General features: G+C 44.0%; 6 protein-coding genes and 1 long non-coding RNA gene across 17 annotated transcripts in view; 4 read left to right on the forward strand and 3 right to left on the reverse strand.

Annotated features, from left to right (window-relative positions):
- The first annotated feature begins 22,439 nt into the window (after positions 1 to 22,439).
- LOC129838795 (muskelin-like) lies at positions 22,440 to 61,280 on the forward strand. 3 transcript variants are annotated; one of them, XM_055905971.1, is made up of 18 exons: positions 22,440 to 22,549; positions 32,990 to 33,059; positions 36,828 to 36,970; positions 37,075 to 37,163; positions 37,337 to 37,446; positions 38,093 to 38,285; positions 38,686 to 38,820; positions 39,027 to 39,092; positions 46,095 to 46,207; positions 46,606 to 46,818; positions 47,204 to 47,425; positions 47,818 to 47,947; positions 54,807 to 54,954; positions 55,730 to 55,844; positions 56,202 to 56,341; positions 56,652 to 56,754; positions 58,093 to 58,147; positions 58,552 to 61,280. In XM_055905971.1, exons 1-18 carry the CDS (start codon positions 22,470 to 22,472, stop codon positions 58,671 to 58,673), a joined length of 2,247 nt encoding a protein of 748 aa, XP_055761946.1. In that variant the 5' UTR covers positions 22,440 to 22,469; the 3' UTR covers positions 58,674 to 61,280. The 3 variants fall into 3 exon arrangements, with proteins under 3 accessions (XP_055761946.1, XP_055761947.1, XP_055761948.1); XM_055905972.1 differs by having other exon boundaries at positions 38,686 to 38,802; XM_055905973.1 differs by having other exon boundaries at positions 38,686 to 38,763.
- A 118-nt stretch (positions 61,281 to 61,398) lies between these two features.
- Positions 61,399 to 78,227, reverse strand: podxl (podocalyxin-like). The gene is made up of 8 exons (XM_055905974.1): positions 77,703 to 78,227; positions 65,627 to 66,214; positions 65,225 to 65,418; positions 65,082 to 65,108; positions 63,863 to 63,995; positions 63,611 to 63,654; positions 63,349 to 63,471; positions 61,399 to 63,200 (listed from the first exon to the last, which is right to left on the reverse strand). The coding sequence occupies exons 1-8, from the start codon at positions 77,743 to 77,745 to the stop codon at positions 63,006 to 63,008; spliced, it is 1,347 nt and encodes a 448-aa protein (XP_055761949.1). The 5' UTR covers positions 77,746 to 78,227; the 3' UTR covers positions 61,399 to 63,005.
- Positions 78,228 to 93,455: 15,228 nt separating this feature from the next.
- LOC129838396 (histidine ammonia-lyase-like) lies at positions 93,456 to 96,599 on the forward strand. Its single transcript, XM_055905322.1, has 13 exons — positions 93,456 to 93,546; positions 93,749 to 93,888; positions 93,976 to 94,104; positions 94,276 to 94,423; positions 94,647 to 94,742; positions 94,895 to 94,953; positions 95,088 to 95,168; positions 95,377 to 95,442; positions 95,622 to 95,787; positions 95,875 to 96,009; positions 96,120 to 96,228; positions 96,341 to 96,410; positions 96,522 to 96,599. Exons 1-13 carry the CDS (start codon positions 93,456 to 93,458, stop codon positions 96,597 to 96,599), a joined length of 1,368 nt encoding a protein of 455 aa, XP_055761297.1.
- Positions 96,600 to 96,976: 377 nt separating this feature from the next.
- On the reverse strand, positions 96,977 to 98,646 carry LOC129838746 (E3 ubiquitin-protein ligase TRIM39-like). 4 transcript variants are annotated; one of them, XM_055905904.1, is made up of 3 exons: positions 98,420 to 98,646; positions 98,046 to 98,386; positions 96,977 to 98,013 (listed from the first exon to the last, which is right to left on the reverse strand). In XM_055905904.1, the coding sequence occupies exons 1-3, from the start codon at positions 98,644 to 98,646 to the stop codon at positions 96,977 to 96,979; spliced, it is 1,605 nt and encodes a 534-aa protein (XP_055761879.1). The 4 variants fall into 4 exon arrangements, with proteins under 4 accessions (XP_055761879.1, XP_055761880.1, XP_055761878.1 ...); XM_055905905.1 differs by having other exon boundaries at positions 96,977 to 97,815; positions 97,895 to 97,920; positions 98,000 to 98,646; XM_055905903.1 differs by having other exon boundaries at positions 96,977 to 98,016; positions 98,049 to 98,646.
- Positions 98,647 to 103,735: 5,089 nt separating this feature from the next.
- LOC129838750 (nuclear transcription factor Y subunit beta-like) lies at positions 103,736 to 106,267 on the reverse strand. 3 transcript variants are annotated; one of them, XM_055905910.1, is made up of 7 exons: positions 106,178 to 106,267; positions 105,431 to 105,527; positions 104,915 to 105,054; positions 104,478 to 104,675; positions 104,281 to 104,359; positions 104,014 to 104,093; positions 103,736 to 103,910 (listed from the first exon to the last, which is right to left on the reverse strand). In XM_055905910.1, the coding sequence occupies exons 2-7, from the start codon at positions 105,525 to 105,527 to the stop codon at positions 103,878 to 103,880; spliced, it is 627 nt and encodes a 208-aa protein (XP_055761885.1). In that variant the 5' UTR covers positions 106,178 to 106,267; the 3' UTR covers positions 103,736 to 103,877. The 3 variants fall into 3 exon arrangements, with proteins under 3 accessions (XP_055761885.1, XP_055761886.1, XP_055761884.1); XM_055905911.1 differs by having other exon boundaries at positions 104,924 to 105,054; positions 106,153 to 106,242; XM_055905909.1 differs by having other exon boundaries at positions 106,153 to 106,242.
- Positions 106,268 to 106,450: 183 nt separating this feature from the next.
- Positions 106,451 to 114,030, forward strand: LOC129838751 (uncharacterized). 4 transcript variants are annotated; one of them, XR_008756893.1, is made up of 7 exons: positions 106,451 to 108,064; positions 108,415 to 108,483; positions 108,593 to 108,710; positions 109,166 to 109,308; positions 109,532 to 109,627; positions 111,588 to 111,722; positions 112,253 to 114,030. It is a non-coding gene; the product is annotated as an uncharacterized LOC129838751 (long non-coding RNA). The 4 variants fall into 4 exon arrangements; XR_008756891.1 differs by having other exon boundaries at positions 106,451 to 108,483; XR_008756894.1 differs by lacking the exon at positions 109,532 to 109,627 and having other exon boundaries at positions 106,451 to 108,483; positions 109,166 to 109,337.
- Positions 114,031 to 116,187: 2,157 nt separating this feature from the next.
- Positions 116,188 to 144,179, forward strand: part of chst11 (carbohydrate (chondroitin 4) sulfotransferase 11) — a gene marked incomplete in the record, with an annotated part of 75,630 nt that continues 47,638 nt past the window's right edge. Inside the window, 1 exon segment of the mRNA XM_055905906.1 lies at positions 116,188 to 116,464. Within this exon segment, the coding sequence (XP_055761881.1) occupies positions 116,347 to 116,464 (118 nt within the window).

Here is a 144,179-nt window from a genome sequence, read left to right on the forward strand (position 1 = left end):
AGCGTCATAATGACTAAGGCTCTTCAGCTAATAAGTTACTCTACTCTGATGGTATGAGGAAGTGACTGCCTTTTGAACCTACTGTAACTGTGTCTCACCAACAAGGCAACTTCCCCAACTCCATCTCTATCCTAAAATGTAGCACTATGAGCAGAAAAAAACACAACATTGTCCCTGGATCAGTTCTGAAACCCAACACCAGGTAACAGAGTGGGAAAGGAAAAAGCTTATTTACATATCATCCACCGAAATGCCTCCCCAGTGTTGAGTCTGGGCTGTATTTATAGAGCAGGGTTGGTGGTGTACTATAGCAACAGGCCTAGTCACAGTGAGAGCAACAGCACAGGTCGTAAAGACAAGAGAGCTGGAAGCTTTATTACAGTACATTGTCTTATTGTCGCATTACATATGCTGCTGTTCTATCGCGCATGCAATGATGTCAGAGGGGGAACAAAACAGGGTTGGATGTTCGCAGTAACTTCTTTGTTATTTTAATATTGCAAATGGACGTGGCAGTTTCACCATTAAGGATTCCAGCTTTGAACACTAGTCCTGAAACTATTTGGATGATCTCAAACTCAACTCGTTAAAATACAGAAAAAACCTTGAGATGAAATCAAATGATACGTGATTGTGTCCAGTCAGAGAGGAAGATCCGAAGCAAGAGGCTCCTCTCCCATCAGAATCGATAATCAGACCAAGTGGGGAATTTTTATACACACCTTTTTGCCCTCAGAACAGACCCAATTTGTCGGGGCATGGCCTCTACAAAGTGTTGAAAGCATTCCACAGGTAAGCTGGCCCATGTTGACTCCAATGCTTCCCACAGGCTGGATGTCCTTTGGGTGGTGGACCATTCTTGATACACACGGGAAACCCAGCAGCGTTGCAGGTCTTGACACACTCAAACCGGTGCGCCTGGCACCTACTACTATACCCCGTTCAAAGGCACTTCAATATTTTGTCTTGCCCATTCACCCTCTGAATGGCACACATACACAATTCATGTCTCAATTGTCTCAAGGCTTAAACATCTTTCTTTAACCTGTCTTTCCCCTTTATTTACATTTATTTGAAGTGACATCAGTAAGTGATCATAGCTTTCACCTGGTCAGTCTATGTCATTGAAAGAACAGGTGTTCCTGATGTTTTGTATACTCAGTGTAAGTGGACACACGTGGCATATCGGCAACTTTGAGAAAAAATATTTGATATCGGAGTTGTGTCTGTTGTTCACAATAGTATCTGGCCAAACAATGTGCTAGTCTAGTGCTAGAATGTTCCCACCTGATCTCACCTCCTCCCACCTACCTTTCTGACAACGACTCCCATTGTTAAGGCAGAGACAAGACCATTTCGTCCTTATTTAGATTATCTCTGGTCCAGTTCTTATCTGAAGTCAAAGGAAATGAGGTCATCACTTCACTCTAGTCTGGTGGTGAAACAGTGTCTGCTGCTCCCTGTTCTAATTTTCAGCTATCCCTCACCACCCTGACACTCTCTCACCCATCAACAAGTCACACCACTACTGTAAGGAAGATAGCACTATCCCTCTCTTGTGTGGGGATCTAACATCCAGAGAGAGAGAGAGAGAGAGAACAGAATGTTTATGTATTACTTGCATTCTCTCCCATAAATAAGAAATGAGCTCAACTAGGCAGAGCTCACTCCAGCGCCATGTGGGACTTGGTTTTGACATGCTCTTAATTGAAATGAACAGCAGCTATGCTCCTTTGGTGAGGCCTGATTAATGCCATTAGAGGGGATCTGAGGGCAGCACTCTCCACGTGTGTGTGTTTTTAGTTTTATTGTCCTTGTGGGGACCAGAAGATCTCACAAGGACAGTATTCCCCACAAGGGTAGTAAAACAAGGAACATTCGGACAAGTGTGGACATTTCGCCAGTCCCCACAAGGAAAAGGGACATTTTAGGCATAGGGGTTAGGTTTAGGGTTACAATTTGGGTTAGGTGTTAGGAGTTAGGGTTAGGGGTTAAGGTTAGGTTTAGGAGTTAGAGAAAATCTGATTTTGAATGGGAATCAACTGTTTGGTCCCCACAAGGATAGTAAAACAAACATGTGGTTATGTGTGTCGATGCAATGTACCAGTCCCACAGACGCACTTTGCACTGATTTCAACGCAGGACCCCTCACGGGGGGGCAAGGAAAAACACTCATCCCCATTTATCATCACAGCAAGACAATGGACACACACACACAAAACAGTAGAGTTCCAGGTAACTCTGCACGTGTATAGAGTACCACAGTATGATTCATAATACCCATAAAACCTAGCAGTCAAACAGGGAAATGGTTCCAATCTTTTTACCATCATTCATTTTTCCCATAGGTAATTTTAGAAACATTTAAAATAAGCGCTGTGTTTCATGTATGCTTACTCTGGCATGACGTTTTGATAACCGTGTAAATCTCCCTAGGAAAAGGTGACTTTTGTCAATATATTCACCAATACCCCCCCCGCCCCAATAATGAAATGCTTATTAGCTGCTAATGTGGCTATCAAAAAGAACCACATATGCCATCATGATCTGGACGAGAATACCGAATCAAGGCAAAGAATCTCTGAATTAACTATCTAATGTTAGCTAAATGTAGTAAAGAATACATTGGCTACATTTCTTTAAACTGACAATTCTGTGAACTGTTTTGTGCAAGTTTTAAATTGACACAATATCTGTTAGCAAACGTGTAAGCTAGAGATGACATACAGGAGATTGCAGGGATTTGTAGTCTTGCATGATGTCTACTTTGATGCTAATTATCATTTTTGAATCTGAGAGTAAATAATGGTGAATATATGGATAAGTCACCTTGTGCGAGAGAGATTGACATGGTTATCAACACATCACGGTAAGCCTGCACGAAACACAGCCCTTATTTCAAGTGTTTCTAAAATCCTCTATGAGAAAGATGAATGGTGGAAAAACAATTGGAACCGTTTCCCTGTTTGACCGCTAGGTTTTATGGGTATTATGACACCTCCACTGTGGGGCTCTATGGTGAGCGTCTGTGTAGTGCTCCTTTGAACACACACAGGGCAGTAGGAGGGTGAAATCTGAAGAAAGTGAGACAGTGTGACATTGGATCAGTAGCACTAACCTCTTTAACTCACTATTGAAAACCATGTTTTGTACATGTTAGGAACAACAGCGCCGGCATTTCGGAGCAAACTGGATTAACAGAAAGTGTATCAGTGCTGAGGTGGTAGGGACACCTAGTGGAGATAAAGTGTACAACTGCCAAATGGACTATTAAATTATGCATGAACATATTCAGTAAACACCATGCATGACGTACGTAGTAATACATATACATTTGGGGACAAACTAAGAGTCAACATTACTGATGAATAATATAAGAAAGATAGCCTTGGCTCTTAAGTACGATCAGGGCAACAATGTGTGTCATGTTGTATTCTTCCACTCAGTAGTAACCATGACACCACTATTACTGCCAGTGTCAAGCATGATGAATTTGATGACGTAACTGTATACATTCAACTACCAGACATCCCTTTGGGAAAGTGTTAAAGACAAGAGGGGGAAGTGAGAGAGAGGGACAGAGAGAGAGGGACAGAGTGTGTTTATGCATGTGTAATACTCATCTATTGGATGATGCACACACACACACACACACACACACACACATACACACACACACACACACACACACACACACACACACACACACACACACACACACACACACACACACACACACACACACACACACACACACACACACGTAGATCGATGACATTGTGAGTGATGAGAGTGATAAGTCTGTTCCAGAGTGCTCGAGGTCTGCGCCCGGCTCTATCCTGCTTCAGCTCAGTGGAGGCCAGTGGGGCATGACACAAGGGCATGACAACACCAGGAACAAAGTCACAAATAACTTCCTCCTCCACCCACACCGATACAGGCACAGTGTAAACATAGCATGTGACATGACTTTGTGCGTGACATGACATGTGACATGTTTTTGTCCACACATACTGTTATAAATTGGTAATATAATGTTTATTGCATATACACGTGTGTACGTACATGTGGGTGCGTGTGTGTGTGGGTGTGTGTGACGTTGAGCTGCTCTGACTGTGTGTTTTCCAGCCAGCTGCCTACGTGTCTGGCGCTGGTTGCTGTGGAGTCAAAGCAAAGGCCTTGAGCTAAAGAAAGGTCTGGAAGCAGCACAGTCAGCGCCATAGAGACACAACCTATAGAATATAATCAGCTCTTCATTCCACATAAAACATATAGAAAATGTACAGTACCAGTCAAACATTTGGACACACCTACTCATTCAAGGGTTTTTGTTGATTTTTACTATTTTCTACATTGTAGAATAATAGTGAAGACATCAAAACTATGAAATAACACATGGAATCATGTAGTAACCAAAAAGCTGTTAAATAAATCAAAATATATTTTAGATTTTAGATTCTTCAAAGAAGACACCTTTTGCCTTGATGACACCTTTGCATATTCTTGGCATTCTCTTAACCAGCTTCACCTGTAATGATTTCCAACAGTCTTGAAAGAGTTCCCACATATGCTGAGCACTTGTTGACTGCTTTCCAGGTCATCTGATGCAGCACTCAATCACTCTCCTTCTTGGTCAAATAGCACTTACACATCCTGGAGGTGTGCTGGGTCATTATCATTTGTTTTTCAACAGGACAGTCTTACTAAACGCTACCAAGTGGTGCAGGGGTCTAAAGCACTGCATCTCAGTGCTGGAGGTGTCACTACAGACCCTGGTTTGATCCCGGGCTGTATCACAACTGGCCGTTATCGGGAGCCCCATAGGGTGGCACACAATTGGCCCAGCGTCATCCGGGTTCGGGGAGGGTTTGGCTGGGGTAGGCCGTCATTGTAAAATAAGCATTTGTTCTTAACTGACTTGCCTAGTTAAATAAAGGTTAAATAAAATGTTTTATAAAAAAACGCAAACCAGATGGGATGGCGTATCGCTGCAGAATGGTAGCCAAGCTGGTTAAGTGTGCCTTGAATTCTAAATAAATCACCGCCAGTGTCTCCAGCAAAGCATACCAACACCATCGCACCTCCTCCTCCATGCTTCACGGTGGGAATCACACATGCGGAGATCATCCTTTCACCTACTCTGCGTCTCATAATTTGGACTCATCAGAACAAAGGACAGATTTCAACCGGTCTAATGTCCATTGCTCGTGTTTCTTGGCCCAAGCAAGTCTCTTCTTCTTATTGGTGTCCTTTAGTAGTGGTTTCTTTGCAGCAATTCGACCATGAAGGCCTGATTCCCTGATTCACACAGTCTCCTCTGAACAGTTGATGTTGAGATGTCTGTTACTTGATCTCTGTGAAGCATTTATTTGGGCTGTATTTCTGAGGCTGGTACCTCTAATGAACTTCTCCTCTGCAGCAGAGGTAACTCTTGGTCTTCCATTCCTGTGTCGGTCCTCATGAGAGCCAGTTTCATCACAGCGTTTGATGATTTTTGCGATTGCACTTGAAGAAACTTTCAAAGTTCTTCACATTTTCCAGATTGACTGACCTTCATGTAATGATGGAATGTCGTTTCTCTTTGCTTATTTGAGCAGGTTATTGCCATAATATGGACTTGTTTTTTTACCAAATAGGGATATCTTCTGTATACCCTCGTACCTTGTCACAACACAACTGATTGGCTAAAACGCATTAAAAAGGAAAGAAATTCCACAAATTAACTTTTAACAAGGCACACCTGTTAATTGAAATGCAATCCAGCTGTTAACTGAAATCAACCATCTTCCTCATGAAGCTGGTTGAGAGAATGCCAAGAGTGTGCAAAGCTGTCAAGGCAAAGTGTGGCAACTTTGAAGAATCTCAAATATAAAATATATTTTGATTTGTTTAACACTTTCTTTGGTTACTACATGATTCCATGTATTATTTCATAGTTTTGATGTCTTCACTATTATTCTACAATGTAGAAAATAGTACAAATAAAGAAAAATACTGGAATGAGTACGTGTGTCCAAACTTTTGACTAGTACTGTAAATACACAAAGTTATCTTTTATCCCACATTATATATTTGGCACAAAACATCAAACAACTTTGTATTGCTAAGTCAAATATAATTTCATAGACTCGTCATAGCACTTCAAAATGGTTAGACTCAGTGGAACTTTTTGGGAAAACCTTGCTTGGGTAGCAGCAGAGGAAAGTCTTAAATGGTAAGTGTTCCACATCCACTTTCATCAATCTAGGCCAGTCACTCATCAATCTAGGCCAGTTACGGCTGGAAATGGGTGGGACGAATGTAATGATCCTGGATTTGAGGCACTGTGTGAGTGTGTTTGTGTGTGTGTGTGTGTGTGTGTGTGTGTGTGTGTGTGTGTGTGTGTGTGTGTGTGTGTGTGTGTGTGTGTGTGTGTGTGTGTGTCACGATCGTGTGGCGGATTGACGGACCAAAATGCAGCAGTTGGAAAATAAGCCATCTTCTTTTATTTTAAAAGATGACAAACAATAAACACGAAACACTTTAACAAAATAACAAAACGACCGTGAAGCTACAAACGTTGTGCACATACATACAGGCTACAAACGTTCTACATAGACAATTACCCACAACCAATGAGAGCCTATGGCTACCCTAAATAAGGCTCCCAATCAGAGACAACCGAAATCAGCTGTCTCTAATTGGGAACTCATTCAGGTAACCATAGACTCTCCTAGACAACTAAACATACATAGACAACACTAGACACATGTACTCCACACAAACCCATATACTATACCCAACAACCCCTTTACCATAAACAACACCCAAAACCAACAACACACAAACATTCCCCATGTCACACCCTGACCTAACTAAAATAATAAAGAACACAAAGAATACTAAGGCCAGGGCGTGACAGTGTGTGTGTGTGTGTGTGTGTGTGTGTGTGTGTGTGTGTGTGTGTGTGTGTGTGTGTGTGTGTGTGTGTGTGTGTGTGTGTGTGTGTGTGTGTGTGTGTTTGTGTGTGTGTGTGAGACCCACTGTCACCATCATTTAGCCCAGAACAAGAGTTTTAAACATCTTCCTGGGAATCCTAATCCTCAGTGTACCAGTTTCTATCCCCATGTAACCCTGTTTCCAACTCATACTGGGAACCTAAGTCCTCCCCAGTCATCACATTTCATGTAGTCACTGGGAGACGACACAGCTCCGTGGAGAGAGAAAGAGAGAGTGAGGGCGAGCGACCGAGAATCAGAGAGAGAATCAGAAAGAGAGAGAGAAAGACAGCGAGAGAGACAGAGAGAGTGAGGCCTCCTCCAGTCAGACAAAGACAGATGACAGGCTGGGGGTCAATTTCTCAGCAGCAGCAGTAGCACTCAGAGATGGGTGTTCACAGAGACAGAACAGGGAATAAATCCAAATAAAAACCCTGTCTGTTGACAGCAGGGGCCACAAAATGGGCTTCCATCGATCTGTTGCTTTATTTGTTTGTGTTCTGTCTCTTTCCTGTTCCCTCTCTCTCCCTCTGTGTGTGTATGTGTGTCTCTCTCTCTCTCTGGATGTTAGATCCTCACACGAGAGGGATAGTGCTATCTTCCTTACAGTAGTGATGTGACTTGTTGATGGGTGAGAGAGTGTCAGGGTGGTGAGGGATAGCTGAAAATTAGAACAGGGAGCAGCAAACACTGTTTCACCACCAGACTAGAGTGAAGTGATGACCTCATTTCCTGTGACTTCAGATAAGAACTGGACCAGAGATAATCTATATAAGGTCGAAATGGTCTTGTCTCTGCCCTAACAATGGAAGCCGTTGTCAGAAAGGTAGGTGGGAGGAGGTGAGATCAGGTGGGAACATTCTAGCACTAGACTAGCACATTGTTTGGCCAGATACTATTGTGAACAAAAGACAACTCCGATATCAAATATTTGAGTGTACAAAACATAAGTAACACCTGCTCTTTCAATGACATAGACTGACCAGGTGAATCCAGGTGAAAGCTATGATCCCTTACTGATGTCACTTCAAAATCAATGTAGATAAAGTGGAGGAGACAGGTTAAAGAAAGATATTTAAGTCTTGAGACAATTGAGACATGGAATGTATATATGTGCCATTCAGAGGGTGAATGGGCAAGACAAAATATTTAAGTGCCTTCGAACAGGGTATGGTAGTAGTTGCCAGGTGCACCAGTTTGAGTGTGTCATGAACTGCAACCCTGCTGGGTTTTTCACGCTCAACAGTTTCCTGTGTGTATCAAGAATGGTCCACTACCCAAAGGACATCCAGCCAACTTGACACAACTTTGGGAGTCAACATGGGCCAGAATCCCTGTGGAACGCTTTCGATACCTTGTAGAGTCCATGCCCTGACAAATTGTGGGGGCAAAAGGGGGTGCAGTTGAGGGCAAAAGTGGGTGCAACTCAATATTACTGTTTTGTACACTCAGTGTATATCAATACATTCGGAAAAACCTTAACATTACAAAACTTTTATTGGATTAAATAAGCTTCACTTAGCAAATTATTGACCAAATCCAACCCTCTCTCATAGACCTCTATACAAAAAATCCCCACAGTCTGCTTGTCGCTGTATTCTCACGTAGACAGATTTTGATGGGAACGGAGCCTCTTGCTTCGCCTCTTCCTCTCTGACTGGACACAATCCCTTAACATTTGATTTCTTCTCAGGGATTTTTCTGTATTTTAACTGGTGAGTTAGAGAGATCATCAACCTGTGTTTAAAGATGGAATCCTTTTACCATGATGCACAACGCTTCCCAGCTCTGCTTTGACAACAAAACAAAAACAATAACAACGACCGTGGGGCGGACCGTAGCACCGTTTCCCCTACTGTGGATTTCCTCGTTAAGGAAACAATAGTACTTCCACTTCTGTGTCATGGTTATTGAGATCCAAGGGTCATGTGATCATGGGGGGTCATCAAGAAGACATCTGAATTTTACTTTTCTTTTTTTAATCAAATAACCAAAGTTTGACTGTCTATTTGTCTTTCACAAGATATTGGAAGCTCTGACGTAGCTAGTCACTGCCCTGCTTTACCAAAAGCACTCGGTGTTTCTCCATATATAGCCAACCCCATTAGGTGTAATGTACAGTAAATGATGAACTCTCTCTTCCACTCTGTGGTAACACATACACTAGAGAATGGCTAATGCTGCAGCAGTGTTCATGTGACAGACGCTGTGCCTGTGGCCTACTTAGCTAGCCGTAGCATTCTGCACTTCCCCTCTAACTCTCACTCTGGGTTGAATGAGGCTCCATGCTTTCTCTCGCTCGCTCTTTTGACGACTGCTCCACTTCCTCATGGCAGGCCAGGGTCCGGGATGGGTTCCGGAATGAGAACGTCTTGTTCTCCCTGGCTGGACAGAATCAAAGCAAATAGTGGCTGCCAAGTACAGCTCATGTGACTGCTGTGTGAAAATGCATCCCACACCCTACCCAACCCACCCCTCTGCAGGTCAGCTTGACAACCAACCCTCTCAATCATTCACTCGCTCTTTCTTTCACCTCTCTTTATTCATCTCTCGGTCTCTTTCTCCCTCTCCCTCCCTCTCCCTCTCATCCAAATTCCAGTATGCTTAATTGGCGAGCCCACACATTCAGACAGCCTTGCCAGAGTTGTTTTATAATTTTCACATAACATTTACCCGCTGACAAAGACCCTAATGCAACTGCAGTTATTGTCAGAATGATAAATAACTGATATGGAATGTAAGGGAAGGGAGATCTATACAGGCAATTTGTAGACATCTAATTTTCAATAAATAAAGGTGTGGACAGAAGTTATCTCCTCATTTGCCAGTACCCTACTGAGGTTTCATTTCACACCCTCCCCAGGCCACCCCTGTGCCAACTCTGCCAGCCCAGACACACTGACACTGCATACCCATCCACCAGACTGCTCGGTTCTGGAATCAACCTGCTCTAGACTAGAGCCAGCTGCTCGCCTCAGGGATAAAACACTTCCATTCTAGAACAGTCTAGATTAGTGTTCAATAGAGACTTGGAACTGTGTTAGCGCTATTGTAGCTCTGGCAACAGTAGAGTTTTCTCAGAGCAGGAACAGGGAGGGCTCTGGATAAACAAATGCCATGCCACGTTACGGTTAACATCTTGTTATCAAACGCATACACACATGCAGTCACACACTCGAACAGACACACTAAACTTGTCTACGTCTGTTTCTTGTGAGCAAATGATGAAGCATTTCAGCAGCGCTGCGCGTACAGCTAGTTTCTCTCTCATTTCTCTCTCCATCGGTCTCCCTCTCTTTCTCCCTCCGTTTCTCTGCAGCAGTGTAGCCTAATGTCTGCAGCTCTTGTTCTTCTGCTGCTTCCTGCGTCACTTCCCCTCCTAGTCCACCCATGCTCATTTGCATAAGCACACACACACAGAGTTGCACACACACACACAGTCGCACACACAAGTCACAAGGGAGTTGTTAATCACAACCACAAGCACCAAGCGGAAATAAAACTTTAACAGCTGGGTTAAAAAGTGGCTGTCTCCTACTCACAGGCACACAGACACGTACAGAGACATATGTATAACTGGAAACACACCAACACTCTGACTACAACACACCTGCCTGAGGAAATGCAATAATTCAACACATCCCACACACAGCGAAACCACCAACCTCAGTGATCTCTGTACTCAAATCAGTCTGCAATCCAAGTGTTTTCAAGTAACATTTGCTGAGCTACTGTTGACTCACCAGTAGTGACGGCTTATGGAGAGGGAGGAAGAGAGGGAGGGAGGGAAAGAGGACAGGAATTAAATTGAAGTCTGCTGCAAATTACCAAGACACAGGAGCTGTCTGCGTGCTTCAACTTTAAATACAAAAAGACAAACACAACAACATATCATTCAATGAAATGGTCTGTTTGTTGTAATGGACAAAAACAGACCCATTTGGCCTGTAACAAGGAGACTGTCAACACTGGACTTCATACATGGCCTGTGACGCAGAGTGTGATGTCGGTTTCAGCATGGACGTACACCAGACACACACACACAAACACTTCAGTACTTGAGTGACACTAGATATTTTAAACATTTCACTAATCTCGCTGCTTCCTCTGTAGTGAAGTGCAGCGCATAGTTTAGCTAAGTTATGCACCCTCCAGAGGAAACAACTGCTTATACCCCTGAACCTCTCCTTTGAAATGGGTGTTAGAATATCCCCACTAATAACAACTATAATAACACGAGTCATGTTGACACACTCAATCTCACTCAACGCTTTGGAATGTCAACCCTGCTCAAACTCAAACATTCTTCATTCACATTTCTTCTGATTGTTGTTGACAACTGTATATTTGGGGTATATTATTAGGATCCCCATTAGCTGTTGCGATAGTAGCAAGTACTCTTCCTGGAGTGCATATAAAACATGAAACCTGACATAATACAGAACATGAATAGACAAGAACAGCTCAAGGACAGAACTAATTTGTAAGTCGCTCTGGATAAGAGCGTCTGCTAAATGACTTAAATGTAAATGTAAACTACATGCATTTTAAACTTCACACATAGCCTACATGTCAGTATATCAGTGGAGGCTGCTGATGGGAGGACGGCTCGTAATAATGGCTGGAACGGCACAGTACAGACACATAAAATATCTAGGTCAAATTGGGGAGAGGCGTGTGGTGAAATGTTGTTTTATTCGTTTTTTTGAAACCAGGTTTGCTGTTCACTTGAGCAATTTGAGATGGGAGTTCCATGGAATCATGGCTCTATATAATACTGTACTTTCTCTTGAATTTGGGGACTGTGAAAAGACCCCTGGTTGCATGTCTGGTACGGTAAGTGTGCTTGTCAGTTCTGTGTGTATGTTGACTATGCAAACGATTTGGAATTTTGAACACATTTCTTATAAAAACAGGAAGTGATGCAGTCAGTATACTTTTAAAAGTATACTGACTGCATCACTTCCTGTTTGCATAGTATTGATATTAGGCCTCTGAGTACAGTGAAGAGCAAGACGTGCTGCTCTGTTCTGGGTCAGCTGCAGTTTTTCTAGGTCCTTCTTTTCTGCAACTGACCACATGACTGTGCAATAATCAAGATAAGATAAAACTAGACCCTGCAGGACTTGCTTTGTGGAGTGTGGTGTCAAAAAGCAGAGCATCTCTTTATCAATTACAGACCTCTCCCCATCTTCACAACAATTGAGCCAATACGTTTTGACCATGACAGTTTACTATCCAAGGTGACACCAAGTAATTTAGTCTCTTCAACTTGCTCAATAGCCAGATTATTCATTATCAGATTGAGCTGTGGTCCAGAATTTAGGCCAATTTGGCACTTTGTTGACAAGGACATGAGGAACAAAAATAAAATCACTAAGAATTAATTAAATACAGGGCCAACACAAGATTAAAGGAAACACACTAAAAGGGGAAAATACTCTAGAAACACACAAAAAAAAGAAAAATGTTCTAGAAACACAAACCTGTAATACCCCAGAAATGGAAACCTACACCAACACACACACTGTAACGTGTGCGCTGGGAGTCGGCAAGCAAGTTCAGGGAGTGCATAATTTAATAAACAAATGAACAAAACAAGTAACACGAACAACGTACAGACAAGAAACAGAGACAATGACACCTGGGGAAGGATCCAAAGGGAGTAACATATTTAGGGCAGGTAATCAAGGAGGTGATGGAGTCCAGGTGAATGTCATAATGTGCGTAACGATGGTGACAGGTGTGCGCCATAATGAGCAGCCTGGTAACCTAGAGGCCGGAGAGGGAGCACATGACAGTACCCCTCCCCGACGCGCGGCTCCAGCCACAGGACGTCAACCAAGATGAAGATCCCGGGGATGAGGAGTGGACACCTCCGCTAAGGCGCGGTAACCTGTCGATCCAGCTGAGGTGCAGGAGCATGACGACCTAGAGTGCTGGAGAGAGTGCATACGTGCCAGTACCCCCTCCCCGGCGTGTTCGGCTCCCGCCGCAGGACACCACCTACAGGAACAATCCCGGGAATCAGGAGCGGACCGGTCGCCTCCGCTGAGGCGCAGAAACCTGACGAACAGGCTAAGGCGTGAGAGCCTGATGAGCCGGCTGAGACCTCCCTGGTTGCCTCGGTCGAGGCACGGGAACCTGTTCACCCAGCTGAGGCATGGGAACCTATCGAACCCGCTGAGATATGGAAACCCGTCAAGCCAGCTGACACAGGGAACCCGTTGAACCTGCCGAGGCATGAGAATCCGACAAACTGGCTCCCAGGTAGCTCCGGTTTTGACACCCGGACCCGATATCACTTCAGAATGGCCTTTGGCGAGGCATTATTCTGTATCGATGTGCGCTGAAAGTCAGGAAGCAAGTTCAGGGAGTGTTTTTTTTAATAAACAAATGAACAAAACAAGTAACACGAACAACGCACAGACAAGAAACAGAAACAATGACACCTGGAGCAGTGGCTTCTTCCTTGCCGGGCGGCCTTCAGGTTATGTCGATATAGGACTTGTTTTACTGTGGATATAGATACTTCTGCACCTGTTTCCTCCAGCATCTTCACAAGGTCCATTGCTGTTGTTCTGGGATAGATTTGCACTTTTCACACCAAAGTACGTTCATCTCTAGGAGACAGAACGCGTCTCCTTCCTGAGCAGTATGACGGCTGCATGGTCCCATGATGTTTATACTTGCGTACTATTGTTTGTACAGATAAACGTGGTACCTTCAGGCATTTGGAAATTGTTCCCAAGGATGAACCAGACTTGTGGAGGTCTACAATTGTTTTCTGAGGTCTTGGCTGATTTCTTTTGTTTTTCCCATGATGTCAAGCAAAGAGGCTCTGAGTTTGAAGGTAGGCCTTGAAATACATCCACAGGTACACCTCCAATTGACTCAAATGATGTCAATTAGCCTATCAGAAGCTTCTAAGGCCATGACATTTTCTGGAATTTTCCAAGCTGTTTAAAGGCACAGTCAACTTAGTGTATGTAAACTTCTGACCCACAGGAATTGTGATACAGTGAATGATATGTGAAATAATCTGTCTGTAAACAATTGTTTGAAAAATTACTTGTGCCGTGCAGAAAGTAGATGTCCTAACCGACTTGCCAAAACTATAGTTTGTTAACAAGAAATTTGTGGAGTGGTTGAAAAACGAGTTTTAATGACTCCAACCTAAGTGTATGTAAACTTCCAACTTCAACTGTATGTGCAAAGGGGATGGAGATGCGAGTCCCCGCACTCTGTGCTCATTCCAAAGGCAGTCCGTTGCAAGTATTTTTGTTTGTGTGTTCAAGAGACCTGGGAACTCGGAAAACAACAATGTCATATCATGGTGTCAGTGATATTCAGTTAAACGGTTAAAGACCTGGAGAATAAACCCTCCTCCTCACAGCTGCCCATGTCCCTTAAAGTTGATGATGTGGTTGTTACTTACAAGAAGCATATAGCTGAGCTCTTTAAATCACCATTTCATTAAGTCAGGATTCCTATTTGACTCTGCCATGCCTCATTGCCCAGCCAACATTTCCTCATCTACCACCCCTTCTAATGCGACTATCCCTGATACTTCTCCCTCTTTTTTCCCTGCCCCGTTACAAAGTTTCTCCCTGCAGGCAGTCACTGAGCCTGAGGTGCTAAAGGAGCTCCTGAAACTTTACCGCAAAAAAACATCAGGTTTAGACCCTTTCTTCATTTAGGTTGCTGCCCTAATCATTGCCAAGCCTATCTCCTGAGTTTTTAACCTGTCTCTCCTTTCTGGGGAGGTTCCCCATGATCCTTTATTTAAAGTGGGAGATCAAGCTGATCCTAACGGTTATAGGCCTATTTCTATTTTGCCCTGTTTATCAAAAGTGTTGGAAAAACGTGTCAATAATCAACTGAATGGCTTTCTTGATGTCTATAGTATTCTCTCTGTTATGCAATCTGGTTTCCACTCAGGTTATGGATATGTCACTGCAACCTTAAAGGTCCTCAATGATGTCACCATTGCCCTTGATTCTAAGCAATGTTCTGCTGCTATTTTTATTGACTTGGCCAAAGCTTTTGATACGGCAGACCATTCCATTCTTGTGGGCCGGCTAAGGAGTATTGGTGTCTCCTAGGGGTCTTTGGCCTGGTTTGCTAACTACCTCTCTCAGAGAGTGCAGTGTATAAAGTCAGAAAATCTGCTGTCTCAGCCACTGCCTGTCACCAAGTGAGTACTCCAAAGCTCAATCCTAGGCTCCACGCTCTTCTCAATATACATCATCAACATAGCTCAGGCAGTAGGAAGCTCTCTCATCCATTTATATGGAGATGATACAGTTTTATTCTCAGCAGGCCCCTCCCCGGGTTTTGTGTTAAATGCTCTACAACAAAGCTTTCTTAGTGTCCAACAAGCTTTCTCTACCCTTAACCTTGTTCTGAACACCTCCAAAACAAAGGTCATGTGGTTTGGTAAGAAGAATGACCCTCTCCCTGCAGGTGTGATTACTACCTCTGGGAGTTTAGAGCTTGAGGTAGTCACCTCATCAAATCAAACTTTATTTGTCACATGCGCTGTATAGAACAAGTGTAGACCTTACCGTGAAATGCTTACTTACAAGCCCTTAACCAACAGTGCAGTTCAAGAAGAGTTAAGAAAAGATTTACCAAATAGACTGAAGTAAAAAATAATAATAAAAAGTAACACAATAAGAATAACAATAACGAGGCTATATACAGGGGTCACCGGTACCGAGTCAGTGTGCAGGGGTACAGGTTAGTTGAGGTAATTTGTACATGTAGGTAGGGTGAAGTGACTATGCATAGATAATGAACAACGAGTAGCAGCAGTATACAACAGGGAGGGGAGGTAGGGGTCAATATAAATAGTCCGATGGCAATTTTATTAATTGTTCAGCAGTCTTATGGCTTGGGGGTATAAGCTGTTGAGGAGCCTTTTGGTCCTAGTCTTGGCGCTACGGTACCGCTTGCCGTGAAGTATCAGAGAAAACAGTCTATAACTTGGGTGACTGGAGTTTCCTCTGACACCACCTATTATATAGGTCCTGGATGGCAGGAAGTTTGGCTCCGGTGATGTACGCACTACCCTCTGTAGCGCCTTACCGTCAAATGCCAAGCAGTTGCCATACCAGGCAGTGATGCAACCGGTGAGGATGCTATCGATGGTGCAGCTGTAGAACCTTTTGAGGATCTGGGGACCCATGGCAAATCTTTTCAGTCTCATGAGGGGGAAAAGGTTTTGTCGTGCCCTCTTCACGACTGTATTGGTATGTTTGGACCATGATAGTTCGTTGGTGATGTGGACACCAAGGAACTTGAAACTCTCGACCCTCTCTCTGTCAATGTTAATGGGGGTCTGTTTGGACTGCCTTTTCCTGTAGCTCCTTTGTCTTGATCACATTGAGGGAGAGGTTGCTGTCCTGACACCACACTGCCAGTTCTCTGACCTCCTCCCTATAGGCCATCTCATCGTTGTCGGTGATCAGGCCTACCACTTGTGTCATCAGCAAACTTAATGATGGTGTTGGAGTTGTGTTTGGCCACGCAGTCATGGGAGAACAGGGAGTACAGGAGGGGACTAAGTACACACCTCTGAGGGACCCCAGTGTTGAGGATCAGCGTCCCAGACGTGTTGTTGCTTACTCTTACCACCTGGGGGCGGCCCGTCAGGAAGTCCAGGATCCAGTTGCAGAGGGAGGTTTGTAGTCCCAGAGTCCTTAGCTTAGTGATGAGCTTTGTGGGCACTATGGTGTTGAACGCTGAGCTGTAGTCAATGAACAGCATTCTCACATAGGTGTTCCTTTTGTCCAGGTGGGAAAGGGAAGTGCAATAGAGATTGCGTTATCTGTGGATCTGTTGGGGCGGTATGCGAATTGGAGTGGGTCTAGGGTGTCCGGGAGGATGCTGTTGATGTGAGCCATGAGGGCATAGCGGGATTTCTTATAAGTGTCTGGATTAGTTTCCCGCTCCTTGAAAGCCTTTCAAAGCACTTCATGGCTACTGACGTGAGTGATACGGGGCAGTAATCATTTAGGCAGGTTACCTTCACTTCCTTTGGCACAGGGACTATGGTGGTCTGCTTGAAACATGTAGGTATTACAGACTCGGTCAGGGAGAGGTTGAAAATGTCAGTGAAGACACTTGGTCCGCACATGCTTTGAGTACACATCCTGGTAATTCGCCTGGCCCAGCGGTTTTGTGAATGTTGACCTGTTTAAAGGTTTTGTTCACATCAGCTACCGAGAGAGTTATCAGTCATCCAGAACAGCTGGTGCTTTCGTGCATTTTTTTAAATTATTATTTTTTTAACCTTTATTTAACTAGGCAAGTCAGTTAAGAACAAATTATTATTTTCAATGACGGCCTAGGAACAGTTGGTTAACTGCCTTGTTCAGGGGCAGAACGACAGATTTTTAACTTGTCAGCTCGGGGATTTGATCTTGCAACCTTTCAGTTACTAGTCCAATGCTCTGACCACTAGGCTACCTGCCACCCCATGCATGCTTCAGTGTTGCTTCCCTCGAAACGAGCATAAAAGGCATTTAGCTTGTCTGGTAGGCTCACGTCACTGGACAGCTCGTGTCTGGGTTTCCCTTTGTAGTCCGTAATAGTTTTCAAGTCCTGCCACATACGACGAGCGTCAGAGCCGGTGTAGTAGGATTCAATCTTTTTTTTTATTATTATTTTTTTATCCCATTTTCTCCCCAATTTTCGTGGTATCCAATCGCTAGTAATTACTACCTTGTCTCATCGCTACAACTCCCGTACGGGCTCGGGAGAGACGAAGGTCGAAAGCCATGCGTCCTCCGAAGCACAACCCAACCAGCCGTACTGCTTCTTAACACAGCGCGCCTCCAACCCGGAAGCCAGCCGCACCAATGTGTCGGAGGAAACACCGTGTACCTGGCCCCCTTGGTTGGCACGCACTGCGCCCGGCCCGCCACAGGAGTCGCTGGAGCGCGATGAGACAAGGATATCCCTACCGGCCAAACCCTCCCTACCCCGGACGACGCTATGCCAATTGTGCGTCGCCCCACGGACCTCCCGGTCGCGGCCGGCTGCGACAGAGCCTGGGCGCGAACCCAGAGACTCTGGTGCCGCAGTTAGCACTGCGATGCAGTGCCCTAGACCACTGCGCCACCCGGGAGGCCCAGTAGGATTCAATCTTAATCCTGTATTGACGCTTTGCTTGTTTGATGGTTCGTCTGAGGGCATAGCAGGATTTCTTATAAGCGTCTGGATTAGTTTCCCGCTCCTTGAAAGCGGCAGCTCTATCCTTTAGCTCGATGCGGATGTTGCCTGTAATCCATGGCTTCTGGTTGGGATATGTACGTACGGTCACTGTGGGGACGATGTCGTCAATGCACATATTGATGAAGCCGATGACTGAGGCGGTGTACTCCTCAATGTCATTAGATGAATCCCTGAACATATACCAGTCTGTGCTAGCAAAACAGTCCTGTAGTGTAGCATCCGCGTCATCTGACCACTTCCGTATTGAGCAAGTCACTGGTACTTCCTGCTTTAGTTTTTGCTTGGTTGATGCTTATTTATAAAACCTTCTCACTCCTCCCTATCTGAGATATCTAGTGCAGCCCTCATCCTCATACAACACCCATTCTTCCAGTCACATTCTGTTAAAGGTCCCCAAAGCACACACATCCCTGGGGTGATCGTCTTTTCAGTTCGCTGCAGCTAGCGACTGGAACGAGCCGCAACAAACACTCAAACTGGACAGTTTTATCTCAATCTCTTTATTCAAAGACTCAATCATGGACACTCTTACTGACAGTTGTGGCTGCTTTGTGTGATGTATTGTTGTCTCTGCCTTTTTGCCGTTTGTGCTGTTGTCTGTGCCCAATAATGTTTGTACCATGTTTTGTGCTGCTACCATGTTGTGTACCACGTTGTTGTCATGTTGTGTTGCTACCATGCAGTGTTGTCATGTGTTGCTGCCTTGCTATGTTGTTGTCTTAGGTCTCTATTTATGTAGTGCTGTGTTGTCTCTCTTATCGTGATGTGTGTTTTGTCATTATTATATATTTAATCCCAGCCCCCATCCCCACAGGAGGCCTTTAGCCTTTTGGTAGGCCGTCATCATCGTAAATAAGATTTTTTTTCTTAACTAACTTGCCTAGTTCAATAAAAGTTGAAAGAACATTCAGGTCGGAGGTCTAGGAACATGCCCGAGATTCCGACTTGGAATTCCGAGTTGGATGAACTTTCAAAACGATTTCTCTCTGTCAGAGCTCGTTTTTTTTCTCGAATCTCAGTTATCATGAACGCACTGAAGTTAGAGATTTCCGAGTTCCAAACTGTTTTGAAAACGTATTTGTCCCTGACACTACTCCGACATAGTTACTGTACAAGGCAGTGACGTCGCATGTTATTGCCACATTTCCCTAACATCCCGTTCCCGTCCGACAGTGGGACCGTAGAACATATTGATAAAGGATTTGGCCCCACCTGTAGGCTAACAGGGGGGTATTGGATGTAATCTAAGGCGGACGGTCCTACAGCTACGCAGTTTCCGATTTGACAGTAGAAATGCATCCATGCATCGGACATATAAAGGCTACCCCAATCACAATGCTGTAGCCTAGTATTTGGTTAATTCTATAACTTTACAATTATTTCACAGAAATACATTTTAACCAGGTTATGAATGATTTTGCTACCCAATATGTTACATCACAATAGGCTATAATTCATAAAGATGAGTAGTTATGTTCTGTTTATGTTGCGTAATGATGACGATTGGAGAGATCTGAACATCACAAGTTATGAAAATGCCGCCCTCTCGGTTGTCAGTGCAAGCTCCAAATAACCTGTCTTGACAATGCAAAATCAGACTATAGTAGCGACTTCAATTTTAGTTTAAACAAAATATTTTCTTGCTTGTATTTTCTAGCCTTGGACCGGACAGCGGTCTGTCTGTTGTTGCGGTGCCACCCTTCAAGATATGGGTGAGGTGGACGACCTATAGGCATTATTTTTTAAACAGCATACATTCAATAGGCAATCAAATATGTGTAGAAAGCAAAGACCCAGTTGTCGAGTTTACTTCAACTTCAATCTGCGCAACACAAACTGGAATGCAGACATTGGCAAAGCTATAGAGAGCAAAACCCATCTGGCAGAACATTTAAAAAAATCTGCTCAGCCACAAGAGCAGGGGCGAATTTTCGTTTCACGCACTTACAGAAAACACAGAACATAATGCGATTCCTCCGCTGTGTCAACGCCAGAAAGCCAAAATAACGCGCAGAAAGCACCTGCGGTAACGCGCAGAAATGACAGCGAGCAGAGCATAGAGAAACAGTGCCTCTACCCAGCTGCCTATCAACCATCTGGGACATTATATAAATAAGTTCACTCACGTGAGATGCACACCGATTCCACTCCCAGGTAGATGGATGGAATAAACACGTACTTAAAAGGGATCTTCCCCTTCAAAAAGTGCTTAATAGCTGCAGGTACAATCGCGAATCAACAGACATGTCCAGTCAGATGGGGACGTATTCTGGACCGCCCCTGTCCCCTACTTGGTCCCCAGTTGCACCGGGGCTATTGCGCGGGTGCTATTGCAGATGAGTGCGTAGATTTTTTTTATCAGCTCAGGGTACACTATGTCTCTGTTTTCCTGCTATTTCATTATATAATGTCCATCATGTGACATGGCCAAGCCTCTCAATGGAAACTTAAAGGGACCTCCCACGTGATCCAGTCCATGCGCAGTCACTATGGGCAGGGGGAAGTCCACTGCGCTCCGTAAACAGCAATGAGCCATTAATCGTATAATAAAGACTACAGCGTCCCAAGTTCTGGCCCATATAATATAAGCTAGACTACATAATAGTATACGTCTCCAAAATATTCACATAGTGAGTTATTTCCCGCATATATGAGTTCATGTGTGGGCTATAACATCAACATGACCATGACTCAGGAATGATGTATGTATTGCTATTATAGGACCAATGCAGTGTCTACTGACCTCTTGGTCCATAGGCCTATAGGTTAATATATGTTTTATCATGATAAACATGTAGCCTATAATTTTACCAAAGTTCGAATAGTTAACTGAGTAACTGAAAAATGAAACACTCTAGTTTACAAAAGGAGTCCTAATTTAATATAACCTATGCTTCTCAATGCAACTCAATAATCCCTTGTCCGCTGTGCTTTGGACAAAAAATGTCACGAATAAAAAGTGCCTCTCCACTCCATTTATGGTAAATTAAGAGGTTCCTGTGCCAAATGCTGCTCGTGCACTTAGAAGAAATTACATTTTCGTGCATTTCTTACATCAAGAAGCTTCCTGGCAATCCACTTGGAGATAATTCACCGGTGTGCATTTGACACGGAGATGGTCCTTTCGAAAAATGGGATGATCAAAGCCTGGTTGACGCTCAGAAAGTCATGGCTATTATTGTTATCAGTAATTTATATATAATTATGAGGCTTTATTTATAATACGATTATTTTTATTACAACAGATTGTTATTGTTATTACAATAATATAATAGCCTAATAGTAAACCAAATAAAAATCGAATCCAAGTTTATTGGTCGCATACACAGATGTTATAGCGGGTGCAGCAAAATGCTTGTGTTACTAGCTCCTAACAGTGCAGAAAAATGTCAAACAACCAACACAAATAATCAAAAACTAAAAACAAGATCGAATCAGTAGTCATTGCCCCATAGGTTGGACAGTCACAGAGAGAGAGAGAGAATGATAGAGGTGTGTGTGTGTGGGGGGGGGGGGGGGGGGGGGGGGGGGCTTCTATTGTCTCATGCTGACGGGAAAGGGTGATGAGGATTCATGTGCCCTGTGACATACAGGCTGGAACTGAGATCATCAGGGAAGATGACATAAGAATGAAGCAGTCTCTATTATTCTGTGATATCCTCATCATTGGGAGTTTGGTGGGAAACAGGTTGGGCAGTAAAATGTATGGGCCTATGTTAAAAATGAATAAGGAAAACCAAACACAGAAGGAAACATCAGTCCTGCTTGTGTGAGGTAATACCGGTTCCATATCTTGAGAGATACAGTATTACAAACATATTCTAAATTATATTGATGCTGTTCATTGTCTCAGCGTGCAACAAGTATGAGACAAGCCTATACTCAAGCCTATACTGAATAGCTTCTAAAAGTTTATAAACTATATTTTTTCTGCAGATAAAACAGGTGTCAGGAGAAACCTATTGCGATAACACACCACACACAAACGCACGCAAGCACGCACACACACACACACACACTAAGCCAAATGCATAACTAATGGCAGCAGTATGGTTGAAATAACTTGGTGCAAGTGTTCCATGCACATTTTCAGGGTCATTAATCAATATTATGTCCTCATAAATATTTTGAACAGTTTTCTCTATTATTGAACTTGACCGATGTAACCAAACGCATTAATCGAATTAAAGTGTATTGTCTCTTTAAGAGCTGTCACTCGAGCCGTTGCTGCTTGTCATTTTCTGCAACAAGATGGCGGTCGTTCCAGAGAACAGAGTCCTCTCCTTCAGTGTTTTTAAATGGAGCTCTTATTCCTCCACATATTTACCAGAGTGAGTAATGCACACATACGTTGACCACATTTATGTATTTGTTTTCGTTGCTGCAGGTCTCATTAACTGCCACAGTGCATCGAAATCGTGTCTCCACGGCCTAGCTTGACTCCGAGCTAACGACTCGAACGTTAGGCAAAGGGAATAACGTTAGCTAGTTAGATTTACTCGAGTAAACAAAATGCACGCATAGTTAGATACATTTATTATTTTTGTGTACTGTGTGACGTCTTGCCATGCACTGTAAAGCCGATACTGGTAATTAACAGCTGTACTAACGACTTGGCAAAAAAAAGCTAACTAGTTAAGTTAGCGAGCTCGCAAACTAGACGAGCATGCCACCAGCACCACTAACGTTAGTTGGAAGCCAAAACCACTCATGACTTTTTATATTAACTAGTAAGCTAAATAGTTAACTAAACATACTAGATAGCTATTTTTTTCTCCTACACTTTTTGTAGGCATGTTTAGTCTGATTGTTCTCCACCCGTTCGTGCAAAGCCAAAGGGTATAACTAGTTAATGTTAGCTAGCAAGCTAGTACGTCTCTATGGTATTGCTTGGGTAACTTGACACCATAGGAAATGCCTGTACAGTCAGCTATTTATGGACCCTATTATCCCGCTCTTTTAAAAACGCGTGGAATTGCTAGTTTCAGCACTAATTAGTTTGGAACTGGCTGGAAATGTTTACTGCCTTTATACAGGCAGCCCAATTTATATATTTTCCTCAAATGGGTCTTTTGTCCTTACCCACAGATATTTTTCAAAGCTGATCTGATTGGTCAAAAGACCCATTAGTGAGAAAAATATCATTATTGGTCTGCCTTTGTAATTGCAGCCTTGAAGACAATAGTATCACTGCCTCTGTCACAATACCACCCCATGATTGATGAGATTTTTTAAAATTTGACCTTTATTTAACTAGGCAAGTCAGTTAAGAACAAATTCTTATTTTCAATGATGGCATAGGAACAGGGGGTTAACTGCCTTGTTCAGGGGCAGAACAACAGCTTTTTTTACATTGTCAGCTCGGGGATTCGATCTTGCAACCTTTCGGTTGTTAGTCCAATGCTCTAACCACTAGGCTACTTAACCACTAGATCAGTCATCAGTAGGCTTAACTTGCCGGGCCAAATTAGGAACGCTGTTCAGGTCAGTCCATTTCGTTATTTATTTGTGGCCTGCTGGAGGTCATTTTGCAGGGCTCTGGCAGTGCACCTCCTTGCACAAAGGCGGAGGTAGCGGTCCTGCTGCTGGGTTGTTGCCCTCCTACGGCCTCCTCCACGTCTCCTGATGTACTGGCCTGTCTCCTGGTAGCGCCTCCATGCTCTGGACATTACGCTGACAGACACAGCAAACCTTTTTGCCACAGCTCGCATTGATGTGCCATCCTGGATGAACTGCACTACCTGAGCCACTTGTGTGGGTTGTAGACTCCGTCTCATGCTACCACTAGAGTGAGAGCACCGCCAGCATTCAAAAGTGACCAAAACATCAGCCAGGAAGCATAGGAACTGAGAAGTGGTCTGTGGTCACCACCTGCAGAATCACTCCTTTATTGGGGGTGTCTTGCTAATTGCCTATAATTTCCACCTTTTGTCTATTCCATTTGCACAACAGCATGTGAAATTTATTGTCAATCAGTGTTGCTTCCTAAGTGGACAGTTTGATTTCACAGAAGTGTGATTGACTTGGAGTTACATTGTGTTGTTTAAGTGTTCCCTTTATTTTTTTGAGCAGTGTGTATATATATATTAACTTGTGTGCAATACCAGTAATACCGTATATCCCAGGATGGCACAGGCAAGGTATGGAAATCTGGACACCGTTGAACCCTGATCATTGGTCTCCGATCTGTACGACATAGAAATGCATAATTATACACGAAGGTAGAAATATGCAATATCAAATAAAATTGTATTTGTCACATACACATGGTTAGCAGATGTTAATGCGAGTGTAGCGAAATGCTTGTGCTTCTAGTTCCGACAATGCAGTAATAGCCAACGAGTAATCTAACCTAACAATTCCACAACTACTACCTTATACACACAAGTGTAAAGGGATAAAGAATATAAACATAAAGATATATGAATGACTGATGGTACAGAACGGCATAGGCAAGATGCAGTAGATGGTATAGAGTACAGTATATACATATGAGATGAGTAATGTAGGGTATATAAACATAAAGTGGCATAGTTTAAAGTGGCTAGTGATACATGTATTACATAAAGATGGCAAGATGCAGTAGATAATATAGAGTACAGTATATACATATACATATGAGATGAGTAATGTAGGGTATGTAAACATTATATTAAGTGGCATTGTTTAACGTGGCTAGTGATACATTTTTACATACATTTCCATCAATTCCCATTATTAAAGTGGCTGGAGTTGAGTCAGTATGTTGGCAGCGGCCACTAAATGTTAGTGGTGGCTGTTTAACAGTTTGATGGCCTTGAGATAGAAGCTGTTTTTCAGTCTCTCGGTCCCTGATTTGATGCACCTGTACTGACCTCGCCTTCTGGATGATAGCGGGGTGAACAGGCAGTGGCTCGGGTGGTTGTTGTCCTTGACGATCTTTATGGCCTTCCTGTGACATCGGGTGTAGGTGTCCTGGAGGGCAGGTAGTTTGCCCCCGGTGATGCGTTGTGCAGACCTCACTACCCTCTGGAGAGCCTTACGGTTGTGGGCGGAGCAGTTGCCGTACCAGGCGGCGATACAGCCCGACAGGATGCTCTCGATTGTGCATCTGTAAAAGTTTGTGAGTGCTTTTGGTGACAAGCCGAATTTCTTCAGCCTCCTAAGGCTGAAGAGGCGCTGCTGCGCCTCCTTCACCACGCTGTCTGTGGGTGGGTGGACCAATTCAGTTTGTCCGTGATGTGTACACTGAGGAACTTAAAACTTACTACCCTCTCCACTACTGTCCCATCGATGTGGATAGGGGGGTGCTCCCTCTGCTGTTTCCTGAAGTCCAATCATCTCCTTTGTTTTGTTGACGTTGAGTGTGAGGTTATTTTCCTGACACCACACTCCGAGGGCCCTCACCTCCTCCCTGTAGGCCGTCTCGTCGTTGTTGGTAATCAAGCCTACCACTGTAGTGTTGTCTGCAAACTTGATGATTGAGTTGGAGGCGTGCATGGCCACACAGTCGTGGGTGAACAGGGAGTACAGGAGAGGGCTCAGAACGCACCCTTGTGGGGCCCCAGTGTTGAGGATCAGCGGGGTGGAGATGTTGTTACCTACCCTCACCACCTGGGGGCGGCCCGTCAGGAATTCCAGTACCCAGTTGCACAGGGCGGGGTCGAGACCCAGGGTCTCGAGCTTGATGACGAGTTTGGATGGTACTATTGTGTTAAATGCTGAGCTGTAGTCGATGAACAGCATTCTCACATATGTATTCCTCTTGTCCAGATGGGTTAGGGCAGTGTGCAGTGTGGTTGCGATTGCGTCGTCTGTGGACCTATTGGGTCGGTAAGCAAATTGGAGTGGGTCTAGGGTGTCAGGTAGGGTGGAGGTCATATGGTCCTTGACTAGTCTCTCAAAGCACTTCATGATGACGGAAGTGAGTGCTACGGGGCGGTAGTCGTTTAGCTCAGTTACCTTAGCTTTCTTGGGAACAGGAACAATGGTGGCCTTCTTGAAGCATGTGAGAACAGCAGACTGGGATAAGGATTGATTGAATATGTCCGTACACACACCAGCCAGCTGGTCTGCGCATGCTCTGAGGATGCGGCTGGGAATGCCGTCTGGGCCAGCAGCCTTGCGAGGGTTAACACGTTTAAATGTTTAACTCACCTCAGCTGCAGTGAAGGAGCCCGCAGGTTTTGGTAGCGGGCCGTGTCAGTGGCACTGTATTGTCCTCAAAGCGAGCAAAAAAGTTATTTAGTCTGTCTGGGAGAAAGACATCCTGGTCCGCGACGGGGCTAGTTTTCTTTTTGTAATCCGTGATTGACTGTAGATCCTGCCACATACCTCTTGTGTCTGAGCTGTTGAATTGCGACTCTACTTTGTCTCTATACTGTCACTTAGCTTGTTTGATTGCCTTGCGGAGGGAATAGCTACACTGTTTGTATTCGGTCATGTTTCCGGTCACCTTGCCCTGGTTAAAAGCAGTGGTTCGCGCTTTCTGTTTCACACGAATGCTGCCATCAATCCACGGTTTCTGGTTTGGGAATGTTTTAATCGTTGCTGTGGGTATTATGTCGCCGATGCACTTTCTAATGAACTCGCTCACCGAATCAGCGTATTCGTCAATGTTGTTGTTGGACGCAATGCGGAACATATTCCAATCCACGTGATCGAAGCAGTCTTGAAGCGTGGAATCAGATTGGTCGGACCAGCGTTGAACAGACCTGAGCGCTGGAGCTTCTTGTTTTAGTTTCTGTTTGTAGGCTGGAAGCAACAAAATGGAGTCGTGGTCAGCTTTTCCGAAAGGAGGGCGGGGGAGAGCCTTATATGCGTCGCGGAAGTTAGAATAACAATGATCCAGGGTTTTACCAGCCCTGGTAGCACAATCGATATGCTGATAGAATTTAGGGAGTATTGTTTTCAGATTAGCCTTGTTAAAATCCCCTGCTACGATGAATAAAGCCTCAGGGTGTGTGGTTTCCAGTTTACAAAGAGTCAGATAAAGTTCGTTCAGGGCCATCGGTGTGTCTGCTTGGGGGGGAATATATACGGCTGTGATTATAATCGAAGAGAATTTCCTTGGTCGACATTTGATTGTGAGGAGTTCTAGATCAGGTGAACAGAATGACTTGAGTTCCTGTATGTTGTTATGATCACACCACGTCTCGTTGATCATAAGGCATACCCCCCCGCCCCTCTTCTTACCAGAAAGATGTAAACCATCCTCCATGAAATTCCAGGAGAGCTACTGAGGGTGCAGGCTTTTGCTCCAGCCCTGCTCAAGCACACCACATTGTAAAATATCAGCTGCTCAACAGGACCTTGATATGCTGACTCTGGTTTGTTTGAGCAGGGTTGTGTCCAAAGCCTGGACACCCCAGTAGCGCTCCAGATGGAGGGTTGACGGACCACGTGTTTTATACATTAGCCTGTCTGCAGTATTTCTCTTTGTTTGGGGGGGGTTTAAGTCAATCAAACTAAATAAAATGTATTTATAAAGACCTTTTTACATCAGCAGAAACCCAGCCTTTAACCCCAAAGCCAGCAATGCAGATGGCTAGGAAAAACTCCCTGGAAGGCAGGAACCTAGGAAGAAACCTAGGGAGGATCCAGGCTCTGAGGGGCGGCCAGTCCTCTTCTGGCTGTGCCGGTTGGCGATTACAAGAGTACATGGCCATTAAAGACAGCTAAAGATGCAAGTGCCTTGGTTGAGGCCACAACAGCAAGAGATGCTGCATCAGTGGCGATTTTATCATCTAAATTTAGGTGGGGAAACAAAAAACAATTGTGGGATGCATGCCAGCAAAGCCACTAAACAATAAATGAATTATAACGGTGATGGTAACGAACGGTGCCCACAAACTGTTAGGACCTACATAAATCTGTCCCAACAGCAGTCCCAACACCTTACCACTGCTACATCTGGCTATCAGCGGAGCCTTGTCTGGCAGCAACAGTTAATTCAGCCTCGTTTACTGCCTTTAAAAAAAACATAGCTGATATGGCTGACTTGCTTAAACAAATGTGGTTTCTACTGACAATTGAGATGTACAAACTATAGCATAAGGGGACGACAAGCAGATAAGAGGCAATCCGTAATTTAGATTAAGATATTCATGAGCGAGCTTGGACGGACGTAGTCAATAAATAGTTGCTCAGCGCTTTTGTTATGTACAGAGACAGAATTCAGAACATGGGCGGTTCTTAGTGTTCTCCCTGTACACTAAGTCAACAGTAGGATAAATAACAGGGGCATATAAGCAGACAATGAAAGCTCTTACAATATTAAGTGAAATTAAGAGGTGAAAATAGACCAAATTATTAGGGTGAGGCACATGGGCTACTAACAGCTTACTACACAACATACACTTAGTGTTTCTTTCTTAGCTACAGTATACGTATCTCCCTGGCATATTACATCATTTATGCAGGAGCTTACAATACATTTTTGGACTCACCTTGTTGTGCCTTGCTCACTTGAACAGGAAGGGGGTTCGGTGGTCCTTTCGGTTGTCCTTCCTGGGCAAATTTTGTCATTAAAGTCTGGCATTCTCTGGATTTATGGTCCACAGATTATCGACAGATTATGATTTTTCAACACAGATACCGATTTATTGGAGGACCAAAAAAAAAGCCGATACCGATTAATAGGCCGATTTATAAAAAAAAATATATATAAAAAAAAAATATATTTTGATAAATTTAATTTACATTTGTAATAATGACAATTACAACAATACTGAATGAACACTTATTTTAACTTAATATAATACATCAATAAAATCAATTTAGCCTCAAATAAATAATGAAACATGTTCATTTTGGTTTAAATAATGCAAAAACAAAGTGCTGGAGAAGAAAGTAAAAGTGCAATATGTGCCATGTAAGAAAGCTAACGTTTAAGTTCCTTGCTCAGAACATGAGAACATATGAAAGCTGGTGGTTCCTTTTAACATGAGTCTTCAATATTCCCAGGTAAGAAGTTTTAGGTTGTAGTTATTATAGGACTATTTCTCTCTCTACTATTTTTTTATATTCCATATACCTTTGACTATTTGATGTTCTTATAGGCACTTTAGTATTGCCAGTGTAACAGTATAGCTTCCGTCCCTGTCCTCGCTCCTACCTGGGCTCGAACCAGGAACACATCGACAACAGCCACCCCCGAAGCAGCGTTACCCATTGTTCCACAAAAGCCGCGGCCCTTGCAGAGCAAGGGGAACAACTACTCCAAGTTTCAGAGCGAGTGACGTTTGAAACGCTATTAGCGAGCACCCCGCTAACTAGCTAGCCATTTCACATCAGTTACACCAGCCTAATCTCGGGAGTTGATAGGCTTGAAGTCATAAATAGCGCAATGCTTGAAGCATTGCGAAGAGCTGCTGGCAAAACGCACGAAAGTGCTGTTTGAATGAATGCTTACGAGCCTGCTGGTGCCTACCATCGCTCAGTCAGACTGCTCTATCAAATCATAGACTTAATTATAACATAATACAAGCCTTAGGTCATTAATATGTTAGCTCATTAATATGTTAGAATCCGGAAACTATCATCTCGAAAACAAAATGTTTATTCTTTCAGTGAAATACGGAACCGTTCCGTATTTTATCTAACGGGTGGCATCCATAAGTCAAAATATTCCTGTTACATTGCACAACCTTCAATGTTACGTCGTAATTACGTAAAACTCTGGCAAATTAGTTCGCAACGAGCCAGGCGACCCAAATTGTTGCATATACCCTGACTCTGCGTGCAATGAACGCAAGAGAAGTGACACAATTTCACCTGGTTAATATTGCCTGCTAACCTGGATTTCCTTTAGCTAAATATGCAGGTTTAAAAATATATCCTTTTTTTATTTTTTAAAATAATTTTTATCCCCTTTTCTCCCCAATTTTCGTGGTATCCAATCGCTAGTAATTACTATCTTGTCTCATCGCTACAACTCCCGTACGGGCTCGGGAGAGACGAAGGTCGAAAGCCATGCGTCCTCCGAAGCACAACCCAACCAAGCCGCACTGCTTCTTTAACACAGCGCGCCTCCAACCCGGAAGCCAGCCGCACCAATGTGTCGGAGGAAACACCGTGCACCTGGCCCCCTTGGTTAGCACGCACTGCGCCCAGCCCGCCACAGGAGTCGCTGGAGCGCGATGAGACAAGGAAATCCCTACCGGCCAAACCCTCCCTTACCCGGACGACGCTAGCCCAATTGTGCGTTGCCCCACGGACCTCCCGGTCGCGGCCGGCTGCGACAGAGCCTGGGGGCGAACCCAGAGACTCTGGTGGCGCAGTTAGCACTGCGATGCAGTGCTCTAGACCACTGCGCCACCCGGGAGGCCCAAAAATATATACTTCTGTGTATTGATTTTAAGAAAGGCATTGATGTTCATGGTTAGGTATAGTCGTGCAACGATTGTGCTTTTTTCGCAAATGCGCTTTTGTTAAATCATCCCCCGTTTGGCGAAGTTGGCTGTCTTTGTTAGGAAGAAATAGTCTTCACACAGTTTACAATGAGCTAGGCGGCCCTAACTGCTGCATATACCCTGACTCTGTTGCAAGAGAAGTGACGCCATTTTTCCTAGTAATTTTTTTTTTATGTTAGCAGGCAATATTAACTAAATATGCAGGTTTAAAAATATATACTTGTGTATTGATTTTAAGAAAGGCATTGATGTATATATGGTTAGGTACACGTTGGAGCAACGACAGTCCTTTTTCGCGAATGCCACCGCATCGATTATATGCAATGCAGGACACGCTAGATAAACTAGTAATATCATCAACCATGTGTAGTTAACTAGTGATTATGATTGATTGTTTTTTATAAGATAAGTTAAATGCTAGCTAGCAGCTTACCTTTTCTTCTTACTGCATTCGTGTAACAGGCAGGCTCCTCGTGGATTGCAATGTAATCAGGTGGTTAGAGCGTTGGACTAGTTAACTGTAAGGTTGCAAGATTGAGTCCCTGAGCTGACAAGGTAAAAATTTGTCGTTCTGCCCCTGAACAAGGCAGTTAACCCACCGTTCCTAGGCCGTCATTGAAAATAAGAATGTGTTCTTAACTGACTTGCCTAGTTAAATAAAGGTGCTGTTATGAAAACTTGAAATCGGCCCTAATTAATCGCCCATTCTGATTAATCGGTCGACCTCTAATTTATAGTGCTTTCAAGACAACTGGGAACTCGGGGAAAGTTGTGAATCATGATGTCAGTGATCTTCAGGTTGTAGCTCTAGAAAGAGACCCGAGTTCCGAATTTCACAATTCCGAGTTGAATGAAAGTTCAAAACGTATTTCCGCAGTCGTAGCTCATTTTTCCAGAGTTCCCAGTTGTCTTGAACTCACTAAAGTCAGATTTTGTAGTTGTTTGTTAAGTTGTTTTGGGCGCAGCACATTAATGCTTCATTAACAGCATGGCCAATGTTTATAATTTTAAACTAGGAAAAGACACCCTTAATCTTAGACTTGGGATCCACTGCCACTCCATTGAATAGCAAGATAATGATTGCTTTGCAATGCTTGCAGTTAGCCACGGATTCCTTCCAAACCACTCATTGTTGAATTTATGATTTCCAACTTGTTGTGTAATGTTTGTCCAATAGCCGATGACCACCGATACTTTTTATGTCATTTCTCTTCATATGACAACGATTAAAAAGGATTTGCTAGTAGATTGTCAACTTCATTCATGATGATGATTGCCAGCTAAGATTTTGAAAGTATGATGTTGACATGATCAGTCCAATCAAAGCTGCTGTAGATAAAATGTGACTTGAAGTAATTTTATCTGTGGCCAATGACATGGAGCCTTCATGGATGGGCACTTCTAATGTAACTCTATGGCAGCACCCAAGGGGCTTGAATTTTCTAGCTCGGTGTCCCAATGAGGGGGGGCAAGTGACTTGAGCTTTTGGACAAGTTCAAAAAAGCTTCTAATTTCTCTTCTGGGCTTGACATTAACATTTTTAGACATATCTTAAAGATATGTGGGTTTTTGGTAACAGAATTACAAGTTTTATATATAAGTTCTTCACTATTATTGTGTTTTGATGTATTTTTTATACCTTTTAAAGACATGCTCCGGTACTTTGTCAACTACTTAAACCTCCTGCTTTGGGCTAGATGTGTCAATGTGTAGTTCATATATGCTTAATCTTTGAGCAGAATAACTGTCTCTTCAATTAGCCACTAAATTCCTAGTTCAAAAGGAACTGTTTTTCTGGAAGCTGTGCTGCACCATTTCCCCCCACGTGGGCCAGCCCCCTAGCAATTAGTTAAACCAATGAGCTTCAGCCCCTCGCCATAAGAGAGACAGCTAGCAAGATACACAAGATACCTACACAGCAGCGCGAGTGAGAGCGTAGTGACATGTCGCACATACAGTATCATCACACGTGACGTAGTATGCAATTTTTGGGGACCACTTTTGGCTCTTGACTGCAATTTTCAGAACTACCGATTAAAAACTATACAAAAGTACCGGAGAATCCATTTGACTTTTTCTCGTAGATGTTTTCTAAGACCCCTTTTTCTCCTGTTTGACCAGGAATCAAGGCTAGTACTTTTGCGTCAATTTTAAGATGGAAAATGGATTAAAAATGTATCTATGCCTTTATTTCCCCAAAATATACACTCTTAGCTTTTTTTGAGTCCCAATTTGATATGCTGCTATGAACTCCCTGCACATGTGGTGCTCATGGGTCCTTTTACATGGATATTACCCTATCCCTTTGCTCACAACAAATGGTGGTTGGATCTTGGCTGAAACATGTCCTTTCTCCCATCTTTCCCTTTCTGTGTGTAGAAACATCTTGGTGGACAAACCCAATGACCAGTCCTCCAGGTGGTCGTCTGAGAGCAACTACCCTCCACAGGTAACGTCTGCTGTGCCCAGCCCACATGTATAGACACCTGTCTCATACTCAGGCCTACCTGTCACTCGCACACCTTCCATGCCTTGTGCCTTACCTGTCTTGAGATGGGGCTCTTCCGTAGAGGGTCTGTGCCCAGTTGCATACAACAGCCGTGTTCTCAATTCACTGGTGGCTGCTAAATAGTAGCACCTAATAGAAGGGTTGGTTGTTTAGCAACAAACCCGACGCGCATTCAACTATGGGGCAAAACAGACTGCGTTGGCTTAGATTGTTGACAACAGGTAAACTATATTTTGTCTCCAGCATTTATTGAAAACATAAATACATTTGCACAATGAGCACTTCTTGTCTCAAATACATCGTTACACTTGTTTGTTAGCTAGCTAGTGAATTTTAGCCTCTTTAGCATTGACAAGAAATCAGTCAAAACACTTCAAACAAGACATGGTATAGTTTAAGAAAAATATTAAACTAGTTGAAACAAGTCACTTACGATTCCCCACATGGCAGTTTCTTGTCATTGTTGGTAGCTATCTGGCCATCCAGAATCATAAAATCCACGGACTTCTGCCCCATAGAAGCGTGCGTTGTCAGCTAACACACCTTTAGTATGCACGTCTTGACCCCAATGACTTGCACTTGCACTTTTGTGAGTAGGAAGTGGCCCAGCGTAGCGTGTTTGACTGTCTTGTGGTTACGGGCAGAGGAAATTGAAACTTTGTTTTTGCAGTAATAGGAAACTAAGCATGTCAGTCTTAACCACCCAAGCTAGACATTCAAAACATTCAAAACTCCACTGCATCTGTTTACGTCAAATACGTTTCACTCTCTAAAAATGTTGAACTCTCATCAACCGCTTTTATCTTTTCAAAGAGAGGGAGGTTGTTGAGAGGTAGAGCCTTGAACATAATTATACTGAACAAATGATAAAGCCATACCCCATAAATCATAAATGAAGCCCGAGTCCTTTCATATAAATGTTTTATAATGGTTTCTATGGCAACAAGAATCGACAAAGCATTGAGATACGGGTCTTTCATTAGCAAGTGTGCCATGTTTTTAGGTGACCTGACTGTTTTGAAAAAGCAAGATCGATATACCCAAGCTAGGACTAATCCCTCTGTGTTAAATGTACCCTAGGCGGTAACCTAATGAGATGCAATATATCTGCCTTATTATTGATGAAAACTGTTGAAGATGGAACTGTATCAGAGGACCCATTAGTAAGCCTAGCAGATGCACTCTGGTAGTGGATGGTTATTGCTCACTCACACAGCCATTTAAACCTACAGGATTTGTAGAAACATGGGTCTCCAGGGATTGTGGGTTGCCTGGTTTCCGGAAAGCAGATTTAATCAATGTTCTATCTGTACTGCTCTATCCCCTCTCTCTCCCAGAGGGTTCAACTCGGTGCCCTGTCCAGTTGGCAGCAGATATGCCCAGGCTAGTTACCACTCCAGTGACCTGTGAACATGGCAAATAAAATACAATTTTATTAGTCACATGTGCCGAATACAATACAGGGAAATGCTTACTTATGAGCCCCTAACCGACAGTGCAGTTTTAAAAATATGGATAAGAATAAAAGTAACAAGTAAATAAAGAGGAGCAGTAAAAACCTAGACTTGGTGCTCCGGTATCGCTTGACGTGTGGTAGCAGCGAGAACAGTCTATGACTAGGGTGGCTGGAGTCTTTGACATTTTTCAGGGCCTTCCTCTGACACAGCCTGGTATAAAGGTCCTTCCTGGCAGGAAGCTTGGCCCCAGTGATGTACTGGGCCGTTCGCACTACCCTCTGTAGTGCCTTGCAGTCGGAGGCCGAGCAGTTGCCATACCAGGCAGTGATGCACCCAGGCAGGATGCTCTTGATAGTGCAGCTGTAGTACCTTTTGAGGATCTGAGGACCCATGCCAAATCTTTTCAGTCTCCTGAGGGGGAATAGGTTTTGTTGTGCCTGCTTCACGACTGTCATGGTGTGCTTAGACCATGTTAGTTTGTTGGTGATGTGGACACCAAGGAACTTGAAGCTGGTTGAGCTGCTCCACTGCAGCCCCGTCGATGAGAATGGGGGTGTGCTTGGTCCTCTTTTTCCTGTAGTCCACAATCATCTCCTTTGTCTTGATCACGTTGAGGGAGAGGTTGTTGTCCTGGCACCACACGGCCAGGTCTCTGACGACCTCCCTATAGGCTGTCTCGTTGTTGTTGGTGATCAGGCCTACCACTATTGTCATTGGCAAATTTAATGATGGTGTTGGAGTCGTGCTTGGCCATGCAGTCATGAGTGAACAGGGAGTACAGGAGGGGCTGAGCACGGGCCCCTGTGTTGAGGATCAGCGTGGCGGATGTGTTGTTACCTTCCCTTTCCACCTGGGGACGGCCCGCCAGGAAGTCCTGGATCCAGTTGCAGAGGGATGCGTTTAGTCCCAGGGTCCTTAGCTATTTGATGATTTGAGGGCACTATGGTGTTGAATGCTGAGCTGTAGTCAATGAATAGCATTCTCACATAGGTGTTCCTCTTGTCCAGGTGGGAAAGGGCAGTTTGGAGTGCAATGGAGACTCCATCATCTGTGGATCTGCTGGGGTGGAATGCAAATTGGAGTGGGTCTAGGGTTTCTGGGATGATGGTGTTGATGTGAGCCATAACCAGCCTTTCAAAGCACTTCATGGCTACAGACGTGAGTGCTACGGGTCGGTAGTCATTTAGCCAGGTTACCTTAGTGTTCTTGGGCACAGGCTCTATGGTGGTCTGCTTGAAACATGTTGGTATTACAGACTCGGACAGGGAGAGGTTGAAAATGTCAGTGAAGACACTTGCTAGTTGGTCAGCGCATACTCGCAGTACACGTCCTGGTAATCCGTCTGGCCCTGCGGCCTTGTGAATGTTGACCTGTCTAAAGGTCTTACTCACATCGGCTGCGGAGAGCGTGATCACACAGTCATCCAGTACAGCTGGTCCTCTCATGCATGTTTCAGTGTTATTTGCCTCGAAGTGAGCATATAAGTAGTTTAGCTTGTCCGGTAGGCTCGTGTCACTGGCAGCTCTCGTAGTCTGTAATCGTTTGCAAGCCCTGCCACATTTGGCGGGCGTCAGAGCCGGTGTAGTAAGACTCTATCTTAGTCCTGTATTGATGCTTTGCCTGTTTGGTGGTTCGTCGGAGTGCATAGCGGGATTTCTTTTAAGCTTCCGAGTAGAGTCCCGCTCATTGAAAAGGCTAGAGCTGCCGCTTAGCTCAGTGCAGATGCTGCCTATAATCCATGGTTTCTAGTCGGGATATGTACGTACGGTCACTGTGGGGATGACGTCATCGATGCACTTATTGATGAAGCCAATGACAGATGTGGTGTACTCCTCAATGCCATTGGAGGAATCCCGGAAGATATTCCAGTCTGTGCTAGCAAAACAGTCCTGTAGCTTGGCATCTGCTTCATCTGACCACTTTTTTATTAATCTAGTCACTGGTGCTTCCTGCTTTAATTGTTGCTTGTAAGCAGGAATCAGGAGGATAGAGTTATGGTCAGATTTGCCAAATGGAGGGCGAGGGAGAGCTTTGTCCCATAGTTTGACTGTGCAGCAGCTCGTATACACAGCATTTCTCCTCTGCTCTCTGTGCCATCTGCAGTGTTGTGAAACATGTTCGGAGAGCAGTAGAAGGAAAACTGCAGTGTCATGTGTTGATAATATAGATCGGATACTACTTTATGAATTATTGTTGAGAGACCGCTGATCAGAATCTCCCCTCTATTTTCTCCCCTCTATTTTCCCTCCAGTACTTAATGTTGAAATTGGAAAGGCCAGCGATCGTTCAGAGCATCACCTTTGGGAAGTATGAGAAGACTCACGTGTGTAACCTGAAGAAGTTCAAAGTGTTTGGTGGGATGAGTGAAGAGAACATGACAGAACTCCTGTCCAGGTGAGAGCAGAGGGACAGTGAAGTGTACTTCTTTACTGTATAATTAACCTACCTTACTGTCTGTACCATATTTATTTAATTTGTTATCTTCTATTCCTCTGCAGTGGCCTGAAGAATGACTACAACAAGGAGACCTTCACCTTGAAGCACAAGATCGACGAACAGATGTTTCCCTGCAGATTTGTTAAAATAGGTGAGTTTGGAAAAGGAATGGGCCCAAGGCTTGGGCCTACGTGTTGTACAGACTCTGTCCAGCTTGAACATGATTGGAGTGAAGAGATGCTACACGGCTGGAGATGGAAATAAGTCAAAATGGTGAAATAGTTGATGATTTAAATTATAGACCATTCTCTCTGTCTCTCTCAGTGCCTCTGATGTCTTGGGGGCCCAGTTTTAACTTCAGTATCTGGTACATTGAGCTGCATGGCATAGAGGAACCTGACTTAGTGCAGCCCTGCCTTAACTGGTACAGCAAGGTGAGCCTGCCTCTGAGACGCACACACTCACATACACAGTTGGGGTTAAGGGAGAGAATCAGTCTGAGGGGGTTACTTAAGCAATAAGGCCAGAGAGGCTGTGGTATTTGCGGAGTGCCTGGATACAGCCCTTAGCCGTGGTATATTGGCCATGTACTACAAACTCCAGAGGTGCCTTATTGATTTTATAAACTGGTTACCAATGTAATTAGAGCAGTAACAATTATATTTTGTCATACGGTCTGATATACCATGGCTGTCAGCCATTCAGGACTCGAACCACCCAGTTTAAGCAATAAGGCCCTAAGAGGTGCGGTATATGACCAATATACCACGGCTAAGGGCTGTTCTTATGTACGATGCGACTCGGAGTGCCTGGACACAGACCTTAGCCGTGGTATATTGGCCATATACCACAAATCCCTGAGGTGCCTTATTGCTGTTATAAACTGGTTACCAATGTAATTAGAACAGTAAAAAAAAAAATTTTTTTTTTTTTTTTTTTTGTCATACTCATGGTATACGGTCTGATATACCACAGCTTTCAGCCAATCAGCATTCAGGGCTCAAACCACCTAGTTTATAATATGAAGTATACTATTTGTGATGAAAAACATTGATCAAATATGGAGCTGTATTCCTCTAGTACCGGGAACAGGAAGCGATCCGCCTGTGCCTGAAGCACTTCCGGCAGCATAACTACACAGAAGCCTTTGAGTCGCTGCAGAAGAAGACACGCATCGCGTTGGAACACCAAATGCTGACACACCTCCACGACCGCCTGGTACTCCGGGGAGACTTTGATGCCTGTGAGGAGCTCATCGACAAAGCTGTCAAAGGTCCTGTCACCCACACCTCCTCAGAAAGACCGATGGGGGCTGGACATACTGCCCTGTACACATCAACTGCAATACAACTACATGACCTCAATCATCCTACTAACTACAGACCTCTACCATCCCATGACTGAGATCTTAAAACTTAGTTCGGCTTATATTTAGCTCATGAATTCAGTGGATACCATAGTGATTCATTATTTACACTATAGATCCGTACTATAGTACTATAGATCTGTACTTTTTCATTTTATCCGATTGATTTGCAACCACAGGGCATGGCAATGTCATCCTGACATCATGCGTTCTTTTTGAGATTGAAACGGTAACAAAACTATTCACTTCTATCTCCTGGCTAAAATAATCTGGACAATCTTTCTGTGTTTGACATTTTCCTCTGTAGACGGTTTATTTAACCAGTACATCAGCCAGCAAGAGTACAAGCCAAGATGGAGTCAGATCATCCCCAAGAGTAACAAAGGTACAACCGCCCAAGAGCCAAGCCCAGATGACATGAACAGTGAGACAAACTACTCAAGTAGGAAATGTGTTCTCATTAACAAAATGCTATGGTACGCTGTACACTACCACTCTATAGCGATGAATTAATGTTTTTCCCCGTCCCCCTTTCTCTTCTGCTCCTTTTCCATTTTCCTTCAACACTCCATCCCTCTCCTACATTTTATTCCCTCTTTCCCTCAACCCCTTTTTCCTCACACTCTTCCGCTCCATTGCTCTCTCCAGGTAATGAGGATGACAACAGACCAGGGATGAGGGGAGGTCATCAGATGGTCATCGACGTTCAGACAGGTGAGGCATGCTAGCTAACACCACACCTAGACCACACCCCCTATAATGTCACCTATTACTTAAACTGGAATTCTCCTCTTCCAAATGTGTTATTTAACTATAGCGGAAATTGACGTTTAGGTTCCACCTCCGAAGAGTGACGCAGGCTGCTAATACATATTCACGAATTGGGGATGGGAACGCCGTGAGTGCTTTCCACGTGGAGTGGACAAATAACAACAAGTAGGGCACCGACAGTTGTCAGTATAGCTAGCTAGCTTGCTAACCTTATCTGGGCTGACTGATATTATCCATTACTACGCTGTATTCAAAATATTAGCCAGCTAGGCTATGGCTGGTTCTGGAGTTGGATTTGTCATAAGCATGTAGGGAAAACTTCGCCACAGATGGATATGAGAAATCAGTCCACAGTTTTGGCATCGTCCATAAATTGCGACTGGGAATCTGCCATAGAAATGGGAAGAATAATATGAAGCTCCGGTAAAATGGATAGCCTAACTATCAGGGTTCGCAACTTTCACTGGGGACTGAAATTGCATTTTTGTTCCCCCCCCAGTTTTATCATTGGAATGCGATACAAAACGAGACTAAGGTGTGCTTTAGGACCATGAGGATGCCTCCGCGTAGTTGAGTAGGCTGCTTTGGAGTGTTTATCCAACTGGATAAGACCAAAGTTGCACCCCTGCTAACTATTGAGCGGTTTGGACTAGAGACGCATTTTTCTACATTGTAATGGATACGGTGAAACCTTTAGTAGGCTCATGCCATAGTTCTCACAGCTAGTGGAGGTGAAATGATAGGCTACAATGGCTGCGTGCCGCAAATTATATGTATGCCCTGAGCGCATCGGACACGAAACACTAATATTTGATGTCAAAGCAGTGGAGCGTGTTCAAAACCATTCATCTTGGGGGGGGGGGTGGTTCCAAAATCCAATCTTATCACACACAATTTTAAATAAGTGCAACTCGACAAATTATCCAATGAATTATGCTCATTTGCTGCTAAAAAAAATGGAGGCGCAATTTTTTTTTGCGTCCCCTATTTTAATTTGTGCCATGGCTCACGCAGCAAAGTGTAGGCTACGGTTATAAGCTGTAGCCAGAGAAGGAAGAGGATGTGAGACACCCCACTCACTTTTTTTTCTGCTTCAGTGAAAGTCATTGAAGGAAGTAGACCAGACCCAGCTGCTATTTCATTGGTGTCTGTGGGAGACCCAACCCATTTACTAGACCGGAACTGACAATGTTTTTCAATGGTAAACGGCCTGAGTGAACTCTATTTATCCGCCATCTTTGCTGTAGCCAAATATTCTCTATTATATTGCTCAGCTTAGTTGCGACTTTGCAGGTGTTTCTGATTAATAAACAATGCCAGGCTGGTGGGTGGTATCATTTGATGTAAAACCCAGCCCTGAAACGAAATGTAGGCTAAAAAGAATTTGCACGTCATTTCATAGGAAAAGACACGGCATTGGCACGAAGTTGCACGAAGTGGGCAGTTCGGGGTTGTCACTTCAAGCCCAAATATATTCTACTTTGACTTAAACAATTACTTATTGACTTAAATCGTTGTGTAACATTGTGGGTAAGCTCTAGCCATCGTCTTTCAGTGGATTTCTACTGCTGTAGGCGTGTAAGACATATAGTATCGCCTTTTGCAGAAGACAGTGGTTATTTTAGTGCTCTGTAATGTTTTGGTGGCTTACTCGCCTGCAGGCGTTTGTAAAGACAAAGGCTTGTATTGTGCGCGTGTGTATACAGGCTGTGAGAAGCCTTGCATCTTGCTGGTCTGTCTCTCAGGCCCCCAGACACTGAGAACTGTGTTGTTGGCCAATCCAGATGACCTAGAGGAACCCCCCCCCCCCCCCCCCCCCAACCAACCTACAAAAACCTCAACAGTTTGCACGCCGTGCAGACATTACCCCTGTGTGCTGCTCTGCTGATTTGCCATGGTTACGGCCCATTGAACCTGTCCACCGCTGTGTTAATTATGCACTCATGCTACTCAATTCACGGGTTCTTCAGGACTTCTTCAGGACTTATGGAATGGAACTCTGTTCTTTCTGCAATTGAAGTGATGATTTCCCCCAAAATTCTCATGATTGTGCTCAGTATGTAGTCTAAGTGTTTATCTTGAATAGCCTTTTTCTACTCGTTAACCCTTTATATTCGTGGAACTTAGCCTCCATGGATACAGCTACATTGAAATGTTTGAAGAAACATACAGTTGAAGTCGGAAGTTTACATACTTAGGTTGGCGTCATTAAAACTCGTTTTTCAACCACTCCACACATTTCTTGTTAACAAACTAGTTTTGGCAAGTCGGTTAGGACATTACTTCGTGCATGACAAAAGTAATTTTTCCAACAATTGTTTACAGACAGATTATTTCATATATCATTCACTGTATCACAATTCCTGTGGGTCAGAAGTTTCCATACACTAAGTTGACTGTGCCTTTAAACAGCTTGGAAAATTCCAGAAAATGTCATGGCTTTAGAAGCTTCTGATTGACACAATTTAGGTCAATTGAAAGTGTACCTGTGGATGTATTTCAAGGCCTACCTTCAAACTCAGAGCCTCTTTGCTTGACATCATGGGAAAATCAAAAGAAATCAGCCAAGACCTCAGAAAAACAATTGTAGACCTCCAAGTCTGGATCATCCTTGGGAGCAATTTCCAAACGCCTGAAGGTACCACGTTCATCTGTACAAACAATAGTACGCAAGTATAAACATCATGGGACCACACAGCTGTCATACCGCTCAGGAAGGAGATGAGTTCTGTCTCCTAGAGATGAACCTACTTTGGTGTGAAAGTGCAAATCAATCCCAGAAGAACAGCAAAGGACCTTGTGAAGATGCTGGAGGAAACGGGTTCAAAAGTATCTATATGTAAAACGAGTCCTATATTGCCATAACCTGAAGGTCGCTCAGCAAGGAAGAAGCCACTGCTCTAAAACCGCCATAGAAATGCCAGACTACGATTTGCAATGCACATGGGGACAACGATCATACTTTTTGGAGAAATGTGAAAGGGGGAGGCTTGCAAGCTGAACACCATCCCAACCGTGAAGCACGGGGTGGCAGCATCATGTTGTGGGGGTGTTTTGCTGCAGGAGGGACTGGTGCACTTCACAAAATAGATGGCATCATGAGGAAAGGAAGTTATGTGGATATATTGAAGCAACATCTCCAGATATGTCAGGAAGTTGAAGCTTGGTTGCAAATGGGTCTTCCAAATGGACAATGACCTCAAGCATACTTCCAAAGTTGTGGCAAAATGGCTTAAGGACAACAAAGTCAAGGTATTGGAGTGGCCATCACAAAGCCCTGACCTCAATCCTATAGAACATTTGTGGGCAGAACTGAAAAAGTGTGTGAGAGCAAGGAGGCCTACAAACCTCTGTTACACCAGCTCTGTCAGGAGGAATGGGCCAAAATTTATCCAACTTATTGTGGGAAGCTTGTGGAAGACTACCCGAAACGTTTGATCCAAGTTAAACAATTTAAAGGCAATGCTATCAAATACTAATTGAGTGTATGTAAACTTCTGACCCACTGGGAATGTGATGAAAGAAATAAAAGCTGAAATAAATAATTCTCTCTACTATTATTCTGACATTTCACATTCTTCAAATAAAGTGGTGATCTTAACTGACCTAAGACAGGGCATTTTTACTAGGATTAAGTGTCAGGAATTGTGAAACTGAGGTGAAATGTATTTGGCTAAGGTGTATGTAAACTTCCGACTTCAAATGTATGCATAACCATGGTAGCAATTGAAAGGGACCACTTCATAATATGGGGAAATTATCAGACCAAAGGTGAGGACACAACAGTCAAGCGTTAGATTAAGAAGTCTAACTGGTGTATCAAAGTGGCCACACACCTCTCTGATGTGTGCACAGTTAATAAATCATTTCAATTCAGTTTTATGGCTCAAGGAAAGAGCTTTCAACTATTAGGTGCCTTTTTTTTCTTTTTTTTAGCTGTACTGTTGAATTGAAGCAAGCACACCTTTTTTGTTATTTCTTTTTTTGAACACAGCCCTGCATCCCCATCACACAATTGTTTTCGCAATCCAAAATTGGTCCATTTATAAATTGCATTCTGGGTTAGGTGGGCACAATTTGAAAGCTTATTCTCTTGCCAACATGACTCCTAAGTTATAAAATACAATGTTAGTGTTAGACTTTCAGAAGGCCCTTCAGAGAAATTGATAGTCATTTTGGTGTGCGTAGAATGGATTAATGAGTGCATTCAGGTGCATGTTCTGCTGCTAATTTTCTTCACAATGCGACAAATAGGCTCCTTCTGTTTAAAAATACACTGCTCAAAAATATAAAGGGAACACTTAAACAACACAATGTAACTCCAAGTCAATCACACTTCTGTGAAATCAAACTGTCCACTTAGGAAGCAACACTGATTGACAATAAATTCCACATGCTGTTGTGCAAATGGAATAGACAAAAGGTGGAAATTATAGGCAATTAGCAAGACACCCCCAAAAAAGGAGTGATTCTGCAGGTGGTGACCACAGACCACTTCTCAGTTCCTATGCTTCCTGGCTGATGTTTTGGTCACTTTTGAATGCTGGCGGTGCTCTCACTCTAGTGGTAGCATGAGACGGAGTCTACAACCCACACAAGTGGCTCAGGTAGTGCAGTTCATCCAGGATGGCACATCAATGCGAGCTGTGGCAAAAAAGTTTGCTGTGTCTGTCAGCGTAGTGTCCAGAGCATGGAGGCACTACCAGGAGACAGGCCAGTACATCAGGAGACGTGGAGGAGGCCGTAGGATGGCAACAACCCAGCAGCAGGACCGCTACCTCCGCCTTTGTGCAAGGAGGTGCACTGCCAGAGCCCTGCAAAATGACCTCCAGCAGGCCACAAATGTGCATGTGTCAGCATATGGTCTCACAAGGGGTCTGAGGATCTCATCTCGGTACCTAATGGCAGTCAGGCTACCTCTGGCGAGCACATGGAGGGCTGTGCGGCCCCACAAAGAAATGCCACCCCACACCATGACTGACCCATCGCCAAACCGGTCATGCTGGAGGATGTTGCAGGCAGCAGAACGTTCTCCACGGCGTCTCCAGACTCTGTCACATGTGCTCATGTGCTCAGTGTGAACCTGCTTTCATCTGTGAAGAGCACAGGGCGCCAGTGGCGAATTTGCCAATCTTGGTGTTCTCTGGCAAATGCCAAACGTCCTGCACGGTGTTGGGCTGTAAGCACAACCCCCACCTGTGGACGTCGGGCCCTCATACCACCCTCATGGAGTCTGTTTCTGACCGTTTGAGCAGACACATGCACATTTGTGGCCTGCTGGAGGTCATTTTGCAGGGCTCTGGTAGTGCACTTCCTTGCACAAAGGCGGAGGTAGCGGTCCTGCTGCTGGGTTGTTGCCCTCCTATGGCCTCCTCCACGTCTCCTGATGTACTGGCCTGTCTCCTGGTAGCGCCTCCATGCTCTGGACACTACGCTGACAGACACAGCAAACCTTTTTGCCACAGCTCGCATTGATGTGCCATCCTGGATGAACTGCACTACCTGAGCCACTTGTGTGGGTTGTAGACTCCGTCTCATGCTACCACTAGAGTGAGAGCACCGCCAGCATTCAAAAGTGACCAAAACATCAGCCAGAAAGCATAGGAACTGAGAAGTGGTCTGTGGTCACCACCTGCAGAATCACTCCTTTTTTGGGGGTGTCTTGCTAATTGCCTATAATTTCCACCTTTTGTCTATTCCATTTGCACAACAGCATGTGAAATTTATTGTCAATCAGTGTTGCTTCCTAAGTGGACAGTTTGATTTCACAGAAGTGTGATTCACTTGGAGTTACATTGTGTTGTTTAAGTGTTCCCTTTATTTTTTTGAGCAGTGTATATATATGCCATGTCATCCTTGTAAATGTACATCAAATATAGCGATCATAAACGTTGATAATGTAAAAGACATGAGTTTCATCATATGGAAAAGCAAAGCGCACATTTGGACTCGTGGGTGTGTGGTTTGCTTGTATGACATCAAAGCAGTATTTATTATCGTCTCATCTTTCAAAACAAATCTAGTCCTCTTGATCTACAATATTCCCCTCTTTGACAAAACGTGCAAAAGGCGCCCAATTAGCGGGAGGGACGGGGGTGTGTGTGTGTGTATATCTTGTTGCGCTTAGTACTGCTGTTTACGCCTGTCCAGTTGAATCCCATACATCTCTGTAGTGGAGATCCTGAGTTCTGACGTCTTGTATGGCATGTTACTGTATGGTTGCTGGATCGAATCCCTGAGCTGACAAGGTAAAAATCTGTCGTTCTGCCCCTGAACAAGGCAGTTAACCCACTGTTCCTAGGATGTCATTGTAAATAAGAATTTGTTCTTAACTGACTTGCCTAGTTTAAAAAAAAAAATGTTTTGCCACTACATTCCATTGCGCTTATCAGTGAACAAATCTGCCATTTTCAACCAGTTTACAGGTTTGAGTGTGAAGGGATAGTTTCAGGACCATTGTGCTTTACTGTAGTCTTCTTGGTGTTTCGGTATAGGCACCAGAGTAGTTCATTGATGTTGAATGCATCCAGCTATCAGAGCAGCTCACAGATCACTGCACCTGTAAATAGCCCATCCAACTACCTCATCCCCATACTGTATGTATTTATTGCCCCTTTGCACCCCAGTATCTCTACTTGCACATTTATCTTCTGCACATCTATCACTCCAGTGTTTAATTGGTATATTGTAATTACTTCGCCACCATGGCCTATTTATTGCTTTATCTTACCTCATTTGCACACACTGTATATAGACTTTTTCTACTGTGTTATTGACTTTATGTTTGTTTATTCCATGTGTAACTCTGTGTCGAGCTGCTTTTCTTTATCTTGGCCAGGTCGCAGTTGTAAATGAGAACTTGTTCTTAACTAGCCTACCTGGTTAAATATATATATTTTTTTCAGTCCCAGGTCTTGACCAGCGTTGGCTTCTTGTTTCCTACAGAGACGGTGTATCTTTTTGGGGGCTGGGACGGCACACAGGACCTGGCTGACTTCTGGGCCTACAGTGTTCAGGAGAACCAGTGGGTCTGCATCTCCAGAGACACCGAGAAAGAGGTGAGAGGGCAAGATGTATGAAAGACAGAAGGATGGTGGGAAAGAGGAGTTATGGTGACACAGAACAACACTGTTAAATGGTCTATACTGATTGTTACAGCTGCTTAATGAGCAGAACACTCAATTATTTATAGGAATGATCAGGATAATGACTGCAGTTTTCTTTGGTCAAGGTGAAGGTAATGTCTAACGAATGATTATAATGAAGATAATAGTTGAAAGCTACACTATAGGAAAATATAACAAAGGTGTAATGTTATTGAGCAGGTATTGGATATCAACGAAGTTCAGTAAATGGTAGAAATGCTGTCGCCACATGGAGCAGGGGGCCGGGTCGTCTCCTTTTTTATAGACAGTTGGTGTGATGGCTTACCCCCTCCCCCCTTGTCCTCTCCCAGAGTGGTCCCAGTGCGCGGTCCTGTCACAAGATGTGCATCGACAGCCAGCGGCGGCAGATCTACACGCTCGGCCGCTACCTAGACTCCAGCGTCAGAAACAGCAAGTCTCTGAAGAGTGACTTCTACCGCTACGATGTTGACGCCAACACCTGGACACTGCTCAGCGAGGACACGTCAGCCGACGGCGGGCCCAAGCTCGTCTTTGACCACCAGGTAACCTCTTTATCACGCCCCTCACACAGCTGTATCATACACGTCCAAACTGGACTAAACTGGCTAGGAGTGAATTGAAACACTGTGGGCCTCATTAAAAATAGGTTACTTAGTTTTTGTTGGTTAAATAATTGGTCCACTCAGCCATCTGGAGGTGAGATCAGAGCACTGATGATGAAGGCTTAGCCGGCTATAGTCTTGACATATTTTCCTCGTGTCCCACTTTTTAAGCTAAAAATGAATCTAAACGCCAAGGATTTTTGCGTCATTTTTCCACTGCTCTAAGCCCAACACTGAAATCCAAATGTTGAATCTCATGACTCTCTTCCGACCCAACCTTTCTCTTCTCCTCCCTTTCTCTCATCCTTCCTCCCTCTCCTTATAGATGTGTATGGACTCGGAGAAGCACATGATCTATACGTTTGGCGGACGGATTCTGATGTGTAACGGAAGTGTGGAGGACAGCAGGACGTCCGAGCCACAGTTCAGTGGGCTGTATGCCTTCCACTGCCAGGCCGGAACCTGGAGCCTGCTCAGAGAAGACTCCTGCAATGCTGGGCCTGAGGATGTCCAGTCACGCATCGGACACTGCATGCTCTTCCACACTGTGAGTTATGGGAGTAGTATTATGACTGGTATTGATGTTAGGGTAATGTTGTATAGCTGTTACTGAACTGTGCTCATACACTCACACACATCAACACACAATGTGGCAACATTCCGGTGACATTCTTTATAGAATTCAGCACTAACACCAGAATGATTTATTGACAGAAAGCCAAAATGTCTTTCTGTTTTGTGTTTTTAGAGAAAGCCAATGACAGAACAAATATGGTCCAATTTTACTCTCATGACTTTTATGAAGTGAAGGAAAATTGTGAAGGAAAATTGTTCAGACTATCTTGTTCCACAGAAGAATGTAAACCATTCAGAGTGTTGGCATGAATATGAAATAGATTTTGCTCTTCTCTCGCTCATCTCCCCCCTCCCTTTCTCCAGAGGAATCGTTGTCTGTATGTGTTCGGAGGTCAGAGGTCAAAGACGTACCTGAATGACTTCTTCAGCTACGACGTGGACGGGGACCATGTGGAGATCATCTCAGACGGAACCAAGAAGGACTCCGGCATGGGTAAGACGGTCCACTTAGTCACTTAAGCCACCAGGGACAGTAACTCCATGGGTGGAGTAAAGTACAACCGACTCACCTTAATTGTTTAGTGCCAACATTTTGTTCCAAATGGATCTGGTCAGGTCTAATGCCAAGGGTGTTGCAAGGCTAACCTAAATGAGTTGAGCCTTCATATAAAAGTCCCCTCACTGCCTTCAGCACGTTGTACTTGCACCCTGGGTTCCACCCATTCTGCAGGGCAACAGAGAATCTAGTAGCGTGGCCGTAGTGCGTTTTCTTTACAAAGTTGGAATTCATAATTGCTTGCTGTGATTAGAAAGTGAGTAGTTGATTTGCTTAGCTTCTGAGAATAGCATTTTTGTCATGTGCAAAATGGGGTTCTTAGAAATTCCCACCCCCATATTATTGTGGTATTTAGCAAAACCTCACATGAACATTTAATTAGTGCACTCTCACACCACACACACACTGTCTCAATCGCTCACAATCCACTTTCGCTTTCATTTTTATTCTCACTCTCTCACAGAACCATATTCTTTTATCCTCTACTTTTTCTATTACACACACATGTTTGCAAAGCTACTGGTAATTTACCAAAGTTACCGGAATCTTCAGTAATTTTGGTAATTAACAGAAACCCTATGATAACTTTGGTAATTTATACTTGAGTAACTGTAAAGAAAAACAACAAAAAAACATATTTATTGTTATATACACATACACGCGCGCGCACACACACAGTACCAGTCAAACATTTGGACAAACCTACCCATTCAAAGGTTTTTCTTTATTTTTACATTGTAGTAAAATAGTAAAGACATAAAATCTATGAAATATCACACATGGAATCATGTGGTAACCAAGAAAGTGTTAAACAAATCAAAATATATTTGAGATTCTTCAAAGTAGCCACCCTTTGCTTTGACAGCTTTGCACACTCTTGGCATTCTCTCAACCAGTTTCATGAGGAATGCTTTTCCAACAGTCTTGAAGGAGTTCCCACATATGCTGAGCACTTGTTGGCTGCTTTTCCTTCACTCTGTGGTCCAACTCATCTCAAACCATCTCAATTGGGTAGAGGTCGAGTGATTGTGGAGGCCAGGTCATATTTTGCAGCACTCCATTACTCTCTTAGGTTAAATAGCCCTTACACAGCCTGGAGGTGTGTTGGGTCATTGTCCTGTTGAAAAACAAAATGATAGTCCCACGAAGCCCAAACCAGATGGGATGGCGTATCACTGCAGAATGCTGTGGTAGCCATGCTGGTTAAGTGTGCTTTGAATTCTAAATAAAGCATCTCGCAAAGACACGGCGGTTGCAACCAAAAATCTACAATTTGGACTCCAGCCCAAAGGACAGATTTCCACCGGTCTAATGTCCATTGCTCGTGTTTCTTGGTCCAAGCAAGTCTCTTCTTCTATTGGTGTCCTTTAGTAGTGTTTTTTTGCAGCAGCAATTTGACCATGAAGGCCTGATTCACACAGTCTCCTCTGAACAGTTGATGTTGAGATGTGTCTGTTACTTGAACTCTGAAGCATTTATGTGGGCTGCAATTTCTGAGGATGGTATCTAATGAACTTCTCCTCTGCAGCGGAGGTAACTCTGGGTCTTCTTTCCTTTGGCGGTCCTCATGAGAGCCAGTTTCAAGTTCTTGACATTTCTATGTTGACTGACCGTCATGTCTTAAAGTAATGATGGACTGTCGTTTCTCTTTGCTTATTTGAGCTCTTCTTGCCATATGTACTTGTGTCTTTTTACCAAATAGAGCTATCTTCTGTATTTTCCCCTACCTTGTCACAACACAACTGATTGGCTTAAATGCACACAAAAAAATCCACATTAACTTTTTAACACCAAACACTTTTTGGTTACTACATGATTCCATATATGTTATTTGTGATGGCCATTCCAATACCTTGACTTTGTTGTCCTTAAGCCATTTTGCCACAACTTTGGAAGTATGCTTAGGGTCATTGTCCATTTGGAAGACCCATTTGCGACCAAGGTTTAACATCCTGACTGATGTCTTGAGATGTTGCTTCAAAATATATCCACATAATTTCCTTTCCTCATGATGCAATCTATTTTGTGAAGTGCACTAGTCCCTCCTGCAGCAAAGCACTCCCACAACATGATGCTGCCACCCCCGTGCTTCATGGTTGGGATGGTGTTCTTCGGCTTGCAAGCATCCCCCTTTTTCCTCCAAACCTAACGATGGTCATTATGACCAAACAGTTCTATTTCTGTTTCATCAGACCAGAGGACATTTCTCCAAAAAGTACGATCTTTGTCCCCATGTGCAGTTGCAAACCGTAGTCTGGCTTTTTTGTGGCGGTTTTGGAGCAGTGGCTTCTTCCTTGCTAAGTGGCCTTTCAGGTTATGTCGATATAGGACTCGTTTTACTGTGGATATAGATACTTTTGTACCGGTTTCCTCCAGCATCTTTACAAGGTCCTTTGCTGTTGTTCTAGGATTGATTGGCACTTTTCGCACCAAAATACGTTCATCTCTAGGAGACAGAACGCGTCTCCTTCCTGAACGGTATGACGGATGCGTGGTCCCATGGTGTTTATACTTGTGTACTATTGTTTGTACAGATGAACGTGGTACCCTCAGGCGTTTAGAAATTGCTCCCAAGAATGAGCCAGACTTGTGGAGGTCTATCATTTTTTTTCTGAGGTCTTGGCTGATTTCTTTTGTTTTTCCTATGATGTCAAGCAAAGAGGCACTGTGTTTGAAGGTAGGCCTTGAAATACAGCTACAGGTACACCTCCAATTGACTCAAATTATGTCAATTAGCCTATCAGAAGCTTCTAAAGCCTTGACATCATTTTCTGGAATTTTTCAAGCTGTTTACAAGGCATTGTCAACAGTGAATGTAAACTTCTGACCCACTGGAATTGTGAAACAGTGACATCTAAGTGAAATATTCTGCCTGTAAACAATTGTTGGGAAAATGACTTCATGTCATGCATGAAGTAAATGTCCTAACCGACTTGCCATAACTATAGTTTGTTAACAAGAAATTTGTGGAGTGGTTGAAAAACGAGTTTTAATGACTTCAACTGTATGTGTACACTACCATTCAAAAGTTTGGGGTCACTTAGAAATGTCCTTGTTGTCCATGAAAACATACATGAAATGAGTTGAAAAAATAGGAAATCTAGTCAAGATGTTTACAAGGATATAAAAAAATATTATTTTTATTGAAATAATAATTGTCCTTCAAACTTTGCTTTCATCAAAGAATCCTCCATTTGCAGCAATTACAGCCCTACAGAATTTGTTGAGGTAATCTGAAGAGATTTTCACTTCCTGAAGCACCTCCCACAAGTTGGATTGGCTTGATTGGCACTTCTTACGTACCATACGGTCAAGCTGCTCCCACAACAGCTCAATAGTGTTGAGATCCGGTGACTGTGCTGGCCACTCCATTATAGACAGAACACCAGCTGACTGCTTCTTCCCTAAATAGTTCTTGCATAGTTTGGAGCTGTGCTTTGGATCATTGTCCTGTTGTAGGAGGAAATTGGCTCCAATTAAGCGCTGTCCCCAGGGTATGGCATGGCAAAATGGAGTGCTAGCCTTCCTTCAAGATCCCTTTTACCATGTACAAACCACTAAAGCACCCCCAGACCATCACATTGCCTCCACCATAATTGACAGATGGCGTCAAGCACTCCTCCAGCATCTTCTTTTTTTCTGTGTCTCACGAATGTTCTTCTTTGTGATCCGAACACCTCAAACAAAGATTAGTCTGTCCTTAACACTTTTTTCCAATCTTCCTCTGTCCAGCGTCTGTCCTCTAGCTCAGTTGTGCACTGGTGCCTCCCACTCTTTCTATTCTGGTTAGAACCAGTTTGCGCTGGTCTGTGAAGGGAGTAGTACACAGCGTTGTACGAGATCTTCAGTTTCTTGGCAATTTCTTGCATGGAATAGCCTTCATTTCTCAAAACAAGGATCGACTGAGGAGTTTCAGAAGAAAGTTCTTTGTTTCTGGCCATTTTGAGCCTGTAATAGAACCCACAAGTGCTGATGCTCCAGGTACTCAACTAGTCTAAAGGACAGTTTTTTTTATTGCTTCTTTAAATCAGCACAGCAGTTTTCAGATGTGCTAACATAATTGCAAGAGGGTTTTCTAATGATCAATGAGCCTTTTTTAAATTATAAACTTGGATTAGCTAACACACCGCACCATTGGAACACAGGAGTGATGGTTGCTGATAATGGATCTCTGTACGCCTATGTAGATATTCCATTAAAAATCATCCGTTTCCAGGTACAATAGTCATTTTCAACATTAACCATGTCTACACTGTATTTCTGATCAACTTGATGTTATTTTAATGGACAAAAAATGTGCTTTTCTTTCAAAAACAAGGACATTTCTAAGTGACCCCAAACTTTTGAACAGTAACGTGTGCGATATCTCTCTTCAGCTCTGGAAAAAATTAAGAGACCACTGCAAAATTATCTGTTTCTCTGGTTTTACTATCTGCTCTAAATGACAATTTTTATTTGGAATTTGGGAGAAATGTTGTCAGTAGTTTATAGAATAAAACAAAAAAAATAATTTTACCCAAATGCATACCTATAAATAGTAAAACCAGAGAAACTGATCATTTTGCAGTGGTCTCTTAATTTTTTCCAGAGCTGTGTATATATTTGTGTGTGTGTGTGTGTGTGTACACACGCATCCAAATTAAACACCAATGGTATTCACTAAATTGATGGTTTATATTTAGGATTATTTTACAGCTTTTGTCATTCAATAGTTTTTGTTTAAATCATCTTATTCATTATTTCATGTTTTACATGTGATAAGGCCACACAGAGGGCCAGATGATTACAGACACCTGTGATAATCTGAAGTACCCAAAATGGCCAGTAGATGTCTTGTGATAAATTACATCCTTGAAAGATACCAAAATTATGGTAGTTTGCTGGGAAACTTAGAACGTTTCCAGTAATGTACCCCCCCCTTTGCAACCCTACACACACACACACACACACACACACACACACACACACACACACACACAGTCTGAATGCTAACTTGAGCAAATCGCAACATTGCACTCCGTTTAGTCGCTATCAACTGATGCTTTTGGTCAGCAGCTGTGTGCGTGTAGCCTAATCTCTGTCTTTTTCCCGTCAAGCTTTTTCCCGTCTTCATCTACCCTAAAGAATCTAATATAATCTGTGGTTTCAGATGCAATAGATGGCTGTAGGAGGAGATGCCGCCTCTTCTATTAAAGTGACATGTGACAGACTTTTCAGTGCAGCTCATTAAAAGGCACAGGGTAGCAGAGAAAGAGATGCTTGTTGTCCTGATAAAAAGATTATCTAAGATCTCTGGCTGGGCAGAGCTGGACGGGCGTGATGATGGCAGAGTATTAATAGGACCTCTCTGTGTGCCTCTCGCATCTGTGTCATCCTGCAAGAACGAAAGATGGGGAGGGAGGCAAAAGTAGAGAGATGGAGGGAGAAACCGAAAGATGCAGAATGAGCAAGCGAGAGCGAAAGAACAGAATGTATTTTGGCAGGAAGGAAGTAGCAAGCCCAAACAGTGCTCTTGTAATCATTCTCTGTTTATCGCCGCCGCAGCTGCTCTGTGTTCTGCTCCGGTACCACAGAAACATCTCCCTGTTCATTTCCATTTCAGAACTGTGCTTTAATGAGCTCCATATCTATCCCAAATGGCACCCTATTCCCTATATTGTGTACTACTTTTGACCAGGGCATGTAGCGTCTGGTCAAAAGTAGTGCACTACACGTGTTAAAGTGCTATTTGGGACGTAGGCTGTGTCTGAAGGGCAGATCACAGTCTCTAGTGGCTCTGTCCTTCTGGTGTTTTCTTCTTGCTCTTCAAATACACTTTGTTTTGTTGATTCTCTAAAACAATCTGTACTCTCTACTCAAGTTACACAGGCTGGTTGACCTAGGGGCCTGTTGTTTTGTTTATGCAGAAGTTAATGCCTTGGTTAATGTCTTGGAACAGGACATCGACGCATAATTCATGTCGTGTGTTTGGCAAACTGTCTATGAAGCTTGTTTGAGAAATGGCCCTAATTTTCCTTGAAAGCATATGGTGGGTTCCATAAAAATGTATTAGTTCAAGTTGGTAGTACTAAGTGATTTTAAAATAAATAAATAGATAAAAACTTCCTCCCAGCACCACACAGCATCTTTGTTTTGACACTGTTCCTCAACTTACCATCATAGATTTGATACACTATGAAGTCATTGCGAAAGCTTATACCTGCTTCTTACGTACAACTACTGAAATACATGTTGTGACTAATAAGCGGCCGATGACCACAAAGCGGAGGTACTTGGCCTATATGTGTTCCATATTCCGCTATACGTATGAATAGTAGCATACTGTATACACTGACGTGTCAAGACTACAAACACATGTGTAATCAGGGGATTGCTTTAGACAAGCATTGTACGCAAATCTGGGTAAAACAACATGTATATGGATAGTTGCATACTGTTTTACACTGGCCGCAAACACATCCTGTTTGTCAGTAATGCAAATCCGTAGAAAAACAAACATACATTTGCGTTGTGTCCTGTTTGTTTCCAGCGAGTCTCGTTGCTAGGTACGTTGCTATGTGAGCAGCCTTTTGCTTTTGTAGTCTATCCCATTTCTCAAGTCTTTTAATCTTGGCCTCAATGGAAACAATGTGCGATAGTGTTAAATAACCATAGAGCCCAGAATTCTGTGACCAGGAAAAATGCAGAATCCCTGCTATTATCTCTGTGTTATCTCAATGTAGCCTGCTATTCTCTCTGTTATCTCAGAAGCACCAGTCTGTTTTAAACCACTCTCTGATGTGTGTTTGTCCCTCAGTGCCGATGACGGGCTTCACCCAGAGAGCCACCATAGACCCCGAGCTGAATGAGATCCATGTCCTGTCTGGCCTCAGCAAGGACAAGGACAAACGAGAGGAGAACGTCCGTAACTCCTTCTGGATCTACGACATCGCACGCAACAACTGGTACGAAACACACACACACACAGCAGTCTTGTATAACTAACAATGTGGGGGGGGGGGACAATTCAGTCCCATTCAACATATTTTCCCTAACCCTTAAACTAATCCTAGCTCCTAAACCTAATTCTAACCTTAACCCTAAACCCCCCCCCCAGAAATAGCATTTGACCTTTGACCTCTAAAAAAAAATGTTTGTTTACTATTCTTGTGGAGACACTTGTGGTCCCCACAAGTATAGTTGCGCACGTCCACGCACCGGCAAACGCACACAATAAGACACTTTGATACAATCATCAACCAGTAGCATCATATTTCAAAGGCTTTCCTGGCCTGAAAGGGAGTTTCATAATCTCTCTGCCCTTCAAAAGAGAACTTAATGGTTTTTTTTAGAGGGTGTGTTTCAGAGAGTGTGTGTGTTGTACCTCTGCACCTTCATGGAGAAAGTCTTTGTTCTGGCCTAGCTAATTTGGTCAGTTGAAACAGTGCTTGTGAGAGAACAGGCTGTCAGTGTTGCCTGCCGCTGGTTCCGGTACACTGCTTTCTCCAGTCGTTCTTTTTACTGAGTGTCCAGTAAATGAAGTCAATGTTACACCTCAAGCTGTGTGTGTGTGTTTCTCTGTAGGAGGCTGTCTAGAAGTGTGTTCCAGTATTTGCTTCGGGGTGTGTTTCCTTTGTGAGGTATAGAAACACAATAGGTGTTCCTCTTCAGGGTTAAGGCTATGTGCGTACTAACTTTTTGTACTGTGTGTGTGTGTGTGTGCGCCCCCGCGTGCTGCAGGTCGTGTGTGTATAAGAATGACCAGGCGGTGAAGGAGAACCCCAGTAAGGCTCTGCAGGAGGAGGAGCCCTGTCCACGCTTCGCACACCAGCTGGTCTATGACGAAATGCACAAGGTCACACACACACGTGCACACACACACAAAAAAATTGACCTTTATTTAACCAGGTTAGTCTGGTTGAACATTTATTTTTCAAGAGCGACTTGAACCAAGACAGCAGCATCAGCACATCAGTTTCAGACAGCCACATGACATCAACCAGACTAAGATGCATCAATATAACAAGCAGCATGTCAGTGAAGAACATGGACACACACACACACACACTTCTACAAATGCTATAAGCATAAGGGCACAAGTCTATTAAATACTGTTTCGGGATATCATTATGATCTGAGACCAGCTGCAGTTTTGAGGTATTGATGGATAATATTGAATATATCCAGTGTTATTTTTCCTCTTTGTGTTCAGGTGCACTACTTGTTTGGAGGAAACCCAGGGAAGTCGTGCTCTCCTAAGATGCGTCTGGATGACTTCTGGTCCCTCAAGCTGTGTCGCCCCTCCAAGGAGTACCTGCTCCGACACTGCAGATACCTAATCAGGAAGTACAGGTACAGAAGCAGAGAATGGACTATACCCCTGGAACTGAACCGTAACCTCTCTGTACCATATAGCGAAACGGTGGATACAAATGTATAGGAGCTATGACTTCACAATTTGAGTTTCGGGTTCTGCTTTGACACTGATTCCACCTAGTGGCCATGTCTTGCCATTGTAGGGAAGGGTTATCTCCTCGTTCATTTTGCAGTCTTTGCAGTGATCTTTTCACCTTGTGTGGTAGAGATTCTGTAGGTTAGGCTAAAGGATTTTCTCAAGCTCTCTGTGGGTATACCTGAAGATCTGTCGTGTGTGTGTTTTTAGGTTTGAGGAAAAGGCCCAGTCAGAGCCTCTGAATGCTCTGAAGTACCTGCAGAACGACCTCTCTCTGACTGTGGACCACACCAACCCTGACGAGACCAAAGAGGTGAGGGACGGGAGGGAGGGTTGACTGATGGGGAGATGGGTTCTTGCACATTGTGCAGTGTTATTTATTCAACTGTGCTTTTAGATCAAGTAAACTAGAGGTCGACCGATTTATGATTTTTCAACGCCGATACAGATTATTGGAGGACCAATAAAAGCCGATACTGATTAATAGGACGAAATATTTTGTTTTTATATATATATATATTTTTAATTACATTTTATATATATTCCACCTATATATTCCACCTATATATATATATATATATATATATATATATATATATATATATATATATATATATATACACCAGCAGCATACCACCCTGCATACCACTGCTGGCTTGCTTCTGAAGCTAAGCAGGGTTGTCCTGGTCAGTCCCTGGATGGGAGACCAGATGCTGCTGGAAGTGGTGTTGGAGGGCCAGTAGGAGGCACTCTTTCCTCTGGTCTAAAAAATATCCCAATGCCCCAGGGCAGTGATTGGGGACACTGTCCTGTATAGGGTGCCGTCTTTCGGATGGGACGTTAAACGGGTGTCCTGACTCTCTGAGGTCATTAAAGATCCCATGGCACTTATCGTAAGAGTAGGGGTGTTAACCCCGGTGTCCTGGCTAAATTCCAAATCTGGCCCTCAAACCATCATGGTCACCTAATAATCCCCAGTTTACAATTGGCTCATTCATCCCCCTCCTCTCCCCTGTAACTATTCCCCAGGTCGTTGCTGCAAATGAGAATGTGTTCTCAGTCAACTTACCTGGTAAAATAACGGTAAAATAAATAAATAAAAATAAAAATAGGAAGAAATGGTCTTCACACAGTTTGCAACGAGCCAGGCGACCCAAACTGCTACATATACCCTGACTCTGCTTGCACAGAACGCAAGAGAAGTGACACAATTTCAGGCACCGCATTGATTATATGCAACGCAGGACAAGCTAGTTAAACTAGTAATATCATCAACCATGTGCAGGTAACTAGTGATTATGCTAAGATTGATTGTTTTTTCTAAGATACGTTTAGTGCTAGCAGGCAACTTACCTTGGATCCTTGCTGCCTGCACTCGTGTAACAGGTGGTCAGCCTGCCACGCAGTCCCCTCGTGGATTGCAATATAATCGTCCGTAATCGGCGTCCAAAACTGCCATTGTTATGAACTTGAAATCGGCCCTAATTAATCGGTCAACCTCTAAAGTGGTTTGATAATGTAAGATTCCAAGCCTGTGTTTTGATGTTCATTGTTTTTTTTATATTATTACCAGGAATAATGGAAGTTTATTTGTGGGCAGTGTTGCGTTAGTGTTCAGTGACTGAGATGTTGTTCCGATGTGATTATTCAGTTCCAGCTCCTGCCCTCGGCTCTCTTCAAGTCCAGCTCTGACTTCATCCCTCTAGGTAAGAGCCTGCTGCGTTATCTGCATACTTCACTGGATACACAGTAGATGAAAACCAATGAACGGAAGGATTATTCTCGCCCGCTCCCCCCCCCCCCCCCCCCCTTCAGCCCTTCGTTCTGACGTACTTTCATTTTGATCCTCCCACATGACCTTCTGAGCGTGTATGTGACCTTTATGAGCTCATATGACTTCCTGTGGAGATTGAGCAATTGAAGTGGGTCTTTTCTTCCCACCACTCTCTCTCCCTTCACCTTCTCTCTTGTCCCTCTTTCCCTCTCTTTATTCATTTCCATCTCTCTTCCCCTCTCCCTCTCCATTCTTCCCTTCTCTTTCACACTCTTCCTCCCTCACTCATCTCTCCCCCTCTTCTGACCTCTCTCGCCCTCTCCCTCCTTCTCTCAGGTTTCTCAGACGTGGACCAGACGTATGCCCAGCGCACGCAGCTTTTCGACATGCTCGTCAACTTCTTCCCAGATAGCATGACCCCGCCCAAGGGTAACCTCGTTGACCTCATCACACTCTAGCCCCACCCCACAACCCTATGCACCACCACCATACGCCAATAAGACTCTGATTGGCCGGCCCAAAGCCAAACTTCATATTTTTCTACACTTGACCCTTCCAAATTCAGTGGTGCTCTGCTCGTGGACTGCACTTGTTGACCCCCTCTTTAGGACGTTGGTTCTTCAACAACTAAAACGGAAAATGAGGGTCAGGCCACTTGTGATTTAAAGGGGTTGATACTGAATATCACTGTGTGAAAAAGAGAAGAAAAACACCCCCCCAGACCTGATAGTTTTTGTTTAATAAACTGATTTAACAGGGCAAAAATTACCCAGAACTGCCAAACATATCATCTGTGTTAACTGATTTGATTTGTGAGGTTTACATTAGACTTTTACATGCTGCGTTTCAGTTTACTTGGCATTAGTAGCCTGTTAGGTCAAGGAGGAGTCTCTTATTTTCCACTCGGTCTTGCATCCGTCTCTCTCTGACACACTCACTCACGCAAACCTGCTTGTGACAGTAGTTGTTAATGACACCCTGTCAGTACGTTGAATATACCTTCAACCAAGTTCATGCTTTTGTTTGCTTGCTCTGCCTGTATTATTGGTGGCCATATTATATACCCCATATTTATAATTATGTCTGCCGTGCTGTTTCACACTGTGTCAAAATGTTAATTGTGTTATATAGAAACAATAGAATAATGATCCTAAGAGACAATTTATATGTCAAATGACGTTAAGTCAATGAAATCCTCTATCAATGTAAAATTCAGTCATTATGGGTTTGGGGGGAAAACCGTTGTCAAGTTGTCAAAAGCCTGGGATTCTGGTAATGGCTACTGTAGCTTTAGTGTGATGCAACCATGGATCTGTCACTGAGGCATGGCGGGAAATGTAGTCCAAGTATGAATGTTATTTTTTTAACTCACTCCCCATCTTGTAAGAGAACTGCAACATGACGGTTCTGCTGTATCAGGGAGTTTTAATGTACAAACACACATCTGTATGCATATGATCTCATTGGCTGGGATGTATCTTCCTTTGACGATGGGAGTTATTTTATGGGTAAAGGCAGAATGAATGATTGCTTTCATTGAGAGAGAGCCCAGTCTCCCCCTTTAGCTATGGCCTGGTTACACAGTTCTCTGTTTCTCATGCAAACAGTGATGACAGGACATTCTTCATTTCTGACCTAAAGAAATACAGAACACTAGATTTCATTCTTACTCGGAATAAGGCGATAGGAGCATTCACAAGTGATCTCTAAACACCAAGTTATCAAATGGTATCTGTCTTGTGGCTCCAGCCAAAGTTTTGATGTACAGGAAATGTTTTTGATTGGATCATAATCATGATGCTGGAACCGAGGATGCCCTTTGATATAGCTTGTGTGTGTTTGTCTCGGATCGCCAGGGTATTTTGTCTAGTTCACCTGTGTAACATAATACAAACATATGCCTCATATTGTTCTTCCATTCATCTCAGTAGCAGAGACGATTGAAGTGATCCCCTTTCCCCTCCTTCTCAAGAATAGTAGCAGCCTAGTCTTCCATTACATATTGTGTATGTATTGTCTATATATTTAGCATTTTTATGAGACAGCTGTACAGTATGCAGAGTACACTCTAGGCAAAAGCCTATGGAGTTTGTGAAATATCCATCCCCTTTGTTTTGAGATCAATCAACTCCACTATCAGATAACCAGGGATGGAGGGACTATTCACATTCAAGGAGACACACACTTAGTGCTTGAGTCCTGTCAAGGGTGGTAGAGCCAAACATAAGACATGCTTTTTCTTGTTAGATCCTTAATAAATCCTTGATCAAAATCCTAATCAAATTGGCAGATTGTACACTATGTCCCAATAGATTCATTACATCTGGTTCCTTCATACAGGCATATACATGAAGACATCTGATCTTATTGTTAGAAGATGAGTGATTAGATCAGATTTCTCTGTTCGTTTGCACGCATGTCCTCAGTAATCAGTATTAGCTTAATTTGAATCACAATCATTGCTGTTTGCTGCTTGTGTGCAGGGTGCACACCCCTGTATGCTTACAGTATGTGAGCTTGAAACTTGTGTGTGCTTGTTTGTGTCTGTTTGCTAATGGATGTCTTCTGCTACCACCATATTAAGCTTAGAAAATATTAGCTCTCTGACCTGAGATCCAGAGAGAAAGGAGTGTCATACTTACCATTGTAGATTTGTAATAAAACCCGTTATTTAGGAAGTACTCATTATTTATGGTCATTATCACAGAATAGAAGACTTTTGCGATGATTGCATTCGTTTCTTTTTTTGTCAGAAATAAAAGATAAGCTTAAGAAAACATGAAAGAAGCACCTTTGCAGAAAATATATATCACAATGCCAAATACTTTTTATTTTTGGGAGGGGAAGGAAATTATAATTTTCAGATAAATGGAATGTTATTTTCTTCATCTGCCCCCTCTTCTCCCCAACTGGGACTGAGGAGTATTTGGAGGTACTCTAGGGTGTGTGAATGAGCACTACTCTGTGGATAACGTGAATGTGTAGAAGAGCCTATTGTAGAATTGAATTGTATGTAATGTACATAACGAATAAAGATTGTATTTTGTTCAGGTTTTCATAAATAACTGACTCTGGTTTTTGATTTGTAACCAGTTGGGATGCAGCTATACATTTTGTATTTTGATTGTTTCATCCATTTACCATTGGTGAAAAGTTACAAATACAACACCTGTTTGAAATAAGTGTGTTTAATTGGCAAATCTTTATTGATATAAGAAAACATGGCTGCCCTGGTCATGATAGACGAGGCGCAGCTTCCAGTGTGTCAGACCCCCTGTTGTTTGGCTTCATCAGCAAACAAACCATAAATACATACAATAACTGCTAAATACTTTGGTGTAAAAAGAAATAAAATAGGAGTGAGCGACTGTACACAACTAATGACAAACTACACAGTGTGTGGAGTAAGTGGTGGATTGTTTTGTGTTGGTTGATTTTACAGCTTAAATATAATTGGGAATTATTGTGTCCATGTGAATCATACATGAATTGGAATACATTTAGCCAGATAATCACATGGATATTTAAATGCCCTTTTTCGTCAAATCAACTGAATAGAAATGTAATGAACAAGAAAGAAAATGTGCAGAGGCCTATGTAACAAGTCATCCCTGGTGTTGAATTAACAAATTACCGCATAACCTTCCACATCAGCAAACAAGAAAATATGTATCTTTAGGGGCCAGCTTCCCTGATACAGAGCAACCCCAGTCCTAGACTAAAAAGCATAGTTGAAAGGGCTCTTAAGTCCAAGGTTCGGCTTTATCTATGTCCAGAAAACTGGTCCTAGGTCAAGTTCTTTTGAATTTTCAAACAACTATTTAGTGTTTTTCCCCTTCAAATCTGTAGACGCTCCCGTCCCAGCAGTGTCTCCATGGAGCCCGTTGTTTCATTAGTGTGGTTCACGTTGCTCAGTTGAACCAGTATATGGCTTCTATACAGCAGCCACTGCCAGGTCGTCAGAGCTGAGATTCACTAGTAGTTTAATTCATTCACCAGGATGATTATTTCACTTTATCCTGAGGTCATTTTCTCTAAATCAATACTATTGAGATTTAACCATAAAGGCAGTGTTACAGTTTACAAAGTTTCAGTTTCCATTTTCTCTGAAAATATATGAAAATACTATGTACAGGTGCTCAAGTGTACAATTGAATGCACTTTTGGGGATTACATTGATTACAGCATAAAAAACATGCAGGTTTTAGTTAGACCACTTCATAAACTCCACCCTGAAATATTGGTGGTTTGAGTGTTTGGTTTTCCCAATTAAATCAATAACTATGTAGCGGTACATCAAGTACCTTAAACACTCAATGGCTCTTAAAATGGGATTGTGTATGTTTGAGTTACATTTCCCAAATATTGAATATCCCCTAAAACTAGACACAATGTTGCTTGGTGTAGTATCCACTAAATGGCCTGTTACTTTTCCATGGCCACAGCGATGGGACTCTGACAGTCGGGATGGGTTTCCAGAACCTGTCATCTGGGTATTTATTTTTTCCAGATTTGTCAGGTGGCGTCTGTGTCGTTGCCTTGGGTCTGGTTCAGTGGGGAGGAACATTAAAAGTGTTGCGGATAGAAATGCATTGCATAGAACTGTCACAATTGTGCAATTCCCAAATCCCATTATTTAAAGTTGTATGCATTCTATATAGAATACATTTCTACCTGCAACTTTTGGAGCTAGAACTCTCTACTAAACAGGGCCCTTGTAACGGTGCAGGGAAGGGAGAGTCAGTTGGTCGAGGGAATATAGTAGCACCCCTGTCTGTTCCAGTCCCCCTCTACAGGTGAGTGTCCTCCTCGTCTGGCATGTCCTCTTTGAGCAGGCTGCCGATGGGGACAATCCAGCTGTCGTTGAACTCTCCGTTCAGGGCCACCTTCTTCTCCTGCATCTCCGGCTGCACCTCCATCACCTCCAACGTGGGGTTGTCATGGTAACCATCCTCCACCGTCTGCAGCTCCTCCGTCAGGTGTTGCTGTTGAGAGAAGATAAGGGGAGATTTCGGGTGAGGGCCCTCTGAAAGCATAGCTCAACTATTATTAGTAAGTGTTTTAGGAAGAATGTGGACATATCACAGACAGACATTATTGATTGTAGAGTAGTTTGATTTTCTAATTGTTTACTTGGAGGTTCTTCCGATAGGACTTGCGGTGGTATGAGGCGTAGATGGCGAGGCCTACAATCATGGCCAGCAGAGCTCCGCAGGATGCCAAGATGGCAATCAGGGTCATGTTGTCGCTTGGTTTCTGACAGAATAGATGAAAAAGTAAATAAAGACCCACTCTGACACGCCTCCCTCCAAATACAACCTTTACATGTTCTCTAGTAGCCAGTTTATAATGACATTCAGGGAAATATGTAGTTCACAATGTTAATAAGACTTACTCTGGTGATTTCCTCATAGTATTGCTGGACGACAGAGTTGTCCACTAAAAGAAATCAAAATAAACTTTCATTTACAACAGTTCACTGGTACTTGACCTTGACAGCAATTGGCTCAAACCCTGTCAAATAGTATGCATTTAAAAACACAATTCATACAACTAAGACTAGCATTAGGAAACAGGGTGCGTTAGGTATGCTCTATTTCATTGCTTTGGAAGTGTCTGAATCGTGGGGACTGGGTAGTTTACATACCTTTGCCGGTCATTACCACGCTGTCAAAGGTAGTGTGTCCGTTGTTCTCTCTCACAGTCAGAGTACAGTTAGCGTCATGCATCTGAGACATCAGCTGTCGACACAGCTTCTCCAGGTCCTTCCTCTCATGATTCTGATGAGAGAAATAAACACGTTTGTAAGGCTCCATCAAGGTGCACCAAATGTTTTCATCGTTTATGAACGGGACAAAAAACAATCAACAAGCCTTGTTTAGTGAATCTCTATCTAGAGAGTGGCAATTGCTGAGCTGATGTCATTTCACCATGATATCATTACAACCATCACAACAATGCTGGTTTTGGTGAGTCGAGGGAAAGGTCAAAGGTGAGATGTCAGCGTTTCCCGTGCAGTGAAGTGTCAGTTATTCTTGGCCTTTCTGAAGCAGAGCAGCTGTTCATAGAAAGCAAGGGAGAATGAGAGCGAGGAAGAACGCGAGAGAGGTGTGGGAAAAACGGAAACCAGCGAAAGGCAGGAAGGTTTCCCACTAAGACACTTTTTCCACCCAATGCCTGCGGAATCCTGTTTTAATAATATAATGCTCTGCTTCCACTACTTCCTGTCCTGGCTTTGGAAACAAGAGTGACGCTCTGTGTTGAGAATAGACGGGTTGGTTTTTTAGCAACAAAATAGAAGCGTGCGCAACTATGGGGCAAAACAGATGGTTTACTTACATTTTTGACATGTTAACTCTGTCTCCAAATGTTTATTGGAAACATAAATCATTTGCACAATGAGCACTTGTTGTCTTTCAAATACATTGTTACAGTTGTTGGTTAGCTAGCTAGTGGATTTTTGCCATATTAGCATAGAAATTATATCAGTCAAAATACCTCAAAATGGTATCATGGTATCAATAACAAGATACAACGAGCTGAAACGCGCCACCTACGAATCCCCACATGGCAGCTTGTCATTGTTGCTAGCCAATTGGCCATCTAGAATCACAACAACACGCAGAATTCTGCCTCAGCGTGCACATTGTTTTCATGACGTTGTCAGCTAACCCATCTATAGGACCAGGGGAAGGGTAGAGGTCAGAGAAGGCTTTCACCATCCTGGTCTTTGATGACCACTCTGTAAGATGGTTCAAACTGCAACTGAGGATTTGTCATTACATTTGTAATTTGAAACCAAATGTAAATGCAGACCTAAACTCGTAAGCAAATCTAGGATGACAGTAGAAAGGAGAAACCCTTACCTCTCCATGTCTTTGGGACTTGACAAACTATAAAAAGCAGAAAAAAAGACAAAGTTAAGGTCATATTTGTGTGCGTTATGATTCAGAAGATTTTTCTTGAATCAGACTGACAAGTCTTTTATGTTAAACTCTTTCTGTCATACCGTAAAGCTCTTGGGAGGAGTTGTGGTCTCAGCCATGGTTGTAGACACCATCCTTTCCTGTGTGCTGGTCGTGGTGGTAGCAAGACTACTGCCTGAACCCACAGGGCTGGATGTGGAGGGGGGATGGGAGGGAGAGGACGATGCTGGCCATGGGGTTGGGCCCACCGATGTTGTAGTTGAAACCTGTGTGACTTCTTCAAGAGGCATAAATAAGAGAATGGACAATTTTGTCTGTTGAGTGTTCTCTCACTTCCATCATGTAATCACACATGACCGCATGTGATAAGAACTGCTCAGCTTTTAGGGTTTTGAGTCTAATTCCTTTGAGACTACAGCCAAACTCTATGCTGGGTCAGTGATAGGTGTTTTGAGGTGAAATGGTGTTGGGAGATAGACCCTCACCTGTAGTGTCCGGGGGGGTCTGAGTGAGGGTTCCTGAGGACCCAGAAGCCCCCATTCCAGCAGTATCCGTGGCAGTAACAATGCTGGCCCCGGGTGTGACGCCGGATGTTGTGATTGTGGCGGTGTTAGAGGCTACACTAGTCATCTTGTGAGTTGGGGAGTTGGTGGCTGCTGTGAAGCCGGCTGTCATGATTGTGGCGGTGTTAGAGGCTACACTAGTCACCTTCTGAATTGATATCGGTGACGGGGTGGCTGTGACGCCAGCTGTAATTGTGGCGGTGTTAGAGGCTACACTAGTCACCTTCTGAGTTGATATCGGTGACGGGGTGGCTGTGAAGCCGGCTGTCGTGATTGTGGCGGTGTTAGAGGCTACACTAGTCACCTTCTGAATTGATATCGGTGACGGGGTGGCTGTGACGCCAGCTGTAATTGTGGCGGTGTTAGAGGCTACACTAGTCACCTTCTGAGTTGATATCGGTGACGGGGTGGCTGTGACGCCAGCTGTAATTGTGGTGGTGATCGAGGCTATATATGAAGAGGATGAGGGTAGTTGCGTTGGATTAGCATCAGTACAGTGAAGTAGAAGACCTGGAGTGAACAAACACAAAACAGCATTAACTGTTTAATCTGAAGTAAATATTACATAGGCCTAACTAAATGTAATTTACTTAGATCAACTTAAATGGAAATAATGCCATTCTAGTCTCTAGAACTTGGTCCATCATCCCTGTGAGTTGCATACAGTTTTATAAACATCTTGTATTTCTAAGAGAATATCAGTGATGAGATATTGAGGAGGCTCTGTGGTGAACTCTGTGTAAACCTGCTGTGTTTCATTTCCTTCTCTACAGACAGCTGTACAGTAGTCATTCTCTCTCTGTTTCTCTATTCATAGTTAACAGGACAGGATGCTCCACACCCAACCTATGGGCTTGCCCCAGCGCACCGTGAACAATCCTGGACCACGTTCTTAGGCTGGGACCCTAGGGATTTAGAACAATGGCTTCTATAGGATCCCCTCCCTCAACCCACATACACGTACCGCCATAGCATTATGACAACTACTTGCTTCCTCATACTCAGTCCCGCACATACGTGGGTGCACAGTCACACACTAAAAACACTCATACCTCTCTTATCTCACATGTTCATATATCAGGCCGTATACCTACATTACTAACACACTGCACTATAAATAGCATACATTTCAAAGGCTACATATGCTGTCAATTCATATAGGGTTGCATAATTAATCTAATTCACATCAAAATCGCAATATTGTCGCGCAATATTCATGTCGCAAGAAGATTCATATCGCATAAAATATTTTGAAACGCCGCTCAGCCTGTGTAGCGTCCGTTTTTATAGTTTACTTGTGGCCGGTTCACACACGCTCAAGCCCCGCCCCATCAAGCAGCGCAGCTCCTCCTCTTTAGAGTCACTATAAATTTGCATGCTGTTCTGTTAGGTCAAATGCAGTCAACAGATTGTTCCAGACAACGATGACACTTTTTTGCTATTTAATATAAATCATTCTGTTTCTAGGATTCCAACAGCTCACCCAAGTGTTTTGATCTACAGGTAACTTCCAAAATAAAGGAAACACTTGAGTAAATGACCGATACAAAGTATATGCAAAGCAGGTGCTTCCACACAGGTGTGGTTCCTGAGTTAATTAAGCAAATAACATCCCATCATGCTTAGGGTCATCAGAGAGGAAGATTTTACTCCACCCAAAATCTGTCCGTGAAAATAAGCCCACGAATTGAGTAATTTTTTGAATGGAGGTCAGTGAGAGTGTGTTGAATTTTATCAACAAAAAATGTCATTGTAATGTGATACGTGAGGGTTATTTAATCTAATAAAAGTTTTGTAATTGTTAGATTGTTACAAATGCACTGATAAATGTGGCATTTCGGCAAAAAACAACAAAAATGTTTTTATCTGAGTTGTGTCTGTTGTCATAGAGATACAGTGCATTCAGAAAGTATTCAGACTTTTGTTATGTTAGAGCCTTATTCTAAAATGGATAAAATAATTTTCCCCCCTCATTCATCTACACACAATACTCCATAATGACAAAGAGAAAACTGTTTTTTAGACATTTTTGCAAATTACAAATAAAAAACATAAGTATTCAGTCCCTTTCCTATAAGAATCGAAATTGAACTCAGGTGCATCCTTTTTCCATTGATCATCCTTAAAATGTTTCTACAACTTGATTGGAGTCTATTGATTGGAATTCTTTTGATTGGACATGATTTGGAAAGGCACACACCTGTCTATATAAGGTCCCACATTTGACAGTGCATGTCACAGCAAATACCAAGCCATGAGGTCGAAGGAATTGTCCGTAGAGTTCTGAGACAGGATTGTGTCGAGAAACAGATCTGGGGAAGGGTACCAAAACATTTCTGCAACATTGAAGGTCCCCAAGAACACAGTGGCCTCCATAATTCTTAAATGGAAGAAGTTTGGAACCACCAAGACTCTTCCTAGAGCTGGCCTCCTGGCCAAACTGAGAAATCGGGGGAGAAAGGCCTTGGTAAGGGAGGTGACCAAGCAACCGATGGTCACTGATAGAACTCCAGAATTCCTCTGTGGAGATGGGAGAACCTTCCAGAAGGACAACCATCTCCGCAGCACTCCACCAATCAGGCCTTTATGGTAGAGTGGCCAGACGGAAGCCACTCCTCAGTAAAATGCACATGACAGCCCTCTTGGAGTTTGCCAAAAGTTTGCCAACCTCTCAGATCATGAGAAATGAGATTCTCTGGTCTGATGAAACCATGATTGAACTCTTTGGCCTGAATGCCAAGCGTCACTTCTGGAGGAAACCTGGCACCATCACTACGGTGAAGCATGGTGGTGGCAGCGTCATGCTGTGGGGATGTTTATCGACGGCAGGGACTGAAAGATGAACGGAGCAAAGTACAAAGAGATCTGCTCCAGAACACTCAGGACTTCAGACTGGGGTGAAGGTTCACCTTCCAACAGGACAACGACCTTTAGCACGCAGCCAAGACAACACAGGAGTGGCTTCGGGACAAGTCCCTGAATGTCCTTGAGTGGCCCAGCCAGAGCCCGGACTTGAACCCAATCGAACATCTCAGGAGAGACCTGAAAATAGCTGTGCAGCGACGCTCCCCATCCAACCTGACAGAGCTTGAGAGGATCTGCAGAGAATAATGGGAGAAACTCCCTAAATACAGGTGTGCCAAGCTTGTAGCGTCATACCCAAGAAGACTCGAGGCTTTAATCACTGCCAAAGGTGCTTCAACAAAGTACTGAGTAATAACGCTATAATTGCACAGATACAAAGATTAGTCCTCTAAATACCTCTGTGGCCTGTTTTTCACACGCGTATCTGCCCGCTCATTAGCTGGAATGGTCCCACCTGATCTCATCTCCTCCTGCCTGTCTTATCTTTGGGAACATGTATTTCCATTGTTAGAGGGGTCACTCGAATATGTTGTCAATATAATAGACAGTATTTGGGGTGATGTATGAAAATGTCCAGTTGCCCATTATTTTGGCTACCGTGGTTAAAAGAAAAGATCTGTGACTTTGAAAGAGGGGTCTCAAAGGAGCATAGGGGGTGTGTGTGTGTGTGTGTGTGCGTGTGTGTGTGTGTGTGTGTGTGTGTGTGTGTGTGTGTCTCAATCACCAGATCTCAACCCAATTAAACCGTTATGGCAGATTCTGGAGTGGTGCCTGAGAATGTTTTCCACCACCAACAAAACACCAAATGATGAAATTTCTTGTGGAAGAATGGTGTTGCATCCCTCCAATGAAGTACGACACACTTGTAGAATATATACTAAGGCACATTGAAGCTGTTCTGGCTGGTAGTGGCCCAGCAGTTACCTGTATATTGCAAGTCAAATCGCAATATTTGGTTAAAATAAAATCACAATTAAAAAAATGTTTTTCAGATATTGTGCAGCCCTAAATCTATACACATAGGACGACATTGTTTTTAAAACAGTGCTCAATAATTGGATATTCCTCCCAAGGTTACATCCACAAACACAGGCTTACAATACAGGTAGTGGACATACTGTACATACACACCCACACATAAACCATACACGAACACTCTCACCTCCCACTCCACATGTGCACTGTAGAATAAAGAAATGTGGGGGCTCTAATCAACTCTATTCAATCCAACCTCATAACAAGGTCTCTATACTACTTGAATCACCCTTACAACATTCCAACCAGATTGTCAATCTCCATATCAATACATATTTTCACACTCTGATAGTCATTGTATTGTATGTGTGTTATTGAGTAGGGCCCCTCCTGTTGACCAGCCCGTTAAAAAGATGCTCTCCCAGGATGTAAAGATGTAAATCCAGACGTGGTGGGTTGTCATGGTGATTAATAGTGGTTGTCGGGGGCAACGAGGACATTGTCTAAAACAGCCTCTTATCAGTGTCTGTTTTAGAGGGGTGGTGGAGGAGGGGAGAGGTAAAACATTGTTGTCTCCATCTCTCCTCTTTGACAGGTAGCCTACGCAGTGGCTGCCATCCCAAACTGCAAACACTCCAATTGTTATCAGGCTCCATTAAGCAGCTTAGTAGTCACTATGAGGAGAGAAGCCAGAGACACAGACAGCTCTGTAGGAGGTGGAAACTCTGAACCCCCCCCCCCCCCCCGGGCCCAGCCTGTTTGTTTACACTCCTGGTAATGTCCCCTGGTAGCTAGTAAAGGGGGCTGCTTCAGCATTGGTAATGTCACCTGGTAGCTAGTGAAAGGAGGTCGCTACAGCATTGGTAATGTCACCTGGTAGCTAGTGAAAGGAGGTCGCTACAGCATTGGTAATGTCACCTGGTAGCTAGTGAAAGGAGGTCGCTACAGCATTGGTAATGTCACCTGGTAGCTAGTGAAAGGAGGTCGCTACAGCATTGGTAATGTCACCTGGTAGCTAGTGAAAGGAGGTCGCTACAGCATTGGTAATGTCACCTGGTAGCTAGTGAAAGGAGGTCGCTACAGCATTGGTAATGTCACCTGGTAGCTAGTGAAAGGAGGTCGCTACAGCATTGGTAATGTCACCTGGTAGCTAGTGAAAGGAGGTCGCTACAGCATTGGTAATGTCACCTGGTAGCTAGTGAAAGGAGGTCGCTACAGCATTGGTAATGTCACCTGGTAGCTAGTGAAAGGAGGTCGCTACAGCATTGGTAATGCCCCTGGTGGCTCAACCTGGTCTCAGAGCATTTTGTATTATTCTTTACGTAAATCCAAGACACTCCATTTAGTATGATATGTTACGAATTACGATTTGTAAATGTTACGATTTGCGATTTGTAAACGTACAATATGTTACGAATTTAGGATAAAGGGTTAAGGTTAGGGTAAAAGTTAGCCAAAAGGGCTAGGGGCAGGGTTAACGAACATGCTACGTAGTTGCAAAGTAGCTAAAAAGTAGTAAGTAGTTGAACATTTGCTAATTAGCTAAAATGCTAAAACGACCAACCTCCCTCCTCTCATTTTTGCTTTATGTAACCTTCTGTCTTATGTAACCATACCTAACTTACCATATCATACTAATTTCAGTGTCCTGAATTTATATTTACTATGTTACGTCTGGTCTATGAGACCAGGCTGGGTAGCTCGAGAAAGGAGGCTACTTCAACATTGTCGTCTAACAGGTGGAAGTTTCCCAGTAGGACTGAATGACAATGAAAAATAAATGTTTTACAGACAGTATTTCTTTGCTACATTTTTAGACAGCTTTTGAAAATGTGTAAATCAGGAGTGATACAGTTCATTTCTGACATACACTATGCAATGTCTTGAGAGTAGACTGTACTACTCATGCAGATATTCGGTGTACAGTATGTATTTGACCTGGGACTGGTGTACTGCTCCTGTGATTTCCACACAGTGTTCTGCCTCTGAGACTCTGTGTTGTTGTGAGAAGTGTGTCTCTATCTGTCTGCTCCACTTTTCCCCCCTCCTCTACCTCCTCTAGCTGTGATGTCATATTTTGGGATGACCCTCTTTGACCCCGCCTGTCACCCGGGTGTCTGTTTCTTAACAGGTGACAGCAGCAACCCTGATCCTGACATTGTTAGCTGGGGCTGTTTTTACCTCAGAGACATTCCAACCCTCCCACAAACACACACTCACTCACACACACACACGGATAGCACCTGTAGTCTCTCCAAAAACACTCATTCTTTAAGATATGTCCTCCTTTCTCTGGGAGGGGGTGGGGGGCAGGAGATGGAATGGAAGGTTCCCATCTCCATAGCTTCCCTTTCCTCTGCTATAGGGTCCCTAGCTAGTAGCCATGATGCTTAGTAGTGAATCGGGAATGAATCCTCCTTGTTGTAACTCATAGAGCACACCAGAGCAGGTTCCTATATACCACAGTAGGATTACATTACTATTCCCATGAGTATTGGATGTCTGTCTGTGACTACACAGCATAACTGGGCCAACACAGACTGACCTGCAGCCAGGTCTTATTAGCCTCTTCCTCCACCAGGCTGTTATTAAGATGGATCGCTAGGTCATTGGGTCCAGTTATGTTTGGTCTACTGCTACAGTGGCCTGTCTCTCTCCCACGGGGTGCGACCCGGTGTCCCGGACCCTCTCAGGGCCAGACGGTAGTCAGAGGGTGTGAGAACCGACCCCAAGGTCCTCCCTGTTGACTCTGTTATGCAATAAGATATGGGCTTCTTTGCTCTCTCACTGTGTGGGTGTGTAGCACATGGGGATGTGTGGCTCAGTTGGTAGAGCTTGGCGCTTGCAACGCCAGGGTTGTGGGTTTGAATCCCATGGGGGACCAGTACGAATAAAATAAAAGTAAGCACTCGCTCTGGTTAAGAGTGTCTGCCTAATGACTAAAATGTAAATGTGTGAAACTCCCTCCTCAACCTGAAGTTTCCCCACTTGCGCCACAAATAGCTAGTTTTTCACGCAGCGCCGACTGGTAAGACACTTCAGGAGGGTGGTCACGTGTGCTAGCAAGGCAGAGGTCGTGGGTTCGAGCCTCGGTTTGAGCTGAATCAAGAAGAAGTGGTTCTCGCTAAGCAAGCAGTGTGACATTCTTCACGTGTGTACATGACTTAAACACAGAAAGCATGAAACACACCCTGCTCTGACTCAAGACTAACAGAAACCCAGGAAAATACAGTCAGTTACTTCCAGATCTTCAAGATGGAAATGCAACAAGATGATGATAAGGCCTCTAAATGCCATTTACGATAGGGCTGAATTCTCCAACTTCACCCGTGTTTATGTTCCTAACTCATGCCTGTGACAGTGTTATGGCTTGGCCTGTCCCACTGTGACTAACGAGTCAGTAATGGGGTCAGAGGGGTGTCTCCCTCTCCCCTGCCCTCCCCACAGGGGTCCTGTTGTTGGGTCCTGGCGGGCGTCAAGCACAATCATGTTTAGCGTGATAGCCTCAATCCGTACACAGTTAAAGCAGAATGACAATTGGCCTGGAGGGTGGAGACTTGTTGAATTATCCTGCCTTCCTGCCAGCCATATTGTAAGAATAACCTCCGGGCCCCACACAGACTACTGATAGAGGGAGGGGAGCAGAGGCTTATGGCAACCAGCCTGGACACCAGCAGTGGACATCTTAAAAATAAAAAGAGCCTTTCTTAATGCTGAGTCCTAAGGGTGTGTGTCTGCCGGTCCACTTGTGTTCTGGCATGGGTATGTGATCCTGTCTAGCTGTGTGTGTATTCATCTCTGTCCCTGTATGTGTGCCAGCCAGGCCATCCCATAATAAGGCCAGATTTATGTGCGTCTGAGCGTGAACATCCACCATGCGCTGCCAGAGGCAGGGGAGTAAATAAATAAATGTAGCTATCCCTCTCCAGCCCCGGACACACAAAGTCACCCTGTTAAGTGGGTGACGGCCCACACAAAAGCCTGGCTTCCCCCGCGTGTGGCTCTGCCAGGGGGGTTACTCCCTCACCCCCGGCCCCCTGCTGCGGCCCAAGCTTTTTAGGAGCCCAGTAGTCCCCCGCCTTCCTGGGGTGTTGTCCCATTGAGAGGGCTAATTCAGAATTGGAACTGGGGGAGGAAAGGGGAGATGAAGAGAGGAGGAGGGAGGCCGTCTTTACACAGTACTCATCCAATAGGCTCCTCCGTTAAGGAGAGGGGCTGTGAATGTAAAATCACTGTATGAATAAAAGGGAGAAAGCGGGAATGGGGAATAGGGGAGGTGGGTAGAGGAGAGTGAGGGTGGAAAAGGGGTGTTGGTCTCTGTCTGAGGGTGTAAATCGTATTTTTTATTTTTTTATTTAACCTTTATTTAACTGTCTGTGACTACACAGCATAACTGACATGATAAAGATAATCAGCTGCCACACGGTGTGGGTTCACACACCCAAACACAGCCACATTCCTAGTGCTGTGATGCCAGGGTGATGGGTGTGTTTGTGTCTATGTTGAGCTGTGGTGTGCACATATGGTCCAGCACTTCTACAGGACTTTCGTCTATAGAGGTCTGGGTCATTCCATGAAATGAGTCCCTTTTGGGGAGTGTAACTTAGTGAATGAAAAAAAGTTTGATTTCACCTAATCTAACATTCTGTCATGAACAGCAACTTAATAAAGATTATTTTTTTTCATCTCAAGAAGTTCAATAAAAAAATATCTAGAATAACTACTAAGTGACAAATAAATTAACAGGGTTGACGATTCTGTCATAAATCAGCCATAAATCCCCTTGTGACAGGGTTGTTAAATTCTAGCCGGTCTATCTACGGGTAACAGGGTAGACATGTTATGCTCGACACGCTAAGTTTTTCCACCAGAAAATGGACAAAAAGAGTAGAACCAGCTCACTTGCTTATACACTATGATTTTACTCATGTTTATTTCGATTTTTTTTTACAAAGGAATAGTTTCACCATATTAAAACGAGACTTTAGTTCACGTAACAGGGCTGACCTTAAAATGAGGGACAGGTTTTATCCCCTTAAAATGAATCACTAATCACATGAAGAAATAATCCTCTTCAGGAATGATTTTATCAACGCAACAAAATAACTAGCGTTTCACAATAATGGTGAAAACTTGGACTATCCAAATAGAGTGTGACTCCATCTGTAGATTCTCTACAGATGGTCATACTATCAATAAATCATCTGTTGGTTTGCAACTGCTTGTTAAGGTGAGGGTTAGCTTTAGAATAAGGGTTAGGGTTAGGATTGGGGTTACAGGTTAGTAGATAGTGGAAATGTTACAGATGGACTATCCAAATAAAGTGTCACAAAGCTTGGAGAAATGTTGTCACAGAGGGTGTACTGAGGGACATGTCAAAATGCAGAATTTTGATACTTTAGCAAGTCTTTATTCATAGTAAAAATCTAATTCATTGAATGTTCCATGTGGTCTATATTAATAGGCACTACATTTAAAGAGACATCCGGAACTTTGTCGACTACCTAAGTATTTTTTTAAAATTGGGCTGGACTCTTTGACACACACACACACGTTTTGTTTGCTTGGCTCTTATTAGGAAACATCCACTCTCTTGTTTTCTTAGAGGTAAAGTAGAAGGGAGTTCCCAGCCATGGCAGAGAAAAGAGTGTGAGGAGAGAGTGAAGGTGGGAGGGAGAGACCTTGTACATGTGTGTGTGATATGAGAGAGAGATGAAGCAGGGAGGCGGTAGAATGGAGGACGGGAGCCGAGTGAAGGTCCGTGATGCATGGTGCCAGCCACTGGCCTGATTAATGTCCACATGGCCTGGACATGTAGGAGTGTAGGCTGCTCTGGGGTGAAGATAGAGGTGGAGGGTGTGGTGGTGCTTTATCATCCACATCAGACAGTGATGAATCACAAGGCTTTACTACACTTACTGCCTCGAGGAACTGGAAGCCTTCCTCTCCTGTACTGTTCCCCAAAACTGCTGTTAAAACCCCAATCCCCTGATTGTCAATAGTGGATCTAAATCCCCTGATTGTCAATAGTGGATCTAAATCCCCTGAATGTCAATAGTGGATCTAAATCCCCTGAATGTCAATAGTGGATCTAAATCCCCTGATTGTCAATAGTGGATCTAAATCCCTTGAATGTCAATAGTGGATCTAAATCCCCTGATTGTCAATAGTGGATCTAAATCCCCTGATTGTCAATAGTGGATCTAAATCCCCTGATTGTCAATAGTGGATCTAAATCCCCTGATTGTCAATAGTGGATCTAAATCCCCTGATTGTAAATAGTGGATCTAAATCCCCTGATTGTCAATAGTGGATCTAAATCCCCTGATTGTCAATAGTGGATCTAAATCCCCTGATTGTCAATAGTGGATCTAAATCCCCTGATTGTCAATAGTGGATCTAAATCCCCTGATTGTCAATAGTGGATCTAAATCCCCTGGCTGCCTCTGAAATGGCACCCTATACACTATTGACCAGCGCTGTAATGGGCCCTGGCCACATTACAATGCACTACTTTTGCAGGGCCCATATGGCTCATGTCAAAAAGTATGCTCTATAGAGGCAATGGAGTGTCATTGCAGATGCACAGCCTGTTGAATGTCCTGTTTCCCCTCACTTTTATGAGGTGAATTTCCAGGGGAGTGAAGGAGTGAGGACTCCGTCTCCCTGTCCTTGCATTTGAGTGAACCAGGCTGTGTGTGCGCGTGAGGAGACGGAGGGAGCTCATGGCCGTCTCCTCTCAGGATGGGAATCTGGTGCCACACCTTCCTTAGGAACAGGGATGTTGTTAAAGGAGTTTTCCTATCTATTGTTCTCCACTAGCGCTCTCCCATAGGCTAGGCCTAGGGAGGATAGCCGTGGGTGCCAAGCCGCATCCCGATCATAACAGAGATCCTGGCTGGGTTTACCTTTTAGGAAAACACATGACATGACCTTCATGTCCCCAAATAGAGGATGAAAGGGACTGGGAAGTGGTGTGTGTGGGGTAGACTCTGGAAGGATCTGGTCTGGGATATTTGACCTTTTCTTTTTAAAAGCACTATGGTTCGTTTGCAGATTGAAAATGTTTTATTATACATCATAAATTAATGGTTTGTGTTCTATCAAATGGTATTGGAGGTTGATTTGTATCCAAGGAGGACATTATTTTTATTAGTGCCTATATGCTTGGCAATAATGCTTGTCAAGTTAGTTTTAGGCCTAACTAATTATGTGGTCTAAAAAGGTTTTGGGAAAGGGCTGACCGTGAACATCCAGTCTGTTTTTGCTCGGCGACAAAAAAACAAAAGCCTCCTCTACTTTTCATGAATTTATAGTGGCAAGAGGCAGGTGCGACCTGCGCGTAATTAAGGAATAACACTCCGCCTCACCATTTGGCATGAGGGTAGTCTCGAGCGAGTCACGAGGGCACTTCATTATGCGGTCCCGTTGTCTCCCTCCCGGCCTCCCGGCTCTTGAGCACAGTGTGAGAGGAGAGGACCCGGGCGTGAAGAGGGGGCAGATGTTTCAGCTGCGCGGCCCTGGCCCTGACTCCCCGGTGCCACTCCCTCAGGTGCCAGTCTCTGCCTCGCACTTACAGTGCAACTCCCCCTCACTCACTCCTCGATACCGAAATTAGAGCAGCATGTTGTGAAAGCGCGCAGCTGGTATAGATTCTCACTAGTATTAGTGGGATAAAGGGCTAATAAGATAACGGTTTAATAGGAATTATATTTTTGTATCTTTGGATTACTGCCAAGCAAAATGTTCTTTTAGCACCGATGACTGAAAAAAATGACAATATGTCAATCATATAGACGGAATATAACGAAAACTATTTAATTTTTGATGGGAATTCCATTCCATTTTGTTTTACAGATTTACAGATTAGGCTACAAACTTCCGTGCATCATCAACTGTAAACTATTGATGTGCGCACCTGTTGCTGAGGAGAAACACAGACACCTCTCACAATCAACATTGTTTTATTTAGTTGTTTTTCTTTTATTATGAATTGATAAATGATGATACCAAATGTGATCTCCTCCTATGTTAACTTCTGTCATTGAATGTCTTCAATTGCTCAAATAAAGGAAAGGTGGTGATGGGGTCTTGTGGGTCCCCAAAAATAAAACCAACTTTGATCAAAATAAATAAAATACAAAGAATAGACACTTACCAAGTGGAAGAAGTGCCCACGTGATTCGCATTTTCGTTTCCATTCTGTTTTTTTACGCAACTTTGTTTCATTCAGTGTTGCTGCAGCACTCAATCCGTGGTTTTAGGTATTCCGAATCAGAATGTTGAATACAAGTAGCGGATTCTTGCTGGAGACGCCGTTCCGTTACGCCTATCTCCTTGAATTTGTATTTGAAGTAAATGATTTCCCCAAAGTTATTGTTTTGCTGAAAGCTAAGAATGCTTTTGTTTGGTGCTTCTCCCCTTCTTTTCTCCCCCTCTCTGAGTCGGGAATTTGGGGGAAAGTTTTTCTCAAGTCTCCTTGACTGTGCTGATTGTGTAGCGTTGTTGCTGGCTCCCTCTCCCCGAGTGGCTTGAAAACGTATTGTGCTTTCAAAGCGCAAGCCCCGTGGCCAGTCCAGACCCCAGTCTTCTTTACAAGTGTTCAGCTGTTACTCACAAGCCCATGGCACTGCCCATTCCAGCTTGTCATGCGAGGCAAGGGGAGATCCGATAGAATGCGTTTTTGGGAGAACTCTCAAGCTGACCAACACTGAAGAACAAAGGAAACGACTCCCAAAGACTATGTTCCTTCAGTTTGCCTTATTCCAATAATGGTCAATGATACAACAAATACAGTGGCTTGCGAAAGTATTCCCCCTCTTGACATTTTCCCTATTTTGTTGCCTTACAACCTGGAATTAAAATAGATTTTTGGGGGGGTTGTATAATTTGATTTACACAACATGCCTACGACTTTGAAGATGGAAAATATTTTTTTTTACTGTGAATCAAACAAGAAAAAATACAAAAAAAGAGAACCTGAGCAGGCATACAGTGGGGAAAAAAAGTATTTAGTCAGCCACCAATTGTGCAAGTTCTCCCACTTAAAAAGATGAGAGAGGCCTGTAATTTTCATCATAGGTACACTTCAACTATGACAGACAAAATGAGAAAAAGAAATCCAGAAAATCACATTGTAGAATTTTTAATGAATTTATTTGCAAATTATGGAGGAAAATAAGTATTTGGTCACCTACAAACAAGCAAGATTTCTGGCTCTCACAGACCTGTAACTTCTTCTTTAAGAGGCTCCTCTGTCCTCCACTCGTTACCTGTATTAATGGCACCTGTTTGAACTTGTTATCAGTATAAAAGACACCTGTCCACAACCTCAAACAGTCACACTCCAAACTCCACTATGGCCAAGACCAAAGAGATGTCAAAGGACACCAGAAACAAAATTGTAGACCTGCACCAGACTGGGAAGACTGAATCTGCAATAGGTAAGCAGCTTGGTTTGAAGAAATCAACTGTGGGAGCAATTATTAGGAAATGGAAGACATACAAGACCACTGATAATCTCCCACGATCTGGGGCTCCACGCAAGATCTCACCCTGTGGGGTCAAAATGATCACAAGAACGGTGAGCAAAAATCCCAGAACCACACAGGGGGACCTAGTGAATGACCTGCAGAGAGCTGGGACCAAAGTAACAAAGCCTACCATCAGTAACACACTACGCAGCCAGGGACTCAAATCCTGCAGTGCCAGACGTGTCCCCCTGCTTAAGCCAGTACATGTCCAGGCCCGTCTGAAGTTTGCTAGAGAGCATTTGGATGATCCAGAAGAAGATTGGGAGAATGTCATATGGTCAGATGAAACCAAAATATAACTTTTTGGTAAAAACCCAACTCGTCGTGTTTGGAGGACAAAGAATGCTGAGTTGCATCCAAAGAACACCATACCTACTGTGAAGCATGGGGGTGGAAACATCATGCTTTGGGGCTGTTTTTCTGCAAAGGGACCAGGACGACTGATCCGTGTAAAGGAAAGAATGAATGGGGCCATGTATCGTGAGATTTTGAGTGAAAACCTCCTTCCATCAGCAAGGGCATTGAAGATGAAACGTGGCTGGGTCTTTCAGCATGACAATGATTCCAAACACACCACCCGGGCAACGAAGGAGTGGCTTCGTAAGAAGCATTTCAAGGTCCTGGAGTGGCCTAGCCAGTCTCCAGATCTCAACCCCATAGAAAATCTTTGGAGGGAGTTGAAAGTCCGTGTTGCCCAGCAACAGCCCCAAAACATCACTGCTCTAGAGGAGATCTGCATGGAGGAATGGGCCAAAATACCAGCAACAGTGTGTGAAAACCTTGTGAAGACTTACAGAAAACGTTTGACCTCTGTCATTGCCAACAAAGGGTAAATAACAAAGTATTGAGATAAACTTTTGTTATTGACCAAATACTTATTTTCCACCAGAATTTGCAAATAAATTCATAAAAAATCCTACAATGTGATTTTCTGGATTTTTTTTTCTAATTTTGTCTGTCATGGTTGAAGTGTACCTATGATGAAAATTACAGACCTCTCTCATCATTTTAAGTGGGAGAACTTGCACAATTGGTGGCTGACTAAATACTTTTTTGCCCCACTTTAACTACCCCCCCCCCAAAGTCAATACTTTGTAGAGCCACCTTTCGCAGGAATTACAGCTGCAAGCCTCTTGGGGTATGTCTCTATAAACCTGGCACATCTAGCTACTGGGATTTTTGCCCATTCTTCAAGGCAAAACTGCTCCAGCTCCTTCAAGTTGTATGGGTTCCCCTGGTGTACATCAATCTTTAAGTCATACCACAGATTCTCAATTGGATTGAGGTCTGGGCTTTGACTAGGCCATTCCAAGGCATTTAAATTTTTCCCCTTAAACCACTCGAGTGTTGCTTTAGCAGTATGCTTAGGGTCATTGTTCTCCTGGAAGGTGAACCTCCGTCCCAGTCTCAAATCTCTGGAAGACTGAAACAGGTTTCCCTCAAGAATTACCCTGTATTTAGCGCTATCCATCATTGCTTAAATTCTGACCAGGTTCCCAGTCCCTGCTGATGAAAAACATCCCTACAGCATGATGCTGCCACCACCATGCTTCACTGTGGGGATGATGTTCTCGGGGTGATGAGAAGTGTTGGCTTTTCGCCAGACATAGCGCTTTCCTTGATGGCCAAAAAGCTCAATTTTTGTCTCATCTGACCAGAGTACCCCTTCTTCCATATGTTTGGGGAGTCTCCCACATGCTTTTGGCAAACACCGAACGTGTTTGCTTCTTTTTTTCTTTAAACAATGGCTTTTTTTCTGGCCATGCTTCCATAAAGCCCAGCTCTGTGGAGTGTACCGCTTAAAGTGGTTCTATGGACACATACTCCAATCTCCGCTGTGGAGCTTTGCAGCTCCTCCAGGGTTATCTTTGGTCTCTTTGTTGCCTCTCTGACTAATGCCCTCCTTGCCTGATCTGTGAGTTTTGGTGGGCGGCCCTCTCTTGGCAGGTTTGTTGTGGTGCCATATTCTTTAAAAACAATTATACTGGATTTAATGGTGCTCCATGGGATGTTTAAAGTTTCAGATTTTTTTTATAACCCAACCCCGATCTGTACTTCTCCACAACTTTTTCCCTGACCTGTTTGGAGAGCTCCTTGGTCTTCATGGTGCCATTTGCTTGATGGTGCCCCTTGCTTAGTGGTGTTGCAGGCTCTGAGGCCTTTCAGAACAGGTGTATATCTACTGAGATCACGTGACAGATCATGTGACACTTAGATTGTACACAGGTTGACTTTATTTAACTAATTATGTGACTTCTGAAGGTAATTGGTTGCACCAGATCTTATTTAGGGGCTTCATAGCAAAGGGGGTGAATACATATACAGGCACCAAGTAATTTTTTTCATTTCACTTCACCAATTTGGACTATTTTGTGTATATCCAGTACATTAAATTAATTTAAATTACAGGTTGTAATATAACAAAATAGGAAAAACGTGAATACCTTTGCAAGGCACTGTAACTGACATCGGTTTGAGGGGAAATTACAAGGACACGTGCTGGAGCTTTTTGCATTGATTAAGTCATCCAATTCAGTCCATTAAATTACCATGAGCGACTCTTAGCATGATGCTTCATTCAGACACACGACATAATACATGTTACCCAAATCATTCATATCTATAGTACTCCATTCATTCACCATATTTGCCAACAAATAATGCTTGGGAAAGTGGCATATAACCACGATGTTTGCCTTTTGGATTTGGGGATCCATGCCAGGCTGTTTGACCATAAGGAGAGAGCTGAGTTAATTCCACTCAGAGCCATGGCAACGGGAATTCACAGGCTTTCCTGGAATTGCTTTGAAAGCACTTTTGATATGCCATCTTCAACGATCAGTCTAATAAAAAACAATTGTGCAAAAATACTTGATTTACCTCAACTGGCAGCTTCATGTGTTAGACAATATTGAATTAATATCTTGAATAACTTCTACATTAATCTCTATTTGTAATACATGTGTCTTTGAAAGATGTAAGGGCCCCAGGCATGATGTCTGATATAAGATCCAGTGGCTGGTCTGGTGATGGGAAATTAGAGGAGATAAGATCAGGGGTGTGGAGGTTTTCCTGGGCGTTTCTCTGTACTGAAATAGTCGGTCATTATTAAGCTGTTTAGATATGGAGCTTTCAAAGCTAATGGTACTCCCTCCCATGGTCCATGTCAGTCTGGGTTATTGATTTACCTTCAACAATATACAACTTATTTGGTTGAAAGAACACTTAAGAGTTTAGTGTAGTTTATGAGTGTGGAGTGGTACAAACACGCTGTGTGCGCTTTTGTTCGTTTGTGATTGATTGTGTGTACGTGTGGCAGAGAGAGTCGACAAGTGTTTTTACACGTGTACAAATCTATGAGAGCTTGTGTATGTGTGAGTGAGTGAGGGAGCTGGTGTGTGACTGCCACCAATCGTCCCTAGTACCAGCAGCTGGTCAGAGGAATGCTGTGTTGGTGTTAGGGATCTAAACTCCTCAAACGTTACACCCTCCAGTACCATCATCTGACTGAGGGCTGATGCTGCACCTCACCTCACCAGGCTGGCCAGACACAGGGCTGGGAGGGGTATCACAGTGGGGCTGCTGACTGACCTGTCATTTAACCATGATCTGTCATTTTTGTCTCTCAGCTCCCTTCAGTGCCAAGTTGCCCCAGGACTGTGAGCACCAATGGACATTTAGGACATTGATTTCGTCTTTGTTTATTACAGCTGTCATTATGTATTAATCTGTTTTACTTGGCCACTCCTATTGATGGAGCATTATAGACATACTATTTGAGTCGGCATCCAAAACCAACTCAGATATATAACTACTTCTAAAACTAGATTAAAATGAAAAAAGCTGTGTTCTAAAACTTCTCAAAAGATCAGTTTGGCAGATTAGCCATGTGACTGTGTGTCTGTCCCAAGTGATGTATGTGATTGTTGGCACCAACATCTATCTCTATGTCACAAAGGGGAAGTTCGACCCAGAGATAGTGCCCGCCCAGTTGATGTGAACTCATACACATTCCAAAGACATGGTTACTTAACCACAATGAGTTGTATGTGTGTGTGAGAGAGCGATCTGCTGGCTCTGAGCCATGCTTTCTCATGTCCAGCGTTTGGAATTCCTCTCCCGTTAGCTCACTTTACCGTGCCGGACGGCGTTCCGAGGGTTTTGTCTCTCTCGCCCTGGAGCAGCTCTCATCCGCCTCATTAGCCTCTTACAATGGAGCGGGCATGCCTGGAATGTGTGCACGTGTTCTCTCCTCAAACTCTCCCTCACACCTTCCTACAACCTTTCTCAATTCGGTACACCTCCCCCTTACATCCCATCTACTCCTCCCCAGTCCTCTCCTCCATCTGTACTCCTACACCTCCTTTTTTTCCTTCCTTCCTTACACCCCAAACGCCGCTACAACTCCCTAAGTCCGACTTACACCTACATCCCCCTACGTTCCTCCTCATCCCCTACACATCCCTCCATCTTCCTAGACCTCCTCAGTCTCTTCAGAGAGACACCGTGGGAGGTGCCTCTAGGTCTCCCTCTCACTTACCTCACCGACATTAATATCTCCCACGTCACAACCCCCCACTTAACCACAGTGCTCTCCTCATACACTCCTACCATGTGAGTCCCCTCCTTGAACTCGCCGAACACAGAAAGTTGAAGGCCAGGTCCCCCCTTATATGATGAATTCCATGTTTGGAACCACAGATTCGTTTATCAGGACATTTATTGCAGGTATTTGTTACATCTGAGTGTATTGAAGGTGAATGATCCTGGTAGAACCATGTGAATATGGGCTGTTGTGGTGGACACTGTTGCCCAGGTTTACTAAATAAACAAAACATTGATTCAGTTACCGACTAACACTGAGTATCCACTGGTGATAGAAATTCAATTAATCAGCCCATAAAATGAGATCATTTTAAAACACTGACCGAGATTAGATAAGTTTTGCTTAAGTACATAATTTTCACTCTTGTGTTTTGTTTTTCTCTTCACGGGTAAATAAGGATCCCACCTTCTCCTTCCATGGGTAGATGAATCCCAGAGCCCTGTTGGGAGACAGCATCTGAGGCCTACGTACTCCTAAAAGTATTCCACCTCCACTGCACCCTGCCTGAGCAGGTCAGGGGGAGAGCTGGGCTGGTATGGAGGGGGAGACACCCTGACACACAAGAATGTAACGATTTGTTAAGATATCCGCAACACATCAAACACAACCTTTTATACAACACACAGACTCTTCCAACCTAAACACGTCCTTTTTGCCTTGACATTTGTGCTCCATTGAGTAACTCTTCTGTGTGTATCTGCCTTTCTGAGTACCAAAAGCTGCTGGTGCTTCATCCAGGAGGTTACATATTTAGTTTACATATAGCCGAAGGATTGCATGCAATATAAACTAGGTAAATGAAGAAAGAGACCTTCCCAACTTCACCTATAAGGAAGTAATCTTCTTTACTTACACACTGTATTCTCCAAATCAACGTTTATGAAATAGTCGGCGATATCTGCCTGCGATATCTTGATAGTTTCAGTTAAAGTGTGTGTGTGTGTGTGTGTGTGTGTGTGTGTGTGTGTGTGTGTGTGTGTGTGTGTGTGTGTGTGTGTGTGTGTGTGTGTGTGTGTGTGTGTGTGAGCTCGTAGTGTAGTTGAGTGGAGGAGGTACACTACGGCTCAGTGACAAGACACAGAACACTCCACACCTCCTTATCAGAAGCCTGGTACCAACTGGGGCCGCTCCTGCTCTCTGTCTGTGTGTGTGTGTACATGATCATGTGTGAGAGAATGTGTGAGACATTGAGCTGATTTCAAACTATTGAACGCTATGTATCTCACCCTCTTCTCTTTTTCTTAACCTCTATCAGGCAGGGGGATGGAGGTAAGGATTTGACTTAGGATGACCCGGGTGACAAGTGGAGGGGTGAATCTGGGGCTGAGGAGTTGGGTTAGTAGTTTGGGGGTGGGTGACATATTTGTGGACCCCATGAAACATTCCCCAGACCTAGGGTCTGAGAGGAAGCTATCAAAGCGGATTAGGTATCAGTGACCCCTACAGCCCCAGGGCTTATCTGGAGGTGCTACTGTATAGAAACATCACCACTGACACTACAGATAATAAACAGGACCTCCAGATCTACACCAGGTCTCCATTTGACTCAGCCTGTTATTGAAGATCCCTTTCTGGGTTGCGATTGTGGAGGAGAGGCTACTCACAAGCAGTCTCTGGATGTGTCTCGCTGAGAGGCCTGTACTAGGCTCCCCGCTGTGTGATGGATGGGATGGATGTAGTTTTGTTATTTTTTGCATGTCCTGGATGGGATGGCGGATGGGAGGATGAACAGACAAAGTGGGGAGAAGCTGGAGAAAAGGGGGAAAGGGAAAGGGTGTAGTTTGGTGTGTGTGTGTGTGTGTGTGTGTGTGTTTGTTTGAAAGATAGACACAGATAGGAGACATGGCAAAGGGGTCAGTGTGTGTGTGTGTGTGGGGGGGGGGGGGGGGGTAAGCAGTGAGACACGCAGACACAGAAATGTTCTGTTTATTCACAGACTGGGAGCGGCACAGGAAGTGGCCAACCGGAGCTTCCCGGGGAAAAGCGAGGGGCGATCCTACGTTTCTATAGAAGGAAATGGGGCGTGTGGGAGAGTGCTTGTCAGAGACCGCTTCCAGTCTGCGGGCCGCAGAAAGGTTTGGAACACGGTCATGTTAGCGTCATTCATAGGAGGTCATGGTCACTAAAAGTCATGGTCACTATAGAAGACTATAGTCATACTTATAGTCATGATGTCATATCACCAGACTGTTTCAGCTTTAGCCATCTCTGGTTCCCTATTAGTAGCTATGGAGCTTGCCAGGCTAGCTATCTGTGTGTTAGTGCCTCAGGGCTGGGTGCATGGCTAAGGAATGGCAGCGGTGGTGAAGGAATGTCTGTCATCTCCTCTTTCATCTCCTCTTTCTCTCCTCTCATCTCCCCTTCTCTCCAGTTGACAGGTGCACAGCTCTGGCCCCTCAGCCCTGTGTACACTACCCAACCACACATGAGGACAGACCAGCCCAAATCCCTTTAACTTTCTCACACACTTTCTCTCTTTTTCTTTCACTCTCTCCCACTCACACATACACCACTCCAAACCATTGCTCACTCTGCCCCCCCCGTCTCTCTCTCTTACATACTCTCCCTATTTTCCCCCTTCTCCTCCCCCTCTCCCCCAATCCTCCTCTGTCTCCTTCCCCCTGTCTCCTTCCCTCATCCTCTTGTTGTTCCTGACATTCCTCATGGTGGGTAACCCTGGCATTGATCTTCTCAGGTTTAATCTCCCATCTCCCCCTGCCCCTTGCCCTACCCCATGCATTCCTCACCCATCACCTCCCTCACACCTTATCAGAGATGGCCGTACGGTTGTCTGTGGTTTTAACCCATCAGCCTGCAAATCATGTGGAAGTATGAAGCTCAGACAGGGACAGTAGAGTCCGCGGGGGATGGGAAGTCAGAGGAATGTTTAATGTAGGGCAGCACCTCAGTTAGGGTTGTCTACTATGGATGGAGCTGTGGTGGTTCCAGTGTTTAGTAACACCCAGAGCAATGGCCCTGAGCTGATAGTGAACAAACTGTCCTGTGTGGGATTGGAGATTGTTTATGTACACTTAATTGTATGTTAAGGCTCGCACACATCTCACAGAATGTGGATCTATCGTTTTAATTTTTCATGTGATTCTATATGTAAAATTGGTGGGCACTCTAATCTCAAATTACGTTCAGAAGTGCTAACTACTCTCAGCCAGCAAATGCTATTGGTGTGTCTGAGCCCTTAGAGGGATAATAGGCTTTGTCTTTTACCTCCCACACAAGATGTTCCTACGACCTGAAGGTGTGTGTGTGTGTGAAGGTGTGTGTGTGTGTGTGTGTGTGTGTGTGTGTGTGTGTGTGTGTGTGTGTGTGTGTGCGTGTGTGTGCGTGCGTGCGTGCGTGCGTGCGTGCGTGTATCTAAAAGGGCCAGGCACCCTGCCTGCGTCTCCCTGGTATCTCCGTGCCTTGCTCCAGCTCCAGTTCTCAATCTAATTGACTGTTCTCTGCTGCTGGAATGTTGTCTCTGGAATTCTGCAGTAGTCGCGCCACTATGCTTTACCCAACTAACACTCTTCCTGGATACCATCCCATAGATACCATGCAAAGCATTACACTATCTTTCTGATTTGGTCCTGCTGTACATACCTACACGTACGCTACGGTCACAAGACGCAGGCCTCCTTACTGTCCCTAGAATTTCTAAGCAAACAGCTGGAGGCAGGGCTTTCTCCTATAGAGCTCCATTTTTATGGAATGGTCTGCCTACCCATGTGAGAGACGCAGACTCGGTCTCAACCTTTAAGTCTTTATTGAAGACTCATCTCTTCAGTAAGTCCTATGATGGAGTGTAGTCTGGCCCAGGAGTGTGAAGGTGAACAGAAAGGCACTGGAGCAATGAACTGCCCTTGCTGTCTCTGCCTGGCCGGTTCCCCTCTCTCCACTGGGATTCTCTGCCTCAAACCCTATTACAGGGGCTGAGTCACTGGCTTACTGGTGCTCTTCCATGCCGTCCCCAGGAGGGGTGCGTCACTTGAGTGGGTTGAGTCACTGACATGATCTTCCTGTCCGGGTTGGCGCACCTCTTGGGTTCGTGCCGTGGGGGAGATCTTTCTGGGCTATACTCGGCCTTGTCTCAGGATGGTAAGTTGGTAGTTGAAGAGATCCCTCTAGTGGTGTGGGAGCTGTGCCTTGGCAAAGTGGGTGGGGTTGTATCCTGCCTGTTTGGCCCTGTCCGGGGGTATCGTCGGACGGGGCCACAGTGTCTCCCGACCCCTCCTGTCTCAGCCTCCAGTATTTATGCTGGAATAGTTTGTGTCGTGGGACAAGGGTCAGTCTGTTATATCTGGAGTATTTATCCTGTCTTATCCGGTGTCCTGTGTGAATTTAAGTATGCTCTCTCTAATTCTCTCTTTTTTTCCCTCTCTCTCTCTCTCTCTCTCTTTTTTCTCTCTCTCTCGGAGGACCTGAGCCCTAGGACCATGCCTCAGGACTACCTGGCCTGATGACTCCTTGCTGTCCCCAGTCCAACTGGTCATGCTGCTGCACCAATTTCAACTGTTCTGCCTGCGGCTATGGAACCCTGACCTGTTCACCGGATGTGCTACCTTGTCCCAGACCTGCTGCTTTCAACTCTCTAGAGACAGCAGGAGCGGTAGAGATATGAATGAATGATAGCCAACTGACATTTACTGACCTGTTGCACCCTCTACAACCACTGTGATTATTATTATTATTTGACCCTGCTGGTCATCTATGAACATTTAAACATCTTGGCCATGTTCTGTTATAATCTCCACCCGGCACAGCCAGAAGAGGACTGGCCACCTCTCATAGCCTGGTTCCTCTCTAGGTTTCTTCCTAGGTTTTGGCCTTTCTAGGGAGTTTTTCCTAGCCACCGTGCTTCTACACCTGCATTGCTTGCTGTTTGGGGTTTTAAGCTGGGTTTCTATACAGCACTTTATGACATCAGTTGATGTAAGATGGGCTTTATAAATACATTTGATTGATTGATTGATCCCATTGATACCATCTTACAGATACCATCCCATGGGCATGTCTGGAGTCACGGTTACCACAATCCGCAGTCCAGCCATATCTGCTGTTTCTTCTGACCCTGATCAATGGCTGTTATGGTCAACCCCAAGATGAGAGATTACTCTGATACATCTCCTTTTAGTAGGCTTTGACCCAAGTGTGGGCTGCAAGTGTTCAAGTGCCTTAAACACGCTGTTCTAATCTATATGAAATGTCCACAACTGCCAAAGTTGCGCTCCTTCGTTGCTTTCTCAGAAACTGATTTGAACAGAAAGTCAGACACCCAGTTGCTGACAACTGAATCATCCCACATGTTCTATTACTGTTCAACACAGCTCCACCATATTTCTATAGACACATGACAAATCAGCCGCGTACTCCGTTACATCTGTAGTTCCAGTACAAACAAGTACACTACAATCTACCTGTCTGTCTTTACAGACAGACCTGTGTTTTTACATGGTCCACATTGAGTATTTGCACAGATGATTATCCAACACTTTAAATAATCAGATTTATCATATCAGACTGCTATGGCTCATGACTGTTTACAACTAGCTTGGTGGGTCACATTCCAAATGACAATTCCCTCCCTTTACTGTACACAATCTGCTTGGTGGCTGGGTATAGTAGATATATAATTGCACAAGCCTAGAATGAGGGTTGAGTAGGCTTTGGCTGGAACTTGACTGTGAAGCTGACCTTTTTCCATTAATACCGTTTCATCAATAAGATGCAGTATAAAGAGGGAACTGATTCATCTGCAGCATCACCTGAGGAGGCAGATGCTGGCTAACCAAGGAGTGGTAAAGAACTCATGCTAGAAAAGTTGAATAAGCCTTCACACTTTAGTTTGATATTGTGTGTTTGTAAGGACCGACGCTGGAGTAGAGAAGCAGGTACGGGGAGTCAAAGTTTATTAAGGAACAAGACAGGAACAGCGTCAGCACACGGGTAATACAACCACATATGAACATTAATCCTGAAGCAGGGAACAGACAGATATAGGGGAGGTAATGACACAGGTGATTGAGTCCAGGTGAGTCCAATAATTGCTGATGCGCATGACTGAGGGAAGGCAGGCGTAATGATGGTGGCAAGTGTGCGTAATGATGGGGAGCCTGTTGAGCCAGGATGGGGGAGCAGCGGTGAAAGTGTCCATAATGAGATATTTAATAAATCCACTGAACAAAATAACAAAAGTACAAACAAACAACCGAAACAGTCCCGTATGATACTAACACAGGAAACAACCACCCACAAAACACAATAGAAAACTGGCTACCTAAATATGGCTCCCAACCAGAGACAACGACTGACACCTGCCTCTGATTGAGAACCATACTAGGCCAAACACATTGAAATATAAATACAGAATAAAACATAGAAAAACAACATAGAATGCCCACCCCAACTCACGTCCTGACCAACTAAAATAAAGACATAAAAAAGGAACTAAGGTCAGAACGTGACAGTTGTACACTGACTGGGGACCAAGACAGGGACATAATGTGAGACAGAACTGTTAATGTACAGGGGGTGGTTGCACCAGTTACACATAAAAAAAGTTGGTATTACATGTTTAATCGGACGTAGAGTAACGACCAGGCACAAGCCTAACTGTGTTGCAACCAGCCCTGTGGTGGGTAGACCAGTTAATGAATGAAAATGATCCTTTCCCCTGGCTTTATAAAGAATTGTCTCTGTCATTGTCACAGGTTGCTACCTGTCTTTACCACTCTCTGGTTGTATCCCTCTCTCTCTTTCTCTCTGATAGTTGTTTTCTCTCTCCTAATGGATGTGCCGGAGCACAACGACTTTATCAACGTTGGTAAGGAAGAAACTGCCATTGGGAAACGCCAGTCTCTAGATCCCAAAAAGGTGAGTATCTGCATTCTGTTATTATCCTCTGCTTGAACAATATTCTATTCAACGGCATAAATAAGGGGGTGGGGAGAAAAGGATGGGAGACTTGATGGAGGAACATAATTAATTAGTCAAAATTATAATGGAAAAGCAAATCGAATTTGACACGTTTCCCACAATGTAACCCTGTATAACAGCTGACAACATTGCTGTGTGTCTGTCTGTATGCCTGTATGCCTGTCATTGACGTTGTCTGTGTGTGTGACTTGTTGCATTCCAGTACCTCTCTCTGGATGGGAACAGTCTGACCATAGCTGATCTGGTCCGTTTGGGGAAAGGCCTGTTCAACATCAAGGTATGATTAAAGAAGACCATACTTCATCATAGTCCAATCACACCGTTATCAACCGTGCTGGCCGACTACTCTCAGTTAACATTTGAACTCCTCTGTTTTGGCACCCAGCTGACGTACGAGGCTGAAGGGAAAATCAATGAAGCCAGAGAAGTGATAGAAACCATCATAAAAGAAAACCGAGGTATGTATAGATTAGAATATATAGCTATAGATTAATAGAATATACAGATATATATTAATAGAATATATAGATATACACTGCTCAAAAAAATAAAGGGAACACTTAAACAACACAATGTAACTCCAAGTCAATCACACTTATGTAAAATGAAACTGTCCACTTAGGAAGCAACACTGATTGACAATAAATTTCACATGCTGTTGTGCAAATGGAATAGACAAAAGGTGGAAATTATAGGCAATTAGCAAGACACCCCCCAAAACAGGAGTGATTCTGCAGGTGGTGACCACAGACCACTTCTCAGTTCCTATGCTTCCTGGCTGATGTTTTGGTCACTTTTGAATGCTGGCGGTGCTCTCACTCTAGTGGTAGCATGAGACGGAGTCTACAACCCACACAAGTGGCTCAGGTAGTGCAGTTCATCCAGGTTGGCACATCAATGCGAACTGTGGCAAAAAGGTTTGCTGTGTCTGTCAGCGTAGTGTCCAGAGCATGCAGGCGCTACCAGGAGACAGGCCAGTACATCAGGAGACGTGGAGGAGGCCGTAGGAGGGCAACAACCCAGCAGCAGGACCGCTACCTCCGCCTTAGTGCAAGGAGGTGCACTGCCAGAGCCCTGCAAAATGACCTCCAGCAGGCCACAAATGTGCATGTGTCAGCATATGGTCTCACAAGGGGTCTGAGGATCTCATCTCGGTACCTAATGGCAGTCAGGCTACCTCTGGCGAGCACATGGAGGGCTGTGCGGCCCCACAAAGAAATGCCACCCCACACCATGACTGACCCATTGCCAAACCGGTCATGCTGGAGGATGTTGCAGGCAGCAGAACATTCTCCACGGCGTCTCCAGACTCTGTCATGTCTGTCACATGTGCTCATGTGTTCAGTGTGAACCTGCTTTCATCTGTGAAGAGCACAGGGCGCCAGTGGCGAATTTGCCAATCTTGGTGTTGTCTGGCAAATGCCAAACGTCCTGCACGGTGTTGGGTTTTAAGCACAACCCCCACCTGTGGACGTCGGGCCCTCATACCACCCTCATGGAGTCTGTTTCTGACCGTTTGAGCAGACACATGCACATTTGTGGCCTGCTGGAGGTCATTTTGCAGGGCGCCGGCAGTGCACCTCCTTGCACAAAGGCGGAGGTAGCGGTCCTGCTGCTGGGTTGTTGCCCTCCTACGGCCTACTCCACGTCTCCTGATGTACTGGCCTGTCTCCTGGTAGCGCCTGCATGCTCTGGACACTACGCTGACAGACACAGCAAACCTTTTTGCCACAGTTCGCATTGATGTGCCATCCTGGATGAACTGCACTACCTGAGCCACTTGTGTGGGTTGTAGACTCCGTCTCATGCTACCACTAGAGTGAGAGCACCGCCAGCATTCAAAAGTGACCAAAACATCAGCCAGGAAGCATAGGAACTGAGAAGGGGTCTGTGGTCACCACCTGCAGAATCACTCCTGTTTTGGGGGGTGTCTTGCTAATTGCCTATAATTTCCACCTTTTGTCTATTCCATTTGCACAACAGCATGTGAAATTTATTGTCAATCAGTGTTGCTTCCTAAGTGGACAGTTTGATTTTACAGAAGTGTGATTGACTTGGAGTTACATTGTGTTGTTTAAGTGTTCCCTTTATTTTTTTGAGCAGTGTATATTAATAGATTATATAGCTATAGAATATATTGCCATAGATGAATAGAATGTATGATTCTACATGTGTTTATGTCTCTTTATGTATATCTGTGTGCTCTTCCCCTGTAGTTGTCTATGGCGTCAACACAGGGTTTGGGAAATTTGCTCATACGCTCATTCCGAAAGATAAGCTCATGTAAGTTGTTTATTAACTAGCTGGGAAGAACTAGTCTTTTCCCATCTGAATAAACATTGTGAACTAGATCTGTTTGTCAATCGCTAACTGTCAGAATCATTTATTGACTGTGTGTGTGTGTGTGTGTGTGTGTGTGTGTGTGTGTGTGTGTGTGTGTGTGTGTGTGTGTGTGTGTGTGTGTGTGTGTGTGTGTGTGTGTGTGTTTTTGTCTTCAGTGAACTACAGGTGAATCTGATTCGATCTCATAGTGCTGGTGGGTACCATGCTTATATAAACCCAGTATATGTCATTATAATACCTTTATATCCAAGGGACAGATCAGGTCTGCCCTTGACTAAATTGCACCCCTGGTGTAATTGAAATACACATATCGAAAAGTGTGTGTGTGTGTGTGTGTGTGTGTGTGTGTGTGTGTGTGTGTGTGTGTGTGTGTGTGTGTGTGTGTGTGTGTGTGTGTGTGTGTGTGTGTGTGTGTGTGTGTGTGTGTGTGTGTGTGTGTGTGTGTGTGTGTGTGTGTGTAGGAGTGGGCACCCCATTGAGTGTAGAGAGGACCCGTATGCTACTGGCTCTGAGGATCAACATTCTGGCCAAAGGGTACAGTGGCGTCTCCATGGAAACGGTCCAGGCTATGGTCAAAGCCTTCAATGGTAAACCCAGTCTACAATAACAATATTCATTGAAATTCTGATTCAACAGTTTGACTAATAGCAAGCGTGAACTCTGTGGGTGTGTTTGTGCATGTGTACGTGTGTGATTGTGTGTATGCATGTCCTGTCCAGGTACATTGAGCTTGTGTGTATCTGTGCGTCTGTGTGTGTGTGTGACAGATGTCTCTCTCTACTCCCCCAGCTTCCTGCCTGTCGTGGGTGCCAGAGAAGGGGACGGTAGGGGCTAGTGGAGACCTGGCCCCCCTGGCCCACCTCACCCTGGGCCTTATGGGAGAGGGCAGGATGTGGTCGCCTCAATGCGGCTGGGACCATGCCAAAACAGTTGGGTTAACCACAATGCCTCTCTCTCAACCCAAAGACACACCTCAGAGGACCAATGTGTTTTTGTTAGATGAATGACTGAGATAGAATGTATACATTAAGGCCTCTAACTCGTTTCCTTCGTCTTTCTTTCTCCTCTCCTTTATTCTTTCTTTCCTCCTTTTCCAGGTACTGGAATGTCATGGACTCACACCTTTGGTACTGAAGCCGAAAGAGGTACAGTGTTAGAGCTGTAGCAGTAGGAACTCTCTTGTTTTTACTATTTGTTGGATTTTCTATCAGGCATTGATTAAGTAGTCATATTCTGATTATTGATAACTGGGGTTAGATTATATCATATCTGGGATATAATCGCAGTAGATAGTGTGATAGTGTTTTATCGTGCAGGGCATCGGTCTGATCAACGGGACTCAGATGATGTCATCTCTGGCGGCGGAGGCAGTGGAGCGAGCTGTGGGCGTGGCCAGGCAGGCTGACATCATCGGTGCCCTCAGCCTGGAGGCCCTGAGGGGCACCACCAAAGCCTTCCACAGCGGTGACACACACACACACACACACACACACACACACACACACACACACACACACACACACACACACACACACACACACACACACACACACACACACACACACACACACACACACACACACACACACACACACACACATAGTGATTTTACTGTTGGAGCTTTGATAAAGCTATAAGAAGTTACCCGTTCCATTCCATTGTGTACTGATTTGTTCTGCCCTTCCAGACATCCATGCAGTGAGGCCACACCCTGGTCAGATAGAGGTGGCACTGAGACTGCGCTCTCTACTCCACTCGGACGTCTTCCCCTCCCAGATCTCTGGTAAAGTCAGGCAGGCGAAACACACACACAGAAACACACACACTCAATTCTTCTTATGATTTTGTGTCCAAAAAAAGACGTTTGGTGGGAACCTTAACAGTGCTGTTTGGTCATTTCCTGTCTCTGACTTCCTTTGTTGTGTTTTCCTGTAGATAGTCATAGGACATGTGACCGTGTCCAGGATGCATACACCCTCCGCTGTATCCCACAGGTAGAGTGTGTGTGCGCTCGTGTGCATGTGTGTGCATGTGTGTGTGTTACAACTCTTTGTACCGCTGCAGTGAGGGGCTGGAGTGAACTAACCCTAGTACCAGTGTTTATTTATGTCTCTCTCCTCTCTTGTAGGTTCATGGGGTGGTTAACGACACCATAGCCTTTGTTAAGAGCATCCTCACCACTGAGCTCAACAGTGCCACTGACAACCCTGTATCTTCCCAAAGTGTTACAATTATGTTATATTTACTTGAAGAAGTCATGTCTTTCTTTGATCTCCTTTTAGTCCCCTCCTGTGATTATATAAGTTCACCACAAGGGGGAGCTCTTGGACTAGCCCACATGGGCTTTGGTTTCCTGTATACAGTTTATATTAGACTCATAATGTTGTCCCAAATACGAAACCTTAACTCTCCTCCAGCTGGTTTTTGCAGAGCGAGGTGAGACTATCTCTGGGGGTAATTTCCATGGAGAATACCCAGCCAAGGTAGAGTCACAGACAAACAGATTCACTCCATACAATAAATTTCTCGGTTCCTTCAGTACTGTTCCCCCTCTTTCCTAGACTGGTCATAGATATCATTGTACTGCCTTACCAATGATCACAGGAGTAGGCAAGGCAGCACAAACTGATCTGGGACAAGGCTAACCCTCTCTCTCCCCCAGGCTCTAGACTACCTGGCCATCGGGGTCCATGAGCTGGCCAGTATGAGTGAGAGGAGGACAGAGAGGCTGGTCAACCCCTCCCTCAGTGAGCTGCCTGCCTTCCTGGTCCAAGACGGAGGCCTCAACTCTGGCTTCATGATTGCACACTGCACTGCTGCCGCCCTTGGTAGGTCTCTGTGTGTGCGTGTTTGAGTGTGTGTGTGTGCTCACACAGAAAATGTTTGTGTGTGTGTCTGTCTCTGCTCCCCTGCAGTATCTGAGAGCAAGGCGTTGTGCCACCCGTCCTCCGTGGACTCCCTGTCCACCAGCGCAGCCACTGAAGACCATGTATCTATGGGTGGCTGGGCCGCTAGGAAGGCCCTGAGGGTGGTGGAACACGTAGAGCAAGGTAACTCGTATAGTACAGTCATGTGGCATTAGTGTGTGATATGCTCGTCCCATCAAATATCATGCATACAGAGTTAACCATGAGAATAAAAAGGCATCTCTGCTTTTCAGTTCTGGCCATAGAGCTGCTCGCTGCCTGTCAAGCCCTGGAGTTTCTCCGCCCGCTCAAGTCCACTACCCCTCTGGAGAAAGTCCATGAGCTAGTGCGTACTGTTGTCAGGTACGAACCATGAGAATGTGGATCTCTGATTCGAGGACTGCCCAATGTTGTTGTTCTGGAAAGGTGTGGGGAGAGTTCTACAGCACATCAGTTGATTCTTATTTCCCATCAGGCCTTGGGATCATGACCGTCAAATGAGTCCTGACATCGAGGCTGCTCACACGCTCCTCAGAGAGGAAAAGGCAAGAGACTCACCCTATCTCAGTATTATATTCATCATTCCAGGTAATTGATAACGAGGCAGATAAAAATTAACTTCTCTGTTTATGTTTCTCACCCGTGGCCTTCTCTAGGTGTGGGAGGCGGTTCGGCCATACATGGACCAATACCGAGACAGGCTCGGACTGAAACCACTTCCACTGAATGACTAGGATAGTGTATCAAAATGACTCAAGTATTTCTTACTTCTACTGTATGATTCCAAATCCAGGATTCAAGTTTATTAAAGGTTATTAGAAGTATACCGTGCAAACAATAAATGAGCTTAAAAAGCTAAAATGTTGCTTATATTATCTCATTATCAGAAATTCCTCAGAAATGTAACTCAGAAATGTAACAGATATGAATCATACCTTACGAGCCTGGAGAGATCGTATATCTTCTTATAGCTGACAATGCTGGTGGACCCAAACAACCACCACCAGTAATTACATTACAGTGAAATATTCTCCCTGGTGTACTGTATGATGACAGATTATGATTATTCTACATTTACTAAATGTACTGGTCATTTAGTTCAGTTCAGAACTCAGTTTGGGTGATTGACAGGAGAGATGAACAGAAGGGAAGAGTTTTCACCTTTATCATTGCCAGGGCCAAAGAATGGATAGACTTTCTCAGTGAAGGTGCAGCCAGTGAAAGAGTAGATATGAGACCTGGCCTCTGCATCATAAAAGGAGACCTGACCCTCCTCATAATCCACAAACACCCCCACCTTCTGGGGATTCTCTCTCAGGTATAAGGAGACACTGGGGAAGGTACAGGCTGAGTACTTACTCTCATCCCTCAGGACCACAGTCCAGTATCCATTTAATGGGCTCTTTGTGATGTTCCCCTTCCTGTTGATGGACTCTCTGGCCACTCCTAAAGTCCACATGGTTTTCACCTGAACATTCACCTTATAGTAAAATCTCCCTGATGAGAAACCCTCCTTTCCTAGGACATTTAAAACTTGATCAAACCTATTTGGATTATAAGGACGATTAAGCCGTGTGCCTCCGTGTCTCACTTGTTTCCCATCTTCAGACATGATGACGTAGGGATGTGCTGTATCAGGGTCCAGAGTCACATCCACTGCATACTGCTGAATCCTCTTCAGTTTGACTTCAGGAAGCTTCTCCATCTCTTTATTCTGTGTTACCGCCAGCTGAGACACAGCTCTCCTCACAGTCCCCACACACAGATCACTGTGAACACTGATTCTAGACCAGTCCTTGGTGTGTAGATGGTTGTAGAGGGATGGACAGCTCTGTAGGAGGTAGAGGTGGTCCTCAGTGTGTGAGAGCTGCTCCAGTTCAGTGCTTCTCCTCTGTAGCTCAGTGATTTCCTGCTCCAGCTCTTTAATGAGCCCTTCAGCCTGCCTCTCTGCTGCTTTCTGCTTCTCCTCAATCACCTCAATGAGCTCAGCCTGGCTTCTCTCAATGGAGCGCACCAGATCAGTGAAGACCTGCACACTGTCTGATATCTCTCTCTCTGCATCTTTTTGACTCAGATCTACTGAGTGTTTAATCTCCTTAACCTTCTGCAGTCTCTCATGGATCATCTGCTGAACTTCTGCAGTCGTTTCTGGATCATATGCTGAACTTCTGCCTCAGTCGTCCTCAGCTGAGCCTTCCTCTCTCCACACTCTTCCTCTATAGGGACAGTGTCATGAGTCTTGTGGTCTGTCTCAGTGCAGAACTGACACACACACGTCTGGTCAGTTCTACAGAACAGCTCCAGGAGTCTGTCATGCTTCTTACACATCCTGTCTTCCAGGTTCTCCACAGGGTTGATCAGCTTGTGTCTCTTTAAGGCTGGGACTCTCTGATGAGGCTCCAGGTGAGTCTCACATTCAGAGGTCTGACACACCAGACAGGACTTCAGGGCCTTGAGCTTCATCCCAGTGCAGATGTCACAGGATAATTCTACAATTATGTCAGGGCATTGGTGTGGGCTGCTGGTAGCTTTAACTTCAACTGTCTGTCTGAACTGAGCAGCCATCTCAGAAATTAAAGTATTGACAAACAGATCTGGTCTCTTATCAAATGTTTTTTTACACATTGGACACTGGCACAGGTCACTGGTATCCCAGTATCCACTGATACAGGCCTTGCAGAGGTTGTGTCCACATGGAATAGAGACTGGCTCAGTGAACATATCCAGACAGACAGAGCACAGGAACTGCTCTTCAGACAGGAGACTGCTGGAGGTGGCCATATCTAGACAGAGACCATGAAGTATTGATTGAAATCAGCTCTTGATAGTTTAAGCTTTAGAGTTGTCACCATTGTCTAATGGGATGATATTAACTGATATTGATACATGATATTACAACATAGATAAAAGTCCTATAACTAAAGTATAAAACGTTTAACATATGCACTGAACAAAATATAAATGCAACATGGAACAATTTCAAAGATTTTACTGAGTTACAGTTCATATAAGGAAATCAGTCAATTTAAATAAATTAATTAGGCCCTAATCTATGGATTTCACATGACTGGGAATATAGATATGCATCTGTTGGTCACAGATCCCTTAAAAAAAGGTAAGGGTGTGGATCAGAAAACTAGTCAGTGTCTGGTGTGACCACCATTTGCACCATGCAGCGTGACACATCTCCTTCACATAGAGGCTGTTGATTGTGGCCTGTGGAATGTTGTGCCACTCTTCTTCAATGGCTGTGCGAAGTTCCTGGATATTGGCCAGAACTGGAACACGCTGTTGTGTACGTTGATACGTTGATCCAGAGCATCCCAAACATGCTCAATGGATGTCTGGTGAGTATGCAGGAAGAACTGGGCCATTTTCAGCTTTCAGGAATTATGTACAGATCCTTATGACATGGGGCCGTGCATTATCATGCTGAGGCGATGAATGGCACGACAATAGGCCTCAGGATCTCGTCATGGTATCTCTGTGCATTCAAATTGCCATCAATAAAATGCCATTGTTGTCCTAAGCTTATGCCTGACCATACCATAACCCCACCACCACCATGGGGCACTCTGTTCACAACGTTGAATTCAGAAAACCGCTCTCCCACACGAAACTATACACGTGCTCTGCGGTTGTGAGGCTGTTTGGATGTACTACCAAATTCTTTCAAACGACATTGGAGGTGGATTACGGTAGAGAAATTAACATAAAATTCTCTGGCAACAGCTCTGGTGGACATTCCTGCAGTCAGCATGCCAATTTGCACGCTCCCTCAACACTTGAGACATCTATGACATTGTGTTGTGTGACAAAACGTCACATTTTAGTGGCCTTTTATTGCCCCCAGCACAAGGTGCACCTGTGTAATGATCATGCTGTTTAATCAGCTTCTTGATTTCCCACACCTGTCAGGTGGATGGATTAACTTGGGAAAGGAGAAATGCTCACTAACAGGGATGTAAACAAATTTGTGTATCGATTATGAGAGAAATGTGCTTTTTGTGCATATGGAACATTTCTGGGATCTTTTATTTCAGCTCATGAAACATGGGACCAAAACTTTGTGTTGCATTTATATTTTTGTTCAGTGTAAATAAAAAAGGAAATGTGAACGGTAAATAATGTAAATCTCATCTTCAACTTAATATTTCTTAAACTCTCTGCTCACCTGTAAAGAATGTTTGTGGATAATTTCTCTGTCCTTGCTGTCAAAGGGTAGGAGACTCAGTGTATAGTCTGAACGTATAGCTGTTTAAGGGATTTCTGAAGTGCTGGAGAGTGGTCCTGTACACAATATACTGTCTCTCTACTTTAGTTTCACTTCAGCAAAGTGATGTTGATAAAAAAAAAAAAAAAAAATCACCTTTATTTAACCAGGTAGGCTAGTTGAGAACAAGTTCTCATTTGCAACTGCGACCTGGCCAAGATAAAGCATAGACATTCGACACATACAACAACACAGAGTTACACATGGAATAAGCAAAACATACAGTCAATAATACAGTAGAAAAAAAAGAAAACAAAAAGTATATACAGTGAGTGCAAATGAGGTAAGTTAAGGGAGTTAAGGCAATAAATAGGCCATGGTGGTGAAGTAATTACAATATAGCAATTCAACACTGGAATGGTAGATGTGCAGAAGATGAATGTGCAAGTAGAGATACTGGGGTGCAAAGGAGCAAGATAAATAAATAAATACAGTATGGGGATGAGGTAGACAGATGGGCTGTTTACAGATGGGCTATGTACAGGTGCAGTGATCTGTGAGCTGCTCTGACAGCTGGTGCTTGGCGACAGTGGGTTTGGCGACGAGTATGAAGCGAGGGCCAACCAACGAGAGCGTACAGGTTGCAGTGGTGGGTAGTTTATGGGGCTTTGGTGACAAAACGGATGGCACTGTGATAGACTGCATCCAATTTGTTGAGTAAAGTGTTGGAGGCTATTTTATGAGGTATGTTTTGCAGCATGAGTGAAGGATGCTTTGTTGCGATATAGGAAGCCGATTCTAGATTTAATTTTGGATTGGAGATGCTTAATGTGAGTCTGGAAGGAGAGTTTACAGTCTAACCAGACACCGTGGTATTTGTAGTTGTCCACGTATTCTAAGTCAGAGCAGTCCAGAGTAGTGATGCTGGACGGGTGGGCAGGTGCGGGCAGTGATCGATTGAATAGCATGCATTTAGTTTCACTTGCATTTAAGAGCAGTTGGAGGCCACGGAAGGAGAGTTGTATGGCATTGAAGCTCGTCTGGAGGTTAGTTAACAGTGTCCAAAGAGGGGCCAGAAGTATACAGAGAATCAGAGAATCACCAGCAGCAGGAGCGACATCATTGATGTATACAGAGAAGAGAGTCGGCCAGAGAATTGAACCCTGTGGCACACCCATAGAGACTGCCAGAGGTCCGGATAACAGGCCCTCCAATTTGACACACTGAACTCTATCAGAGAAGTAGTTGGTAAACCAGGCGAGGCAATCATTTGAGAAACCAAGGCTGTCGAGTCTGCCAATAAGAATGTGGTAATTGACAGAGTCGAAAGCCTTGGCCAGGTTGATGAATACGGCTGCACAGTAATGTCTCTTATCGATGGCAATTATGATATCGTTTAGGACCTTGAGCGTGGCTGAGGTGTACCCATGACCAGCTCTGAAACCAGATTGCATAGTGGAGAAGGTACGGTGGGATTCGAAATGGTCGGTAATCTGTTTGTTGACTTGGCTTTCGAAGACCTTAGAAAGACAGGGTAGGATAGATATAGGTCTGTAGCAGTTTGGGTTTAGAGTGTTACCCCCTTTGAAGAGGGGCTTTCCAATCTTTGGGAATCTCAGAAGATACGAAAGAGAGGTTGAACAGGCTAGTAATAGGGGTTGCAACAATTTCGGCAGATCATTTTAGAAAGAGAGGGTCCAGATTGTCTAGCCCGGCTGATTTGTAGGGGTCCAGATTTTACAGCTCTTTCAGAACATCAGCTATCTGGATTTGGGTGAAGGAGAAATGGTGGGGGCTTAGGCGGGTTGCTGTGGAGGGTGCCGGGCAGTTGACCGGGGTAGGGGTAGCCAGGTGGAAAGCATGGCCAGCCGTAGAGAAATGCTTATTGAAATTCTCAATTACAGTGGATTTATCGTTGGTAACAGTGTTTCCTAGCCTCAGAGCAGTGGGCAGCTGGGAGGAGGTGCTCTTATTCTCCATGGACTTTACAGTGTCCCAGAACTTTTTTGAATTTGTACTACAGGATGTAAATTTCTGTTTGAAAAAGCTAGCCTTAGCTTTCCTAACGGCCTGTGTAGTAAGACAGAACTCTGCAGGCTATCTTTGCAGTAGATTGCAACACCGCCCCATTTGGCACTTCTATCTTGGCGGAAGATGTTATAGTTAGGGATGGAGATTTCAGGGTTTTTGGTGGTTTTCCTAAGCCAGGATTCAGACACGGCTAAGACATCCAGGTTGGCAGAGTGTGCTAAAGCAGTGAACAAATCAAACTTACGGAGTAGGCTTCTAATGTTAACATGCATGGAACCAAGGCTTTTACGGTTACAGAAGTCAACAAATGAGAGCACCTGGGGAGTGGGAGTGGGGCTAGGCACTGCAGGACCTGGATTAACATCTACATCTCCAGAGGAACAGAGGAGAAGTAGGATAAGGGTACAGCTAAAGGCTATACGAACTGGCCGTCTAGCACGTTTGGAACAGAGAGTAAAAGGAGCAGGTTTCTGGGCACGATAGCATAGATTCAAGGCATAGTGTACAGACAAAGGTAAGGTAGGATGTGAGTACATTGGAGGTAAACCTAGGCATTGAGTAATGATGAGAGAGATATAGTCTCTAGAGACGTTTAAACCAGGTGATGTCATCACATATGTAGGAGGTGGAACAACATGGTTGGTTAAGGCATTTTGAGCAGGGTTAGAGGCTCTACAGTGAAATAAGACAGTAATCACTAACCAGGACAGTAATGGACGAGGCATATTGATATTAGAGAGCGTAGCCAAGTGATCATATGGGTCCAGTGAGTGGTTGAGCTGGCTGGGGACACGGCGATTCAGACATGCTCCTCCTCACCAGATACTGCTGTGTGGTTCTCTTCATGGAACAGTTAACTCTTTACATGGCTGAACTGTAACTGATCATTTTTAACTGTCACATTGAATAAAACAGTATTGATTGACATTCCATTCCAGGTATAAATAAAATCTACTTTGACCCCTGCTTATTATTTTTTTTATTTTTATATATTTAGCCTTTATTTAACTAGGCAAGTCAGTTAAGAACAAATTCTTATTTACAATGACGGCCTACCCCGGCGATGCTGGGCCAATTGTGCGCCTCCCTGTGTGACTCCCAATCCTGGCCGGATGTGATACAGCCTGGATTCAAACCAGGACTGTAGTGACTGAGTTGCATTGCCTTAGACCGCTGCCCCACTCGGGAGCCATAAATTACAGTAAATTACATTTATTACAGTAGCTCTGCAAAATGGTGTAATCATTCAGATGTGTGTAAAGAGGTCGATGACAACCAGAAAGTATTGGGTCATTTGGATTTTTATTCAAAGGATTTACATCACATTAAAGCACATGGTATTAGTTTGTCCACGTAGAAAAGAGCTGACATTAAGGGCACCTCTCCTCATGGTTCAAAAATGAGGGAGCAAAAAAACATCCCATTCCACCTCCCAAACCTGCATAAAACAATCAATGTACAAAAACAAACTAAGTGGTCCAATTAGCATTAAAAATAAAGTATCCCAAACTGGTTGAAAGATGTACTCCAAACCTTGTGGCACCTCATGACTACGTACTACATTTAGTGAACAGACTTGCACATTTACATGACAGGGTTGTGGTGGTTAACACATCCCCCCCCCCCCCCCCATAACAGCCCCCCTCCGAGACCTCCTGTCCTTCTGATGATTGCCTTTGACGGTGAGGTCATACGCTCAGCCTACAGTCACCAGGTCTGTGTCTGTGCGGTCGATGGCCGCCGCGGTCAGAGCAGGAGCAAGGTCTCGTCATGAGAACTGGATCTGCTGCACGCCAGGAATCTACAGGAGCAGACAAAGGCAATGGAGAGAACGGTCATGGATATGTCGTAATGGTCTAGTTCTGGTTCAAATGTCACTTGTCTGTTGATATGATGCCACTTACCTGTTGATATGAGGTGGTGTACACCATGACGTTCTGCTGTTGGCCGTCGGCTGTTATTATTCCGGCTGGCAGTTGATTCGCTGGAATAGAGGGAAGAGGACGTTACAAAACCGTCCACAGCACAAGACTATAATATGCCATTTAGCAGACGCTTTTAGCCAAAGCGAATTACTAATGCCTGCATACATTTGACATATGTATGCATGACCGTAAAGCCTCTACTTTAGTTTGGGATAACAAAATTGAGAACTGTTCTGAACCACTTACTGAAGCTGTCGTCTGTAAGCTCCTCCCCCAGGCCTTCTCCCACCGACACACCTGGGATTCCCTTCTCCCCCTTCATCGCCTAGGAAACAACACATTGTGAGAGATTAAATAGCATGTGATGTGCGATTGTTCATGGACACTTGTGATTGTGTGTGAGAGACTAATTGTCAGAGCAGAAGTAGTGTGTTTAGTCGTACCTCTCTGAACTTCTGCAGGTAGAGTTTGAGGGGCTCCACGTACATGTCGAAGCCCAGGGTTGACATGGCAAACAGGATGTCCTCTCCGTTGATGGTCTTCCTTTTCTCTTGGTGGCAGCGCTCACTGGCCTCCGACGTGATGAAGCTGATGAACTCGCTCACACACTCCTGCACACACTCCTTGGCGTCTTTCGCTATCTGTGAGACACACACACACACAATTTAGGACAAAGAGGAATAAGATGAGAACGTTTCTGGGTCTTATTCACTTGGCACCAAACGGATAAGAACAAAAAATAGACTGAAACAGGGAGGGACTATCTGAACTTGTCCAATAAGAAACTTTTGGTTTTCTGTTACTAAACATTTTACTATGGTGTACATTAATGAATACGACACAAGTCTTGCTCTCACACAGCCTACACACACACACACACCATGGTTACCTTCCCGGTCTGTGGGATGCCGTTCTTCATGATGCGTGCCACGTTAGCGATGGGGAGGTAGATGTCCTGCTCCCGGAAATTCTCTTTCATGCCCCCGTCTTCATGGTCGTTCAGACTCTCCTCTCCATCATCTTCATCACATATATTATATTAATGTATAATTGATTGTAGGCATTAGGTACTGACACTGTTGCATTGAGATGTAAAGAATGTGATAATGTAGTTGTGGCTGCATTGCGTGCTGTTTTGTCTCTACCTTCTTGCCCTTTGTGCTGTTGTCTGTGCCCAATAATACTTGTACCATGTTCTGCTGCTGCCATGCTGTGTTGTCATGTGTTGCTGCCATGCTATGCTATCTTGTTGTCTTAGGTCTCTCTGTGTAGTGTTGTGGTGTCTATTGTCGTGATGTGTGTGTTGTCCTGTTTTTTATTTTAATCCCATCGATTCATGATATGCGCACACCTGGTTCCCCAATTAGGCTTGAATGTATCAACTGATGTCTCTTACCATCTTGAGACTGGAGTACATATCCTCCTGACATGTATTCGCCAGATATGCCTAACGTTAGCTGGGAGGCGTCGGTGGTGGAACGGTCTTCTTCCATCTGGAACAAAGGACGACATGGTTTGACTCAAATAGCTGAATTGTTGGAAGGCACTTACTGTTGACTGGCTAGTTAGCTAAACAATAATGTTTAGCTAGCTGGCTAAGTGTTCGCCAGGTTAGGTTGCTAGAAAACTGTTAGCTAGCATGTCTACCGAATTAGTTAATTTCGCTGACCAAATGAGTGGTTGTTTGCTAAATGGGAAGCTAGCAAGCTAACGTTAGCTAGAAAATGTTTCGCGCAAAATATAATTTGGACAAAGGAAGCAAAGGCTTTAGTTAGGTAGCCATTTGACCTTCACACATTTTTATTTCGACTAATCAACGACTATTGTTTCAACGAAAGCATTCTGGGTACAATTTCACGTTATCCTGTAGCCACGTTGGTGGTCTCATTGCAAGACCTGTCTGTTCACAATGAAATTCCATATCGGAAGTTCGCATTTCGGCCTGTTCTTTGTATTGAAAACGGAACCAGGGGGACATGAAGCTAACTCATAATTTTTACGAGACTTCCTGCTCTCAAACTCCTAAACGCAACAAATACAAATTAGTCAGAGATGGACATTTCCATTCGAGCTAACGAGGAATTGGTTAACAATCATTGGCCGGAGCCAGGCACAAACCTGCAATGAAGCCCTGGTTGGTTACCTTCTCAAAACGGCCGTTGGTTGGACAGAAAATGGCTGCAAAAGAACCAGTCCCAGCGCGGAGCTACACGTCCTCCCAAAATACAGTGCACCACCTCCCCTGACCGCCATGCGGCCGTTTTGTCGATGTGTCACCCTCCGACTAAATGATACCTAGTAGCTACAGAAGTGTAAAAAGCTGTTCTACTCAAAAGCGACCCTCCCTTTCTCTATGTGCATTTGTTACCATTATATTGTTGAAATAAAATCTTTGACTGATACAATGTAATGGTGATGTCATCATGCAGTATGTCTGTTATGATTATAGAAGAACAGGGTGTTTTCATTACATATCAGACCTAGTGCAAAATTGTATTGCATTTAACACACTAACGTTAACTGATTGATTGAATATATTATTGTGTATTCACATAATTACAGTGATATTCATATCCATGCTTTTGCCTGTTTTCACCACGAGTGAACACCAGCGCAGCACCTTTTGCGCATGCGTTTGTGTACTGTCCCCTGACAAAATCGGCACGCTCGCTGACGGTTGAGTCAGAAATTTCAGCGAAACTATTTGGAAAAGTTCACCGCTATAACTTACTCCTTCCAGAATCATGTTGAACGATAGTACATACTTGATAGAACTTTCCAACAACACGTTCCGTTGGTGGGATTCATGTTTAATTAAATGTATTTACGCATTGTGTTGGTAAATACATATTGTATGCTTCTCTTTAGATCCTGTTCCTCTACGAAATCAGATTATTTAAAAAATGATTTGGACCCATCCAATATTTAGTTATTGATAATCAATAGTATAGTCAAAGATGGTTTAGAAATTCTGTGGTATAACGTTCAGTGCAGCTCTGGTTTTATCCACCAGGTGGCTACATTGCACCAACATAAATTGAAAAGAGGCAGTGCTGAACTGTAAACTTCACGAGTCCCAGTCGAATTGATTGACATAATATCATAAACGGTACAATGAGATGTGTTTCTGCTGCTGATGCAAATGTTTGTTGAAAAATGCCCTAACTTGTATTTTTACACCCCTTCACTATGTTTCACTCTGAGACTGCTTGCCGATCTAATTCCAACCCACTATGGATCAGACATGGATGTTGAAATGGGTGTGGATATAAAGGATGTTTTTATGTTGCAATAGAATAGCTCCTATAACAATATCTGAAAGGTTGTAAAAAATCTCTGTGGACACAACAGAATTCTCCTTTCCACACTCCCTGCACCACCTTTGATAGAAACACCCCTAGACTGAAATGTTAAATCATTTTAAAGATTCCTTTTTTTTAAGAGGGCATAATGTCTTTCAAATTCAGAGTGAAACGAGGTGACACATTTTCTCAGGGGTTATTGGAGGAATGATGTGGTGTGCTAATATTCACCCAGAGAGACAAAGAAGTCTCTTTGTGCTCAAGGTTGTGATTTAGCCTCATTTCCTTCTCTAATGGAAATATCAAACAGCTAATGCTTACTGTATGACTAGTATGGACCCTAATGCTCTCTCTCTCCCTGTCTGTCTCTGTCCCCTCTATTCTAAAGGCATATGAGGTGGAGGACCTGACTGCAACAGACATCCCCTGACTGCTCTGTGTGTCTAGACACAACACCTACAGTACTGTCTGTCTGTGTCTCTTCCTGTGTGTCACTGATCTACCACCTTCTTTATGGACCTGTCTCACCTTCTCTTCTAGTCTTGCTCTTTTTTAAGAGGAATTGTTCTTTTAATTACGTTTCAATTTCAGAGAAACTCATTAATAACAATTTTTTGAGTTTAATCCATTCTCCCTGCAGGCTTTCTTAATGATCTTTCTATCTTGATCCCTATATGTCCATTTGAATCTCCTTTTCTCCTTTCTGGGATTTGCAACCCTCTTCAAAGGTCAGATATTCCCTATCTCTACATGTAGTCAACCTGCATAAAGCTGTGTTAACCCCAATTGGCTGTGAGCCAGCCTATACACACTAACTCGTTTAATCAGCAGTCATCTGATCTGGCCAATACTCACAGTGTGCCCAAGCATACTGTGATAATTATCATATAAATTGATTTTATGCTAATGATATGAGCTGTTATATTCTGAAATCCAGAGATAAGTGAAAATGAGAGGAAGGAACTTGACAGTGAGAGGATTTGGGATTTTACTTTATCTGACTGACACCTCTCTTTACCCTCACCCACTTCTCTGTCCGTATTCCCCCTTTCTTTTTCGCCTTTTCTCTTTCATGAAGCTGCTGGCTTTGGGAGGAGGGTGCTGGTCCTTGACTTGGTGGCTCCCACCCCTAAAGGCACTAAATGGGGTGTGTGATGCAGACAGTGTTTTCACCATATTGTCTATTACTTCATTACATAATGCCATTTTGTGCTCAATCATGTTCTAAGTAGTTATTGACTTTTGCTGTCTGCCAGGTCTAGCTGGTTCCAGTGTGAGCATGGGCAGTATTCCCAGGAAGCTCCTGCACCAAGCCTCTGCTGGGAAAAGCCATCAAGGATGCCCGGAAGTACTGCTGGAAGTTTGAGGAACAGGGTGAGAGTTGGAGAGGGTCTGGGGCTGCAGTGACAGTGCATGATATGTATTTGGGACATCAGTTACAGTGCATGATATGTATTTGGGACATCAGTTACAGTGTATGATATGTATTTGGGACATCAGTTACAGTGCATGATATGTATTTGGGACATCAGTTACAGTGCATGATATGTATTTGGGACATCAGTTACAGTGCATGATATGTATTTGGGACATCAGTTACAGTGCATGATATGTATTTGGGACATCAGTTACAGTGCATGATATGTATTTGGGACATCAGTTCTATTATAGTCTAGATATGTATTTTGTTCCATTGAGTCAATATTGAATGTGTGTGTTATCTATAGTTATTTGCGTCCTATCCAGAGTTTAAATGCTAGTGGTTGATTAGATGTGTGTGTTGCTATGTGTTCATATGGTCTGTTGCTATGTGTTATTATGGCCTGTAGTGTCCCAGGGCTAGGGTGAAATGGTGGAGGCGGTACAACAACATGTGAAGTCTGTGAGCTTTGAGCTGAGGAGGGAGCTGAGGGACAGTGATGTCACCTACCTGAACGCCCATGGAGAGATACTGGAGCCACACACTGTACAGGTCAGCATGGAGGAGGGGCTTCTGGACAGGTGAGAATAATGGGAGTAGAGGGAGGTCTGGACAGTTGGACAGGGTGGTGGTGGGTGTAGTGTACAGCTAAGCACGAGGAAGCAGTTTGGATAGGGGACTTCAAGCGAGGATTCTCTGTGTTTCCCCATGGGATTTTGATAGTAACGACACTGGTCAGTGATGTCATGTCACTCTGTGGCTGTTATCCAATCAGGCGACAAGATGTCAACGGGAGGAGGACCTATCACACATCAGAGACACTCGTCATCGCCACGGGGAACAGGGCACAATACCTGGACATACAGTTGAGGTCAGAAGTTTACATACACTTAGGTTGGAGTTATTAAAACTGGTTTTTCAACCACTCCGCAAATTTCTTGTTAACAAACTATAGTTTTGGCAAGTCGGTTAGGACATCTACTTTGTTCATGACACAAGTCATTTTTCCAACAATTGTTTACAGACAGATTATTTCACTTGTAATTCACTGTATCACAATTCCAGGGGGTCAGAAGTTTACATACACTAAGTTGACTTGTGCCTTTAAACAGCTTGGAAAATTCCAGAAAATTATGTAATGGCTTTAGAAGCTTCTGACAGGCTAATTGACATAATTTGAGTCAATTGGAGGTGTACCTGTGGATGTATTTCAAGGCCTACCTTCAAACTCAGTGCCTTTTTGCTTGACATCATGGGAAAATCAAAAGAAATCAGCCAAGACTTCAGATTTCTTTTTTTGATCTCCACATAAGTCTGGTTCATCCTTGGGAGCAATTTCCAAATGTCTGAAGGTACCACGTTCATCTGTACAAACAATAGTACGCAAGTATAAACACCATGGAATCAGCCGTCATACCGCTCAGGAAGGAGACGTGTTCTGTCTCCTAGAGATTAACCTATTTTTGTGCAAAAAGTGCAAATCATGCATCATGCTGGAGGAAACAGGTACAAAATTATCTATATCCACTGTAAAACCGCCATAAAAAAGCCAGACTACTGTTTGCAACTGCACATGGGGGCAAAGATCGTACTTTTTGGAGAAATGTCCTCTGGTCTGATGAAACATAAATAGAACTGTTTGGCCATAATGACCACCATTATGTTTGGAGGAAAGAGGGGGATGCTTGCAAGCCGAAGAACACCATCCCAGCCGTGAAGCACGGGGTGGCAGCATCATGTTGTGTGGGTGTTTTGCTGCAGGAGGGACTGGTGCACTTCACAAAATAGATGGCATCATGAGGAAGGACAATTATGTGGATATATTGAAGCAACATCTCAAGACATCAGTCAGGAAGTTAAAGAATGGTCGCAAATGAGTCTTCCAAATGGACAATGACCCCAAGCATACTTCCAAAGTTGTGGCAAAATGTCTTAAGGACAACAAAGTCAAGGTATTGGAGTGGCCATCACAAAGCCCTGACCTCAAGCCTATAGAAAATTTGTGGGCAGAACTGAGAAACACGTGTGAGCAAGGAGGCCTACAAACCTGTCTCAGTTACACTAGCTCTGTCAGGAGGAATGGGACAAAATTCACCCAACTTATTGTGGGAAGTTTGTGGAAGACTACCCGAAAGATTTGATCCAAGTTGAATAACTTAAAGGCAATGCTACCAAATACTAATTGAGTGTATGTAAACTTCTGACCCAATGGGAATGTGATGAAATAAATAAAAGCTGAAATAAATAATTATCTCTACTATTATTCTGACATTTCACATTCTTCAAATAAAGTGGCGATCCTAACTGACCTAAGACAGGGAATTTTTACTAGGATTAAATGCCAGGAATTGTGAAAAACTGAGTTGAAATGTATTTGGCTAAGGTGTATGTAAACTTCCGACTTCAACTGTATGTGTTTGGGATTTTAGTGCTATACTTTAAATGTCTTTACTCTTTGAGGGTTTTCTCTTTCCTTTAAAGCAGGGATGGGCCACTCCAGTCCTCTGGGGCCATCCCTAGAAAACACAGCTGATTAAACCAATTATTGGAGTCAGGTGTGTTAGCTGGGGCAAAAGCATGACACCAGTCAGGCCTTGGAGTACTGGAGTTGCCCATCCCTGCTCTAGAGGAACACTTATCCATGTTCATTCAGCTTTTGCCACCCTGTATAGGCGTATTTGTGTGTGTGTTTTATGTATATTATTGTGTGTGTGTGTGTGTGTGTGTGTGTGTGTGTGTGTGTGTGTGTGTGTGTGTGTGTGTGTGTGTGTGTGTGTGTGTGTGTGTGTGTGTGTGTGTGTGTGTGTGTGTGTGTTCTGTCACCTCCACAGGAGCGTGTGGTAGGTCTCCATTTGATGGGGCCCAGTGCAGGGGAGGTGATCCAGGGCTTTGCTTTGGCTCTGAGGTGTGGTCTGATCAAACAGCAGCTGGACACTACTTTGGGACTCCACCCTGTTTGTGCCCAGGTCAGTACGCCAGTTTCCTTTTCTCTCCATTGCACTAACTAATGTATGGTGAACAATCCGGCACAAAATGGCCACCGTATATTATCAAAAGTCCAGCAGTCCCAGATCAACTGTCTCTGATGGTTTGCTTGCTGCTAATGATCCCTGTGTGAATTATTCATAGACTTACATTACAAACCACACCACACACAGTCCATTTCCTATAAGCTAATACAGGATGGAGCCCTCAGCCCAATGTCCTGCTGGGCTGCTTTTCACTCTCCTGACACTTTGAAAACTTTCATAAGACTTCAATAGACAGTTTAATGGAGTTTGTAGAAAACTTTAGTTTCCAACTGAGCAGGGAAGATGGGATTTGAGAAGTGTGATGTGGCACATTAATGGCTCACAGAGGTTTTATAACAGTAGTGCTGGGTGGGGTGGGGTTTTGTTTGGAAACTGTCTGAACTTCACACACACGTTTTCTCTCTCTTGAAAGGATGTTGAGTCTGTGTTGTTAAATGGTTATTAATTGTGTGTCTCTCCCTCAGGTGTTGACCAAACTGACAGTAACTCAGCGTGCCACTGACACCATGATGGTCAGAGGGAACTGCTGAGGTTAGCCCCCTGCTGTCAATCACTGTTGTCCAAGGCAACGGTACAGATAGCAGGGAGAAGCCTGTCAGAACATCCTCATTGTTGAGTGACGGGCAGCTATCAGCCGTCTAATGACGTCTGAGTCCGGAGCCTGATTGACAGGTGGGCCGGGACTGACACTGCTGCTGCTGGCCCAAGACACTGGGGTCACTTCCCGTTTACATGTTTTTTTTCTTCTCTTTTAAACTCTTTCTTTTGCCATATTAATGAACCAAACTTTGATATTAACCTGCGGAGGCACCTCTGACACCTTTCAGCTGTGAACTCTGCAGTCCATATGAATACTCATTAGTCTGTGACTGTACTGACTCAGTTTAATGCCTGCTGAGTAGCAATAAAGCCCTGATTGAGCATTTAAATACTGTGGAAACACAGTTCATGCTTTTATGCAGGGTTCTGTAGCTACGGGCTGAAGGGATTTAAGTGCCATAATGTAATGTAATGAACGGATCGAGATTAAACTATTATCAGAATTAAGAAATAGTCATTAATAAAATGCTCTTTTAATGAAAGTAAGTGGTTCACATAGGGATACATTAACCTAAGACTACAATCTCTCTGACTGTCTTTTTCTCTCTCACTATCTCCATTTGTCATTCTCTCTGTCTCAGTTCTGCAGGACATAGTGACTGCCTTAAACACTGTGATGAATATTCACAGGGATCATTAGTAAGGTCTCATACTAATGGGAGGGGAGACAGGGGCAAAAGGCTACAACAGAACCCCCCCTAATAAGGCTATTAACATCCATCACTTCAGACACAAACATTACCTACAATTCAGAGTAAGCACGTGTGTGTGCATGTATGTGTTTGTGCTGTATCTCTCTCTTTTATGCAGACCTCTCTCTTTTATGCAGACACTTTTTCACCTGTCAGCACATAATCACCGGTATGTCCCCATGGAACATTGTAGAGGCATGCTTCACCAACGATTTAGTTCTGCTTGAGGAAGACATTTTTTATTACTGCTTACAGTTCAGCTTGTCCTCTAGACAACCTTGCTATTTATTCCTTATGCAGACACATTGAGCATTCAGAGACTGAGACTGATGTACCAATAAGGGAAAGTACACCAGTCTACAAACGCTATTAGAATATAATTAGATCAATAGAAGGAAAGCGGAACAGTGTCTGTCTTGAGATGTATTTGATATCACCCAGAACAAGTTATTAGGAATACCATTCAGCTATGTCTCCAATTGTCCTAGTTATAATCATATAACGATACATTTATTCAAATTTTTGTCACTTTGCTTTGGGATCTTTTCAGAAGGTATTTCCATTGGTTTTTAGAATAGATCACTGTGGACTTGCTCAATAAAGATCCACAGTGAAGGTGTCCTAATACCCATAAAACCTAGCGGTCAAACAGGAAAATGGTTCCAATCGTTTTTCCACCATTTATTTTTCCCATTGGGGATTTAAAATAAGGGCTGTGTTTCATGTAGTCTTACCATGGCGTGACATTTTGATAACCATGTAAATATCTTTCAGACAAGCCCCACATTTCTTGCAAAGAAATTATACATGTTATTTTTTGGGGTGGGGGGGTTGCCTGTTTTGCATGTTATTTTGGCATTAATATGTGTCACATACCAGTTTGCAAACAATGTAAAAAAAAAACATATAGAAATATCATTGAGTTAATAAAGCTGCATACAAACATAGTCTATTTTTTGTTTTCTTGAATAAGGCAGCTCAGTGTGTTCTGTGGTGATGGGGCAAGCCAGCAGAAAATACGGAGCGTTGCGCTGTGATTGGCTTAGTATTCTCTCACTCATGGGGACACTACTTCACCGCGAAGTCTAACGGTGGATTTTGAAAATTCTAGCCCTTTGGGTGCTGCCATAGAGTTACATTAAAAGTGCCCATCCAAGAAGGCTCAAGGTCATTGGACACAGATAAAATGTGGCCAAAAAATACTTTCAAAATCTCTTTCAAAATCTTAGCTAGCACAACAAGTTGGAAATCTCAAATTCAACAATGAATGGTTTGGAAGGAAGTGAACACAGCATACCAAGGTGTGTCCAAAAATGTCTTGTATGCTGCTGCATAAATGATGTAATATGCCAGGGAGATATGTATACTGTAGCTAAGAAAGTAATACTAAGTGTATGTTCTGTAGTAAGCTGTTAGTAGCCCATGTGCCTCACGCTAATCATTTGGTCCATTTTCCCCTCTTAATTTCACCTATAATTCGGACTTGGTGATGCACATGTAGCCTATAGCCTGTTTTAGAGAAATGTAATCATTGAATATTGTAAGAGCTTTCATTGTCTGCTTATATGCCCCCGTTATTTATCCTACGGTTCTGACTTGGTGTACAGGGAGAATACTGTAAGAATGGCCCATGCTCAGAATTCTGGCGCTGTACATTTCAAAAGTGCTGAACAAATAGTTGTTCTGACAATATCCGTCCTAGCTCGCTCATGAATGTCTTAATCTAAATTACGGATTGCCTCTTATCCGCTCGTCGTCCCATTATGCCATAATTTGTACATCTCAAATGTCAGTAGAAACCACATTTGTTTAAGCAAGTCAGCCAAATCAGCTATGATTTTAAAAAGGCAGTAAATGAGGCTGAATGAACTGTTTCGCTGCCAGACAAGGCTCCACTGATAGCCAGTTGTAAGGTGTTGGGACTGCTGTTAGGACAGCTTTATGTAGGTCCTAACAGTTTGTGGGCACTGTTCGTCACCATCACCGTTATAATTAATATATTGTTTAGTGTTGTGTTGTGTAGTGGCTTTGCTGGCATGCATAATTAGTTAGAATTTGTTTTGTTTGCCCAACCAAGATTTACATGCTAAAATCGCCACTGAGGATGACTCGCACTGTGGTACTCTATGGCAGGGTTTCCCAAACTCGGTCCCTGGGCACCTGGGTGCACGTTTTGGTTTTTGCCCTAGCAATGCACAGCTGATTCAAATAATCAAAGCTTGATGATGAGTTGATTATTTGAATCAGCTGTGTAGTGCTGGGGCAAAAACCCCAACTCTTCTATGGGCACTTTGAGAAAAAAAATCTGTCAACCACTGACACTAGATGGTGCTATAATACCCATACCCGTAGTATTGAGGAATTACCACATTGGCATACCGTATCCTTCTATGGCCTCTGCAAGACTGGCAAGGCAACGTCCGACGAGTAAAATGTGTCAATTTTAGCCATGTCATATTCAGGTAAAACACATATATTCAATTCATAACTCTCACTAGCCTGGTTTGACAACATTATTTGATTGAAATTCAATCAACTCAATTGATTTTTCTTGCAATTAAAATATCTAAATATGGTATTCCCATCACTGGACTTGAACAAGAACCATATATCTAATCTATAGATGCGCGCACTTCAATTAGCTACGCACATTTACTCACAAACTGATCCACAAACAATTTTCATACAAGAACGCCGGTTTGTACAGTAGTTTACGTTATGTAATCTCTGGTATAATGACCAGTTTCACTATGTCTGTGTTATGTCAGCAGCATCGATCTAGTTCTCTGTTAGTGTTCGCCTGTTCTTGCTGTGAGAGGAGTTCATCCACACAGTACTTCTCTTACACAGTCACTCAGTCAGATGGGGATAATTCATCTTTCCATAAATAATCTTATTACAAGAGGGAAACACTTAGACATATTTAGACACATACAAAAATAAATATATAGCAATGTGGTATTAAACCATTCATTTCTCAGTGTGCGACGTGAGATAGCGGCTTTCTTTTACTCGTCTCTCTTGCTCATCGCGTTTGGGCGCGCTCATTTTCTGTTGCAAAAGGGGGCAGAATCGTTGTCTTGCTTCCCCTGTAGTTAAGGAGGGAGGGACGAATAGTACAGTCCAGGGCGAAAGCATTGAGCTCATTGAGTAGCGGACAAATGCAGTGAGTATCACCATCAGTACCACAACGGCACGCCAAGCCTCGGTGCTCAGACAGACCGACCTCCACACAGAAAATCCGCCACAGTCATTCCCTGTCAGCCATGAAACAGACTCTGCTCGAGCTGATGAGGATGAGCAGAATATGCCGGATGGTACTCGCCACTTGTTTGGGATCTTTTATTCTGGTCATCTTTTATTTCCAAAGTATGTTCCAACCAGGTAGGTAGGATCTCTGTCTCTCTCGAATTTGTTGTGTCTTGTGTTCATTGATCTGTGACGTCCTCACTGCTGCCCAGTACCCACTATGTTGTGTGTTGTGTTTATTGATCTGTGACGTCCTCGCTACTGCCCAGTACCCACTCTGTTGTGTGTTGTGTTCATTGATCTGTGACGTCCTCACTGCTGCCCAGTACCCACTATGTTGTGTGTTGTGTTCATTGATCTGTGACGTCCTCACTGCTGCCCAGTACCCACTATGTTGTGTGTTGTGTTCATTGATCTGTGACGTCCTCACTGCTGCCCAGTACCCACTATGTTGTGTGTTGTGTTCATTGATCTGTGACGTCCTCATTGCTGCCCAGTACCCACTATGTTGTGTTCATTGATCTGTGACGTCCTCACTGCTGCCCAGTACCCACTCTGTTGTGTGTTGTGTTCATTGATCTGTGACGTCCTCACTGCTGCCCAGTACCCACTCTGTTGTGTGTTGTGTTCATTGATCTGTGACGTCCTCACTGCTGCCCAGTGCCCACTCTGTTGTGGCATGTTGATATCGATGTATTTGTCGACTATGTTGAATCATGCATTTTATAAATAATGACAAGGTTGTAACACCCATCAATCCTGCGGACGCGTAATTCCATCCTGTGTCGCCGAGGTTGGGAAATAATTTGTTGCCTGTTTCAGGTCAAACACTATCACATAGATTGTGCGTTTATGCAATTGATCGTATAGGCTATTGTGCCAGAGTCAGTAATCTCTTGGGAAACGAGCACGACATGTGTGTTTTGAGATTGCGGTACGCATTGCCTGTAGTCGCGGGAGTTTTCGCTGGTATGGATGGATGCTTTTTGTCTCCCTCCAGTCAGTTTGGCTGAAGTGGACCCTGTGCCACTGCCACGGTACAGTTCGCCCGCGGCCGTACAGTAGAGGCTCTGTACCATGAATCAAAGAGCCCTGCTTTCAGACGCGCAACGATCGCACTGTACAAACAGCAAAATGCCTCAATATTGACCTACAACAGGTTTACTGTAAGGATAAATTATTTCTGAGCAACTGTGTGGCGCTGTTAAATTCCTCCAGTGACTGAAACGGTTTCATTTGAGCTCCTGTTCCATGCAGTGGTCCAGGATCAGAGAGGTGGCAAAAATACACTTTTTTTTTTTAGAAAGGGAGATCAAATAATGATGTGTAAGTGACGTATGAGAGAAAAAAAGCGTGATTTAATGACCTCAATTATATTGAATGCATTGGCTATGCTTTATTTCAATGTGGCCACGTCTCTATTTGCGGTAGTATGGCATATAGTGATGTAAATTATAACAGGGTATTGTACCATGTAGATTTTTCACAGCCAAAGTGACCGTATTATTGCTAAAGGGGATTTTGCACTAATACTTTATTCGTTCCCCTCCTTTGATTCAAAGTTGTGTCCGAAAGTGAACAAGGTGGTAATGGATTTTATTGAAAGGAAGGGTAATATCAGCGAATGCATTGTACTACAGAAGAACCAAGTACTAAAACTCAAATTGTCACGCCATACTTCCACATCATTTGGTGGAATTTCTGAGGCCCCGGTTGTGAGTCATCGATGTAGGCTACACCCGCGACGGAGCTCTCATCACTAGCCTACTGCACCGGAATGCGTGTCATCCCTATTCCGTTAACCATACAGCACCGGGGAGACTGTCCCAGTATATGTGCGTTAGTGCGCACACAGATACTAGGGCATGTGGATAAATACTTTCCAGCGTTGATGCATGATTCCCCCGCGACATTCTGTAGTTCCACAAAGACAAAAGGCTGAGGAGGTTGCTATAGCGAGCCTCTCCCAGGCATATGGACATCAGAAAATGTTGCATGTAATTGTTTTTCAAGAATACATCTCTGACATATGAGAGAAAGCCCTGTGCAAGATGGTGTATGTGTGTGTGTGTGTGTGTGTCAGTGGTGGTGGAGTAGATGTGTGGTGTGTTTAATGGTAGTGGGGTTGTGTGTCTGGGATTATGAAACGATTATCTGGGTGAGACCAGGGATTGACATTAAGGGTTGCCCTATTGCCAGAGTGAACTGACTGGTCTGGCAAATTAAGCTTGATCTGAGGTTGCCCCATTAACGGCAGGTGAACCAAACTGCACACTATTCCAGTAGCCTAAAACTGTCGGACAATGTCTGACATTTCGGTGTGTAATTGTGTTTATTTCTCTCCCTCTTGACCTCCCCTCCCCCCACTCACACACACAATCCAGCCTAAGAACATGACAGACTGAACCCCTCTGGTCTTCCCATAACAGTTCACGGCACACGGAAGTCCGAGGAGCGTTCCTCTGGTTCCGGAATGTTAGACTGCCTGGGAATCCTGTCTCGCCCCCCTGTGCAAACTCTCACCTCGTTTACAGGCCCTTTGAGGCCACGACCTCTAAACCAGACAGTGGAGAGAGACTCCTCATCTGGGTGTCTCACTGTGGACTCAACACATTCACTCACTCACTCACTCACTCACTCACTCACTCACTCACTCACTCACTCACTCACTCACTCACTCACTCACGCACGCACGCACGCACGCACGCACGCACGCACGCACGCACGCACGCACGCACGGGTGCAAACATGCACACACACTGGAAACACTCCAGTGAAAGTGTTCTTCAAGGAGATAGATCCAGCTTGAGTCATTGTCCGTTGAGCTCAGTTGAAGCTTTGTGCCTCTGATAGATCATTCAGTGTCTGTGTGAGGTTGCCTTCCACTGCAGGCAGCCTTTTAAAGGCATTAGGACTGGGACCAAAGGAGCAACAGCAGCTAATATGGATGTTTAGTTTAGTCAGTATTCTTTGGGTGAGAGGTGCCAGGGGGAATTTTTGGGGAGACTGGGCATGACTGTCTGTGTGTGTGTTTGTGCACGTGTTTATACTGGGGCTCTGTTCAGTGTATTTTCTTGGCCGTGTGTGAGTGGTGACCTGGTTGTGCACTTTGGCCTCAGTCACACACTCACGTTTCACATCCCCCATAATGCACCAGTGTGTCCAGACTAGAGCAGCCGAGCATGGACAGTGACATGACTCACTGACCTAATTTGGAACCCAGCTGAATTTTTGTGGAAGATTTCCATAGCGACGGACCTCAAAGAGAGCTAGGGGAGGGGGAAAAGGGGATATGAAGCAGTCAGATGGAGTTTTGCGGAAAAGACTTGAGAAAGAACGAGATGGCCAAAGCAGCCAGTGGAATTTATTTGGGAAACTCAAAATTCCTTACTGCTTGCTACCCCAGGACAGTAATGTAAGGTGGAACTGATACTTTGGGGAAGACGGCTGATTTGCAGACTGTGGTTACCTCATCCATAATCACTGGAGTTTGATGATAGAATCATTGACTTACATTCTAGAGCTCTACAGTGTCTCCCTTTTGTGCAGAGGAATTCAACGGCTTTTATCCCTTTGGTGGGAATTCTAGAATTCATGTCCCCGTTTCTGTGCATGTGTTCTAGAATTGTCTCTTTTTGTGTTGTGGAATTCCAGCACAAACGCTTATGATGTTATCCTGAACAGAGAAGAGATGACCAAGAGTGATAAAACAAGATTCTCTCTCTCTCTCTCTCTCTCTCTCTCTCTCTCTCTCTCTCTCTCTCTCTCTCTCTCTCTCTCTCTCTCTCTCTCTCTCTCTCTCTCTCTCTCTCTCTCTCTCTCTTCTCCCTCTCTCTTCTCCCCCTCTCTCTCTCTCTCTCTCTCTCTCTCTCTCTCTCTCTCTCTCTCTCTCAAAATTCAATGCCAAAGCAAATGGAATGGACAATAAATGAAAGGGAAATTAACAAGGGATACACTAGTAAACATTACACTCACAAAAGTTATAAAATAATATAGACATTTCAAATGTTATATTATTGGCTTTGTACAGTGTTGTAACAATGTGTAATTGGTTGAAGTTTGAAAGGGGAAATACATAAACAGATGATTATACGTTGTAGTTACAATGTTTGTGTTCCTCTGGTTGCCCTTTTCTCATGGCAACGGGCAACAAATCTTGCTGCTATGACTGCACACTGCGGTATGTTGCCTAACAGATATGGGTGTTTATCAATGTTTGATTTGTTTTCAAATTCGTTGTGGGTCTATAGTCTGTGGGAAATATGTGTCTCTAATGTGGTCATACAATTGGCAGGAGGTTAGGAAGTGTAGCTCAGTTTCTACCTCATTGTGTGGGAGGGTGCACATAGCCAGTCATCCATCGAGAACCAGGTCTGCCTACGGCAGCCTCTCTCAATAGCAAGGCTATGCTCACGGAGTCTGTACATAGTCAAGGATTTTCTACACTTAGGGACAGTCACAGTGGTCAGGTATTCTGTTTAGGACCAGATAGCATTCCAATTTACTCAGTTTTTTCAAATAGTTATGTTTTTGCTTTCTCATAATTTGGTCGGGTCTAAATGAGTTTGTATCCTGGGGCTCTGTGGGGTCAGTTTGTGAACAGAGCCCCAGAACCAGCTGGTTTAGGGGACTCTTCTCTAGGTTAATCTCTCTGTAGGTGAGGGTTTTGTGGTGGAATGTGTTGGCATCGCTTCCCTTTAGGTGGTTGTAGAATTAAACAGCTCTTTCGTGAGTTTGGTAACTAACGCATGTAGTCCTACTTCTGCTCAGCATGCATTGTACACAAAGTATATTTTTGCAGAATTCTGCATGCAGAGTCTCAATTGGGTGTTTGTCCCATTTTGTGAATTCTTGGTTGGTGAGACCTCACAACCATAGAAGGCAATGGGTTCGATAACGGATTGAAGTATTTTTAGCCAGATCTTAATTGGGATGTAGAGTTTTATGTTCCTTTTGATTGCACAGAAGGCTCTTCTTGCTTTGTCTCTTAGATCATTCACATCCTTGTGGAAGGATGTTGTGGTGTTGATGTTGATGTTTAGGCAGAGGTTTGTATAGGTTTATGTTTGATCTAGGACAATGGTGTCTAGATGGAATTTGTATTTGTGGTCCTGGTAACTGGACTTTTTTGGAACACCATTATTTTGGTCATATTGAGATTTACTGTCAGGGCCCAGGTCTGGCAGAATCTTTGCAGAAGATCTAGGTGCTGCTGTAGGCCCTCCTAGGTTGGGGACAGAAGCACCAGATCATCAGAAAATAGTAGACATTTGACTTCAGATTCTAGTAGTGTGAGGCCCGGTGCTGTAGACTGTTCTAGTGCTCTCGCCAATTCATTGATATATTTATATATGTTGAAGAGGGTGGGGCTCAAGCTGCATCCCTGTTTCACCCCACAGCCCTCTGGAAAGAAATGTGTTTTTTTTGCCAATTTTAACTGCACACTTGTTGTTTGTGTACATGTATTTTGTAATATTGTATGTTTTTCCCCCAACACCACTTTCCATCAATTTGTATAGCAGACCCTCATGCCAAATTGAGTGAAAGGCTTTTTTGAAATCAACAAAGCATGAGAAGACTTTGCCTTTGTTTTGGTTTGTTTGTCAATTAGGGTTTGTCGGGTGATTATGTGGTCTGTTGTACGGTAATTTGGTAAAAAGCCAATTTGACATTTGCTCAGTACATTGTTTTCACTGAGGAAATGTACAAGTCTGCTGTTAATGATAATGCAGAGGATTTTCCCAAGGTTGCTGTTGACTCATATCCCACGGTAGTTATTGGGGTCAAATTTGTCTCTACTTTTGTGGATTGGGGTGTGATCAGTCCTCGGTTCCAAATATCAGGGAACATGCCAGAGCTGAGGAGGATGTTAAAGAGTTTAAAGTAGAGCCAATTGGAATTTGTGGTCTGTATTTAATTTGGGATACCATCAACACCACAGGCCTGTTAGAGTTGGAGGGTTTGTATTTTGTCCTGTAGTTCATTCAATGTGATTGGAGAATCGAGTGGGTTTTGGTAGTCTTTAACAGTTGATTCTAAGATTTGTATTTGATCATGTACAGTATTTTCTTGCTGTTTGTTATTTGTTATAGAGCCAAAAAGATTGGAGAAGTGGTTTACTCATACATCTCCGTTTTGGATAGATAACTCTTCGTGTTGCTGTTTATTTAGTGTTTTACAATTTTCCCAGAAGTGGTTAGATTCTATGGATTCTTCAATTACATTGAGCTGATTTCTGAAGTGCTGTTCCTTCTTTTTCCGTAGTGTATTTCTGTATTGTTTTAGGGATTCACCATAGTGAAGGTGTAGGCTCAGGTTTTCTGGGTCTCTATAGTTTTGGTTGGATAGGTTTCTCAGTATATTTCTTAGGTTTTTGCATTCTTCATCAAACCATTTGTCATTGTTGTTAATTTTCTTAAGTTGTCTGTTTGACATTTTTAGATTTGATAGGGAAGCTGAGAGGTCAAATATACTGTGTAGGTTTTCTACTGCCAAGTTTATACCTTCTCTATTACAGCGAAATGTTTTGTCCAGGAAGTTGTCTAAAAGGGTTTGAATTTGTTGTTGCCTAATTGTTTTTGGTTGGTTTCTACACTACTTTCCTTCCATCTATAGCATTTCTTAATATTGTGTAGTTCCTTTGACTTTGATGCCTCATGATTGAGTATTGCTCTATTCAAGTAGACTGTGATTTTGCTGTGATCTGATAGGGGTGTCAGTGGGCTGACTGTGAACACTCTGAGAGACTCTGGGTTGAGGTCAGTGATAAAGTAATCTACAGTACTACTGCCAAGGGATGACCTGTATGTGTACCTACCATAGCAGTCCCCTCAAAGCCTACCATTGACTATGTACAGACCCTGCGTGCGACAGAGCTGCAAGAGTTGTGACCCATTTTTGTTGGTTGTTTTGTCATAGTTGTGTCTAGTGGGACATATTTGGGAGGGAATGCTGTCACCTCCATGTAGGTGTTTGTCCCCCTGTGTGCTAAGAGTGTCAGGTTCATGTCCAGTTCTGACGTTTAGGTCGCCATAGACTAGTACATGTCCCTGGGCCTGGAAATGGTTGATCTCCCCCTCTAGGATGGGGAAGCTGTCACCGTTAAAGTATGGGGGTTCTATTGGGGGGATATAGGTAGCACACATGAGGACATTTTTCTCTGTTGAGATAATTATCTTATTAATTTCTAGCCAGATGTAAAATGTTTCTGTTTTGACAAATTTAATAGAGAGTTTTAGATCTGCACTATACCAAGTCTCTTCCCTGTTTCACACCTGGTAGTTTGGTGGATGGGACTACCAGCTCTCTGTAACCTAGAGGGCAACCAGTGGGTCAGTGTCCTCTATACCATGTTTCTTGTAGGATGACAATGTCTGTGTTTCCAATTTCTTTGATGAAGTCTGGCTTCCTGCTCTTTAGGCCAAAGGCAGCTGACCTCAGACCTTGTATATTCCAGGATGACATAGTAAAAGCTTTGCGTTCCATAGTGTCTAGTGTTTTTTTCGTGCGATTTAGGTTTGGACTATTACAGTAGGTGTGAGCAGAGCATGTTGAGCATCTGATACATACCTCTTAGGTCACAGGATGGGCCTTGGGTGTATTAGTGCAGGTTGGGCCTATTGCTCTGCTCATTGCCTGAGCTTATGCGCAGCTGTTATGTTGAGGTCCTTGCTGCAGGAGGTGGAGGGCCATGGGGGTGGGAGAAGAGGCATAAGACTGATCTGGGGGGCCTATATAGGCTGTGGCTAGGGTTTGTTTCTGGAGGAGTTGACTGGTTTGGGTGGGGATGTGGTTGTGTCCCGGGTGGGGATGTGGTTGTGTCCTGGGTGGGGATGTGGTTGTGTCCTGGGTGGGGATGTGGTTGTGTCCTGGGTGGGGATGTGGTTGTGTCCTGGGTGGGGATGTGGTTGTGTCCTGGGTGGGGATGTGGTTGTGTCCTGGGTGGGGATGTGGTTGTGTCCTGGGTGGGGATGTGGTTGTGTCCTGGGTGGGGATGTGGTTGTGTCCTGGGTGTACATCCTCTTGGTGTGGATCTTACTGGTGCAGGTCCTCCGGGGGTTGGGGTCTCACAGTTCAAGGAGGGTGTCTGGCTGGTCTGGGCAGGGTGTCCGTTTCTCTGTTGCTCCTGTGTGAGGTGCTGAGGCTGCGAAGGGGGGCACTGCTGCCTTGTAGGGGTGGACCTGGTCATAAAGGCTGTTCAAGTCCAGAATGGAGTGGTGGGTCAGGTAAACATTTGGTTTTGAGGCACAGTCCCGGGAAATGCTTGCATTCACCCGCAGTGTGGTGTCAGCGTGAAAGTCCTTTCGTGGTAGCAGGGTGGAGATAACCACTTGTGCGTTGGAGAAGAGGCTTTTTCAAACACTCCCTTAAATGCGGTGGCCACCCTTTCCTGCCTGGCTCTCGGGTTGTTTGTGCCTGTGTCTATTATGATGTGGCTGGGGGACCCTAGTTGGTCCTCTAACAGCAGCTCCAGGGCACGTCGAGTGTTGGGACTCCAGAGTTTAGCCACTTGGTGTTTTGGAAAAAGTTTCCTCTCATCAATGTATTTCCCATTAGAGTCAATGAGGAGAACAATTTCTGGCTTTTGTGTGTCCTCAGTGGGTGTGGGGTTGTTGTCAGAGGAGCTATCCAGTGGGCTCTCTCTCTCGCTACTCTCTCTCTTCTCCCTCTCTCTTCTCCCTCTCTCTCTCTCTCTCTCTCTCTCTCTCTCTCTCTCTCTCTCCTCTCTCTCTCACTCGCCCTCTCCCAACTCCATTGTCCTGTATCCTCGCGCTCTCCTCTGCCTGTGAGTGTGTATTGTGGGAGCGTATCCCGGACGTCCTGTTGGTGTGATCTGAGTGGGATTGTTGTTTTCCTCAACAGCTTGGCTCCCAAGGCCTTGGATCAAACATCCCGGAGAGGCATGAAGGATGAGGAATGACCATGACATTGTGGCTCTGTCCACACACAGTGAACTGTGCCCTATTTATGCTGTATATTTCGTTGGCCTGTGGTGCTCCAGTTCAGGGCCCATGACTGTGTTCCGTATGGACTTTTGGCCATGCAGCCGTGAGGTTGATAGCCATGTGTTGGAGAGTCTGGACTTCATTACAGGGGACTGCCACTGGGTTACTGACAGCTACACACACACACACACACACACACACACACACACACACACACACACACACACACACACACACACACACACACACACACACACACACACACACACACACACACACACACACACACACACACACACACACACATGCGCTCTGATAATGCAGTCATTAAGTAATTAACAGCTATAGACATTCTTTAGCACAGAACAACAAACACAGACTCATTTATATGGCCGACAATAGACAGATAGTCTTCTAGAAAGAGAGAGAGTGAGAGAGAGCCCCCACTTCCCCCCCTTGCATCCGGTGCCTCTGATAATTTGATCATGGGCCTCAAGTAAGAGGCCTCACAGCAGCAGGGGCTGTACACACACACACACACAAACACAGTTACACACGACACGTTTACTGGTAGTACTGCGTATGGGGAAAATGAAGTCAGCCTCCCCCTCAGAAACCACAGAGAAGACCAGTCGTCTCTCAGTGGTATCAGCAGTCTTTTATGTCTTTATGGTTTGTACTACTGTGAGAGAGACACATTCTCCCCGCCTGGTGAAACCAAGCTGTGTGGCCAAAATGGTGTTAAAGGACAGATATTTAAAAAAGCCCTAGTAGGTTTTTGGAAGGAACTGTCATAGGAGTGGGAGTGTGTAGGTGTGATTGAGGAAAGGAGGGAGAGAGAGAGAGGAAGAGAGTGGGAGTGTGTAGGTGTGATTGAGGAAAGGAGGGAGAGAGAGAGGAAGAGAGTGGGAGTGTGTTCATTCACAAAAACACACACACACACGCACGCACGCACGCACGCACACACACACACGCACACGCACACGCACACGCACACGCACACGCACACGCACACGCACTGTAAATAGTGTGTATGTAAATAGTGTGTATAATAGACGAGGGGCTCACAGATGTTCAGGGGTTTCTCTCAACCCCAAACAATCATTTCCTCCCTGATAGGAGGTGGATATGGAAGGGGGGATGTTAATGATGGAAAATGTCTGCTTAAGGGGTGTTTTCTACACGTAAACATCTGGTTGCCACGTATCGTAAACCGTTAGAGGGCTTGACTCTGATTGAAGGGCACATTAACCAGTCTGCCTGGGTTCTGTTGATCTCAGCAAACCTCTTCCGTTCTCTGTTACTGGGCGATTTCAACGTTACCTGAGTGTTGCTGGAACGTCAGACTAAGAGGGATGTGAATGTAATCACGCTGCCTCCTGCCGATAAATATTGATTTGGTTGTTATGTTTTAGTCCCTGGGTGGTTAGCAGGTTAACTGCGGATTAACACGGGAAGTTAGCGGCCGTGCGCTGGAGAGAGGGATAGAGGAGGGTGCTGGATCATTTCTGGGTGGTGACAGCATGGTCCGCCGATGATGTGAAGTGCTGCTCAGCCTCTCAGACAGACTCACAGCTAATATTTACCTTCAGATGGCCAGAAGAGCCAGCGAGGTGTGTGTGTGTGTGTGTGTGTGTGTGTGTGTGTGTGTGTGTGTGTGTGTGTGTGTGTGTGTGTGTGTGTGTGTGTGTGAGTGTGTGTGTGTGTGTGTGTGTGTGTGTGTCTGTGTGTCTGTGTGTGTGTGTGTGTGTGTGTGTGTGTGTGTTACACAAAGAGAGAGTTTGTTGCCCAGTAGCCGTTTCTTTTCGGGTGAGTGCTCAGTTTAGTCCCGAGCCCCTGGTCTACGAGCACGCTGGGAGCATGGAGCAGCACATTGATTTAGTCATTAGAGTGAGTAGCAGCCCGTGGCAAAGCCGTCTGCAGTCTGCTGCCTTGAGAGCAACATCACCTAAGCAGAACTGTTAGGGTGCAGAAGTGGAGACTTAGCCTGGTTCCAGATTTGCTTGTATTGTCTTGTCGACTCCTATTGTCTGTGAAGATGAACATAGGTGTTGGCAAGACATCTCAAACAGGTCTGGGACCAGACTATAATGACCACAGGAGAGTTATCTCGGCTAACCCAGAACTAAAGTCTTGTGTAATTGGTCAGAAGCTCGATTAAGTTCTAGGTCCATGCGTATAACGAGGATCGGAACTGGAATGAAGAGTTCCACCCGCTCTCTCTGCAAGTTACGGGCAAGTCTATGGGCCACATGTCCCCGCACCTTCCAAAATTCAATAGATGCTAAAAATCTAGATTTTTTTCCCCCAAGTCCGCATTAGCACCATAACTAATGCTGCTCGTTGTCTCACGCATCCCGTTGTATCATGACAGATATACGGTGCCATTTATGTTTACGCAGTCTGTCTACGAGAGGTTATCGAGAGAGCACAAACAGGTCTGGGACCAGGCTATAGAGTGTAGACTCAGGGCTGTAGACCGCATGGTGGCCGTGAAGGAGTGAGTGAATCATGGTTTTAATTAAATGGAGGAGGTCTCAGTCACCATGTCTCATTAAGTGGCTCTGAGAGGAACATTCAACGGGCTGCACTAATGGGAAACGTCTGAAACATACACACTCATTCCAAAATCATGGGCATTAATATGGAGTTGGTCCCCCCTTTTCTGCTATAACAGCCTCCACTCTTCGGGGAAGGTTTTCCACTAGATGTTGGAATGTTTCTGCGGGGACTTGCTTCCATTCAGCCACAAGAGCATTAGTGAGGTCGGGCACTAATGTTGGGCGATTAGGTCTGGCTCAAAGTCAGTGTTCCAATTCATACCAAAGGTGTTCGATGGGGTTGAGGTCAAGGCTCTGTGCAGGCCAGTCAAGTTCTTCCACGCCGATCTCGACAAACAATTTCTGTATAGACCTCGCTTTGTGCACGGGGGCATTGTCATGCTGAAACAGGAAAGGGCCTTCCCCAAATTGCTGCCACAAAGTTGGAAGCACAGAATCGTCTAGAATGTCATTGTATGCTGTAGCGTTAAGATTTCCCTTCACTGCACAGTTGGCACTATGCATTGGGGCAGGTAGTGTTCTCCTGGCATCCGCCAAACCCAGATTAGTCCGTCAGGCTGCCAGATGGTGAAGCGTGATTCATCACTCCAGAGAACGCGTTTCCACTGCTCCAGAGTCCAATGGTGGCGAGCTTTACACCACTCCAGTTGACGCTTGGCATTGAGCATGGTGATCTTAGGCTTGCGTGCGGCTGCTCGGCCATGGAAACCCATTTCATGAAGCTCCTGATGAACAGTTCTTGTGCTGACATTGCTTCCAGAGGAGATTTGGAACTCGGTAGTGAGTGTTGCACCCGAGCAGTGAGTGTTACGCTACTCGCTTCAGCACTCAGAGGTCCCATTCTGTGAGCTTGTGTGGCCTTCGCGGCTGAACCGTTGTTGATCCTAGACGTTTCCACTTCACAATAACAGCACTTAAAGTGGACCGGGGCAGCTATATAGGGCAGAAATATGATGAACTGACTTGTTGGAAAGGTGGCTTCCTATGATGGTGACACGTTAAAAGACACTGAGGTTTTCAGTAAGGCCATTCTACTGTCAATGTTTGTCTATGGAGATTGCATGGCTGTGTGCTCGATTTTATACACCTGTCAGCAACGGTTCCGGCTGAAATCAAAGAATCCACTAATTTGAAGGGGTGTCCACATACTTTTGTATATATAGTGTTTGTAACGTTTGTTTAAACTCCATTGTCTGTATTCTGTCTGTTGTGTATCACTAGCAGCACCATATCATCAAGTAACATTCTGAGTATGTCGTCTATCACTAGCAGCACCATATCACCAAGTACAGTACAATTCTGAGTATGTGTAAATGTACTTAGTGAATAAAGTTGATTTTGATCACACCACATCTGTCTGTATCCTCTGATTCTTTCATTCCACTCCCTCTCCCTGCTCCCCCCTCTCTCTCTCTCTCTCTCTCTCTCTCTCTCTCTCTCTCTATTTAGCCTCTCTATCAGGCCTTGAGTGAGTGTGTTAGTGGGTGTGGTACGTTCCAGCCTGGTTGTTCTGCCACTGCCAGGGGGAATGGTGGGCACCAACACCAGCCTGTGAGCCCACACCATGGCGTGTTACCAGATGGTCGCTGGGCTGGGCAGCGTGGCGCGACTCAAAGACCCCTCTCATGCCCGTCCAGGAAAGGGGAGGAGGGCTGGACACGTTGCCATCATAGAGGAACAAATAAAGCTCTCCTGACACACACACACACGTAACCCCATCTCCTCTCCAAATCAAAGTGCTGCCAGTCCAGGCTGAGAACATGGCGTCTGTGGTGTGACGTCTGGTCAGGTTATACCAGGACACAGTCACTCTGTCTAGACCAGAGAGAGAGCAGGAGAGAGGGAAGAGGGAGGAGAGAAGGAAATAGGGATCAGGAGAGAAGGAAAGAGGGAGGATAGAAGGGAAGAGGGAGGAGAGAAGGGAAGAGGGTAGAATGGAAAGAGGAAGGATGACAGAGGAGAGGGGAGAGGAGTATAGGTGAGAGATGGAGGGGTGGAGTGAGAGATGACTAAAAGGCTAGATTGGGAAGGGTATAGGGTATGAGGATTTAGATGCTGAGAAACGAGTCGGAAGAAGATGGAGGAGAACGGTTGAGGAGAGGGGGTGATGACTGGAGAAGAGAAGAGAGAGAGGTAGATGAGATGTGGGGAAGAGAGTAGAGCTGTTGAGAGACTGCTGAGTTGTTCCTGATCCCTAACCCAGTCTGCTCTGCCAAAACTCAGAGAGCCAGAGCCCAGCCTACACAGTGACACAGCCAGAAAGAAAAAGATGGAGAGAGTCTGAGGAGGACATACACTGAGTGTACAAAACATGCTCTTTCCATGACAGACTGACCAGGTGAATTCAGGTGGAGCTATGATCCCTCATTGATGTCACCTGTTAAATCCACTTCCATCAGTGTAGATGAAGGGGAGGAGACAGGTTAAAGAAGGATTTTTACGCCTTGAGACAATTGAGACATGGATTGTGTATGTGTGCCATTCAGAGGGTGAATGGGCAAGACAAAAGGTTTGAGCACGGCATGGTAGTATGTGCCAGGCGCACCGGTTTGAGTCTGTCAAGAACTGTAACGCCGCTGGGTTTTTCACCCTCAACAGTTTCCTGTGTGTATGAAGAATGGTCCACCACCCAAAGGACATCAAGCCAGCTTGACACAACCGTGGGATGCATTGGAGTCAACATGGGTCAGCATCCCTGTGGAACACTTTTGACACCTTGTAGAGTTCATGCCCAAACGAATTGAGGCTGTTCTGAGGAAAAGTGAGTGTTTTGTACACTCAGTGTATAACATCAGGCAGAGGCATGGAGGGAGATTTGATATGTCCTTTAAAGTGGTAGCCTACGATATGAACGGTCAGGTGAGTTATTACTCTCATTCTGCCTGCCTCTCCTTTAGTCTGAGTGTTTAAAGGCTGTGCTGAGAACAGCTGTTAACATTAACAAGGAGAACCTGAGAGTCATCTGTCACCATACGTCTGCGAGAATTTGTGTGTGTGTGTGCGTGTGCATGCGTGCGTGCTTGCATGCATCCATCCTTGCAGGTGGCTGGGTTATGCTCCGTTTGGCAGAGGTACTATTCAAGATGGCAGCTAGTCTGTAGTTTGACTTAGAGCAGAGCGCTCATCAACATAATCAACATTCAAGAATCTTTCCATATTAGCTTGGCTTCTCAGTCTTGCTCTCACGTTTGCCCCCCCTCCCCATATCTGTTGCGCTCTCTCACTCTCTCGCTCCATACAAGGTATTGATTTCCCATAATTCCCTGTGGCACATCATGGTCATGGGTATCTATAGATCAAAGCATGTAACGTCACAAAACACTTTAAGTATCCACACTTTTTTTCAATTTTCGCCTAAAATTACATACCCAAATCGAACTGCCTGTAGCTCAGGACCTGAAGCAAGGATATGCATATTCTTGATACCATTTCAAAGGAAACCCGCTGAAGATTGTGGAAATGTGAAATGAATGTAGGAGAATATAACACATTGGATCTGGTGAAAGATAATACAAAGAAGAAAACAACCGTTTATTTGTACCATCATCTTTGAAATGCAAGAGAAAGGCCATAATGTATTATTCCAGCCGAGGCGCAATTTAGATTTCAGCCACTAGATGGCAGCAGTGTATGTGCAAACGTTTAGACTGATCTAATGAACCATTGCATTTCTGTTCAAAATTTTGTAGCAAGACTGCCCAAACGTGCCTAATTGGTTTATTGGTAACTTTTCAAGTTCTTTACTGTGCACTCTCCTCAAACAATAGCATGGTATTCTTTCACTGTAATAGCTACTGTAAATTGGACAGTGCAGTTAGATTAACAAGAATTTAAGCTTTCTGCCAATATCAGATATGTCTATGTCTGGGAAATGTTCTTGTTACTTACAACCTCATGCTAATCGCATTAGCATACATTAGCTCAACCGTCCCGTGGGGTACCCACCGATCCTGTAGAGGAAGCATCTTCGTATTTCTTCACTTTCTCTTTCTGTTTTGCTCAGGGTCGACTGACACACACACACTCACACGACAGGACTATAATTTCTTCTGCTGTCTATTTTAAGAGGACGCAGTCTTCGATTGGACACACACTATAATTTGGTGGTGCAAGACTACAGTACTGGAGAACAGCAGGCATTATATGTAACTGAGATCACTCTGAGAGACGGAGGGACAGACCATGTCCAAGGCAGACCAGACTATAGGTCTAAATGACTCACAGTCACAGTACTCCCCCGTTTTATCTTCCTCAGGAGAAAGGTATGCCCCAGAGCAGGTCAGAGTGTTTGGGTGTATGGAACAGCGGCCGCTGCTGATTGGCTGAAGACCCATGGCGCGAGGTGGTTGGAGTTGTCAACAAAGCAGCATGACAGAAATATAGGTTTTCTAACTACCGGTAGTTTCTTTGAGAAGATAATGTATATAAAGTGATATGTACATTTGAACAACAGCATAGATACACCTATTTCGCTTGTGCATGTCAAAAACCGAATGGCTACTGCTGCACATGCTTCCACTGTTTTGAACAGATTAGATTATACTATTTAGAACGAGCAAGTGTACCAGGGAGAAGGGTCCTTACTAGTTACCACAGCTACAAAGCCATAACGCCCTCCTATTTCTACAACTTAAAATGTGATTTTAAACGTAAACCTAAAACTAACCTTAACCCTAACATTAACCACACTGCTTACCTTATGCCTAACCCCTCACCTTAAATATATTTTACAATATAGACAATTTAGGTGGTAACTAGTGGAAGCCAGGGAGAACGCAACAAACATGCAATAAGTGAAAACACATGACCTTACTGGAGATAGCTAGCTAACATAATCTCACAAATCATGATACGCTAGCTAGTTAACTTTCATACTGAAAAAACGTTATATTTCCGAGTTAGTCATATATTAGTTTAAAAATACTTAAAATCAGCATGGGAGCTAACTAGATAGCAAACTACCATCTAGCTACGTATAACTATCTGCTTATCAAAAGTAGATAACTGGTTAATTTCACAAAAAAATTTGACCAAACTATTTCTAAATGTTTCAGAAAATTATTGTCACTGGGCAAATTAATTAGATCATGCTTTGTGATACACCTGTTTTATGCTGTTTTAGTTCACATAACATGTTGCCCTGTCACCTACAGTAGAACCTAATGAGGGAAACAAAATTGGCCATGCTTTTTTGTCCTACCAGATCCGCGATGAGAAGGTCCTAGCTAGTGTCTCCCTCTGTCCTTCCACTCTTGTTGGATGTAGTTGTCTGGTTTATCAGGTCCCACGTTCCCATGATTGTTATTATTTTTTATTTACAAGTTCATTACAATTTGCTTTTGTACCTGATAGAGCAGATCTAGTCTCACGTGCGTATATTTGCCATATGGCGCGAGAGATTCCTTGGGATGAGGAGATTAGAGCAGACCCAGAACGTCTGACTGAAGGGACGCGCATTTGAGAACCTCCGCCGAGGGGCAGAGTAGTAGGTAACTGGAAAAAATTTAACAGGAAAATGTACACATTTACCACACTTTTATGAGCATTTAAAACATAATCCATAAATTATATTATATATATATATATATATATACCCAAAAATATATATATTCATATTTATAATTTGTTGGGGACCAATCACAAGTGGGGCTCCGCCTTTAATGCCCTAATGGGCGGGCCACCGCTGGTATGAAAGCAAGTTACTGTAAATTGGATTAGAGTGCCTACTAAAAGACTAAAATATAGACTGTAGTTACACTCAAGTAACTCAGTTTGCAAGTAACAAGTAGGCCTAACTCAGTTTGCGGAATTGGGAATTTCTAGCAAAGCTCAGGAATCGTGGCCTGTTTTTGGTGCATTTTGTTTAGGGACAGGAACTCGGGTTGGGAATGTTGACTGACTCCGTCCAGCGTCTGTGTGCTCTCATCTTTTTATTCCTGGTGCGTTGTGACTGGCTGGGTGTGGACAGGAAACTACAGATGAAACAATGACCAGACTGAATAATACCAGACATTTAGAAGCATGCCCACTGGCCTAGTCAGGAACACATGTGCTTTCCATCTCTACCTTCTCTACCTTCCATTTAGTGTTTAAACACTGAGTGTAACATTAAATACACAGACACCTTCCTAATGTTGAGTGGCACCCTCTGAATGGCACACATACACAATCCATGTCTCAATTGTCTCAAGGTTTAAAAATCCTTCTTACAAAATGGTCTCCCCCCTTCATCTACACTGATTGAAGTGGATTTAACAAGTGACAGGAATAAGGGATCATAGACTGACCAGGTGAATCCAGGTGAAAGTTATGTCATGGAAAGAGCAGGTGTTTATAATGTTTTGTACACTCAGTGTATCTTCTCTGTATGTGAGTGCGTTGTGCGTGCGTTCGTGTGTGTATGCCTGTGTTTGTTTGCAAGTGTCTTTAGGCCCGCTGGTCATATTTGACGGACGGTGTGAGAGACAGGTGTTGTCTTAAAATAGTGAGCTCATCTTTCCATGGGAGCAGGGCTAGGTGTTAAGTGCTTATTTCCCACTGGGGTCAGATTGCTCCTCGCGGTGAGTCACTCCTTCTTCCAAGACATTGAAAATAAATGTGATGACATATAGACATCTGCTGAGAGGAAAGGCCTCTTCAGAACTAATACCCTTTCATTCTTTACTGCACATGTTTTCCAGTTTGCAAGAAAGCGATAAAAAACGAGGGAGGGAAACGTAAAAATAAGTATTAGAGGACGATGTGGGAAGGAGAAATAAAAGCCAAAGAAAGAGGGGAAACAATTGAATTCAAACATTTGTTCCTAACGTGTGTTATGAGGTTATGTATTTTCCACAAGTAAAAATTGGGACCAGTGTTTGCGAAAGGTCTTCTGAGGGAACTCAGGAAGTTAATGGTGCAGGAAATGACAGCACACTGCTCCATACTAAGGGGAACAGTTTCTGATAGGGAACATAGTGTGTATGTTACACCCATTACATAGTCAAGGCTGCAATGCTTCTGTGATTTATCCTCCCACTAAATGAAAGGTAGTGCTGAGTCAGACTTCTTGCCTCCCTTCTCAGACATACAGAGAGACACACACAGAAACACGCGTGCACGCACACACACACACACACACACACACACACACACACACACACACACACACACACACACACACACACACACACACACACACACACACACACACACACACACACACACACACACACACACACACACACACACACACACACACACACACACACACACAATATCATTTCAACAAGGTTTATTGAAATGCATGGACAGTCATACATACACATGTTCATCCCTCGCTGTGTATCGTTTAAAGAGAGAAGAAGAAAGCTCCGTCCCATGCTGACTGTAGACCAGTTGAAGTCTTTGGAGGGGTACCCCTTGTCTCTCTGTGATGAGGGTTTGTATAATTACACCCCACAGAATAGCCACCGCCATGTTCACACTTCAAACACAGCGCACTCTTAATTGAAGGAGCGTCCTAGCCACAACATCATCCTAACGTAATCCTATCATTTTTTCCCCAATCAATCTGTCTTGATTTTCTTTCTTTCCATGCGTAACCTGCATTTACCACGTAAGCCTCTCTGATTTGAGCTAGACGGCTTGCAAGCGCACACAGTAATCAAGAGGTACGTGCGCTCAAGCATATCCAAACACACGCGCACGCAGACACACACACACACACACACAGACACGTCTACCTCTGTCTGTGGGAAAATCTGTTCTGACTGACTGAGTCAGATATCCCTTTGTTCTATGCAATAGAGGAGTGGATCATGCTAACCCCATTTAAGCTAACAGAGTTAGCGTAGCCTTTTAGCTAGATTAGCATCAATGGCCTCCGTAGAAAAGAAGCAGCCAATTAATGTCTGATCTCTGTTAGAAAAGCTAAAAGTGAATCCCATTTCAATTCCTGTCAATTCCGGATTTGACATGGATCTCTCTTCATAGGACTCCAGTTCAATTCATGGCTTTAAATGGAATTAACCCAACTGTGTTTCAGTGTGGTTTCTGCATAACAACGGAGTTGACTAAGGCAGAAACAGACTGGAGTTAAGACTGTTCTTGTTCCAGTGTGGGTCTGTGCTGGTCTCCTGGGCTTATAGGAAGATCAGCCTCAGGGTATAGAAGATATACAATAGACTACTGTTCAGGATGAGTTTCTTAAACCTGTTTTTCCACTATCTTTTGGGCTGGTTCGCTCTCTCTCTCTCTCTCTCTCTCTCTGTCTATCTGTCTCTCAATATGTGTCTCTAAATGACATTTCTGCCCTGACTTAATGTGGAAGTTTTATAGTGTAATTTTCTCCTTCTCCCACAATGTTTTTTGCTTAGTATTTGTCCCGCCAGTTTTGTACTCTCAAACTCATCTAGACTTTCCCTCTTTGTATGGCTGTTACCTTCCTCCTTTCCCTTATCTATATTTCTCTCTTTCATCACCCTCTTTCTCTCTCCCTCCACCCTTCTCCTCCCTCTCCCTCCATCCTTCCATCCTTCTCCCTCTCCAGGGTGCGGCTCAGACAATTAGGGTTTGCGACCTTGCAGTGTCCCAGCGAGGGCAGTTCTGCTCTGGGGAAGGTGCCAGCTCAACCCCCATGGAGCCACAGCTGGCCTCTGGAGCTATATATAGAGCTGGGTCTCATACACAGAGACAGAGAGAGACAGAGACAGAGACAGAGACAGAGACAGAGACAGAGACATAGACAGAGACAGAGACAGACAGAGACAGAGACAGACAAAGACAGACAGAGACAGACAGAGACAGAGACAGAGACAGAGAGAAAGAGAGAGAGAGAGAAAAAAGGGGAAGGAAAAGAAGAGAGGGAGGGGAAGGACAGAGAGGGGCATAATTTGTTTATGCAGAGAGACCAGCCAAAAAACAAATATAATAGGGAGTGGAGAGAGACTTATACAGTATGTGGGTACAAAGAAAGATGAGAGAGAGGAATAGAGAAGGGGAAAAGGAATGATGCAGAACAGACAGAAAGAGCCCTCAAGTCAGTGTTATATGACATTTGAGTGACATTGAATGCTGTCAGTGTGAAATGCCTTTGCATTTCCAGAGAATGTCTGGAGCTTCTCAACCTGTCTCTCTCTCACACACACACACACACACACACACACACACACACACACACACACACACACACACACACACACACACACACACACACACACACACACACACACACACACACACACACACACACACACACTTCCACGCTGTCAAAATGTAATCTGCACACTCAACGTAGCACACACAGTCACACAGTGACATAGTTTGAAGGCGTTACGTCAACAGCTCGTTAACACTTTGGTGACGTTGACACCAACGTATAGAGCTGGTGTTGACACCAACGTCACGCTAGGGCTCCCACAAAGAACGCTTAGTAAGCAATGAAAAACACGTTAGTCTAACGTGATCATCTAAACCTAGAGTATCAGTCTGGTCCAGTCACACTGGGTGTCACACTGGGTTTATGTCATATGATAATCCGTACAGTATATCCTGTGGAAATTGCCTACATGCTGCATGTCATTCTTTTAAACACAACTCCCACTAACAGGACATACAGTCAGCCTACAGTATGGGACCTCCTCAACATCCTCTCTGTCATGCCTCAGCTGTTCTGGTCACATTTCCTCTGTCCATTTGGTTACATCTCTATCCCGATGTTTGATTCCGGTCATTGTTCTTCTGATCTGAGGTTTTGAGTCATTGATCTGACTGTGTATCCGTCTGGTTTTGGTGCTGGTTGTAACCATGGACAGAAATAGTTTAGGTCAGTGGTTGTGGTTGTGACCTGGTTGGTGTTGTTCTGGTTTTGTGGGGATGTTGTGTTGTGGTTTTGACCACCTGTCTGCCAGATGGTATCTCAGTCTTCTTAAGCCCCAAAGCATCATGTGTGGCCAGCTGAGACAATGGCATCCCCACAGGGGACCCGTAAACACGGCAGCTCGACTACTGTCCAGTAACAACACTGTGTGGGTGTGTGCTTATCTATGAAAAGAGGAGACCACCAAGCTGTTGCCATAGTAACTGCTGAGTTGATCCTTTGTATTTGGGAGCTGGCTGCAATCTATTAACTCTGCTGTTTATTTCATTAACACACTACTCAACGTGTTTAATGAGCCACATTAAGGAGCCAGAGGTGGGAGGAGGGACTCATCTTCTGTCCAATCAGGACCAACAGACCAGAGGATTGTTAGTAGAGTCTGCTAATCATAGTCAGTCTCACAGTCCCAGTAGAAAGGGGGGAGGTAGTCATTGTATTGGTCAGGGGTCAGTTGAAGCCTCGCTCCACAACTTCAGAAGATGATCAGGTTAATATGTGTTGATTATCTCTGATAGACTCAGAACACAGTCTAATAATGGCCCTTTAGTCCTGCCAGTACTCATGAGACAGTATATAACAGTGTGTTGTGAGATATTACCGCTTCAATGCATTGATTATGGACATGACATTGATAGGCTAGGTGCAATGCAGGGATCTAGTGAGCTCACATTCCTCAGTGATATTTCACAGGTGTCCTCTCTCTGCCTGTAGGACCACTCGGGCATGCCTTAGGCAGCTCTGTCATCGTGTCTGGTTCAGTTTTTTGGCAGAAGAACAAAAACAGCCAATTAATTACACTGCTGGAGCACAATGCCTAGTACCTGTTATGGCAATAACCTACTGAGGCTTCTATACTCCTTCTCCTTCTCTCTCTCTTTCTCTCTATTTCTCTCTCTTTCTCTCTCTCTATTTGTCCCCTCATTAGCTGAAGACAGCGGGTGGCGACAAAGCTAGTCGCCTATCAAAATACTTTCCATATTTTACTGCATTGACCTGGCTTTGTGTGCGTGCCTCTGTGTGTCCAGCTGCTTGGTTTAAAGACTCGTCCCGTAGGCTTTGTTTCTGCTCCTGCTGAGACTGGGGCTTTGACCAGACCCCCTGACTGCTGGGATGCTGTCTTTAAATGCAACTTTAATCAGACAGTCACAGAGGGAGCGTGTGTGTGTGTGTGTGTGTGTGTGTGTGTGTGTGTGTGTGTGTGTGTGTGTGTGTGTGTGTGTGTGTGTGTGTGTGTGTGTGTGTGTGTGTGTGTGTGTGTGTGTGTGTGTGTGTGTGTGTGTGTGTGTGTTAGCATTAATTTAAGAGGCCCCAATCTCCCTTGCCTGGTTCACATAAACAGCAGAGATTTGAGTTCATCGCTAGACTTCCTGTAACACAGATCAAACCAGAAGCACCAGGACCAGATCCAGAACTAAAACATACAAGAATAAATCCAAAGCAGACTAAATGAAGAGCTAGAAAACAGAACAGAAATCCTTCCTGGAAGCATTCTTTGACAAACATAGCCATGAGAGAAATATGTGTGTGTGTGTGTGTGTGTGTGTGTGTGTGTGTGTGTGTGTGTGTGTGTGTGTGTGTGTGCATGTGTGTGTATGTTATCATTAAATCCCTGTGTCCCAGTGGGAATGTGAGACAGGAGGCAGGGCAGGGCGAACCGAGGGTTGAGGGATGCAGGGAAGCGTGCTGAGATCAGGAACGACAGGGACCCATGAGACACACAGGATTAATATTTCATAGAGGAAATTAGAGAGAGAGAGGAAAGCAAAAGGGAAATAGAAAAATGTAAGAGCTAGAGGGCATGTCTATTCAATAGAGAAATAGTTGTGTGTGTATGTATGATTTTGCATGCACGTGCGTGTGTGTGTGTGTTTGCCATTGATTCCTACTGTGACAACCCCAGCTCCAACTGTGAACAGTGAGTGACACTTTGACCTCGCCTGACCCGTCACAGCTTGACCCCTGACCTTCAGTCTGAGGTACGGAGAATTAGAGCAGTGAGTGTCACTTCCTCATTTCCTATGTGTCAGAGGTCACATCGTCTGGTGGTGAGTGTGTAAAACAGGGAGTTTGAGTCTGAGGATTTCGGTGGGAAAGCACAGGGACTCAGGGAGAGTAGTCTGTTTGTTCTATAAACAGTCAATCACTCTGAAGTAGCTAGTGGGAACAGGGACTTGATCTGCGGTGCGTCAGATGAATTGCAGGCTGTTGACACAGCCCCTTCCTATAGTTTTATCCCCCCACCTTCCCCCCAGATGACAGACGAGTTGACCTTACACAGACTGACAGCCAGAATACCTCACCCCCCCAACAATTCACATATACAAACATGGTCTCTTTCTTGAGTAAGGCAGTAATCTTCTTTAGTTGTGCAGTGATTGGCTCAGTGTTCTGTCACTCGTGGTGGCACTACATCACCGCCGAGTCTACAGGGAGAGCTAGGCAGTTATATTTATAAATTTGTATATTTATATTAGAAGTGCCTGTCCAAGAAGGCTTAAAGTCATTGGCCACAGAGAAGATGACATCAAATCACATTATCAATGGCTAATTGCAATGCAAAGCAATCACTATTTTGCTTCCCCTGACAACTATTTGATGTAGAGGGTGTGTGGTCCAAGTCTGGGTCTAAAACATCTGTCTGAAAAGGTCAGAGTTCCCAGTTGTCTTGAAAGCACCATAAATCCAGAGAATGCCAGACTTTGATGACAAAGTTTGCCCACAAGAAGGCCCGCCGCACCACGTTCAAGTGAGCACAGCACAACAAAAATATGTATTTTATGCTGCTGCATACATTATGTAATATGCCAGGGAGATATGTATACTGTAAATAAGAAAGTAATACTAAGTGTATGTTGTGTAGTAAGCTGTTAGTTGCCCATGTGCCTCACCCTAATAATTTGGTCCCCTTTCCCCCTCAGATCTTAGCCTATAGGCCTATTGTTCTGACTTGGTGGTACACATGTAGCCTATAGCTTGTTTTGGAGAAATGTCATCATTGAATATTGTATAATCTTTCATTGTCTGCTTATATGCCCCCTTTATTTATACTACAGTTCTGACTTGGTGTACAGGGAAAATACTGTAAGAATAGCCCATGTTTTGAATTCTGTCGCTGTCCATTTCAAATGGCTGAACAAATTGACTACTCGCTCATAAATGTCTTAATCGAAATTACGGCTTGCCTCTTAACCGCTCATTGTTCCCTTATGCCATAGTTTGAACATCTCAATTGTTATATTGCTTATATAGGTCTATCTCATTAGTATCTTATTCATCATTTTAGGCAATGCTTGATTTATTTCATTGTTTTGCTTACTTTGTGTATTATAATTAGCCCATGTGCTTTTCTCCAAGGGGAGGGGATACTATATAATGTTGTTGGGTCTGTAACCATAAGGAGGGGATACTATATAATGTTGTTGGGTCTGTAACCATAAGGAGGGGATACTATATAATGTTGTTGGGTCTGTAACCATGAGGAGGGGATACTATATAATGTTGTTGTGTCTGTAACCATGAGGAGGGGATACTATATAATGTTGTTGGGTCTGTAACCATGAGGAGGGGATACTATATAATGTTGTTGGGTCTGTAACCATGAGGAAGGATACTATATAATGTTGTTGTGTCTGTAACCATGAGGAGGGGATACTGTATAATGTTGTTGTGTCTGTAACCATGAGGAGGGGATACTATATAATGTTGTTGGGTCTGTAACCAAGAGGGGATACTATATAATGTTGTTGTGTCTGTAACCATGAGGAGGGGATACTGTATAATGTTGTTGTGTCTGTAACCATGAGGAGGGGATACTATATAATGTTGTTGTGTCTGTAACCATGAGGAGGGGATACTATATAATGTTGTTGTGTCTGTAACCATGAGGAGGGGATACTGTATAATGTTGTTGGGTCTGTAACCATAAGGAGGGGATACTATATAATGTTGTTGTGTCTGTAACCATGAGGAGGGGATACTATATAATGTTGTTGGGTCTGTAACCATAAGGAGGGGATACTATATAATGTTGTTGGGTCTGTAACCATGAGGAGGGGATACTATATAATGTTGTTGTGTCTGTAACCATGAGGAGGGGATACTATATAATGTTGTTGGGTCTGTAACCATGAGGAGGGGATACTATATAATGTTGTTGGGTCTGTAACCATGAGGAAGGGCTAAAATATAATGTTATTGGGTCTGGAACCATGAGGAGGGATAATATATAATGTTGTTGGGTCTGTAACCATGAGGAGGGGATACTATATAATGTTGTTGGGTCTGTAACCATGAGGAGGGGATACTATATAATGTTGTTGGGTCTGTAACCATGAGGAGGGATACTATATAATGTTGTTGGGTCTGTAACCATGAGGAGGGGATACTATATAATGTTGTTGGGTCTGTAACCATGAGGAGGGGATACTATATAATGTTGTTGGGTCTGTAACCATGAGGAGGGGATACTATATAATGTTGTTGAGTCTGTAACTATGAGGAAGGGATACTATATAATGTTGTTGGGTCTGTAACCATGAGGAGGGGATACTATATAATGTTGTTGGGTCTGTAACCATGAGGAGGGGATACTATATAATGTTGTTGGGTCTGTAACCATGAGGAGGGGATACTATATAATGTTGTTGGGTCTGTAACCATGAGGAGGGGATACTATATAATGTTGTTGTGTCTGTAACCATGAGGAGGGATACTATATAATGTTGTTGGGTCTGTAACCATGAGGAGGGGATACTATATAATGTTGTTGGGTCTGTAACCATGAGGAGGGGATACTATATAATGTTGTTGGGTCTGTAACCATGAGGAGGGGATACTATATAATGTTGTTGAGTCTGTAACTATGAGGAAGGGATACTATATAATGTTGTTGGGTCTGTAACCATGAGGAGGGGATACTATATAATGTTGTTGGGTCTGTAACCATGAGGAGGGGATACTATATAATGTTGTTGGGTCTGTAACCATGAGGAGGGGATACTATATAATGCTGTTGGGTCTGTAACCGTGAGAAGGGGATACTATATAATGTTGTTGGGTCTGTAACCATGAGGAAGGGATACTATATAATGTTGTTGGGTCTGTAACTATGAGGAGGGGATACTATATAATGTTGTTGGGTCTGTAACCATGAGGAGGGGATACTATATAATGTTGTTGGGTCTGTAACCATGAGGAGGGGATACTATATAATGTTGTTGGGTCTGTAACCATGAGGAGGGGATACTATATAATGTTGTTGGGTCTGTAACCGTGAGAAGGGGATACTAAATAATGTTGTTGGGTCTGTAACCATGAGGAAGGGATACTATATAATGTTGTTGGGTCTGTAACCATGAGGAGGGGATACTATATAATGTTGTTGGGTCTGTAACCATGAGGAGGGGATACTATATAATGTTGTTGGGTCTGTAACCATGAGGAGGAGATACTATATAATGTTGTTGGGTCTGTAACCATGAGGAGGGGATACTATATAATGTTGTTGGGTCTGTAACCATGAGGAGGGATAATATATAATGTTGTTGGGTCTGTAACCATGAGGAGGAATACTATATAATGTTGTTGGGTTTATAACCATGAGGAGGGGATACTATATAATATTGTTGGGTCTGTAACCATGAGGAGGGTCTGGAACCATCAGGAGGGGATACTATATAATGTTGTTGGGTCTGTAACCATGATGAGGGGATACTATATAATGTTGTTGGGTCTGTCACCATGAGGAGGGGATACTATATAATGTTGTTGGGTCTGTAACCATGAGGAGGGGATACTATATAATGTTGTTGGGTCTGTAACCATAAGGAGGGGATACTATATAATGTTGTTGGGTCTGTAACCATGAGGAGGGGATACTATATAATGTTGTTGGGTCTGTAACCATGAGGAGGGGATACTATATAATGTTGTTGGGTCTGTAACCATGAGGAGGGGATACTATATAATGTTGTTGGGTCTGTAACCATGAGGAGGGGATACTATATAATGTTGTTGGGTCTGTAACCATGAGGAGGGGATACTATATAATGTTGTTGAGTCTGTAACTATGAGGAAGGGATACTATATAATGTTGTTGGGTCTGTAACCATGAGGAGGGGATACTATATAATGTTGTTGGGTCTGTAACCATGAGGAGGGGATACTATATAATGTTGTTGGGTCTGTAACCATGAGGAGGGGATACTATATAATGTTGTTGGGTCTGTAACCGTGAGAAGGGGATACTATATAATGTTGTTGGGTCTGTAACCATGAGGAAGGGATACTATATAATGTTGTTGGGTCTGTAACTATGAGGAGGGGATACTATATAATGTTGTTGGGTCTGTAACCATGAGGAGGGGATACTATATAATGTTGTTGGGTCTGTAACCATGAGGAGGGGATACTATATAATGTTGTTGGGTATGTAACCATGAGGAAGGGATACTATATAATGTTGTTGTGTCTGTAACCATGAGGAG

The sequence above is a fragment of the Salvelinus fontinalis genome, chromosome 39, assembly GCF_029448725.1.
Source record: "Salvelinus fontinalis isolate EN_2023a chromosome 39, ASM2944872v1, whole genome shotgun sequence".
Lineage (NCBI taxonomy): Eukaryota > Metazoa > Chordata > Actinopteri > Salmoniformes > Salmonidae > Salvelinus > Salvelinus fontinalis.

Bases quoted from the DNA above. Each gene is read 5' to 3' on its own strand.
- LOC129838795 (XM_055905971.1), top strand. From the start codon at position 22,470: ATGGCGGTCGTTCCAGAGAACAGAGTCCTCTCCTTCAGTGTTTTTAAA. The intron at 22,550-32,989 runs GTGAGTAATGCA...TTCTGTGTGTAG, and splicing joins TCCTCCACATATTTACCAGA to AAACATCTTGGTGGACAAAC. The intron at 46,819-47,203 runs GTAACCTCTTTA...CTCTCCTTATAG, and splicing joins AGCTCGTCTTTGACCACCAG to ATGTGTATGGACTCGGAGAA.
- podxl (XM_055905974.1), bottom strand. From the start codon at position 77,745: ATGGAAACGAAAATGCGAATCACGTGGGCACTTCTTCCACTTG. The intron at 65,419-65,626 runs GTGAGGGTCTAT...TGCCTCTTGAAG, and splicing joins GACCCCCCCGGACACTACAG to AAGTCACACAGGTTTCAACT. The intron at 63,201-63,348 runs GTAAACAATTAG...TTCTCTCAACAG, and splicing joins CCTATCGGAAGAACCTCCAA to CAACACCTGACGGAGGAGCT.
- LOC129838396 (XM_055905322.1), top strand. From the start codon at position 93,456: ATGCTACTGGCTCTGAGGATCAACATTCTGGCCAAAGGGTACAGTGGC. The intron at 94,105-94,275 runs GTACAGTGTTAG...TTTATCGTGCAG, and splicing joins TGGTACTGAAGCCGAAAGAG to GGCATCGGTCTGATCAACGG. The intron at 94,954-95,087 runs GTAGAGTGTGTG...CCTCTCTTGTAG, and splicing joins CCCTCCGCTGTATCCCACAG to GTTCATGGGGTGGTTAACGA.
- LOC129838746 (XM_055905903.1), bottom strand. From the start codon at position 98,646: ATGGCCACCTCCAGCAGTCTCCTGTCTGAAGAGCAGTTCCTGTGCTCT. The intron at 98,017-98,048 runs GGACGACTGAGG...CAGCATATGATC, and splicing joins AGAGAGGAAGGCTCAGCTGA to CAGAAACGACTGCAGAAGTT.
- LOC129838750 (XM_055905910.1), bottom strand. From the start codon at position 105,527: ATGGAAGAAGACCGTTCCACCACCGACGCCTCCCAGCTAACGTTAGGC. The intron at 105,055-105,430 runs GTAAGAGACATC...TATGTGATGAAG, and splicing joins TGTACTCCAGTCTCAAGATG to ATGATGGAGAGGAGAGTCTG. The intron at 104,360-104,477 runs GTACGACTAAAC...GTTGTTTCCTAG, and splicing joins ACCTGCAGAAGTTCAGAGAG to GCGATGAAGGGGGAGAAGGG.